Below are 144,179 nucleotides of genomic sequence, written 5' to 3'. Positions count from 1 at the left end.
TTCTAACGCTGAAAATTAATCTACTGTATGTACATTTTGCATGTATTTATTCTCTTAAAGGGGATCTTTATTTTAAATCTGTGTAATATTAATATGCCAGTATACTAAATTCTCAGGCAGTTTTAAAGTCTAACGATAGGCAACACATAGACACCACGGAGGTCCTTCAATGGACCCTGGATTGCCTGTCCATATATGGCAATAACTGACATCCTCAATGAGCCAATCAGAAGCATTAAGACTTATTCAAAAAGTGACTTAAAGAGACGGTCAGTTTTTTTTTCCTCTTTACAGCTTTTACTGTTTGGGTTAATTAATTTTATATTTTGATAGACTTTTACGGATACCAAATATGTTTATTTTTTTTACTTTCATTATTTTTAAAGGTAAAAAAAGACAGCGATTCCACTTTTGTTATTTTTTTAGCCGTCTGATCGCTTGTACTGTATACGGCAATATCACATGAAAAATAATGGTTTATGAAGCCCAGCCACGGGCTGGTCTTCACAGAAGCACCATCATGGGAGGTATGGAGGCCTTCAGCAGCCCCTTCCTGCCAAGGACACTCATCATAGACTTCCAAGCGATCAAGTCAATGAGCCCTTAGGGGAACTTTTTTTTTTTTTTTACTATCCGACGAGCAGTTCCACATTTTGTTATTTGAAATATTTTGGGGCATCTGGACCACGGAGATTTTCTTCTCTTCATATTTGGTGATTTTTTTGAACATAGTGTAGATAGCGTGAGACTAAAATGGCGCATACGACCTCTCCACATTTCAAAACTTTTATAGAAGAGAGTTCGAATAGTGGGACCCTCCTTTAAAGTTTATCAGTGCATGTGACAACTGCTTTCAGAAAAAGATCCATCAACAGCAGCATATTGACAGTTTTCAGGAATGACAGATACGCTCCCATTAAAATAAACGCCTCTGAAGACCGTCACGAGAAATATCAGACTTTTCAGAGAAAATCTCCGGGGACCAATCGCTTGGAAGAAGTAGATCTTCACGTTCCTGCAATCCACGATTTACAGGAGACCGATTCTCGATGTTATCCAGCGTATCGTCGCCACGTTTGACTGACTCTTCCCTTCGATCCTTCCTACGGTCTGTTCTCTTTACGGTACACGTTAGGTCATCGTTGCGTCCTCCTCTTTGGTTGTCAGAATTCTCTTGTCTCTCCGAAGAGGTCGGACTCTTTCGAGGTTCATGGGCCAAGATTCGCCTTCTATTCTTCGAGATCAGAACTGTTGACCCCTTGAAATGTGAAAACGGGGTCAAACCAGGAGACCAAATCGAATCGTTCTCCAAGAGTCCCAAAAACATGGCGGAATTGCGCCGCTTAGTGTTATTTAGTAGGATATGTCCAATTGTGCTGTTAGATTTGGTCCTTACGGAAAAGGTAGATGATTTGGAACTGGTTGCCACATTAAAGCGCCATGGGCCAACAGTAAGTCTACCGGTTTCTGAAAGCCGTCTTAGCACTGGAGTGGACTGCAAATTAGGGATGAAGTCTGTCATAGTCACGTTATTCCATATTTTATAATCCTGCGACAAGGAGCAGACACTTATACGGGAATCCTTATGCCAATCAGTTGTACAGAGCTGGAGTCTTCTATTCGGAGAGTTGATGAAGGTCCCACCATCTTCTGGATTATTGCTGGCTTCAAAGAGATCTGCAGAAGCATCGTAGCTGTCACCATCCCAGGTGGACCTGACCTTTGCCATGTCCACATCATAACATTTTGGTTTATCTACGCACCATCTATGACATGAAATCTCCTTTTGCAATGACAGCCCAAACTTGTCCATAGAACGGCAGCCATCATCACTGAATGTTCTACTGGAAAGCGTCTTGAGATACTTTGGATTACATCGATTCTGGATTGAGCCTCTCGAAAGAGGATCAAAAAGATTGCTGTTCTCCAAAGATTCTTGGAAACTACTCAGAACCGCAGAAGGATCAGCCAACGCATTGTCATCCATTGTGGTAACTTTACAACGATGGCTGAAGGTGCACGTAATGGATTTATCAAAGTGGTGTGACGCTTTGATCATTACTGTATCATTCTGGTTTATCCATGAGCCTTGAACATTCTCATCTATCGTTTTGATTTCGTTAGCGTTGAAGAGAGGCCTTACGCCATTGTCTTCGATTTTGGCTATGAACTCGCTTAGGCTTTCGGAGAATGGGAAATCTTCCCAAATTTCCTCCGTGGCCTGATGCTTTTCAGCAGTCTGGGGAGGGAGCTGTACGGAGAGCGCTGAACAGCTTTGGCTCGGACTGTTTCCTGGCTCACAGACGTTCTGCGATTCTTGTCCAGGAGCCATTTCTGCTTTGGAACAAAAACTATGAAAGTGCGAGGAGGTTTGAGGGCGGCGGGTAATAGTGTGTTTAGGAGAAGGAAATTTAACGCTTCCAGTACTGTTGTTTGAGGAGCCGGAGGAATGACTGATCATTTCTGTACTTTTTCGTTTTTCCTTCATAAATTCTGTAGTGTACAGCGCCTCCTCTGCCCGGCTGCCGTCTCTTTGCCTGTAATTGCAGCATTGAGATTCAGTTAATGCGCTGCCTACAGGTGAAGACACCAGGCCAAGGGACTGCTGCCAGTAGTCAGCGTAATGATTCCAGCTCTGGGGAAGGCCGGAGCTGCTCTCAGAACAGTCCTGATCGCTCAGATCTCCGTTTGTGGTGTCGGTGGAGACATCGTTTTTAGGGTGCCGGGAATCAGTGGTCAGTGCGGATGCCACCAGCTGATTGAAATAACTCAGGATGGTGCAGCTCATCGGGTCTTCGTGGAGGAGAATAATCTGACAAGCGACCATGTTCCTCTGCAAATTCGGGTAAGAAAGGGAATGGCTTCTGTCAAAATTCCCTGGAATCTGAGCAAAAAAAATTAAATTTGCTTGGAATCTAAAAAAAAACAACCAAAAAATAATATAAATCACAATTATTTTTTTTTTTTAATTAAACACTTGCACTTTATAATATACAATTTGTCACAATTTTAGTAACTTTTGGACTGAGCAAATTACTAATGGTGTATCAATAAGATATAATAAATTCAGATTCGGTAGTTCACTTGAATTTGACCAGGAAATTCCAGAATTGAATGTGCATTATTCTGCTCTACGTTCGTATCCACACCCCAGAGCTTAAAGGGAATCTGTAACCAAGTTTTTACTATGTAGCATGATGTAGGGGCAGAGAGCCTGATTCCAGCGATGTGTCACTTGCTTGGCTGCTTGCTGTAGTTTGGTTACAATCCCTGTTTTCTCTGCTGCAGATCTAGAAGAGTCCGGAATGCTGAGCCGTGTATAACCCCGCCCACAGCACTGATTGGCTGCCTTTTGTGAACACTGTACATGGGGGCGTGGTTACGGTTACACACAATATTTGACTAGGAGGCACCTAGTCCTGTAGTGATAATCTCCTGCTGATAAAACGCTGATTGTATTGAAACAGCAAAACACAACCTAGTAAGTGACACATTGCTGGAATCAGGGTCTTTGCCCCTACATGATCCTGCTCTCAGATTACATAGCAAAACCTGCTGAGAGATTCCCTTTAATATTCATAGGGGTTACAAAATACTAAAAAATATTATACGCACCTTGCTGCTTGCCAACCAACCTTTGATTTCAATTTTGTATGTTTAATTTTTAAAAATGTTTTTGTTTTAGGAGCCTAGACCCTAAAATCATCTGATCGCTTGTTCTAGGTACTGCAGGGCCGCTGTTTTGCAACATGTAGTCTATGGGTGGGCTTCCCAGGCCTTCAGCAAGTCCCCAGCTGCCATTTCAACCTATCAGCACTTAATGATCTCGTTGCGGGGGGTAGGAAGGACAATGGGGGCCTGATTCGGTGCGCCCTCCAGAGCCGCCCGCGTTAAATGCTATTGTCAGAAAACTGATAAAATTCTGCTAATGAGTTAATAGCAGCGACTGCAGCTTAGCTCTGATCACTGCTGTTGCAGGCAGATGCCGGCTGTGTAATACCGCCATCATCTGCCAGGCACGAGGTGTTAAAGTTCCTGGCTGAACACTGAAATGGAGAACTCCTGTATGATAAATCTATGACTTTTAACACCAAGTCGTTCAACATTGAGTAATGATTTCAGCTTCAAATCCCCGGCTTTCCTTCTTACAATCAATGTAAAAATTCTCCCTGCAGCCACCACTAGGGGGAGCTCTGATGTTTGCTCCATACAATTCTGTTGTATGCAGGAAGCACCTCAGCTCCCCCTACTGGTGTCTGCAGGGAAAAAAGGAAAAAAATGCTGATCACAAAGAACAAATAACTGACAAGGCAATGAAGCCGAAGGCAGAGAACGTTCCATGTCATTTACCTTCACAGCAAATATGAAGCTTCTACCGATCAGACACCGCTCAGCCGCCTGGAAGAACAAACCCTGAGTTCTGTCGTGTTCCAGATCCCCGGAAAGCTGGGAAGACACTTGTAAATGGCTGGAGAGAGGGAAATAAACATAAAGAGACGATATAGCTATATACAGTGCATTGCTTATTAACTAAAACTTGTTTTACCTTTGTTTTTATTTCTGTAGAATTTTTACTTTTTTTTTTGTACATGATTATGTAGGTGGCCATACTGCCTGAGTGACCACCATATAGAGCTATACAAGGACCATAGGAAACAACCGTCCGCAGATATTTAATGACTGTGCAGAGATCATTGTACAGGAGGAGGAGGAGGAGAAGCTGTGACATCACCTATTGTGAATGGTGGATCCTGTGTTATCCGCTGTATATAGAGGTGTTATCAGTCATTGTACAGGAGGAGGAGGTGAGCTGTGATATCACCTATTGTGAATGGTGGATCCTGTGTTATCTACTGTATATAGAGGTGTGATCAGTCATTGTAGAGCACGAGGAGGAGGTGAGCTGTGATATCACCTATTGTGAATGGTGGATCCTGTGTTATCTACTGTATATAGAGGTGTTATCAGTCATTGTACAGGAGGAGGAGGAGGTGAGCTGTGACATCACCTATAGTGAATGGTGGATCCTGTGTTATCTACTGTATATAGAGATGTTATCAGTCATTGTAGAGCACGAGGAGGAGGTGAGCTGTGACATCACCTATTGTGAATGGTGGATCCTGTGTTATCTACTGTATATAGAGGTGTTATCAGTCATTGTACAGGAGGAGGAGGAGAGCTGTGACATCACCTATTGTGAATGGTGGATCCTGTGTGATCTACTGTATATAGAGGTGTTATCAGTCATTGTACAGGAGGAGCAGGAGGTGAGCTGTGATATCACCTATTGTGAATGGTGGATCCGGTGTTATATACTGTATATAGAGGTGTTAGCAGTCATTGTACAGGAGGAGGAGGTGAGCTGTGACATCACCTATAGTGAATGGTGGATCCTGTTTTATCTACTGTATATAGAGGTGTTATCAGTCATTGTACAGGAGGGGGAGGTGAGCTGTGACATCACCTATAGTGAATGGTGGATCCTGTGTTATCTACTGTATATAGAGATGTTATCAGTCATTGTACAGGAGGAGGAGGTGAGCTGTGACATCACCTATTGTGAATGGTGGATCCTGTGTTATCTACTGTATATAGAGGTGTTATCAGTCATTGTACAGGAGGGGGAGGAGGTGAGCTGTGACATCCTCTATTATGAATGGTGGATCCGGTGTTATCTACGGTATATAGAGTTGTTATCAGTCATTGTACAGGAGGAGGAGGTGAGCTGTGACATCACCTATTGTGAATGGTGGATCCTGTGTGATCTACTGTATATAGGTGTTATCAGTCATTGTACAAGAGGGGGAGGAGGTGAGCTGTGACATCCTCTATTGTGAATGGTGGATCCTGTGTTATCTAATGTATATAGTTATCAGTCATTGTACAGGAGGAGGAGGTGAGCTGTGACATCACCTATTGTGAATGGTGGTTCCTGTGTTATCTAATGCATATAGAGTTGTTATCAGTCATTGTACAGGAGGAGGAGGTGAGCTGTGACATCACCTATTGTGAATGGTGGATCCTGTGTTATCTAATGTATATAGAGGTGTTATCAGTCATTGTACAGGAGGAGGAGGTGAGCTGTGACATCACCTATAGTGAATGGTGGATCCTGTGTTATCTAATGTATATAGAGTTGTTATCAGTCATTGTACAGGAGGAGGAGGTGAGCTGTGATATCACCTATTGTGAATGGCGGATCCTGTGTTATCTACTGTATATAGCGGTGTTATCAGTCATTGTACAGGAGGAGGAGGTGAGCTGTGACATCACCTATTGTGAATGGTGGATCCTGTGTTATCTACTATATATAGAGGTGTTATCAGTCATTGTACAGGAGGAGGAGGTGAGCTGTGACATCACCTATAGTGAATGGTGGATCCTGTGTTATCTACTGCAGGGTTCCCCAACTCCAGTCCTCAAGGCCCACCAACAGGTCATGTTTTCAGGATTTCCTTAGTATTGCACAGGTGATAATTCCATCATCAGCACAGGCAATAGTTACATCACCTGTGCAATACTAAGGAAATCCTGAAAACATGACCTGTTGGTGGGCCTTGAGGACTGGAGTTGGGGAACCCTGATCTACTGTATATAGAGATGTTATCAGTCATTGTACAGGAGGAGGAGGTGAGCTGTGACATCACCTATTGTGAATGGTGGATCATGTGTTATCTACTATATATAGAGGTGTTATCAGTCATTGTACAGGAGGAGGAGGAGGTGAGCTGTGACATCACCTATAGTGAATGGTGGATCCTGTGTTATCTACTGTATATAGAGATGTTATCAGTCATTGTACAGGAGGAGGAGGTGAGCTGTGACATCACCTATTGTGAATGGTGGATCCTGTGTTATCTACTGTATATAGAGGTGTTATCAGTCATTGTACAGGAGGGGGAGGAGGTGAGCTGTGACATCCTCTATTATGAATGGTGGATCCGGTGTTATCAGTCATTGTACAGGAGGGAGGTGAGCTGTGACCACCTATTGTGAATAGTGGATCCTGTGCTATCTACTATATATAGAGGTGTTATCAGTCATTGTACAGGAGGGGGAGGAGGTGAGCTGTGACATCACCTATTGTGAATGGTGGATCCTGTGTTATCTACTGTATATAGAGGTGTTATCAGTCATTGTACAGTGGGAGGAGGTGAGCTGTGTCATCACCTATTGTGAATGGAGGATCCAGTGTTATCTACTGTATATAGAGGTGTTATCAGTTATTATACAGGAGGAGGAGGTGAGCTGTGACATCACCTATTGTGCATGGTGGATCCTGCGTTATCAGTTATTGTACAGGAGGAGGTGAGCTGTGACATCACCTATTGTGAATGGTGGATCCTGTGTTATCTATTGTATATAGAGGTGTTATCAGTCATTGTACAGGAGGGGGAGGAGGTGAGCTGTGACATCACCTATTGTGAATGGTGTTTCTGGTGTTATCTACTGTATATAGAGGTGTTATCAGTCAGCAGCATGGAGGACATGACACAGTACTGTGCAGTGTAGCTGTGAAATCAGCACTGGGATGAGACGATCAGTTGCTGTTTTGCCTCAATTTCATATCAAGTCCTTATAGTCCAGCAGTCCCATGCGAGATTTTCAGTATTTGTGCAGGTCTGCTGGGTTTACAGCATTTCACTGCATATTCGGTTCATATGAGGAAACAATTCTGACATTTTCCATTAAGGAGAACATACAATCCGCCTCAGAAAACGTTTTCTTTGCATAAACAAGTTGTTTGAATAAAAAGGAGAAAAGATTTGTCAGAAAAAAATAATCTTATCTGCGGGAAGAGCCGAACAAAGTGTAATAATAATAATCTGCGCAGCCAGAAATCACCGCCGACGAGAACAAACATCCCGACAATCAAAATGGAAATGAATAAATGTGCAGCGAAGAAAACACAAAGACAAGAGTGACGCCTGGAGAATGCAGGACGCCATTCTCTAATAATCTGAGGAGAATGGAGGCGATCCGGATCATTAACGTGAAAGGGCTCGGCCAGGACCTCGATACAGATAACCAGTCACCAGTATTAGATCGGCAGGGGTACACCACCCGGGACCCCCACTGATCCAACACCCGGGACACCCACTGATCCAACACCCCGGGATCCCCCACTGATCCAACACCCTGGGACCCCCACTGATCCGGGACCCCCCACTGATCCAACACCCCGGGACCCCCCCACTGATCCAACACCCCGGGGACCCCCCACTGATCCAACACCCCGGGGACCCCCCCACTGATCCAACACCCCGGGGACCCCCCCACTGATCCAACAACCCGGGGACCCCCCCCACTGATCCAACAACCCGGGGACCCCCCACTGATCCAACACCCCGGGACCCCCCACTGATCCAACACCCCGGGACCCCCCACTGATCCAACACCCGGGACTCCCCACTGATCCAACACCCCGGGACCCCCACTGATCCAACACCCCGGGACCCCCCACTGATCCAACACCCCGGGACCCCCCACTGATCCAACACCCCGGGACCCCCCACTGATCCAACACCCCGGGACCCCCCACTGATCCAACACCCCGGGGAGCCCCCCCCCACACTGATCCAACACCCTAGGACCCCCCACTGATCAAACATCCCGGGACCCCCCACTGATCCAACACCCCGGGACCCCCCCACTGATCCAACACCCCGAGACCCCCCCCACTGATCCAACACCTGGGACCCCCCCACTGATCCAACACCCAGGACCCCCACTGATCCAACACCCCGGGACCCCCCACTTATCCAACAACCCGGGACCCCCCACTGATCCAACACCTGGGACCCCCACTGATCCAACACCCGGGACCCCCACTGATCCCGCAGTGGCAGATGTAGACAGCTCCGTTCACAGTGCTTTGGTTGTTCTCGGTACTCAGCTACTAATGAAGTGAATGTGATCAGAGCTGCAATACTGAGAACGGCCACTATGCGGCGTATGGAGCTGAGCTGTGCAGTTACATTCACTGTTTACATCCATCTGCTGATCGGCGGGGGGTGGGGTTCAGGTGTCGGCCCCCACTGATCTGAAAGCATACAGTCCTAAATATATTTGTGTCCGCAGCTCCAGTACAGATCAATGTGTCTTCGTGGTGACAAACTGCATCCACGGGCTACGTACCCGCAGCCTCCTGGCATTCTGTGTATCTCACCTGTGCAGACAATCAGCGCTGGCGCCAAAAATCTTTTCCAAACATTTTCCAAAGATGGTGATAAGATGAAGCCGGTTCTCCTCCGACACCTTCACGCACAGCTTGTATCGATGGGCGGCGTCTCTATACGCGCTGCCGCATTTCTGACACTCGTACCTGGCGATGGAGCAGAGAGCAGTTCTCAGTATATCGTATACATCAGCAAATGTGTTCAGATAAAACATATAAGAGAGGAGTGAAACCGGAAGAAACCGTTATCTTAAAGGGGTTGTCCAAGACTAGAGAAGAAAAACAATGCATGGTGCCGGCCCATTCACTTTTTGCAATGCATGGTGCCGGCCCATTCCCTTTTTGTAATGCATGATGTCGGCCCATTCACTTTTTGCAAAGCATGGTGCCGGTCCATTCACTTTTTGCAATGCATGATGTCGGCCCATTCACTTTTTGCAATGCATGATGCCGATCCATTCACTTTTTGCAATGCATGGTGCCGGTCCATTCACTTTTTGCAATGCATGGTGCCGGTCCATTCACTTTTTGCAATGCATGGTGCCGGCCCATTCACTTTTTGCAATGCATGGTGCCGGCCCATTCACTTTTTGCAATGCATGGTGCCGGTCCATTCACTTTTTGCAATGCATGGTGCCGGTCCATTCACTTTTTGCAATGCATGGTGCCAGCCCATTCACTTTTTGCAATGCATGATGTCGGCCCATTCACTTTTTGCAATGCATGGTGCAGGTCCATTACATTTTTGAAGAACTGATGGACAGTCAAGCACAGGATTCGGGGAGACTTTGAATGGGGTGGCGGCAAGAATGGCTGACTGCCAATCCACTAGAACAGGAGTCATGACGTACCGTGAGGCCAGGTTACTAGACCTCGCTTGTCGGCATGACGTAGGTCGCAGGGCTTCAAAGCGACAGATGTGCCCAGGAGACGACAGAAGCGAGAACGCCAGCCACAGAACCAAGGTCTGGCTGCTACTGGGCACTGCAAATCTGTTTTCACATCTCCAGTGATATGTTGGAGCACGAACTGACGTGCTCAGTGATCGGTTGCAGCGGTGATGTTACATGACACTGAGACTGGAGCAACGGTGAGGAGCCAGTGCTGAGCCCGGAGAGGGTTATTACCTGCTCTATTTGTCATGTCACATACATAAAAGAGTTTGGAGTCCACTTTTCCTTAAAGTAAAAGACCCCTTTAAGGCTTCACTTAGTACCCCAGTACAGTGAGGTGCAATAACAGGAGAGCAGAATTATGCCGCCCCCTCCCACCCCAATAACACTGTACCTGTAGTCCAAACAGGCCGGTCCCGTAAAATCTGCTTTATGGGTCTACATTGTACAGGACGACCACACTGGGGAAGATTTGGTAATAAAATCACAAGTTTTCTCCTCTCCTGCTACTTTTTTGACCAGGTTTGCCTACTGCTGGGGTCCCGCTTACCCGCAGATGATGTAACGGGAGCCGCAGATAGGATACTTTTACCGTTATGTATGGCAGGTTAGGGTTAAACCCTGAGAATCACACATAGTAGGGAATCACACATAGTAGGGAATCACACATAGTCTGGCTGCCCTCTGGTGGTGGTATGATGTAATGACAGGACATTACCTGCAGGATGTCAGGATCAGCCGGGAGCAGCAGTTCTGGCAGGCCGGATAGATGAAGCCGCTGTTCTGGACGGAGAGCACCGTGCCCAAGATAAACCGCCTCCTTCCATTCATAAAGCTGGAGAACGGCAATGGGGGAAGACGTCAGCGACCGGCGGGGTCTGCAATAATAACTGTCATGTAAAGGCTGCTGGCATCGCACATCCTCCACCACATTGGGGCCCGTCCCCTTTACGACTGGACCAATTTTTCCTATTTTAGGTCCCCTTCTAGCAAGAGCCATTACTATTTTATTTTTTCCCGTACAAGGACTTATTTTTTGGTGGAAGATGTTGTTTTGAAGGTCATTTTTTTTACACGAAAAAAAAAAAGTGAAAAAAAAAATTCCAAGTAGTGAAACTTCCTCCTTTGTCCCCCTGTAATGTCACGATTGTACTGTTTTTTTGGGAGGGGTTTCGGTTTTACAGTTTTCAATGTGGGTAAAAATGGCTTGATGACGCCGTCACTTACAGCTAAACACAAAAATATCCTGAGATTTTAGTGGCATAAAAAAAATTCTGAACTTTGTAAAAATAAAAATAAACAAAATGTGGTGTTTTTTTTCTATTTTCTGATGATGGAGCTGTGTGGAAGCTTGTGTTATATGCGGAGAGCTGTATTATTTTTTTTTTATTGTTACCTTTGTGGGTTACGTATGATGTTTCAATCACTTTTTAGTCAGTGCAGTGACTGTAAGAAAAATGGCGATCATGACGTTTCAGTTTTTGTTTTCTTTACCGCATGGGTTAAATTATTTTATACTTTATTAGATCAGACTTTTAAAGGGAAATCTGTCAGCGGATTTCTAGCATTTATTCTGAGAGCAGTATGATGTAGGAGGGGAAGAGACCCTGACTACAGGGATGTGTCACTTGCTGGACTTTCAATACAATCAGTGTTTTATCAGCAGATTATCACTGCAGGACCGTGTCTGGTGCCTCCTGGTCCAACCCCGCCCCCAGTCCTGATTGGCAGCTTTCTATACATTGTATACAGAAGGCAGCCAATCAGTGGTGTGGGCGGGGTTATAGAGCTCTGCATTCAGAGCTCTGCAGCAGAGAAAACTAGGATTGTATCAAAACTGCAGCAAGAAGTCCAATAAGTGACACGTCACTGGAGACAGGGTCTCTGCCCCTAAATCATCTGGAGGGGAAGGCGGGGGGGGGGGGGGAGATATGTGGCCATCAGGATCCACTCTCCCATTACCCATGACTCTCTTCTCTCGCGAGGGGAGCAGATTATCAATGGCTTAGTTTTTGCCATTAGGCAGAAGCTGGCAGCAAGATTGGGTCTCCCTTGGTTTTGACTAGGGGAGGCCACTAGTTCCTCACCCTTGCTGTTGCCTCCTGGCTCAGATGAATGGGGAACGGTTATTGGGGATCCTTTTTTTAAGCTGGGAAATGGGGGGGGGGGGTGATTTAAAGTGTGAAAAAAAAAAACCACTCAAAACATAACATGTTTCTTATTTTTCGTCCCCCTAAGTGGGCGCTCTCTCGCCTTTGGTTATATAGTGCCATACTTTAAAGGGAATCTGTCACCCCCTGGGAGCTATCAGTCCTCTACTATGGGCATACAGGGTATAGAAAAGTAAATCTATACATACCTATATGGACCATAGTAGAGGTCTGATTGCAGAGAAAAGTGTTTTTATCCACTCTGGTTTCCACAGGCTTGGCATCCCCCGGACGGGAGGGATATGATAATTAAGTAGATAGGTGGGGATTAGGTGGGGATTTCTTGGCATCCCTCGGACGCCAAGCCGTGGAAACCAGAGTGGATAAAAACACTTTTCTCTGCAATCAGACCTCTACTATGGGCCATACATAGTTGAGGTGTGATATCTCCCAGGGGGTAACAGATTCCCTTTAATATTGCACTATACAGTGAATACCACGATCTACAATCCCAATGTGCGTCTGGACTTTACGGGAGGACCAAGATGGCGGCAATGGGTGACGGGCCCTTCAGCAAGTCCCCAGCTGCTGTGATGCCCCATCAGGATGGTGCCATTTAAATGCCGCCATCATATAATGACCAGAGCTCGTGCCGAGATGAGGCAGACACCGGCTATGTAATAACACTGAGCTCCCGAGGCCGCAAAAAGCAGACACAGATCGTACTATTATATCCTGCACCAGAAGAGGTTAATAAAGTTAATTTAAAAAAAAAAAAAGTAGTAATAAGAAAGAAAATACTTTATTATGAGAAAAATAAAAAAATAAATAAACCTTCACGAAGCCAGGACAGAATGAAAAAAAAATAAAATAAGCTCCTAGGAAAACAGAGGAAAAAGACAAGAAAAAATGTAAAATAATCATTAATAAATATTTAATATTGTTATTTTTTTAAAAAATAAATCTAATATAAATATTTAATTCTAATATAATTTATAAAAAAAAAAAAAAAAACACAAATTGCTCAGCTGCTAAAAAGTAAGAACAAGGCACACTGGGACTTGTAGTCCATCAGCTGAGAATCATACTGTCAGGCTGGGACTTGTAGGCCAACACCAGAGACTCAGAAAGTCTCCGGAACAGACGTATCGTGCACTTTGTCGTGAACAGTGTGCTGAGGCTTGTAGTTCCACACTGTGACCCAGCTCAGACCCGCACTCCGCAGCCTCCACATGACCGAGCACTCACCTCACCAACACAACACTGCGGGATTCGTCTCAGGTTTTGAAACAAGGCGCTCTCGTGACGTCATCAGAGCGATACACTTCCTGGTTACGCAGGAAAAACTATAACTGCCAATCACGGCGCTCCTTGGTGCAGGTGAAATATAACGACTTCAGTCATTGGTGGAAGGGAAAAACCCTGATTGATACTATAGAGGACAATATGTGTTTATGAGTGTTGATGTCCCTTACAGACGCCATGTTGTTGTCGCCGATGGTTAGGAGTTTGCAGCAGCAAGGCAATCGTCAAGAAAATGTCGTCCTCCATTACTTTATAGTTACATAAGCAGGGACAGATGCCGGAAGGCGTGATGAGAGCAACGACTTTACCCGAATATAGCGAGACAGACACATATACATGACTTGTGTGTGAGATATATATATATATATATATATATATATATATATATATATATATATATATATATACACATACTAGTAGTGTTATCTGGTTCCACACGGGTGTGTGTATATAAATATATATATGTAGTATAGTATAGTATATAGGGTTAGTAGTGGAGAAGTGTCTATCAGACGCCCCTCCTACTAACCCCTAACCCAGTATTAACCCCTTTACCACCTTCGGTTTTTCCATTTTTGCATTTTTCTCTCCTTCCCAGAGCCAGAACTTTTTTATTGTTCTGTCAATATTGCCATGTGAGGGTTTATTTTTTGCAGGCCCAGTTGTACTTTTGAACAACACCATTGGTTTTACCATATCGTGTACTGGAAAATGGGAAAAAAATTCCAAGTGCCGTAAAATTGAAAAAAAAGTGCAATTCCTTAGTTGTTTTTTGGTTTTTCTTTTACCATGTTCACTAAATGCTAAAACTGACCTGCCATTATTATTCTCCAGGTCATTACAAGTTCGTAGATACCAAACATGTGTAGGTTCTTTTGTTATTTAAGTGAAAGGTGAAAAAAAAAAGTTTGTTAAAAAAAATGGGGCCATTTTCCGAGACTCGTAGAGTCTCCATTTTTCGGGCTCTGGGGCTGGGTGAGGGCTTATTTTTTGCGCGCTGAGCTGACATTTTATTGATACCATTTTGGGATAGGGTCAATGTTTTGATCGCCCGTTATTGCAATTTATTGCAATGTTGCGACGACCAAAAAACCATAATTCTGGTGTTTTGATTTTTTTTCTCGTTACGCCGTTTACCGATCAGATTAATTCTTTTTTTATTTTGATAGATCGGGGAATTCTGAACTCGGCAATACCAAATATGTGTATTTTTCATTTTTTTTTGTTTTATTTTGAATGGGGCGAAAGGGGGGTGATTTGAACTTTTATGTGTTTTTAAAAAAAATTTTTTCTACTTTTTACTTTCTTCAATAGTCCCCTTAGGAGACTTGAAGCTGCGATCACCTGATCACTTGTACACAAAGCAGAGCTTCAGCCCTGCTGTGTATAGCAAAAATCATTATGTGCTATGAGTGCCAGCCACAGGGTGGCGCTCATAGCAGATCGGTTATGACAACCAAAGGGGTGTTCTGCAGACCCCGGATTGTCATGCCAATCACAAAAAATCTTTATCTGAAGAAAAAACTCCCCGACTCTTTCCCTGGTTCACCAATTTATTAAAGAAAAATAAAAAAAACTCTCACACAGGTATGACGTAGTCCATGGATTCCCATGTCTTCCAAAACCTATGCAGCCTTGCTCTAAGAACGAAGCTTCATAGGTTTAGCAACAGCCACTGCCGGGTCTCACACTGTTCTCCGCGAGACCTGACGGCTGTGACGTACACAGAGAGCAGTGCGAGAGCCGTAAATTTTGGTATATTACTAAGCATCGTTCTGAGGGGAAGACTGCCCCCTGTGGACTCGATTGATCCACCATTTCGGCGCTTGAATGTTGCATCCACGCCAAGTGTTAACAGGGACGCAGATGCAACAGCGCAGACAATGAGCAGACAGTGCTGCTTAACAAACGACTACTTCTTTAGCTAACACGAATATTTATAAATATGTAGGCCCGGTGTCAGGGGTAAAAGTGAACAATGAAAGTACAGTAAGTTATGGCACAATCAGAACACGGTAATACAACTAAACAGGATATCTACACAACGATATAGATATATATAGATATATATATATATATATATATATATATATATATATATATATATATATACATATATATACACACACACACACTGTCCTTTATATTTACAGTTAAAGGACTGTTATTACCAGTAATGTATTACACATAAATAGTCCAAATGTATAAAGAAATGAGAGTACTCCCAATATCACTTATATATACAAATTCTTACACAGGTGTACGGTAATCACCAAGTAAAGAAAGGAGTAATAAGAGGAATATTAAAATAAATATTTTATTTGAGACATATATATAAAAATTTTTTTTTTTTTGAAAAATAAAAGGGAAAGGTACCAATCAAAGGAAGGCACAATAGGAGCTATTCAGTACTAGGGAGGATATCTAAATGAGACAATTACTGTAAATGAGGCTAAAGTTGTCCATAATCAAAATTTAATGATAAAAAATATATATCTATTCAATAGCGTTCTCTGTGAATATAATGTGATTCGAAAAATGATACAATTAATCAAAATAAAGAACACAGAAAACACACAGAATTAGCAAATATGTTCCACATCCTGGGGCATATCACCGACAGCAGCATGTCAGGTGAGAGAAACAACAATGATAGAACCAGCAGTGTTATCGTGCCCTAATCACATAACATGATACGGCCAAAGAATGCAAAGCTCTCCTCTAACTGACATGCCCATTGCCAAAGTGAGTCCTCCAATGGAAAGTGGAATATCATACACAAGTATCAATACCAGATAAATAGTCCACAATAAAGTCGTCAAAGAAATATCCCATACCTATGTAAACACTCCTGCTTCCTGCCCCGACGTGCACGTTTCGCATTAGCTTCTTCTGGAGGCGTGCCAAAGTGGGGAGCGTGGGTGTTTTTTATGTAACTGTGAGCCAATCAGATTTTAGTAGGCGGGGAGAAGAGTAGAGTGACGCAACCCTATGGATCCAATGGCGCATGAGCGGGTGGAGGCTGTTGCTAATGAATGAGTCCCGACACCAGCGGTCACGTGCTGAATGACGCGCTGACCTCCAGCTAACAAGCGGAAGCGAGGCGTGAGCAGCACTAACAAACCACGGTATGCAGGACTTAGCATTGCGACAACCCGCGCATGCGCGCCGATCACATAGAAAGAGACAGCCAATACTGTATTAATAATCACTGATTGAGAAAGATAGAAAGGAGAAAAGAAACGGGGTAAGTAAAGAAATGGAGAGAAAGAGACACAAGAGGGAAAAGAAATGAAAAAGCGGATGCAAGGTGTCAAAGTGAATGAATGATAAAATCATGATTGGTCAATAAAGGAATGAAACGCATGCAGTGGAAAAAAAAAAGGGGGAACAAGACAAGGGAAGTGAACAGTGATAAAAAGTGGTAGAAAAGTAATGACATTATTATTCAAATTTATATCAAAGTAGTTGGAATACAGAACAATCGGTAGATCAAAAATATTACAGATCATAAACATCATAAATGTTGATATAAAGTGACAGTGCAGGTGCAAACTAATTTTTATTTCTTTATTTTTCTTTTTCTTTTCTCTTTCTTTCCCTTTTTCCTTTTTTCTCTTTCTTCAATACCCATATTAGGAGTAGCAATGTGATATCCAGAAGTAATAAAAGGTAAGTAAATATCATATCATGGTAAAAAAAATAAAAATAAATATATATATATATATATATATATATATATAACAGATCACAGACATTATAAATGCTGATATAAAGTGACAGTGCGGTGCAAAAAATTAGTACCCATATTAGAAGTACCTATGTGATATCCTGAGATAAAAGGTAGGTGAATATCATATCATGGTATAAAGTGACAGTGCTACACCTATACAAACATCCTCCATGACAACAGTATATATGAAGGACAAATAACCATGTACATATGAAGGGGGGGGACAAAAGAAAAGGAAGAGAAAGAAAAATTGAAAATTAGGGGGATTGATGTTGTCACTATGGGCATCAGGGGGGGGGGGATTTACATAAGAAATTGGCTAAATGTGAGAGCAGATGGATTTATCGGTTGGGCTCTCTGGCTCCCCAAGGTCTTAATGAAAGCTTTGGGTTTGGAGTTTTTCTGTGATTTATATGAGACTTGAAACAGTATTTATTTTATGGGTTGGGCATTTTGTGTTTTGTATGTTTTGGGTTTTAACATTTTATTTTCTTAGCTTTAGTCTCGGTACCGGGATTGGACGAATATTGATGGAGATGGAGCTGTGACGCACCTATGCAAATTAGAGACGCCCATATCCATCTAATTGCTTATGAGAACTCTTGGAACTTTGCCTCCTGTATGATCTTTATTTCAAGATAAAGGACTGCATTCCCTTACCCGTCCCATTTTTCTTTCTCTTCCTTTTCTTTTGTCCCCCCCCCCTTCATATGTACATGGTTATTTGTCCTTCATATATACTGTTGTCATGGAGGATGTTTGTATAGGTGTAGCACTGTCACTTTATACCATGATATGATATTCACCTACCTTTTATCTCAGGATATCACATAGGTACTTCTAATATGGGTACTAATTTTTTGCACCGCACTGTCACTTTATATCAGCATTTATAATGTCTGTGATCTGTATATATATATATATATATATATATATATATATATATATATATATATATATATATATATTTTTACCATGATATGATATTTACTTACCTTTTATTACTTCTGGATATCACATTGCTACTCCTAATATGGGTATTGAAGAAAGAGAAAAAAGGAAAAAGGGAAAGAAAGAGAAAAGAAAAATAAAAAATAAATAAAAATTTGTTTGCACCGCACTGTCACTTTATATCAGCATTTATAATGTCTGTGATCTGTATATATATATATATATATATATATATATATATTTTTACCATGATATGATATTTACTTACCTTTTATTACTTCTGGATATCACATTGCTACTCCTAATATGGGTATTGAAGAAAGAGAAAAAAGGAAAAAGGGAAAGAAAGAGAAAAGAAAAATAAAAAATAAATAAAAATTAGTTTGCACCTGCACTGTCACTTTATATCAACATTTATGATGTTTATGATCTGTAATATTTTTGATCTACCGATTGTTCTGTATTCCAACTACTTTGATATAAATTTGAATAATAATGTCATTACTTTTCTACCACTTTTTATCACTGTTCACTTCCCTTGTCTTGTTCCCCCTTTTTTTTTTCCACTGCATGCGTTTCATTCCTTTATTGACCAATCATGATTTTATCATTCATTCACTTTGACACCTTGCATCCGCTTTTTCATTTCTTTTCCCTCTTGTGTCTCTTTCTCTCCATTTCTTTACTTACCCCGTTTCTTTTCTCCTTTCTATCTTTCTCAATCAGTGATTATTAATACAGTATTGGCTGTCTCTTTCTATGTGATCGGCGCGCATGCGCGGGTTGTCGCAATGCTAAGTCCTGCATACCGTGGTTTGTTAGTGCTGCTCACGCCTCGCTTCCGCTTGTTAGCTGGAGGTCAGCGCGTCATTCAGCACGTGACCGCTGGTGTCGGGACTCATTCATTAGCAACAGCCTCCACCCGCTCATGCGCCATTGGATCCATAGGGTTGCGTCACTCTACTCTTCTCCCCGCCTACTAAAATCTGATTGGCTCACAGTTACATAAAAAACACCCACGCCCCCCACTTTGGCACGCCTCCAGAAGAAGCTAATGCGAAACGTGCGTGTCGGGGCAGGAAGCAGGAGTGTTTACATAGGTATGGGATATTTCTTTGACGACTTTATTGTGGACTATTTATCTGGTATTGATACTTGTGTATGATATTCCACTTTCCATTGGAGGACTCACTTTGGCAATGGGCATGTCAGTTAGAGGAGAGCTTTGCATTCTTTGGCCGTATCATGTTATGTGATTAAGGCACGATAACACTGCTGGTTCTATCATTGTTGTTTCTCTCACCTGACATGCTGCTGTCGGTGATATGCCCCAGGATGTGGAACATATAGGCTAATTCTGTGTGTTTTCTGTGTTCTTTATTTTGATTAATTGTATCATTTTTCGAATCACATTATATTCACAGAGAACGCTATTGAATAGATATATATTTTTTATCATTAAATTTTGATTATGGACAACTTTAGCCTCATTTACAGTAATTGTCTCATTTAGATATCCTCCCTAGTACTGAATAGCTCCTATTGTGCCTTCCTTTGATTGGTACCTTTCCCTTTTATTTTTCAAAAAAAAATAATTTTTTATATATGTCTCAAATAAAATATTTATTTTAATATTCCTCTTGTTACTCCTTTCTTTACTTGGTGATTACCGTACACCTGTGTAAGAATTTGTATATATTACCAGTAATGTGTAGTCCTAATGCCCCAACCTAATGGGTGTCTCTCTCACTACTGGGCCCGTCACCGTCATCTTTTCTCTAGGCAGCTCAAAAAGTCACACAGGCGCTAACAGGGGTCAATGGTGTGACCCGCTAGGCTGTAATTCCCAGGTTGATGAGTTGCTTGGTACACTTTTCACACCGGCCGCCTTTGTTCCCGGAAACTCAGCCCTGACTAACCACCTTATACCATACGTCTACACTGGAAGTAACTGCTCACACGAATGTCTCTCTGCTGCGACCTGATCTTCTCTCTCTCGGATTTGACCCTGCTCACTTGGCTCAGCTCTCCCAACTCTTGTCTCTGTTCTCTGGGTCTTTTCTTGATTTTTCTGGTCTGGTCTCTCAATAATTCACTCTGGTCTGATCTCTCAACTCCTCTCTGGTCTGGTCTCTCGACTCATCTCCCTGGTCCGGTCTCTCAATTCTTCCCTCTGGTCTGATCTCTCGACTCATCTCTCTGGTCTGGTCTTTCGATTCTTACCTCTGGTCTGGTCTCTCGATTCTTCCCTCTGGTCTGGTCTCTCGATTCTTCCCTCTGGTCTGGTCTCTCGATTCTTCCCTCTGGTTTGGTCTCTCGATTCTTCCCTCTGGTCTGGTCTCTCGACTCATCTCTCTGGTCTGGTCTCTCGATTCTTCCCTCTGGTCTGGTCTCTCGATTCTTCCCTCTGGTCTGGTCTCTCGACTTTTCTCTCCGGTCTGGTTTCTTGCAATGGTGGCTATAAGCCAACTCCGCTGCCCACACGTCCATCCTGCTACAGTTCTAGGTGCCTACTGCTACTCTTCTTTGCCTTTTTACAATTATTAACTGCACAACAGCTGTCACCTGACCCGGTGTCTCCTCTAATCTTTTCCCTCAGGGAATGTGTGAGTTGCTCTTCAGTTCCTACTATTGTCATTTCTCTGCTTTCTCTATTCTTATCATCTCTGGTCAGCAGATTGCGATGTTTGCTTGCAGACACTCGGCTTAGACACTATTGTGTTCGTCCCTTCACTCCTTCATCCCCTTACATCAGGGTTCCTCAACTGCAGTCCTCAAGGCCCACCAACAGATCATGTTTTCAGGATTTCCTTAATATTGCACAGGTGATAATTACATCACCCACACAGGCAATAATTCCATCACTTGTGCAGTACTAAGGAAATCCTAAAAACATGATCTGTTGGTGGGCCTTGAGGATTGGAGTTGGGGAACCCTGCCTGACATACTCACCCTGCCTAGGTCGTCAATGCTCAGGTTTCAGCGTTTTGTCTGCAGTAGTGACAACCCCATTCTAGTTATTTCTAGTTATTTCTGTAGCGAGACAGCTAGATTGGAGTTGCTATATGGAGGTAGTTTGGTTTTTGGGTAGTCACACATAACAAACCTGGTTCATCAAGGCTGGCATTTTGCACACCAGTTTTGATGAAGGGCCTGTAGAGTAAAGTGTGCAAAATTTATTCAGAGGTGTGCTTCTCTTAATGAATTTGGCGCCTCTTTCAGCTGCCAGATGCTATCACAAGAAATGTTCTCCAGTCATAGACTGGAGTATATTTTTGTCATAATGATGCCATTTTTCTGTTGAAAATTCTGATAAATTTGTTAGTTGCACTCGTCCATGTCCTCCCCGACAGATCATTATCCATCATGCAATATCATCAGGGAGACGTCTAATTGGCTCCGAATTTATTCTCCAGCAGAACAATGACCTCAAATATCCAGCCAATATCACTAAGAATGAGGAGTCCTGGAAGTGATGATCCGGCCTTCACAGAGCCCTGATCTCACATCATCCAGTCTGTCTGGGATCACATGAAGAGACAGAAGGATCCGCACAAGCCTCATACACAGAAGATCTGGGGTCAGGTCTCCAAGATGTTTGGAACAACCTCCTGCCGAGTTCCATCAAGAACTGTATCAGTGTATCTAGAAAAACTGATGAAGGCGAAGGGCGGTTTTTCAAGGCACAGTATAAATATATATATATATATATATATATATATATATATATATATATATATATGAATAGTTCATACCCATGTAAACTTTGCCACTTTTTTCACGTTACACCCACAAACTTAAATGTATCTAAAAATTGTGATGTGCATTGTGTTAACCCCCTTTAGTCTGATGATCCAAAATCCTAAGTGACCAATTGCTTCCATTGGACCTCTTTTTCATTGTTCCCTTCCCCTCCTACTTCATCCATGTCCATGTATTTATCTTTGCATATCCTTTTTGTATAATTTTTGTATATATTCTTTTGTATATATTTGTATATAATTTTGTATATTTCATGTCATTCACTATAATATGAATCTATTCTGTAATTTCACACACTTCAGATGTCCTTGACAAAGACCTGCTCTCGGTCGAAACGTTGGGCCATGTGTTTTTAACTCCTTGTTGGATCAAATAAATTAACAGTGCAGCAAGACCTACATTTTCTCATTTTCTTTTTTGGTGCTGAGGTTCCCACTTCAATTTCCTACAGAAGTCACATAATTAGTAAATTGCGTCGACCTGGGTGTAATTTATTTTAATAACTACAGCTGTTCTGTGAAGGCCTCAGAGGTTTGTGTGAGAACATTAGGGATCATGAAAACCAAGGAACGCACCAGACAGGTCAGGGATAAAGTTATGGAGAAGAGTAAAGCAGGACTTTCCAGTACGAATTACATACATACCAATATTAGTGTTCGTAGCATGGGAAGTCCTGCCTCCAAGTCCAACCTGAAACTCCCCATACATTTCATTCTCGCCCCTTTATGACCCGACAAAGTCACAAATTTGGCATTTGCAAAATCAGGATTGTTGCAAAAGCTATAGAGTTGATTTATGGTTGTCACCTGGAACTGAAATTATTTAGGGGTCATATTTGAGGTCAGAAGTAATATGGAGGTCTGGTCTGAGGTCTGTATTATTCTTAGAGTCTGGTCTGTGAAAATTTGGGGTTCTGGTCTGGGGTCTCTGCTTATTCTAGGGTTTGAGTTTTAATTTAGGCTCAAGTCCGAGCTCTGAATTTATTTCTGTTGCTGTGGAGGCTGTGGATGGCTGCAGATGAGAGGGTTCAAAGATGTCTGGGCGGCGAACTCTGCAGACAGGAGAAATTATCATAGCGGTTTGGGCAGGATGGAGAAGATAAGTCAAGAGAATGTCTTCAGTCATCACATGTGAGTCAATGGATTTACAGAGGAGCCGTCACCTTCCATGATAAGCCTATTAAATACTTGTGTTTATCATGAGACCCCAAAATCACGTTACGGTATGTTACTACTAAGACGGTTGCAGAGTCAAAACACATCAACCACTGCCTTGTCCCTTGTGACATTTTAATATGAGAATTCAATAAAGTTAGTTTTTACTTTTCTAGCCACATTATAATACCTACTAATGAATACTAGCTCTATATTTGTTCAATCACTTCATTGTAACACCTGCCAGCCTGCCCATGGATCTACAGTGGCGACCAAAAGTTTTGCATTTTTTTAAAAGTGTGATTGCATCTGTCTGGTTGTTGTGACGCCATTTTCCTGGTAATGAATTGAAAGTCTCCTATTTATTGATCACAACATAGAGAGCAATTCATTACTTACAATGCCATAACTTAGTATTTTGTAGCATTTTGTGCTTTAATTACTGCACCGCACCGACGGGGCATTGAAGCCACTCGGGTATTCAAGACATCTTGAGGGATCTTGCTCCATTCCATTTGCAAATCTGCAAACAATTAAACTTTATTGCTATGGGTACGGGCCCCAACTCGTCGCCCTAACTCATCCCAAAGGTGCTCTATAGGGTGTAAATCAGGTGATTGGCTTGGCCATTGCAACAGGAGAACATTTTTCTTTGTTAACCAATTTTTGACTAAATTGGATGTGTGCTTAGGATCATTGTCTTGCTGGAATTTCCATCCCCTGCCTACTTTGGCTTTACCATGTGGCAGCATTTTATTCTCCAGTATATCCTTGTACATGGTAGCATTCATATTTCCATCAATTCTATGGAGAGGGCCAATGGCAGATGCAGAAAAGCAGCCCCAAATCATGATATTGCCTCCACCATGGTTCACTGTAGGTGTTTGGAATCTTACATCATTAAGTTTTCCAATTGGGCGGTATATATAGTGCTTGCCATCTCTGCCAAACAGATGGAACTTGGATTCATCCGACTACAACACCTTAGACCAATCTGTCTCTTTCCATTGGCTGTGTTCTTTGTTCCGGTTCTTTGCAGAGATGAAAGGCTTTTTTACTGGACCTCGTGCATTCACTCCTAGTGCTCTTAGCCGTTGCACCATAGTTTGGTGACTCCTTTTAACTCCATATTCTTCATTTATTTCGTGCGAAATGTGTACAGCACTTTTATGGACATCAGATACTGACTTTTTCTGAATAATGTGATCAACTCTGGAGGAAGTTTTCCGTGGTCGTCCACTTCTAGGTTTGTCGACTGTTCCATAACCTTCTTTTTCTTTCTTTAATATACGTGACACTTGATTCTGAGAACAGGTGAATTCCATAGCTCCCTCTGTTTGGCTTTTGCCTGACTTCACTCTCAGAATAATAAGCTTCCTGACATCTGGTGATAAATTTAACTTTGTCTTTGCCATGTTTTAACCTGAAGAAAATGGGTCTGGTACCGTGTTAGTCAGTTGAAAAAAGATTGCTCTCAGTGGGAAAAACAAGATAATCTTGTAGTAATGATACTGTAACATACCTGGCGGCGTCCTTGCATAGTGGTCCATCTCCCACTGTGCAAGAGCACGCACTTGATCTCCTGTCCAGAATGTCTCTCTGGCTTCCCTCCATGCTGTCTGTTTGTGTCTGTTTCTGCTGCTTAAGGGCGGCGCCCGATCACTTCCTGCTTTTTGTACCTGCTGCAGGCATACCCCTTGTGCGTCCTCAGCCTATTGCTGTCTGTCACCTGGTATTTAACCCAGCTGCTCCAATGAATCCCGGCCTGAGCATTGTGTTTCATTCAGTGTGCGCTTTCACTCTGAATGTGCCAGGTCCCCTTCTGTGTTTGCTTGTCTGCCTATCCTGGAGGCTGTATTTCCAGGCCTGTCTGAACACGCTCCTTGCCTGTTCGTTTCGCCTTCTAGGGGCTGCATACCTAGACCCGCTCCTGTATCTTGTCTGTCCTGTCTGAACACGCTCCTGGCCTGTTCCTCCCGCCTTCTAGGGGCTGCATACCTAGACCCGCTCCTGTATCTTGTCTGTCCTGTCTGAACACTCTCCTGGCCTGTTCCTCCCGCCTTCTAGGGGCTGCATACCTAGACCCGCTCCTGTATCTTGCTACTGTGTCTGTTCTTGTCTGTATATTCTTCTAGCCTGTTTCCTGTGTTTCTCTATGTCCGTACCTTTCCTTTTTCTGCAGAGTCTGAACTCGTACCTAACTCCTGCTCATTGTCACTGTACTTCCGTTTGTGAGTTTGTGGTCCACTCGCTACTTCACTGCAAGTACCCTGTGGGTATCTGGTTCTGCCTTTCCCTTCCTGTCTGTTCCGTGTGAACAGAGCCCTGTCCCCCCTGCTCTGCCTTGCTCACCGTTCCGGCGGTTCTAGCCTGCTCTGCCTTGCTCACCGTTCCGGCGGTTCTAGCCTGCTCTGCCTTGCTCACCACTCCGGCGGTTCTAGCCTGCTCTGCCTTGCTCACCGCTCCGGCGGTTCTAGCCTGCTCTGCCTTGCTCACCGCTCCGGCGGTTCTAGCCTGCTCTGCCTTGCTCACCGCTCCGGCGGTTCTAGCCTGCTCTGCCTTGCTCACCGCTCCGGCGGTTCTAGCCTGCTCTACTCTTGCTCACCGCTCCAGGCGCACTCGTTCTACTCTGCCTTGCTCACCGCTCCGGCGGTTCTAGCCTGCTCTGCCTTGCTCACCGCTCCGGCAGTTCTAGCCTGCTCTGCCTTGCTCACCGCTTCGGCGGTTCTAGCCTGCTCTGCCTTGCTCACCGCTCCAGCGGTTCTAGCCTGCTCTGCCTTGCTCACCGCTCCGGCGGTTCTAGCCTGCTCTACTCTTGCTCACCGCTCCAGGCGCACTCGTCCTGCTCTACTCTTGCTCACCGCTCCAGGCAGCCTCGTCCTGCTCTACTCTTGCTCACCGCTCCAGGCAGCCTCGTCCTGCTCTACTCTTGCTCACCGCTCCAGGCGGCCTTGTCCTGCTCTACTCTTGCTCACCGCTCCAGGCGGCCTCGTCCTGCTCTACTCTTGCTCACCGCTCCAGGCGGCCTCGTCCTGCTCTACTCTTGCTCACCGCTCCAGGCGGCCTCGTCCTGCTCTACTCTTGCTCACCGTTCCTGGCGGCCTCGTCCTGCTCTACTCTTGCTCACCGCTCCAGGCGGCCTCATCCTGCTCTACTCTTGCTCACCGCTCCTGGCGGTCTCGTCTTGCCCTTCTCTCGCTCACCACTCTGGGCGGCCTTACTCTGCTGTGTTTGTCCGCCACATCTGTGGTTCTGTTCCTGAGTCCCAGTGTGTACTGGGTCCTATCCCGCCTGTGTTCCTACCTGCTAGTGCCTCCCTGTCTGCACTCTAGCCGTGCTTGCCTGTACCCCCCTGCCTGCATACCCGCCTGCCTGCATACCAGTCGTGCCTGCCTATACCCACCAGTCTGTGTGCCAGCCTAACCTGTCTGTTCCTGTATTCCCCTGTGTGGGTCAACAGCCGTGTCCGGGGTCTGTCCTGGAGTAGCACCTGGTCCCTCTGCTCGGTTCCTCCTTGGTGCACTGGCGTCGTATGCCGTCGTGCGACCCTGGTCGGATCAGGTGAATACCTAGTTACGCCCCTCCAGGCATTCACTCTCCGGCACGGTCCAGTGGAATCACACGCACATGCCGCTCAGCCCGGGCGTGTGCATTACAGATACCTTTTAATGACTAACAAAAATAAAATAAATGATGTTACAAGGCAAGCTTTCGAGACAACTTAGGTCTTTTCCTCAGGCATGGTATAACAAGATATATGAAGAAACACAAATATTTGCACATAAAAAAAAGTAGAGGCATAGCATAATAAATGGACATTTAAATAAACAAAGAAACTGTTTAGAGAGTGAATTCTTAATTGGATAAGATTAGTGGTGTGAAAGTTTTATGGTCCCAATATCCATGTAAGATCAGAGGCCTGGTGCCCTCACTGTCTCTGGAGCAGATTCCTCAGATTTTGTAGTGAGTCATAAATCCTCTTGACAGATTTAGTTGGAGGGTGTCAAAGACCCTAATCAGTTTGTATTCCCAAACCCTTCGATGTTTTTGTGATTTAAAGTTGTCTTTTAATATGACAACTTTCATATTGTTGAAGTTGTGTCCTGGACCACAGAAATGTTTGGCCACCGGTACATGTTTTTTTTATCTGTAATCGTGTGGCGATGAGACTGTAACATACCTGGCGGCGTCCTTGCATGGTGGTCCATCTCCCACTGTGCAAGAGCGCGCACTTGATCTCCAGTCCAGAATGTCTCTCTGGCTTCCCTCCATGCTGTCTGTTTGTGTCTGTTTCTGCTGCTTAAGGGCGGCGCCCGATCACTTCCTGCTTTTTGTACCTGCTGTGGGTCACACCCCTTGTGCGTCCTCAGCCTATTGCTGTCTGTCACCTGGTATATAGCTCAGCTGCTCCCATCTATTCCTGCCTGAGCATAGTGTTTCACTCAGTGTGTGCTTGCACTCTGAAGGTGCCAGGTCTCGTTCTTTGTTCTCTTGTCTGCCTATCCTGGAGGCTGTATTTCCAGGCCTGTCTGAACACGCTCCTAGCCTGTTCCTCCTGCCTTCTAGGGGCCGATTACCTAGACCCGTTCCTGTATCTTGTCTGACCTGTCTGAACACGCTCCTAGCCTGTTCCTCCCGCCTTCTAGGGGCTGATTACCTAGACCCGCTCCTGTATCTTGTCTGTCCTGTCTGAACACGCTCCTTGCCTGTTCGTCCTGCCTCTCTGGGGGCCGTATTCCCAGACCCGCTCCTGTATTCCGCTGCAGTGTCGGTCTCCTCCGTACACTCAGTTCCAGTCTGAACTCTCTCCTATCCTTTACCTGTTTTGCCTCTATGTCCGTTCCCTTCCTTTTTCTGCAGAGTCTGAACTCGTACCTAACTCCTGCTTGTTGTCTCTGTACTCCCGTTTGTGAGTTTGTGGTCCACTCGCTACTTCTCTGCTAGTACCCTGTGGGTGTCTGGCTCTGCCTTTCCCTTCCTGTCTGTTCCGTGTGAACAGAGCCCTGTCCCCCCTACTCAGCCTAGCCTGCTCTGACTCCTTTGCTCACCGCTCCGGCGGTTCTAGCCTGCTCTGACTCCTTTGCTCACCGCTCCGGCGGTTCTAGCCTGCTCTGACTCCTTTGCTCACCGCTCCGGCGGTTCTAGTCTGCTCTGACTCCTTTGCTTACCGCTCCGGCGGTTCTAGCCTGCTCTGACTCCTTGCTCACTGCTCCGCAGCCTTGCTCCGCTCTGACCCTTTTGCTCACTGCTCCGGCAGCCTTGCTCCGCTCTGACCCTTTTGCTCACTGCTCCGGCAGTCCTGTCCTGCCCTGCTTCTGCCCGCTGCTCCGGCAGTCCTGTCCTGCCCTGCTTCTGCCCGCTGCTCCGGCAGTCCTGTCCTGCCCTGCTTCTGCCCGCTGCTCCGGCAGTCCTGTCCTGCCCTGCTTCTGCCCGCTGCTCCGGCAGTCCTGTCCTGCCCTGCTTCTGCCCGCTGCTCCGGCAGTCCTGTCCTGCCCTGCTTGTGCTCGCTGCTCCTGCAGCCCCGTCCTGCTCTGTTCTTGCCCACCGCTTCGGGCGTTCCCTCTCTGCTGTGGTTGTCTACCGCATCTGCGGTTCTGTGACCCAGTCTGTACTGGGTCTTAACCTTTCTGTGCTCCAGCCCGTCCTTTCGGCCAGTACCTCCCTGCCTGCATACTCGCCTGTATCCACCCATCTGCATACCTGCCATGTTTGCTTACATCCACCAGTCTGTGCCAGCCTAACCTGCCTGTTCCTGAGTCCCAGTGTGTACTGGGTCCTATCCCGCCTGTGTTCCTACCTGCTAGCGCCTCCCTGGGGTGGAGGGAGAGCCGCCTCCCTGGGAAGGAGTGGGGTCCAGTGGAACCACAACACCCGCACACGCCAGTCAGTCCGGGCGTGTGCATAACAGCATGCTCAGGCCATGGTTCCCGTTGAGCCCCACGGCCTTCGCTCTCTGAGAAGTTTTCCAGCGAATACATGCATTAAAAATAAATAAATAAATTTTTTTTTTTTTTTTCTCTCAGCTGAGTTCCAGGCGAATTACGCACCCGTCCAGATGGATCTATCTGCTCTCGTTCCTGCGGATCCGCCACGTTACTATGGGGATCCAAGACAAAGTCGTGCATTTGTGGAGCAATGCATGCTACACTTCAAGTTCTACCCTCTATGTTTTCCCACCGATCGGGTTAAGGTGGCATTCATTATGTCTTACCTGGCGGGTGATGCCTTGGAATGGATCAACCCCCTATATGAAACACAGGATCCGATCCTCCTGGACCTAATGGCCTTCCTGGTGGCCTTTCTAATGGTCTTCGATGATCCTAACCCGGAGGCTCCTGCTGAAGCTTCACCTCCCAATATCCCGGAGCAGCCCCGATGGGTAATGTGTGTGGGTAGCGCAATAGTCCTCCAGCCCAATGAGACTACTGTCCACCCAGAATCTTCACAGGGTGACTACGCTTTCCGGAATACATCTCCCAACCTCAAGAGGCAGTCCAGACGTGCTAGACGTAGAGGCAAGCCGTCACGCCAGGGTCTGTCCTCCCTGAGACCTCCTGACCCCAACCTTGAAGTCCCTACTGAAGCTTCATCTCCCTGTATCCCGGAGAAGCCCCAACGGGTAATGTGCGTGGGTAGTGCTCCGGTTCTCCTGCCCGAAGAGACTTCTGCCCATCCAGACTCCACACAGGAGAACTTCCTGCACCCGGCATCAGATGCTTCACCCACTTTAACCGGTGTGCATGTCCAAGGATGCTCCAAAGCTGTGGTTACCTCTGAGTCTGTGCACCTCTACTACCTGGCGGAGGACCCCCTGTTGCCTCCTGAATCCTCCGGGATACCACTCGATGACAAATGGAGAGAGACTTCTCTACACTCGGTACTCAATACTTTGTCCGCTTCGTCCTGTGAGTCTGACAATCGGTACCCCAAAGTGGTAGTTACCCCTGAGTCTCTACACCCCTCCGACCAGGCGGAGGACCTCCAGTTGTCTCCAGAACCCTTCGGGGTGCTACCTGGTAGCGAAAGGACAGAGACTCTCCTTTACTCTGTACCTGATACCTCGCTCGCTTCGTCCAGTGAGTCCAACCTAGTGTACTCTGAAGCAGAGGTTACCCGTGAGTCTCTACACCCTTCTGACCAGGCGGAGGACCGCCAGTTGTCTCCAGAACCCTTCGGGGTGCCACCTGGTGGTGAATGGACAGAGACTTTCCTATACTCGGTACCCGATACCTCGCCTGCTTCGTCCAGTGAGTCCGACCTAGTGTACTCTGAAGCAGATGTTTTCTCTGAGCCTCTGCACTCTTCTGACCCGGCGGAGGACCTCCAGTTGTTTCCTGAATCCTCCGGGGTACCACCAGATAACAAAGAGACAGTGACTTTTCCTCATTATGTACCTGATAACCCGTCTATTTCTTCCTGTGAGCTTGACAAGATGTACCTCGAAGCAGAGATTACCCCCAAGTCTCTGTCCCCCTCCAACCCGGTGAAGGACTTCCAGTTGTCTCCTGTACCCTCTGGGGTGCCACCTGAAAATATGTGGAGAGAGACTTCCTTGTGTGCTGTTCCTGGTACTCCACCCGTTTCGTCTGTTGCTGAGGATGGCTGGATAGGAGGTAGCATCCTAGCTAACCAGATGAGATCAGTTTTTCCTGTGGACAGTGGAAGTGATCTCCTTGAAGTGAACGACTGGTCCTCGAATTCCCTGCGGAAGATTCTGGCAAGCCTGAAGAAGAGGGGGCGTAAGGGGGGGGGTACTGTAACATACCTGGCGGCGTCCTTGCATGGTGGTCCATCTCCCACTGTGCAAGAGCGCGCACTTGATCTCCAGTCCAGAATGTCTCTCTGGCTTCCCTCCATGCTGTCTGTTTGTGTCTGTTTCTGCTGCTTAAGGGCGGCGCCCGATCACTTCCTGCTTTTTGTACCTGCTGCAGGCACACCCCTTGTGCGTCCTCAGCCTATTGCTGTCTGTCACCTGGTATATAGCTCAGCTGCTCCCATCTATTCCTGCCTGAGCATAGTGTTTCATTCAGTGTGTGCTTGCACTCTGAAGGTGCCAGGTCTCGTTCTTTGTTCTCTTGTCTGCCTATCCTGGAGGCTGTATTTCCAGGCCTGTCTGAACACGCTCCTAGCCTGTTCCTCCTGCCTTCTAGGGGCCGATTACCTAGACCCGTTCCTGTATCTTGTCTGACCTGTCTGAACACGCTCCTAGCCTGTTCCTCCCGCCTTCTAGGGGCTGATTACCTAGACCCGCTCCTGTATCTTGTCTGTCCTGTCTGAACACGCTCCTTGCCTGTTCGTCCTGCCTCTCTGGGGGCCGTATTCCCAGACCCGCTCCTGTATTCCGCTGCAGTGTCGGTCTCCTCCGTACACTCAGTTCCAGTCTGAACTCTCTCCTATCCTTTACCTGTTTTGCCTCTATGTCCGTTCCCTTCCTTTTTCTGCAGAGTCTGAACTCGTACCTAACTCCTGCTTGTTGTCTCTGTACTCCCGTTTGTGAGTTTGTGGTCCACTCGCTACTTCTCTGCTAGTACCCTGTGGGTGTCTGGCTCTGCCTTTCCCTTCCTGTCTGTTCCGTGTGAACAGAGCCCTGTCCCCCCTACTCAGCCTAGCCTGCTCTGACTCCTTTGCTCACCGCTCCGGCGGTTCTAGCCTGCTCTGACTCCTTTGCTCACCGCTCCGGCGGTTCTAGCCTGCTCTGACTCCTTTGCTCACCGCTCCGGCGGTTCTAGTCTGCTCTGACTCCTTTGCTTACCGCTCCGGCGGTTCTAGCCTGCTCTGACTCCTTGCTCACTGCTCCGCAGCCTTGCTCCGCTCTGACCCTTTTGCTCACTGCTCCGGCAGCCTTGCTCCGCTCTGACCCTTTTGCTCACTGCTCCGGCAGTCCTGTCCTGCCCTGCTTCTGCCCGCTGCTCCGGCAGTCCTGTCCTGCCCTGCTTCTGCCCGCTGCTCCGGCAGTCCTGTCCTGCCCTGCTTCTGCCCGCTGCTCCGGCAGTCCTGTCCTGCCCTGCTTGTGCTCGCTGCTCCTGCAGCCCCGTCCTGCTCTGTTCTTGCCCACCGCTTCGGGCGTTCCCTCTCTGCTGTGGTTGTCTACCGCATCTGCGGTTCTGTGACCCAGTCTGTACTGGGTCTTAACCTTTCTGTGCTCCAGCCCGTCCTTTCGGCCAGTACCTCCCTGCCTGCATACTCGCCTGTATCCACCCATCTGCATACCTGCCATGTTTGCTTACATCCACCAGTCTGTGCCAGCCTAACCTGCCTGTTCCTGAGTCCCAGTGTGTACTGGGTCCTATCCCGCCTGTGTTCCTACCTGCTAGTGCCTCCCTGTCTGCACTCTAGCTGCGCTTGCCTTTACCCGCCTGCCTGCATACCAGTCGTGCCTGCCTATACCCTCCAGTCTGTGCGCCAGCCTAACCAGCCTGTTCCAGTAATCCCTGTGTGGGTCAACCCCCGTGTCCGGAGTTTGACCTGGAGTAGCACCTGGTCCCTCTGCCCGGTTTCTCCCTGGTGCACTGGCGTCGTATGCCGTCGTGCCATCTTGGTCGGATCGGCCAGATACTTAGTCACGCCCCTCCAGGCACTCTCCGGTTCATGGTCCAGTGGAACCACAACACCCGCACACGCCAGTCAGTCCGGGCGTGTGCATAACAGAGACCTCATCCTTGCTCTCAGTTTCTGTCCTGTTTCTCCCACATAGAGACCTCTAATAGGACATATTGTGCACATAATTAAGTACACCACATTGGAAGTGGAACATGTGAATCTTATTGTCCTGCTGTGTGTTGGAAATCTGTATACTCTTGGTGTATCTGAGGGCATTGAACTTCGGATCATGATGTTTCTTAAATCTTGAGGTTGCATGTTGCGCAGCAAGGGAGGGTCTTTGAATATTGTTTTTAGCCGGTCATCCTTGTGTAGGATGTGGTGAAGTTTTTTAGCAGTTTTTCTCAGTACCTCAAGCTTTGGGTAGTAGGTCACCACCAGAGATACACAATTATTTTCCTATTTTTCTCTATATTGAAGTAATTGACTTCTAGGGATCCTTGTGGCTGTAATGATCCCCTGATCCTCAGGGGAGGAGTCCTGAGGAGATAATTTGCATATTCCCACTGCATTTTGGGGTAAGTGAAGAGTCTCCGCGAGCTCAAAGAACACTGGATTTTGGCTGTTGGAGCTGAAAAGAGGACATCGGTAAACCAGGGGAGGAGTCCTGAGGAGATAATTTGCATATTCCCACTGCATTTTGGGGTAAGTGAAGAGTCACCGCGAGCTCAAAGAACACTGGATTTTGGCTGTTGGAGCTGAAAAGAGGACATCGGCAAACCAGGGGAGGAGTCCTGAGGAGATAATTTGCATATTCCCACTGCATTTTGGGGTAAGTGAAGAGTCACCGCGAGCTCAAAGAACACTGGATTTTGGCTGTTGGAGCTGAAAAGAGGACATCGGTAAACCAGGGGAGGAGTCCTGAGGAGATAATTTGCATATTCCCACTGCATTTTGGGGTAAGTGAAGAGTCACCGCGAGCTCAAAGAACACTGGATTTTGGCTGTTGGAGCTGAAAAGAGGACATCGGCAAACCAGGGGAGGAGTCCTGAGGAGATAATTTGCATATTCCCACTGCATTTTGGGGTAAGTGAAGAGTCACCGCGAGCTCAAAGAACACTGGATTTTGGCTGTTGGAGCTGAAAAGAGGACATCGGTAAACCAGGGGAGGAGTCCTGAGGAGATAATTTGCATATTCCCACTGCATTTTGGGGTAAGTGAAGAGTCACCGCGAGCTCAAAGAACACTGGATTTTGGCTGTTGGAGCTGAAAAGAGGACATCGGTAAACCAGGGGAGGAGTCCTGAGGAGATAATTTGCATATTCCCACTGCATTTTGGGGTAAGTGAAGAGTCACCGCGAGCTCAAAGAACACTGGATTTTGGCTGTTGGAGCTGAAAAGAGGACATTGGTAAACCAGGGGAGGAGTCCTGAGGAGATAATTTGCATATTCCCACTGCATTTTGGGGTAAGTGAAGAGTCACCGCGAGCTCAAAGAACACTGGATTTTGGCTGTTGGAGCTGAAAAGAGGACATCGGTAAACCAGGGGAGGAGTCCTGAGGAGATAATTTGCATATTCCCACTGCATTTTGGGGTAAGTGAAGAGTCACCGCGAGCTCAAAGAACACTGGATTTTGGCTGTTGGAGCTGAAAAGAGGACATTGGTAAACCGCGCGCCTACCGGCGCGCGCATTTTGAAGCTTCTTTTTTTTTTTTTTTTTTTTTTTAAGCTTTTTTCACTGTTTTCAGAACATTAACAGTAAGAACATGGAAGAGTCCAGGAGCCATTTGGTGAGCTGCATATCCTGCTACATGTTCACAGACTTGCCAGTGGAAAAGCCAAACTTCACATGCCAGAAATGCAAGCTTGTGTCCCTGTTGGAGGAAAAGTTGCGAAATCTAGAAGAGAGGTTAACTACCTTGAAAATCATTAAGGATGGTGAAGAGTTCTTAGACAGAGCAGAATTATCTCTTCATGATTCAGTAAGAGAAGAAATTCGAACTGCACCTGACGAAACAGAGGAATGGAAGCATGTGACCCACCGAAGCAGGAGGATCGAGAGGCAGTCAGCACCCATACTGCTCAGGAACCAGTACCAGGCTCTCACGCAGGAGAACCATGAAGAAATACAGCAAAATAAGACTTTGCCAGCAATGAATAACCTTGTAAGCCCTCAGAATCCTCCTGGATGGAGAAAGAAGAATGTTGTGAAGAAAAAACGGAGAGTGGTGGTCATGGGGGATTCCCTGTTAAGAGGAACAGAGGCCGCTATCTGCAGACCAGACATAACCTCAAGAGAAATGTGCTGTCTTCCAGGAGCAAAAATTAAAGATGTGTCTGACAGGATATCAAGACTCTTCAGACCTACAGATCACTACCCATTCCTGCTAATACATGTGGGGACAAATGACACCGCAAGAAAGGACCTGGAAACCATCTGCAGTGACTTTGAAGACTTAGGCAAGAAAGTGAAAGAATTGGGAGCGCAGGTGGTCTTCTCATCCATCCTCCCAGTGGATGGCCATGGAACAATGAGGTGGAATAAGATTCTACAGGTGAACAACTGGCTACGTCGATGGTGCCGTCAACAAGGATTTGGATTTCTGGATCACGGAATGAATTACCTATATGATGGACTACTTGCTAGAGATGGGGTGCACCTTACGAAGACTGGAAAACATGTATTTGGAAGTCGCCTTGCTACACTCATCAGAAGAGCTTTAAACTAGAACAATGTGGGAAGGGAAGCAAAAGGCCAGAAAAAGCCATACAGCTGACAAATACTATTGAGATCTCTGCTACTGGAAGTGGAAAGGAAGAACAAAGACAAAACAATTTAAATAATAAAAATATGGGAGGAAGAGAAACCAATCACAAACTAAAATGTTTTTATACAAATGCACAAAGCATGGGCAACAAACAAGGAGAATTGGAACTACTAATGCAGGAAAAGGAATATGATGTCATTGGAATCACTGAAACTTGGTGGGACGATACACATGATTGGAATAAAAGGCTAAAAGGATACAACTTATTTGCAAGAAACAGACTTGATAAACGAGGAGGAGGTGTTGCATTGTATGTTAGAAAAGCGAATATCTGCACAGAGATTGAAGCTTCAGAGACTGGGAGTTCTGTGGAAACTGTTTGGGTAAGAATACAAGGAGAGAACAACGGAAAGGACACCATTGTAGGCATTTACTACAGGCCACCTGGGCAAGCTGAAGATATGGATGAACTCTTTATGTATCAAATGACCAAGTTCTCCAAAAAATATGATGTAGTGGTCATGGGAGATTTCAACTATCCAGACATTTGTTGGGAATCTCTCTCAAGTAAAACTAACAGGTCAAGCAAATTCTTATCCTCTCTTGCTGACAACTTTATCTTCCAAAAGGTAGGGGAGAAAACAAGGGGATCTGCTACTTTGGATCTAATCCTTATAAACAGGGAGGAAATGGTTGAGGAGGTAAAGGTGGCTGGGACCCTAGGAGGCAGCGATCATGCTATTATAGAATTTTGGATAACTAGAGGAGGAAGACATGTGAAGACTTAAACTTCAAGGTTAGATTTTAGAAAGGCAGATTTTAAGAGACTCAGAAAGAGAATAGGAGGGATCCAATGGCTGGATGTCCTTAAGGACAAAAATGTCCAGGAAGGATGGGAAATTTTTAAAAATGAGATTCTCAAAGCACAATCGTTAACAATCCCGAAAAGTAGGAAGAATGGGAAGCATTTAAGGAAACCAGGATGGATGAACACAGAACTTAAACACATGCTAAAAAGAAAGAAAGAAATGTTTATTAAATGGAAAGAGGGAGGCATATCTAAAGAAGATTATAATGCAGTCTGCAGATCCTGTAGGGCACGTATCAGGTTAGCTAAAGCTGACAATGAATTAAGGCTTGCAAGAGATGTCAAAAGCAATAAAAAAGGATTTTGGGGGTATGTCAAAAGTAAAAGAAAAGTCAAAGATGCTATAGGATTTTTACAGGATGAAAATGGAGAAATGGTAAGAGAGGATGTTGAGAAGGCCGAACTTTTTAATTCCTATTTTGCATCTGTTTTCTCTCAGAAAGAAAATGTAACATCAACTGATCTTCACTGTCCTTTTAAAGGAATAGAGGAATCCAAGTTATCTGTAAACAGAAAGATTGTGAGGGAATATTTAGCTAACATAAATGAGTTCAAGTCTCCAGGTCCAGATGAATTACACCCCAGAGTACTGAAGGAGATCGTAGAAGAAATTTTAGAACCACTCTCCATAATCTTTGAAAATTCTTGGAGAACAGGAGAAGTCCCAGAAGACTGGAGAAGAGCAAATGTTGTTCCTATCTTCAAAAAGGGGAAGAAGGTGGACCCAGGGAACTATAGGCCGGTGTGTCTGACTTCTATACCAGGAAAGATCTTTGAACAAATTATTAAACAACATGTATGTAAGTACATGGATAAGAATGAAGTGATTAACCAGAGTCAGCATGGGTTTGTAACTAACAAGTCATGCCAGACTAACTTAATTTCCTTCTATGACAGAATCACTGACTGGGTGGATCAGGGAAATGCTGTAGATATAGTATATCTTGACTTCAGCAAAGCATTTGACAAAGTATCTCACACCATCCTTATTGAAAAAATGACCAAGTATGCAATGGACCAGGCAACTGTTAGGTGGATTCATAACTGGCTTAGTGATCGGACTCAAAGGGTGGTTGTAAATGGCTTCACATCCAGCTGGATGAATGTCTCAAGTGGGGTACCACAGGGCTCCGTCCTGGGACCTGTATTGTTCAACATCTTTATCAATGATTTAGATGAAGGAATTGAGGGTAAACTGATTAAATTTGCTGATGACACAAAGCTAGGAGGGATAGATAATACTAGAGAAGAGAGAGAGAGGATTCAAAAAGACCTAAATAAACTGGAGCAGTGGGCAGCAACCAACAGAATGGTTTTTAACAGGGAAAAATGCAAAGTACTACATCTGGGCAATAAAAATGAAAAAAGCATATACAGAATGGGAGGAATAGAGCTAAGCAACAGTACATGTGAAAAAGACTTAGGTATACTAATAGATCATAGACTGAACATGAGTCAACAGTGTGATGCAGCAGCAAAAAAGGCAAATACAATTCTGGGATGTATTAACAGAAGCATACAGTCTAGATCACGTGAAGTCATTATCGGTCTTTACTCCTCTTTGGTCAGACCTCATCTGGAATACTGTGTACAGTTTTGGGCACCACATTTTAAAAAAGACATAGACAAACTGGAGCAAGTTCAGAGAAGAGCGACCAGAATGGTGACTGGTCTGCAAACCATGTCCTATGAGAAACGGTTGCAGGATTTGGGAATGTTTAGCTTGCAAAAAAGAAGACTGAGAGGAGACTTAATAGCTGTCTACAAATATGTCAAGGGCTGTCACATTGTAGAAGGATCATCTTTATTCTCATTTGCACAAGGAAAGACTAGAAGCAATGGGATGAAACTAAATGGGAGGAGACACAGATTAGATATTAGAAAAAACTTTTTGACAGTTAGGGTGATTAATGAGTGGAACAGGCTGCCACGAGAGGTGGTGAGTTCCCCTTCAATGGACGTCTTCAAACAGAGGCTGGACAGACATCTGTCTGAGATGATCTAGTGAATCCTGCTTTGAGCAGGGGGTTGGACCAGATGACCCAGGAGGTCCCTTCCAACTCTACCATTCTATGATTCTATGATTCTATGATCAATGGAGGTGAGTTGGTAGCCTTTGTTACGGATCCGGGTGGTGGAACCTCTCTGCCGCGGTGCAAGGAGGGACCCAGAGGGGTGTAACTAAGTATCAACTCAGACCGACCCTGGTCGTACGGCGGCTAACGACTCCGTGACCAAGGAGGGACCGAGCAGAGGGACCAGGTGCTACTCTGGGGACGACCTTGTAAGAGAGCAGGTGGCTCCCACGGGTCAGCAGACTGGGACTGACCGGTATAGCGGATGGACACAACAGGCAGGCAGAAGTCTCTGGATAGTTGACAGGTGGTCACGGCACGGCAGGTAGAAGTCTCTAGGTAACAGACAGGTGGTCACTGCAAGTGACAGCAGGAGCCTCCAGGTAGGCTACGGTAAGTGACGGCCAAGCAGGCTGAAGTCTCTAGGTTAGCAGGCGGGTGGTCACGGCAAGTGACAGCAGGAGCCTCTAGGTAGGCTATCAGGTAACAGGTCGGTAACAGGTGAGTGCTCCCAAGTGAGCGGGCTAGCAGGCACGGCAGGAAGCAGGCAGGTAACTGGCAGGTGCTTCCTGGTAAGCAGGCGGACTTGCCCATAGACAGACTGGCGGGTAGAACGGAAGGCAGACTGTCGGGCTGGAGAGTAGTCAGACTGGCGGACTGGAACAGTAGTCAGGCTGGCAACTGGACCTGAGGGCTGAAGCAGAGGTAAGTATGCTGTGCGTCAACTTTTGCTCGGGCACCTCCATTTTGGAGGAGGTGCCTTATATATGGGAGGACCCTCGGCTATTGGTTGGGGATTCCTTAGGACGGCGCGCGCGGCCCCTTTAAGAGAGAGGGAGCGCGCGCGCCCTAAGCACAGTGCCCGGGAAGCTGCGCGAACCGGCAGCAGCAGGAAGAGGAGCGCAGGAGGACGCCGCGCGGGGAGCGGGGAGGTGAGAGGGACGGCGTCTCTGCCTGGCAGGGGGCAGAGACGCCAATGCTACAGCCTTGGTTTAAAAATGTCTTTTTAAGATGGGTTAAATGTTCATCCCTGTTCTTTGGGCTGAAACAGATCCGATTATATCTAAGGGCCTGGCTGTAAATGATGGACTTTTTAATGTGTTTCGGGTTAGGGTTAGTTTGATTGATTTCCGATACACTGATGTGTGGATTGAACCATTTTGAATATTTATGGTGGTATCCTGAAAGTTGATTTCCGTTATTGAGTGCTGCATAATTAAGTTTACGGTGGCATGAAATCTATTGAATTTGTCATGGAATTTTAGAAGTTCTTGTTCAGACTCTCAGTTCTTGTTCAGATTATTAAGATGTCATCAATGTAACGGAAATAGGCCAAGGGTTTGATGGAGCACGGTGTTAAAAAGTAATTTCCCAGTTTCGTCATGAAAAGGTTGGCATACTGGGGTGAATTTTGCTGCCCATAGCAGTTCCGTTGCGCTGCAGATACGTATAGCTCCTCGCCGAAAGACAAAAAGTTATGTGTGAGGATAAATCGGTGAGTCTTAATACAGACTCAGAAGGGATCCCATTCGCTTCAAGAAACATTTGGCAGGTGGATAATCTATCTTAATGTGGGATGTATGAATATAGGGATTCCACATACATGGTGGCCAAGATGGTACTCTTAGGAAGAGGACTTAGTGTAGATAGCTTTCCTAAAAGGTCCGTGGTGTCCTGTAAATAGCTGTCTTCCTTACCAGCACATTTTCTACCCACCCTGAGATTTTTTCAGTGAGTGTTCCCACCCCTGAGATGATTGGCCTCCCTGGGTTACCTGTTTGGTGTAGTATTGTATGTCTGTCAGCTGTCTGTGTGCTTCAATAACGTAGTCAGTTGTATTCAGAAGGACTATGGCACCACCTTTATCCGCAGGCTTAATAGTGATCTCCTTGCTGTTCTTCAGCCTGTGAATTGCCCTTCTCTCCTGCACATTGATGTTAGGTGTTTCCTTTCTTTTTTTATCCAATATTATGGACTGCACCAAATGTCTAAATGAGTCAATATATTGGTACAAAATGGTGTTGCGGCCAACAAGTCCTCTAGTCTGACTTGTGTTTGGCTGCTTAGAAGTCTCAAGTCTTCTTTACCATCAAAGAACTCCTTCAGTCTCAGTCTCCTGAAATATTGTTCCATGTCACTACAAAGTTCTTTCTTGTCTAGAGATTTTGTAGGACAAAATGTGAGACCTTTGGAAAGCACACTGAGTTCTAGTTTGGTGGGTTTGTGAGATGACAAATTAATAACACAGCTGACTGTACCTGTGTCCTTCTGGCAGCTTTGCTCCATTATATTGTGCTTAGGAGGAACTTGACTGGTGCTGGAATAGAATCCTGTTTTCAGTTGAAGTCTGTGGAACTTCTTTTTCTTGTTGTCTATAAGGTATGACTATAGCGTTGTATAATAATGGTGCATTTTCTGCTGTACATTTCCAGTAAGTGTACTCACTTTAGTAAGTGGTCCCATTCTAGTATATGTCCCCATCCTGGTAAATCACCCCAATCCTGACATGTGGCCCCCATCCTGGTATATGGCCCCCATCCTGGTATATGTCGCCCTTATCCTTATATATGTCACCCCCATACTGGTATATAGCCCTAATCCTGGGCCTCATCCTGGTATATGTCTCCATCCTGGTATATGGCCCCATCCTGATTTATGGCCCCCATCCTGGTATATGACCCCCATCCTGATATATGGCCCCCATCCTGGTATATCACCCCAATCCTGGCATATGGCCCCCATCCTGGTATATGGCCCCCATCCTGGTATATGTCGCCCCCATCCTGGTATATTTTGCCCTTATCCTGATATATGTCACCTCCATACTGGTATATAGCCCTCATCCTGGGCCCCATCCTGATATGTCTCCAACCGGGTATATGGCCCCATCCTGATTTATGACCCCCATCCTGGTACATGGCACCCATCCTGGTATATGTCCCCCATCCTGGTATCTGGCGCTCATCCTGGTATATGGCCCTCAACTTGGTATATGGCCCCGTCCTGGTATATTTCCCTCATCCTAGTATATGGCCCCGTCATGGTATATATCCCCCATCCTGGTATATGTCTTCATCCTGGTATATGGCCCTCATCCTTGTATATGGCCCCATTATGGTATATGGCCCTCATCCTGGTATATGGCCATGTCCAGGTATATGACCCCCATCCTGGTATATGTCCCCATCCTGGTTTATGGCCCCCATCCTGGGCCTTATCTTTGAATATGGTCCCCATCCTGGTATATGGCCCCCATCCTGGTATATGGCCTCCATCGTGGTATATGGCCCTTATCCTGGAATATGGCCCCCATCCTGGTATATGACCCTCATCCTGGAATATAGTCCCCATCCTGGTATGTGGCCCCCATCCTGGTATATGGCCCCCATCATGGTATATGGCCCTTATCCTGGTTTATGTCCACATCCTGGTATATGGCCCACTTTCTGGTATATACCCCTCATCCTGGTATATGGCTCCCATTGTGGTCTATGGCCCTCATCCCGGGCCTCATCCAGGTATATGGCCCCCATCCTGGTATAAGGCCCCATCTAAGTATATGGGCCCCATCCTGGTATATGGCCCCCATCCTTGTATATGTCACTCTCAACCTGATATATGGCCCCATCCTTGTATATGTCCCCATCCTAGTATATGGCCTATCCTAGTATAGGGGCCCCATCCTGGTATATGGCCGGCCCGATCCTGCTATATGGCCCATATCGTGGTATATGTCGCCATCCTGGTATATGGCCTTCATTCTGGTATATGGCCCCCATCCTGGTTTACAGCCACCTTCCTGGTATATGGCCCTCATCCTGGCATATGGCCCCATCCAGGTATATGGCCCCCATCCTAGTTTATGGCCCCCATCCTGGTTTATGGCCCGCATCCTGGTATATGGCCCCCATCCTGGTATATGGCCCTCATCCTGGTATATGGCCCTCATCCTGTGTCCCCTCCAGGTATATAGCCCTCATCCTGGTATATGGCCCCCATCGTGGTATATGGCCCTCATCCTGGTATATGGCCCCCATCATGGTATTGGCCCCCATCATGGTATATGGCCCTGATCCTGGTATGTGGCCCCCATCCTTTGTATATGGCCCCCATCCTGGTATATGGCCCTCATCCTGGTATATGGCCCTCATCCTGATACATGACCCTTATCCTGGTATATAGCCCTCATACTGGTATATGGTCCTAATCGTGGTCTATGGCCCTCATCCCGGGCCTCATCCTGGTATATGGCCCCAATCCTGGTATATGGCCCCGTTTTTTGTTCAATACATAGAAAAAAAAAACAATAAACCATTATACTCACCTTCCCAGGGCTCCCATGCTGCACGGTGTCCACTTCTGAAGCTGGCATCTGACTTTGGTGTATGACGGGAGCACATTACGTCACTGCCATGTGCCCCTGCTCATGTGCACTCCGATGTCTATCCACATACATTGCTCAACACACCCCAGGGATGACCCTTCCCAGGGATCCTCCTCTAGGGGGAAATATTCTTTATCTCTCCACAATATTTCACATACCTAGATTTTCCGGTTGTCTCAGCCATGTCTCATTGCTGGCCTCTGATTGGCCGGCAGCATGTGTTGCGGTGCACGGGCCTGATGGGTCTGTATGCTGCAATACACGTCAGCTGAATATGCTCCCGAGGACGCACATCTAGCTGAAGTAGGGCCAGGCGTCGGAGGGCCCCTCATCCGCCAGGCCTGGTCGCAGTGGTGACCGCTGCGATCACGGTTGTTACCTCCTCTGGCTACTGTAGTCTTTTTAATATCAGGACATTTTAACTTACTTAATAAAGGTGATATTTTATTTCACATACTGCCCCTCTCCTCCCTCCCTATACTATTTATCCCTTCTTTCAGTGGTTTACACTTATGGGAATATCTTCAAATATAAAAAAATAGACTCTCAACGTATCTAATATTTATTTTATTAGTTCACTGTGTGTCCTTGTCACAAGGACTTTTCAGGGTGCAATTCCCTTATGGGTCCCTTCCTGACCAGTTTAAGGGGGTAGATTTTGTGGCCATCAGGTTCCGCTCCCCTCGGTAAACCCCGGCTCTCCTGTCTTGGGAGGGGAGATGATCTAGATGGGCTCCTGGTTCCACTGGGGTGTAACAACCTCCTTCTTGAAGCTTTATCATGTTATAATGGATCTTCACAGGAAACAGTGGTTTCGGCAGAGGGGGCAGTGAGGTTTGGAGGGCAGCCAGGTAGAGATGCAATTCTGGTGGAATCTGTGGTTGCACCGTAGCTCTATTATCTGCTCCCCGATCTCGTACTCCGTCATGCAAATAATACATGACTGGGCCTCGTCTTGAGATGTCACTTCCCTTCTTGGGAGGTTCTTGATTTGCAGAGTTCTGCTCCAGATATTTTCTGCAGGTGGTGCTGGTGCCTGTACTTGTGGCATTGCCTGTGCCATGGGAGATGTCATCACCCCCATTCCCTGCAGCTGTATAAAAATAAATAGAAGGTGGAGAAGGTCATGAGACCTGTTTGGAGCTGCATCCTCCCTATGTCTGTGCTTTGGTGGAACAGGGCTTGGCTGCAGGAACTCAAAGTCACTGGTGCTGGCTGCAAATCCACTTGCTTGGTTGACTTCATCTCTTCTGCTCCCTCCTGATGTTGTGGATGGCTCTGTAGGGATGGATCTTAATGGAGAGTGGCTTCTTACTCTGCCATGTTCTTGTCCTCTTGGAGGCTGAGGATTTCTGGCCTGTCTCTGTCTCCTCGCAGTAACAGCATTCGTGTCACCCTCTAGTCCATCTCTGGTTGAAAGCCTTTGATGATCTCTTTCAGAAGACCTTAATTTATGGAGGATTATGACCTCACCTATAGAAAGATTATAATTTATGAAATAACTTTTGGGGCATAGAACAGACTAAGATATTGCTGTGGCATATATTGGCTCAATTATGGTGTTAGAAAACTGCTCAGCGCTTCCCTTCCCTGTAAACATCAAAAGGGAGGGATCAAACTGGGAAAAATATAACTCCGCCCCCGAGGAACAGATGGGTGCTGAAGAATGCCGGTCTATCCTGATACATTACTCACCACACCCCAGGGATGACCCTTCCCAGGGATCCTCCGCTAGGGGGAAATATTCTATATCTCTCCACAATATTTCACATACCTAGATTTTCCGGTCGGCTGAGCCATGTCTCATTGTTAGCCATGAGCTGACGTAACTCCCGGGTGCCCATGACTAAGTTACCTGAGGCCGGGTATATATATATATATGGTATATAAAGACCTGAGCTCTCAGGTGGCACCGATGTTACTGTGCCTGGATTACAGATCAATGGAAGCAATACTAGATGTGGAATAAAAGCTAGTGCGCTCTTCCCAGACCAAAGTGAAGTTTATGCTAAAACAGCTGAGGTGTAATATGAGGTTCTGCAGCAGCTGAGGTGTATTATGAGGTTCTGCAGCACCTGAGGTGTATTATGAGGTTCTGCAGCAACTGAGGTGTTTTATGGGGTTCTCCAGGAGCTGAGGTGTGTATTATGAGGTTCTGTAGCAGCTGAGGTGTATTATGAGGTTCTGCAGCAGCTGAGGTGTATTATGAGGTTCTGCAGCAACTGAGGTGTATTATGAGGTTCTGCAGCAGCTGAGGTGTATTATGAGGTCCTGCAGCAACTGAGGTGTATTATGAGGTTCTGCAGCAGCTGAGGTGTGTATGATGAGGTTCTGCAGCAGCTGAGGTGTATCATGATGTTCTGCAGCAGCTGAGGTGTATTATGAGGTTCTGCAGCAGCTGAGGTGTGTATGATGATGTTCTGTAGCAGTAAACTTGGCGCACACTGCATCCGGCCTCTGTGCTCTGTGTATCAGGGAACAGAGACTGTAAAAAAATAGAATATAGAGAGGAGGGTCTATGTATGTACATACTGTCTACCACTAGGGGGAGCTATAACAGGGTCCCTTGTGTTACATTGTAGCTTGTAAGTGTTTTCTCCAGCTGAAATAACTAGTGGTTTCCCCTCCTGCCCATTGTACCCGCCCATTGTACCCGCCCGGGGGAGATCCCACCCAAGGTTATGAGCATCGCACCTTGTCTATGTAGTGACATCTCTTCCCCCCTCACCTGTGAGTGATATCATTGAGAGCTTACCTCCCACCCTCCTTACAGAAGTAACATTGTGACCATGCTCCTAGCCAGAGCCATTCACCATTTCTCTCTCCCCGGCAGGAGGAGTTGTCAGAGGAGCGCTGGTAATGAGGGACATTCAGCAGACGCCCGAGACTGCAGGGCGTAGACCCAAATCCAGGACTGTCCGCTGTATCCGGGACAGTTGGGACTAGAGATGAGCGGATGGATTCCTGGGTCTCTGGTCCAGGGTCCAGGTCAGTGGTACCGGGCGGCTGGACGGGAGGCCTGGGATCTCTAATCTTCTGGTGTCCCCGGCGCGGCACCAAACTACACAATAACAATCTGCTCTGATTATTGCTGCTGAGTTTTTTCTGCCTTTTCCCCCTTATTTAATGCGTTTCTTGTGCAGATGTGAAGCCGCGTTTTTTAATGTGTTTTATAGTAAAAAAAAACTTTGATTCTGCTCTTACAAACGCAGGTAAAAACTGCAATAACTTTTTTTTATTTCAGCCTCCACATAAAGACCTCCAGAGGGAAAAAAGCTCCAAAACCGCAGAGTACAGCAGAGTCTTTAGATGCACGGAGTTTCCATGAAATCACATCCACTTTACTTGGACAGTTAAACACACAAAAAAGCAGCATTTATCATTTATGCTACTGACGCGCCCCCTGGGCCGTGTGTGGGGGAATACCCGGAGCCGGGTCTCTGTGTAATGCTGGGGGTTGTAGTCTCCGTGGCGGCGACCCGGTCCGTGCCCAGGGCGGTCAAACCAAAGGGATAGTCTATATGTTGAATGTCCGACTATGCCATTCGTGGATTGCGGTCACTGAGAACCGTCGCTGCGGGGCAGACCGCTGAGGCTGATGTTGAGTGCGCAGCAGAGGGTAGTATAACTCCCCACGGGAGGAGTATAGCCTCAGGGCAGTGAGTGCAGATGGTGGGGGTGATGGTGCGCGGGAGCAACAGTAATGACTCAGAGTCCAGTGATGCAGTCCAGGGTCTTTACTCACAGTTTTACACTCCAAGCCACTTCTGCAGGTAATGGCTGCCCACGTCGTACTGTGCTCACCAGGTGAGGGGCTCGGCCAATTCCAAGGTATCTTTGGAATGCTTTTCAGGAACTCCTTCGTGTGTCCTTTCTATGCCTGTCGTACCCCACAAGTGACCACATTTCTGTCCAGCTGCCTCGGGCTTTGGTGGGCAAACGTATGTTCCGTTTCCCTGGGCCCTATATGGTGCCTTCCTAACGGGTGTAGTGAGGGGCCGTGACACGTGCAATGCCACGGCCTCCGGTTACTAGCTGAGGGTAGTTGCTCTCCTCCACTAGATGAGGGATCCGGTTCCCTTTCTTGGCCTGACCCCCCTACTCTGGTAGCGGCGGGCGTACGAAGGCGACTGGCCGGTCCGCACCCCTGGGGTCCCTTCACTCCACTCCTGGAGCCTCCTCCGCTCCTCTCCTCTCTCTTCTTCTCCTCCAGGCTCAGGCCTCCTTACTAGGCCCGCCTCTGGAGCAGAGCTCATGCAGAGCCCCTGCTCCCTGTCACTTCTCCTCAGACTGAACTCTGCTCCTAAGATGGTGCCCACCTTATATATCTTCTACCCAGTGCACCCAGGATCTACTCTCCCCACCCACACACTACCGGGTTCCCCCTTTCTAGGTGTTCCCTCCCCCCACTCCAGCCAGGGACAGGGGCAGTTGTGCTCACTCTTGGGAGCATTGTCGCCCTGTCCCCCGGAAATGTGGTGTAGTGCATGTGGGTGTTAGGGTCCTGAGCCACACTCCATCCTTACCTGGAAGTGAGATATCACACCTCTGTAGCGACCGAACCCTCGGGGCGCTACACTGCATGTGAACACAGTCTAAATATCCAAGCAAAGTGGATGTGATTTTATAGGAACTCCGCCCTTGGTGCGTCTAAAGACTCTGCTGTACTCTGCAGTTTCGCTGCATTTTTTGTTTATAGGCTTCCAGGGCCTTCATCACCACCCGCTGCACCCGGGCAAGTGCCGGGGCCCTGGACAAACGGTGGGGCCTACTCACATTCGGGAACACTGGCACGCTATGGAGTCAGTACGAGCACGCAGATACCAAACACATTAGACCTACAGTCAGGAGAAGAGTATGAACTCTGAATAATGTCAGCAAAAACATGAAAAATATATGGAAAAATATCAGATTTTCTTAATTCAAACACATACAGATAAAAATTCACAAAGATAAGATATCAAGAAACAAATGGGTCAGTGATGAAGACACAAAAAAATGCTGGACAAAAAAATAAATAAATCACAAAGGGATCAAGAGAAGGTAAGTATGCATGAGGGTGGCTGAAGGGTTAATAGACTGCTGGAATACAGGTGTATACATGCCCCAAGGGGGTCGTACAGGAGATATTCACAAAAAGGTCATAACTTTCATTTTATGAGGATCATGTTTGCATAGAAAATACAAATGTAGGACATGCGGTTTCAGAACAATGTGTATGTCCGTGGGCCCGACGCGCGTTTCGCAGGGGTTTCCTCAGGGGGCTGTGTCATTGGGACTGATTTGTTACAGTTTTTGGACAAAAAACTGTCGTTAAAGCTTTTGAAAAGTTGCAACATTTGCTGAAATAGGTGAAGCGGGGGCATAGCTGGGGCAGAGTGGTGGTGTGATAAACTCCCTGTTAAATTCATCAAAAATGATGGCGTTTTATATGCCAGAAATAATATTCCAGTCCCAGACTGGAGTAGCATTTCTTGCACTGTGCACAGAGGCGCACGTCACACAGGAGATACAACCTAATTCATTAAGTGGTGAGTGCCTGCTATTGACATGGCGCCTCTTGAACTGCATCAAGCGTGAGTGTGTGCTGCGCCGTCTTGATAAATCTGCCCCATTGTCTTCTGTTAGGGACTACTCTTCAGTTTCTATCTTGGCTTCCAGAATTATGTGCAGTTCTATGTATTCTCTGTGATGTGATGCACAGCATTGCTCATCCAGTGTCCTCCTGGTTCATGAATGTAATTCGAGAATTACAGTAAAGACTTATTCCAGTGTGAAATACGGACGAGGGGCTGCGACTTTCCATAACAATACAGATCTACATGTGATTCAGGCTATGATGGAGGCTGGAGGATGGAGGTGCTGGAGGCACGGTGGACAGTTCACATGATGTTTTCTTATGAGGTTAAAAATATGGAAACTGTCAGCATGTAGATTGCCGGCAGAAGCCACATTTATCAAACAGCCGGACAATCAAATTATATGGCATAATGATGAGGAGGAAAATGATGAGATCATTACAGAGCATTGATGACTATTAGTCCAGAATCTGTGATATTCTAGAACCCACCAGGACCCTGCAATGCCGACATTTCACTAAATACGAGGCCTTAGATCTGAACATGTGGGATAAAGACTCTTCTTAGGGCCATGTGACTGCTCATTAACATTGAACGGGCACTGACCTGTAATTAATTTGGAATGAATTATTCATTGATCTTTATTTAGAGCGAGAATAAGAAATAATAATCCATGAATCTAATTACACATATGGCTCTCCTGTCTGTAGTGAACTACAAGTCCCAGAAAAACCTTCTTGTTTTTGTGTTGTAGAATCATATATCTCACCATAGCAGGCAGCTTCTAGAAACTGTTGGGACATCGGGGAAATTATAGATCTCTAGTCTGGAAAATAGTGAGTGCAGCTCTGGAGTATAATACAGGATTAGTAATGTAATGTACAGTGGGTACGGAAAGTATTCAGACCCCTTTACATTTTTCACTCTTTGTTTCATTGCAGCCATTTGCTAAATTCTAAAAAGTTCATTCTTTTCTCATTAAAGTCCACTCTGCACCCCATCTTGACTGAAAAAAAACCAGAAATATAGAATTTTTTACAAATTTATAAAAGAATGAAAACTGAAATACCACATGGTCATAAGTATTCAGACCCTTTGCTCAGTATTGAGTAGAAGCCCCCTTTTCAGCTAGTACAGCCATGAGTCTTCTTGGGAATGATGCAACAAGTTGTTCACACCTGGATTTGGGGATCCTCTGCCATTCTTCCTTGCAGATCCTCTCCAGTTCCGTCAGGTTGGATGGTGAACGTTGGTGGACAGCCATTTTCAGGTCTCTCCAGAGATGCTCAATTGGGTTTAGGTCAGGGCTCTGGCTGGGCCAGTCAAGAATAGTCGCAGAGTTGTTCTGAAGCCACTCCTTTGTTATTTTAGCTGTGTGCTTAGGGTCATTGTCTTGTTGGAAGGTGAACCTTCAGCCAAGTCTGAGGTCCAGAGCACTCTGGAAGAGGTTTTCATCCAGGATATCTCTGTACTTGGCCGCATTCATGTTTCCTTCAGTTGCAACCAGTCATCCTGTCCCTGCAGCTGAAAAACACCTCATAGCATGATGCTGCCACCACCATGTTTCACTGTTGGGATTGTATTGGGCAGGTGATGAGCAGTGTTTGGTTTTCTCCACACAAACCGCTTAGAATTATCACCAAAAAGTTCTATCTTCATCTCATCAGACCAGAGAATCTTATTTCTCATAGTCTGGGAGTCCTTCATGTGTTTTTGAGCAAACTCTATGCGGGCTTTCATATGTCTTGCACTGAGGAGAGGCTTCCGTCGGGCCACTCTGCCATAAAGGCCTGACTGGTGGAGGGCTGCAGTGATGGTTGACTTTGTGGAACTTTCTCCCATCTCCCTACGGCATCTCTGGAGCTCAGCCACAGTGATCTTGGGGTTCTTCTTTAGCTCTCTCACCAAGGCTCTTCTCCCATGATTGCTCAGTTTGGCAGGATGATTACTACATCAGCAGAATAGTGAGTGCAGCTCTGGAGTATAATACAGGATCTAACTCAGGATCAGTACAGGATCAGTAATGTAATGTATGTACACAGTGACTCCACCAGCAGAATAGTGAGTGCAGCTCTGGAGTATAGTACAGGATATTTGCTGGGAAGCAATGCGTATGGATGACAAAGTAAAAGTCCCATTCAGGACATTAGGAAAGTTGGGTGATAAGTCTTGTGGAAGCTGACATTCTGTCACTCAGCTTTCTCAGTAGCAGATAGAACTATAAAATAGCTTAAGATAATTTTATGAAAAACGTCTATATCCAGTTTTCAGTTAATACTGGTTCTGGGAAAGCTGGGCGACAGAGAATATGGCCTCCATGATAACTTCCATGGGGATTGCACTATATCTTTCCCTTTCTCCTGAGTGGCTGATATGTTAATAAAACAGTGACAGATTCATCGTTCCCATATCCCTGCAGAAATAAGATTTCTTACTTACGACTGTAGAAAAGCTGGTTGATAGTCTACATGGTAGCTGAAATGGAAGACATATTGAGTGTAACTCAACTTTCCCTGAAAAGAAAGGAACTCATTGTTCCCACGTTATAAAGTGATAGCACATTACTGGGACCCCCAGGAATCCTGGTATATATATCCCCCATCCTTGTACAGTACAGACCAAAAGTTTGGACACACCTTCTCATTTAAAGATTTTTCTGCATTTTCATGACTATGAAAATTGTACATTCACACTGAAGGCATCATTTCCGGTGACTACCTCTTGAAGCTCATCAAGAGAATGTCAAGAGTGTGCAAAGCAGTCATCAAAGCAAAAGGTGGCTACTTTGAAGAACCTAGAATATAAGACATATTTTCAGTTGTTTCACACTTTTTTGCTAAGTATATAATTCCACATGTGTTAATTCATAGTTTTGATGCCTTCAGTGTGAATGTACAATTTTCAAAGTCATGAAAATACAGAAAAATCTTTAAATGAGAAGGTGTGTCCAAACTTTTGGTCTGTACTGTATATATATCCCCCATCCTGGTATATATGTCCCCCATCCTGGTATATATGTCCCCCATCCTGGTATATATATCCCCCATCCTGGTATATATCCCCCATCCTGGTATATATGTCCCCCATCCTGGTATATATATATCCCCCATCCTGGTATATATGTCTCCCATCCTGGTATATATATATCCCCCATCCTGGTATATATATCCCCCATCCTGGTATATATGTCCCCCATCCTGGTATATATGTCCCCCATCCTGGTATATATGTCCCCCATCCTGGTATATATATCCCCCATCCTGGTATATATGTCCCCCATCCTGGTATATATATATCCCCCATCGTGGTATATATGTCCCCCATCCTGTATATATATGTCCCCCATCCTGGTATATATGTCTCCCATCCTGGTATATATATATCCCCCATCCTGGTATATATGTCCCCCATCCTGGTATATATGTCCCCCTTCCTGGTATATATATCCCCCATCCTGGTATATATATCCCCCATCCTGGTATATATATCCCCCATCCTGGTATATATGTCCCCCATCCTGGTATATATATCCCCCATCCTGGTATATATGTCCCCCATCCTGGTATATATATATCCCCCATCCTGGTATATATGTCTCCCATCCTGGTATATATATATCCCCCATCCTGGTATATATATATCCCCCATCCTGGTATATGTGTCCACCATCCTGGTATATATGTCCCCCATCCTGGCATATATATCCCCCATCCTGGTATATATGTCCCCCATCCTGGTATATATATATCCCCCATCGTGGTATATATGTCCCCCATCCTGGTATATATATGTCCCCCATCCTGGTATATATGTCTCCCATCCTGGTATATATATATCCCCCATCCTGGTATATATGTGTCCCATCCTGGTATATATGTCCCCCTTCCTGGTATATATATCCCCCATCCTGGTATATATGTCCCCAATCCTGGTATATATGTGTCCCATCCTGGTATATATTCCCCATCCTGGTATATGGGCCTTATCCTGGGCCACACCCTGGTACAGTATATACATCCCCCAGTCGCCCCCCAGCTTGTAGTGATTTCATGTACATCTGTAACGTTTGAGCAGAATTTTGTGACTTTTTACAGAAACATGCGACTCTTTCAGCTAAAAATAAACAAAACAGGTTAAAGATAATGAACTGTTTTGATTTTGTGTAAAATTCGCTCCATTTTGAAGAGGTGCAAAAAACAGCAACAAGCACCGCGAGATGAAAAACAGAAAATTATTAAAAAAGTAATAATCCAGCCCAATGTGTTTTATTATTTTCACATCTTGTGTGTATATTATTCATGGCAATCGGGGCACTTATAATTCATCAATCTGATTTGGGAGATTCTGCACAGAAACTAATTTTGGGAGATTGGCTCATTTTTAATTCTATTGCTCCCTGTTATCAGCCATTTCTCCAGCTGCAGTTCCCTATAATCAGTGTCAGGAAGTGAAATAAACTCCCTGCCATCCTGATCTATGTGATATATTATTACTTCATCCATACATGTGATTGATATCAGCCGCTCCTTTTATAACGCTGCTGCACTATTATAAGCTCCAGAGTTCAGGATAATGTCCCTTTAAGGATTTAAAGAGCCACGCTGCTTTGTTATTTGTCACTGCCCCCTTGTTGCAATGACATAGTTAAAAGGGAGGAGGATGAGACTCCTCCTCAGGATAGTCCGTCCTCCCTTTAGTCCATCCAGCCAGGGAATCCCCAGGACTGAGACGGAAGAGGGCAGACATGGCAGCTCCTCTGCTGTCAGGCTGGGGCTTTCTGCTGGGGTCCTGCCTTCTGGGCTTTGTAGTGCATTCTGCTCCCACCTATGAAACGTTCTACTTTGAACAGAAGGTAAGACTGCTCGGTTTTCTCTATGGGGGGGATTTAGGGTCTATAAGGAGGCTATGTGTCGTACTAAGTCACCTGGTTAACCCTTTAGTATTGTATCTTAGATTGTGCTGGCCATATAAGTGTTAATGTGACTGCTCTCATCACGAGTCTGTGTCTTCCTGTGTTTCGCAATGGGCTCAGCTGACATTCAATTCTAATTTCCTTCCCTCTAATTTTCAATAGTCAGCAAAATCCCGACCTCAGCTGCCCTAAATCTGTGGTCTGGGAGGGGTTCTGGGGTCCGGCAGATGTGGCGGGGATGGAAAATATAGAGGCGAATAGCTGCGGTCCTATATGAAGCCCCAGCTAACACTCTGAGCTCTGCTACATCTGTATATAATGTGTTACAATGTATCACACCGTTTACATTTCTGGTATCGTCTCTATCTATCTATCTATCTCTATCTATCTCTATCTATCTCTATCTATCTCTCTCTATCTCTCTCTATCTCTCTCTATCTCTCTCTATCTCTCTCTATCTCTCTCTATCTCTCTCTATCTCTCTCTATCTCTCTCTCTCTCTCTCTATCTCTATCTCTATCTCTATCTCTCTATCTCTATCTCTATCTCTATCTCTATCTCTATCTCTATCTCTATCTCTATCTCTATCTCTATCTCTATCTCTATCTCTATATATCTATCTCTATCTCTATCTCTATCTATCTCTATCTCTATCTCTATCTCTATCTCTATCTATCTATCTCTATCTCTATCTCTATCTCTATCTATCTATCTCTATCTCTATCTCTATCTCTATCTCTATCTCTATCTCTATCTCTATCTCTATCTCTATCTCTATCTCTATCTATCTATCTCTATCTCTATCTCTATCTCTATCTCTATCTCTATCTCTATCTCTATCTCTATATATCTATCTCTATCTCTATATATCTATCTCTATCTCTATCTCTATCTCTATCTCTATATATCTATCTCTATCTCTATCTCTATCTCTATCTCTATCTCTATCTCTATCTCTATCTCTATCTCTATCTCTATCTCTATCTCTATCTATCTATCTATCTATCTATCTATCTATCTATCTATCTATCTCTATCTCTATCTCTATCTCTATCTCTATCTCTATCTCTATCTCTATCTCTATCTCTATCTCTATCTCTATCTCTATCTCTATCTCTATCTCTATCTCTATCTCTATCTCTATCTCTATCTCTATCTCTATCTCTATCTCTATCTCTATCTCTATCTCTATCTCTATCTCTATCTCTATCTCTATCTCTATCTCTATCTCTATCTCTATCTCTATCTCTATCTCTATCTCTATCTCTATCTCTATCTCTATCTCTATCTCTATCTCTATCTCTATCTCTATCTCTATCTCTATCTCTATCTCTATCTCTATCTCTATCTCTATCTCTATCTCTATCTCTATCTCTATCTCTATCTCTATCTCTATCTCTATCTCTATCTCTATCTCTATCTCTATCTCTATCTCTATCTCTATCTCTATCTCTATCTCTATCTCTATCTCTATCTCTATATATCTATCTCTATCTCTATCTCTATATATCTATCTCTATCTCTATCTCTATATATCTATCTCTATCTCTATATATCTATCTCTATCTCTATATATCTATCTCTATCTCTATCTCTATCTCTATCTCTATCTCTATCTCTATCTCTATCTCTATCTCTATATATCTATCTCTATCTCTATCTCTATCTCTATATATCTATCTCTATCTCTATCTCTATATATCTATCTCTATCTCTATCTCTATATATCTATCTCTATCTCTATCTCTATATATCTATCTCTATCTCTATCTCTATCTCTATATATCTATCTCTATCTCTATCTCTATATATCTATCTCTATCTCTATCTCTATCTCTATATATCTATCTCTATCTCTATCTCTATATATCTATCTCTATCTCTATATATCTATCTCTATCTCTATCTCTATCTCTATATATCTATCTCTATCTCTATCTCTATCTCTATCTCTATCTCTATCTCTATATATCTATCTCTATCTCTATCTCTATCTCTATATATCTATCTCTATCTCTATCTCTATATATCTATCTCTATCTCTATCTCTATATATCTATCTCTATCTCTATCTCTATCTCTATCTCTATCTCTATCTCTATCTCTATCTCTATCTCTATCTCTATCTCTATATATCTATCTCTATCTCTATCTCTATCTCTATATATCTATCTCTATCTCTATCTCTATATATCTATCTCTATCTCTATCTCTATATATCTATCTCTATCTCTATCTCTATATATCTATCTCTATCTCTATCTCTATATATCTATCTCTATCTCTATCTCTATCTCTATATATCTATCTCTATCTCTATCTCTATATATCTATCTCTATCTCTATCTCTATCTCTATATATCTATCTCTATCTCTATCTCTATATATCTATCTCTATCTCTATATATCTATCTCTATCTCTATCTCTATCTCTATATATCTATCTCTATCTCTATCTCTATCTCTATCTCTATCTCTATCTCTATATATCTATCTCTATCTCTATCTCTATATATCTATCTCTATCTCTATCTCTATATATCTATCTCTATCTCTATCTCTATATATCTATCTCTATCTCTATCTCTATCTCTATATATCTATCTCTATCTCTATCTCTATCTCTATCTCTATCTCTATCTCTATCTCTATCTCTATCTCTATATATCTATCTCTATCTCTATCTCTATCTCTATATATCTATCTCTATCTCTATCTCTATCTCTATCTCTATCTCTATCTCTATCTCTATCTCTATCTCTATCTCTATATATCTATCTCTATCTCTATCTCTATCTCTATCTCTATCTCTATCTCTATCTCTATCTCTATCTCTATCTCTATCTCTATCTCTATCTCTATCTCTATCTCTATCTCTATCTCTATCTCTATCTCTATCTCTATCTCTATCTCTATCTCTATCTCTATCTCTATCTCTATCTCTATCTCTATCTCTATCTCTATCTCTATCTCTATCTCTATCTCTATCTCTATCTCTATCTCTATCTCTATCTCTATCTCTATCTCTATCTCTATCTCTATCTCTATCTCTATCTCTATCTCTATATATCTATCTCTATCTCTATCTCTATATCTATCTATCTATATATCTATCTCTATCTCTATATATCTATCTCTATCTCTATCTCTATCTCTATATATCTATCTCTATCTCTATCTCTATATATCTATCTCTATCTCTATCTCTATCTCTATCTCTATCTCTATCTCTATCTCTATCTCTATCTCTATCTCTATCTCTATCTCTATCTCTATCTCTATCTCTATCTCTATCTCTATCTCTATATCTATCTCTATCTCTATCTCTATCTCTATCTCTATCTCTATATATCTATCTCTATCTCTATCTCTATCTCTATATATCTATCTCTATCTCTATCTCTATATATCTATCTCTATCTCTATCTCTATCTCTATATATCTATCTCTATCTCTATCTCTATATATCTATCTCTATCTCTATCTCTATCTCTATATATCTATCTCTATCTCTATCTCTATATATCTATCTCTATCTCTATCTCTATCTCTATATATCTATCTCTATCTCTATCTCTATATATCTATCTCTATCTCTATCTCTATCTCTATATATCTATCTCTATCTCTATCTCTATATATCTATCTCTATCTCTATCTCTATCTCTATATATCTATCTCTATCTCTATCTCTATATATCTATCTCTATCTCTATCTCTATATATCTATCTCTATCTCTATCTCTATCTCTATATATCTATCTCTATCTCTATCTCTATCTCTATATATCTATCTCTATCTCTATCTCTATATATCTATCTCTATCTCTATCTCTATATATCTATCTCTATCTCTATCTCTATCTCTATATATCTATCTCTATCTCTATCTCTATCTCTATCTCTATCTCTATATATCTATCTCTATCTCTATCTCTATCTCTATATATCTATCTCTATCTCTATCTCTATCTCTATCTCTATCTCTATATATCTATCTCTATCTCTATCTCTATCTCTATATATCTATCTCTATCTCTATATATCTATCTCTATCTCTATCTCTATATATCTATCTCTATCTCTATCTCTATCTCTATATATCTATCTCTATCTCTATCTCTATATATCTATCTCTATCTCTATCTCTATATATCTATCTCTATCTCTATCTCTATCTCTATATATCTATCTCTATCTCTATCTCTATATATCTATCTCTATCTCTATCTCTATCTCTATATATCTATCTCTATCTCTATCTCTATATATCTATCTCTATCTCTATCTCTATCTCTATATATCTATCTCTATCTCTATCTCTATATATCTATCTCTATCTCTATCTCTATCTCTATCTCTATCTCTATCTCTATCTCTATCTCTATCTCTATCTCTATCTCTATCTCTATCTCTATCTCTATCTCTATCTCTATCTCTATCTCTATCTCTATCTCTATCTCTATCTCTATCTCTATCTCTATCTCTATCTCTATCTCTATCTCTATCTCTATCTCTATCTCTATCTCTATCTCTATCTCTATCTCTATCTCTATCTCTATCTCTATCTCTATCTCTATCTCTATCTCTATCTCTATCTCTATCTCTATCTCTATCTCTATCTCTATCTCTATCTCTATCTCTATCTCTATCTCTATCTCTATCTCTATCTCTATCTCTATCTCTATCTCTATCTCTATCTCTATATATATCTATCTCTATCTCTATCTCTATATATCTATCTCTATCTCTATCTCTATCTCTATATATCTATCTCTATCTCTATCTCTATCTCTATATATCTATCTCTATCTCTATCTCTATCTCTATCTCTATCTCTATCTCTATCTCTATCTCTATCTCTATCTCTATCTCTATATATCTATATCTATCTCTATCTCTATCTCTATCTCTATATTCTATCTCTATCTCTATCTCTATATATCTATCTCTATCTCTATCTCTATATATCTATCTCTATCTCTATATATCTATCTCTATCTCTATCTCTATATATCTATCTCTATCTCTATCTCTATCTCTATATATCTATCTCTATCTCTATCTCTATATATCTATCTCTATCTCTATCTCTATCTCTATATATCTATCTCTATCTCTATCTCTATATATCTATCTCTATCTCTATCTCTATCTCTATATATCTATCTCTATCTCTATCTCTATATATCTATCTCTATCTCTATCTCTATCTCTATATATCTATCTCTATCTCTATCTCTATATATCTATCTCTATCTCTATCTCTATCTCTATATATCTATCTCTATCTCTATCTCTATATATCTATCTCTATCTCTATCTCTATCTCTATATATCTATCTCTATCTCTATCTCTATATATCTATCTCTATCTCTATCTCTATCTCTATATATCTATCTCTATCTCTATCTCTATCTCTATATATCTATCTCTATCTCTATCTCTATATATCTATCTCTATCTCTATCTCTATATATCTATCTCTATCTCTATCTCTATATATCTATCTCTATCTCTATCTCTATCTCTATATATCTATCTCTATCTCTATCTCTATCTCTATATATCTATCTCTATCTCTATCTCTATATATCTATCTCTATCTCTATCTCTATATATCTATCTCTATCTCTATCTCTATCTCTATATATCTATCTCTATCTCTATCTCTATATATCTATCTCTATCTCTATCTCTATATATCTATCTCTATCTCTATCTCTATCTCTATATATCTATCTCTATCTCTATCTCTATATATCTATCTCTATCTCTATCTCTATATATCTATCTCTATCTCTATCTCTATCTCTATATATCTATCTCTATCTCTATCTCTATATATCTATCTCTATCTCTATCTCTATATATCTATCTCTATCTCTATCTCTATATATCTATCTCTATCTCTATCTCTATATATCTATCTCTATCTCTATCTCTATATATCTATCTCTCTCTCCTGGGTCTGACTGCAAAATCTGTAAAAGGACCCCTGACTAGCGTCTAAGCGGACCCCCAATCTCTAACATGTCCTATCTGTTCTGCTACTGTACAATACACACTGTGTAATTCTTATATCCTACCACCCCCATGTTGTACAGCGGCAGTGCCCAGGGAATCCCCTAGCACCAAGACCTGTGATGTAAGACAAGCCACAGCGAGTCAGGTAGATCTTAAGGAGGTGGAAAAAGCACAAGATCTGTACAAGAATGAGCACACGTCTGGTGTTGGTTCATACAGTGACTTAACTTGTAATTGAAATGCAATATTTCTCTCATGCCCCATTTACAGCGCAGGTTGCCTCTCATGCTGCACCTTATTTATTACAGAATGCCCCTCCAGTTCTCAGCTGGCACAATTTTCCTTGAAGACGCACCTTTTCTCTTTCATAGACTCAACACACCTCCTTTGGCTCTCAGATAATAGCACCTTATGTCCTCTCCAGGGGCGGACACAGACTGTAGTGGGCCCCTGTGCAAGAAATTTTTTGGGCCCCCCCCCCCCTGCGCTTCATAAGGCAACAAAGTTATCTAAACATAACCCCCCCCCATGTGCATCTCTCGCCCCCCCATGTGCAGCTCTCATCCCCCCCATGTGCAGCTCTCATCCCCCCCATGTGCAGCTCTCATCCCCCCCATGTGCAGCTCTCATCCCCCCCGTGCATCTCCCATCCCCCCCATGTGCATCTCTCATCCCCCCCATGTGCATCTCTCATCCCCCCCCATGTGCATCTCTCATCCCCCCCCATGTGCATCTCTCATCCCCCCCACTCCTAGTTAACTACTTGTATTTAAAACAAATAAAACTTGTTATACTTACCCCCATGCGATCCCTGCAGAATCCTGGCGCTCGTCCACGTCGCTGCCACCAGACGGTGCCACATGCATAGCCATCAGCTTTTGTTTTGGCCAAAAGATTTTTAAAGCCGCCACCACGATAAGGTAGACTCTTCTGGCAGGGCCCTACTCTAACCTATTAAAATTTTCTTAAAATATCCAATACTCTTTTTAGATATATTTTTATTTAGTTTTCTTTAAGGGAATGTGTCAAGGGAATGTGTCATATACATTTTTTTTTAAAAATGACCAATAATACCACATACAGGGAATACTGCCACACCATGACCAGACCACATATTACCACAACATAGTGACCGAATAATACCACACAGAAGGGGGAAAAACTGCCACACCATGACCAGACCACATATTACCACCACATTACTAATATTACCACCACATTACTAATATTACCATAAGTGTCATTATGCACGGGAGCTCTATACATGGTATGTATAATGTAAGTGTCCAGGTAATCTAGTGATCACCAGTGACATTATACACAGGAGCTCTGTATATAGTGTCAGTGTACAGGTAATACAGTGATCATCAGTGACATTATACACAGGAGCTCTGTATATAGTGTCAGTGTACAGGTAATACAGTGATCACCAGTGACATTATACACAGGAGCCCGGTACATAGTATATAGTGTAAGTGTACATGTAATACACTGACTCACTGGTGACGTCTCTAGGTGAAGTCCTTCAGCTACGCTTTTCTCCTTCATCCAGCACAGACCGCCATTACGTCTTCCAGCCAGGACTCGTCTCTGCATAAAATAACACAGTTATCTAGAGCACATTCCCCAACTTCTACATTACGCAGCTGAATACAGACGTGTATCCACCATCAATATATGGTTAGTTATTATACAACCTACCATTCCAAATATAAATTGTAATCCACCACGGTGCCCCCATTAACTGTAAATAGGCACTTAATATATAATTTAATTAGAACCTCTACTCTTTCCGCCAATTTGTTACCAGTTACACTCCTGCATCCGCAACGCCCCCTACTCTATACTTCCTGCTCCCCGCATTCATTATTTACATGCACCCCCTGCCCCAATTCATTATATCATGTCCTGCTCTCCCCACCCCATCATCATTTACTGTCCCCCACCCCACATTCATTATGTGCAGCTCATTATCCCCCTACTCCCAATTCCCCCATGTGCAGCTCATTTTCTCCCAATTCCCCCATGTGCAGCTCTCACCCCCCCATGTGCACATCTCTCATCCCCCTCCCCCACATGTGCCCCTCTCTCATCCCCCTCCCCCACATGTGCACCTCTCTCATCCCCCTCCCCCACATGTGCACCTCTCTCATCCCCCTCCCCCACATGTGCACCTCTCTCATCCCCCTCCCCCACATGTGCACCTCTCTCATCCCCCTCCCCCACATGTGCACCTCTCTCATCCCCCTCCCCCACATGTGCACCTCTCTCATCCCCCTCCCCCACATGTGCACCTCTCTCATCCCCCTCCCCCACATGTGCACCTCTCTCATCCCCCTCCCCCACATGTGCACCTCTCTCATCCCCCTCCCCCACATGTGCACCTCTCTCATCCCCCTCCCCCACATGTGCACCTCTCTCATCCCCCTCCCCCACATGTGCACCTCTCTCATTCCCCTCCCCCACATGTGCCCCTCTCTCATCCCCCCCATGTGCACATCTCTCATCCCCCTCCCCCACATGTGCACCTCTCTCATCCCCCTCCCCCACATGTGCACCTCTCTCATCCCCCTCCCCCACATGTGCACCTCTCTCATCCCCCTCCCCCACATGTGCACCTCTCTCATTCCCCTCCCCCACATGTGCACACCTCTCATCCCCCTCCCCCACATGTGCACCTCTCTCATCCCCCTCCCCCACATGTGCACCTCTCTCATTCCCCTCCCCCACATGTGCACCTCCCATTCCCCCCACTCCTAGTAAATTGTATTTAAAAAAAAAAAAAAACTTGTTATACTTACCCCCATGCGATCCCTGCAGAATCCTCGTCCAAATCGATGACACCAGGTTCTCCTGACTTCCGGTCACATGACCGGAAGTCAGAGAAATCATGACAGATGTTCCGGCCCCGGCGCTTAGCATGGGGCCGGGGGCCCCATGAGGAGAGAGACACACAAGAGGGGGGCCCCCAAGGGGGCCCCTACCGGCTGGGCCCCATACTGGAGTCAGGGCAGTCATGCCCTGATGGCGGCCCTGCTGGAGGCTGAAGGGGCCCCCTCTCCCTCGGGGCCCCCGTTCAATGAACCGGCTGCACGGGCGGTAGTTCCGCCCCTGGTCCTCTCCCCTTCAAGTGGCACACTGTGGCTTCTTCCTCCTCTCCCCCCTCCTCTTCAGATGGCACTCTATGCCACAAGGATGGTTCACTGCCTCTTCCTCCTCCTCAGACGGCACGCCATGGTGGCCTCTTCCTCCTCCTCAGACGGCACGCCATGGTGGCCTCTTCCTCCTCCTCAGACGGCACGCCATTCCCTAAGACTGATCCATGCCCTCCTCGCCTTCCCAGTCTCAGGTGGAACTCCATGCTTCCCTTCTCTCTGACGGTACCCCATGCCCTCCTCTTCCTCTTCTCAAATTACACGCCATGCCCGCCTTCTCCTTTTTCGCCTCCCAGATTACAGTCCATGCCCTCCATCTCTGGTGAATCATGACGTCCTGGTCATAGCCCACAGATCGTTCCTCCTCCTATTGGCCACATTTTCAGACATTTTAGAAAATGTTAGTTATGTTGTACTATAGATATTTTCTGGCGTTCATGCCTTCAGAGTTCTTCCTTAGGCCACGTTCACACGATCAGTTTTTGTTCAGTATTTTAGATTATTTGTAAGCCAAAATCAGGAGTGGAACAAATACCTCACCACTTCTGCATTTTATTCACCCACTCCAGGTTTTGGCTGAGAAATACAGATGTGAAATACTGAACGTGTGAACGTGGCCTTAATTTGTGAATGGGAGTATGGTGGTAGCACAGCTTGGTGACTTCATGTATGGAGTTTTATTAAGGCACTGAGGGTGCACCATCTGTGTGCTCCAGCCCCATCAGATTCTTTGCAATGGTTTCCCTCCTTTGTTCTAACAGGGCCAGATCTCTGGATGCCTATTAAGGCCTAAATTACAAAACTCTGTGGAGTGGCTGATGGGCACGTGCTTATATGAATGCTCCATGTCCTGGTATGATCCCCTCCACTCCCAGAGAGTGTAAAGTTGTCCCTGACATGTAATATTGGGGGTCACCCCTATTGTTTTTCCTCTGGTCACCAAGAGCAAAAACAAGAATCTGCCACGTAGGAGTGCAAACACTTATACTTGGTCTTAAAATATAATATTTATCTCCATATTATATACATTTAACTGCACTGATACATTGTAACAAATTATTAGTACAATTGCAGTAAACACAGTGGGAAGTGTTGGATCCAGGGGCAAATATAACATTGGTGCAAATTGTGCAGCGGCACAGGGGTCCAGTTGGTAATGGGGTCTTCTTGCCTTACAAATGGCTTTCTACAGTATCTTAGACTCCAGGTAAATGCCTGAAATAAGGAATTATATGGCAAACCTAGATGAGATGTTGGGCAACAAGGGTATGTAATGCTGTCTTACATAGAGGCTTGCAGTTGTCGGTAGCTATTTTGGGTTAGATCTGTACTGGGGATCAGCCACTGGATGTAAAATGTGAAGGCATTCACTGACTGCATGTAGAGATCTTAAAAATGGTGTAGGAATGAAAACCTAAACACCTGAATTATTTGCATTTTTTTTTTTTTTTTTTTGCTAGTTACTTTTTAATTTAGCTTTTTTTTCGGTCTAATGGTATTGACTATTTTTGCACAAAATCAGAAATGTGCTTTTATATTTTTGCAACTTTTTTAGATAGAAAAAATTGCAAGATTGATCTGCTAAAATGTCATAAAATTTTCGCAAAAAAAATTGACTTGCATAGTCATTCCACGCAGGTGGGTGTGGGGGAGAGACTGAAGTACATTGGCATAAAAACTTAGCCTCAATTAAGAGTTGCAATTGCTGAAAACATCTGGAAACTCAAAACACCACCCACAATGGTGAAGAGAATAAAAAACAGGTGAATGCATGTCAAATACTTATATTTAAAGAAAAAATTACACACATGGATAAAAAAACTAGGTAAAAACTCCAAAAAAGAGGGGAAGAAAAAATGCACACATGCAATACTGAATTGGGTCTATAGTGTATTAGAAAATTGTGATTGGGAGGAACTGAGCAGAACTGAAATGGCTGCACTTCTTGTGCCAGGCTGCACGTGGCACATGTCAGTGTCCAGCTGTGGTATCACCTGCTGAGAGTTCATTACCTCATACTGACCATTGTACTGTGCCATCTAATAACAGGTGGCTAGTGGTGGTGAAATAGATCCTTGTTGATTAGTGGGGGTCTCAGGACTCCGATCCATGGGTGTACCCAGGATCAAAACTAGGGGGGGGCAAGCCATGGTCACAGATACCGAAGAGAAATAAATAAATATATATATATATATATATATATATTACAATTTAAAGATTTCACTCCTTACATTATATGAGTGATATCTATTGTAAATTCCACAATAGCTCAGAAACTGGCGAATCGCTCCATGCAGGATACTGGCTCCCCGTATAGCGCTCCATGCAGGATACTGGCCCCCGTATAACACTCCATGCTGGCTGTCCCCCCCCCCCCATATAATGCCCCATGTAGGATGTCACCCTCCCCTTATAATGCCCCATGCTGGATGTCACCCCCCCCTTATAATGCCCCATGCAGGATGTCACACCCCCACCTCACCCCCCCTCCCTTATATTGCCACAGGCCTCCATACAGTAAAAAAAAACAAAACAACAAATACTTACCTCACTTCTCACCTGCTGCAGCTGCTCCGGACTCCTCAGCGTCGCCGGCCTCATCCCGCTCTGTGCTGTGACTGCTCAGGAGAGAGCGCGGTGTAAAGACGTCACCGCATCCTCTGACCTGAGACGTCACAGTGCAGCAGCCGCGGAAGAGACCGAAGCTGCTGCGGAGGCACGGGGAGGGGTAAATATTGTGCCGCCGGCTGGTGGGGCCCTGAGCAAGCGGGGGGGGGGGGGGGCAGGCGCTGAGTATGAGGGCCCCCCGCCTGCTTAGGGCCCGGCATTTGCCTGGGTGCGCCGGGTGCTGATGCCGGCCCTGGTTTGCGGCGTGTGTCCCTGCTTCTAGGGGGGGCCCCCCCCCTGCCCACGGTTGGTACGCCCATCCCCCACTAATTGCTTCAACCACAGGGCATAAGCTCCGCTAATGCGTAAACCTGTGCACAGTGGTGTACGGGCTCAATAGGACATCTATCAGTCTGTATACGTCTGTGTGCATGCTCAGAACGAAGTCATCTTGTGGTTTGAGCGACCTGTAGAGGTCTCGGGTGACATCCTGTATGGGACATTATAGAGAGAGGGGGTGACATCCTGTATGGGGCATTATAGAGAGAGGGGGTGACAGCCTGCATGGGGCATTATAGAGAGAAGGGGTGACATCCTGCATGGGGCATTATAAGGGGGGGGAACAGCCTGCATGGGGCATTATATGGGGACCAGTATCCTGTATGGAGCGTTATATGGGGACCAGTATCCTGTATGGAGCGTTATATGGGGGCCAGTATCCTGTATGGAGCCTAATATGGGGGCCAGTATTCCGTATGGGGCCTTATATGGGGGCCAGTATTCCGTATGGAGCCTAATATGGGGGCCAGTATTCCGTATGGAGCCTAATATGGGGGCCAGTATTCCGTATGGGGCCTTATATGGGGGCCAGTATTCCGTATGGGGCCTTATATGGGGGCCAGTATTCCGTATGGGGCCTTATATGGGGGCCAGTATTCCGTATGGGGCCTTATATGGGGGCCAGTATTCCGTATGGAGCCTTATATGGGGGCCAGTATTCCGTATGGAGCCTAATATGGGGGCCAGTATTCCGTATGGAGCCTAATATGGGGGCCAGTATTCCGTATGGGGCCTTATATGGGGGCCAGTATTCCGTATGGGGCCTTATATGGGGGCCAGTATTCCGTATGGGGCCTTATATGGGGGCCAGTATTCCGTATGGGGCCTTATATGGGGGCCAGTATTCCGTATGGGGCCTTATATGGGGGCCAGTATTCCGTATGGGGCCTAATATGGGGGCCAGTATTCCGTATGGGGCCTAATATGGGGGCCAGTATTCCGTATGGGGCCTAATATGGGGGCCAGTATTCCGTATGGGGCCTAATATGGGGGCCAGTATTCCGTATGGGGCCTAATATGGGGGCCAGTATTCCGTATGGGGCCTAATATGGGGGCCAGTATTCCGTATGGGGCCTAATATGGGGGCCAGTATTCCGTATGGGGCCTAATATGGGGGCCAGTATTCCGTATGGGGCCTTATATGGGGGCCAGTATTCCGTATGGGGCCTTATATGGGGGCCAGTATTCCGTATGGGGCCTTATATGGGGGCCAGTATTCCGTATGGGGCCTTATATGGGGGCCAGTATTCCGTATGGGGCCTTATATGGGGGCCAGTATTCCGTATGGGGCCTTATATGGGGGCCAGTATTCCGTATGGGGCCTTATATGGGGGCCAGTATTCTGTGTGGAGCGACTTTCTCCCGGGGCCCAGAAAAACCTGGAGCCGGCCCTGGTCTCAGGCTTCGTACCCTGACAGATCAACAGGACCGGGCCATTTATTTATTTTTTGGTAGGATGGGGAGGGTTCCTCCTTTTCTCTCAAGAGTGATTAAATTTATATATTTTTATTTTTCAGTCTGTACAGCCTTTGTCGAGGCTTGTTTTTGCGGAACGAGTTATATTGAATTGCACCTTTCGTTTTATGTAAACCATAAATATACGACCTGGTGTCAGGTTATATATAACCCCTTCATCACTAATGTTGCACTTTTCAAAGAATAGTCTCAATAATATAACCCTTTTTTTTAGGTTGTGTTGACCTCCCTGAGGACACCTGGCCGCCTATCAGGGTATATTCACATGTAGCAGAAATTTCTGGCCTCATTTATCAAAAGTCTTTGTTGCCCATAGCAACCAATCACATCTCCGCTTTCATTTCTAGCAGAGCAGTTTTAGAAATGAAAGCTGCTCTGTGATTGGTTACTAGTGACAACAAAACTGTTCTGATAAATGAGGCCTACAGGGGCTGATTCTTTCCTTTTCGGCCTTATTTTGAAGTATCAACGCTCCTAAAAGTGTCGTTATTTCATCTTGTACCTTATTCATTATTGAATTTGTGACTTAAGTTTCTACCAGGTTTTGCCTTTTTTTTTTTTTTTTTTTTTTTTTTCTCCAGCATTGTTTTGGGCATCTAGATATTTTAAAACAAAAAAGACAAAAGCTTGTAAAAACTTGAACACAAATTCAGTAATGAATAAGGTACAAAATAAAGACCCTTTTAGAATAATTGATATTTCTGAAAAAGGCCAAAAAAGCAAAAGAATCAGCGTGAATAGGCTTGGTTCATCAGAACAGTCTCTGTTGCCCCTAGCAACCAATCACAGCACGGCTTTCATTTCTTAAACTGCTCTGCTAGAATGAAAGCTGTGCTGTCATTCGTTACTAGGGGCAACAGCCAGTATATTTGTTATGGTCTCAAAGGGGTTAAAAAAAGGGTGTTAAATATACACTATATGGGTGCAGAGGGTGTATAGCACGCAGGCTCAGTAACTAAGCCTGCAGCATACCCGGTATCTGCGGTTTTAACAATTTAAATGCTGTCAATCAGTGACTGTGATATTTAAGTGGCATAATTGCCAGTACATGTGCACTGGTTCCCATAGTTTTTTTTCCTGTGAAGTAGTTGCCATTGAGTAAGGTTACCGTGCAGCCGGTGGGTCGTCTGCTGATCGCCCCTATGGCTACTGTTAATCCTTCTATGAAACCCGACTTGTGTCCTGGCTTCATAGGAAAACCACAATTTTTAACTGTTTACCACAAGACTTCAGTGTCACATTACATGGTAAAATCAATCAAATGATCGCAGGTTCAGGTCCCTTAAGGGGACTAAAAAATAATGTAAAAATAAAATATATTTAAAAAAAATAAGTTCTTAAATTCCCCCTTTTCCCAGTTAAAAATGAAAAGAGAAAAAAATATCAACACTTCCAGTGTTGGAGTGGAAAGCCAAGGGCCCATCAGTAATGTCGACTTTGTCTGCACATAGTGAATCAAGAGAACTGTGCCCAGTACCGCTCATATAGAAGGGTGTGGGCCCACCAGAGGATTCACCTGTTCACCTATGGGCCAGTCCGAGCCTGACCACTGATGTCTACATGAGCTGCAACTCTTTTTGAGACCCCCTTTCAGCTGATTTATGACCATAGAGCCCAAGTTGAATGTGCAGGGAAACAAAAAAAAAAAAAAAACTTTCTAAAAGTCAAATGGTGCAAACTTTTTTTTTTTTTTTTTTTTTTAAATGAAACTCAATTGCAAACATTAGCTGCCAAATACTTTTTTTTTCTCTAAAATGCATGCATCCCTAAAGGTGGACACCTCTTTTAATAGCATTTGTCGTCTTTTACAGGCCAGCGGCACCACTAGCGCCTCCTAGGTTCCAGGGCTGTGGTGCAGCTGCAACCATTGCACCCAGGATAGTTGCACCACTTGATTTAAACACTACTTAAGGTCTATGGATAACGTGGTCCTGGCCCCTGTGGGCACCATATTGGCAATCAGTGGTGGTGCCTCCCTTACGTCACCCGTCTTGATTGTGCCATGCTGATAGTAGTATAACGATGTATTGTTCTGCTCATCAGTGGAGATAATCCTCATTCAAAGTGAGCCAAGTGCATTATTATAGTGCCTTCCGCACAATGGGCCGCGGGAGGACACAATGGACTTTGTTTGTCAATTGGGTAAAATAAGGAAGTACTTGTAGGACGCGGCCGGAGAAATGAGATATTTTTATGCACTGCTAATCAAAGGGTCACCCTGCAGAAGGCACTTTCATACCCGGTCAGGAACCTGTAGTCATTTCCTCCGCTGGCTTCCTACAATCTGCTCATATACCTGGTAGGACACAATCGCAACGCTTGTTACGGGTTCATTATAAGGCGCCAGTCAATTATATCTGCAGATAGTCATATTCATTGTGTGCAGTATAAGTGGCTCAGCGGTCCTGACTACCATGGAAATTAAGAGTAGGGAAAGAGTAAAAAAAAAAAAAGACTAAACCCTAATTTTATTAACGACTCCATATCTGCTATATAGTTTGCAATTTTCCCCTGTTCAAGTGAATGCTGCATTTTTAGACACTGCACATGACTAAAGGTGGCGCTGTTTCTTAGGTCTCAGGAAAGAGGACTTTTTTTTTTTTTTTTCCTTTTTCTGATTTTATGGTTCACTAAATTAGAATATCATCAAAAAGTTAATTTATTTCAGTTCTTCAATACAAAAAGTGAAACTCATTATATAGTCATTAGTGATTATTTCTAGTATTTATTTCTGTTAATGTTGATGATTACAGCTTACAGCCAATGAAAACACAAAAGTCATTATCTCAGTAAATTAGAATACTTTATAACACTTTGAAAAAATGTTTTTAAAATCCGAAATGTTCTACTGAAATGTACAGTGGTGTTCAAAAGTCCTGCATAGGCGTGAAGAAAACTATATATTTCATACTTCTGCATCTCTACAGTGAAACTGGTGGAACATATATGTTTTTGTAATCCCTCATTGTATGCCATACTCATTTTTGAATGTCCCAAGTGTATAAATTGTTATAGTATGCGCATTTTTTATAATTTTTTTTACAGCATAACCATACCTACACCAGTACAGTGTGTAGAATGGTGAACTGGTTTCTAAGTTCATTAACTTCCAATGCAAGTTCACACAGTTAAATTTTACTTTTTAAGATTTATTATTTTTTATTTAATTCAGAGTCCTGAAAAGGGCGTTTTGAGTGCATCTTTAGCTTCTAATACTTTACTGGCCAGCCTTTGCTCTTGAGCACCAACTTGCATCTCTGTGGCATTGAGTGAACAAGCTTCTGCAGATGTTCACGAGTGATGATGTGGTTCCAGGCCTGTATCAGAGACTCAATCAACTCTCTTGGTCCTTGGCTGATTTTTAGATATCTCTATTGATACCTTGTGCCACAAATTTTCAATTGGATTGAGGTCCGGGGACTGGGCTGGCCAGTCAATAGTAGCCACCTTGTTCGTTTTTTTTTTCCATTCCGTTACGGTCTTCGCTCTGTTGCAAGGAGCATTATCATCCTGGAAGATATAATCCCCTGAAAACAGGTGTTGAGCAGAAGGCAGCATTTTCTTATTAATGATGTCTATGTATTTTTCTGCATTAATCATTCCCTCCACAATATGAAGCCTTCCAACACCATTGGCTGCCATACAGCCCCAGACCATTACTTTCATCGGATATTTCACAGAGAAGCTCAAACACTCTGGCTTGTACTCTTCATGTGGAAACCTTCTCACATAAGACTTGCCATCATTTCCTAAAATGCAAAAAGTGCTTTCATCACTAAATAGCACTTTTTCCCACTCCTCCTCCCTCCATTTTGAATATTTCAATGCCCACAGTTTTCATCAATGGCTTCTTTCGGGCCTTGCACCCTCTCAATCCTGCTTCCAAACATCTCTTCCTAACAGTTGATGTTGATACCTCAATATTGCACTTTTCTTGCCATTCTCGCAGAAGCTGAGGAGAGGTGAGCTTTCCATTGGCAAGGGATGTTCTTATCTGTACTCTATCCTCCCTTTTAGTTGACTTTCTGGGCCGACCAGATCAGGGCCTGTCCTGGGTAATTCCAAGCTGCTTATGTTTATGCAAAATTCTTACGACTGTACTCTGATTACAGCCGACCTTCCTTGCGATCTGGGGGCCAGTATAACCCTCTTCATGTAGCACCACAACTCGCACACGATCCTCCGCTGACAAAAATCTGAAGGCTCCCATCATAAAGCTCTACAGTATGATTCACTAGATAGACCAACAGATAAAACAAACAAACAAAGCAGATGTGATGCAATGTAATGGAATGTGATTGGCTGCCATATCCAGGTTATGATTGGTCACAAGAACCTCATCTGTGATTGGCTAATTTTGGATCTGAAGATGTACAATATTTAGTTGTGCATTCAATTCCCATATTGTTGCAAATAATTTCAGGCAAAACTGCTTCAAAAGCTAAAAATATTACAGGGAGAGAATGCAAAATTGTATTCTGAACAAAACCATATATAATATGTCATATTAGCATCGAAAATATTCGACAGAAAACGTTTAAAACTTCAAAAAATCAATTTATCCTATTCCTATGCAGGACTTTTGAACACCACTGTATGTTCAGTAAATGCCCTCCATACTTGGTCGGGCTCCTTGTGCATCAATTCCTGCATCACTGCGGCAATGTGGCATGGAGGGATCAGGCTGCTGAGGGGTTATGGAAGCCCAGGTGGCTTTGATAGCAGTTCGTCTGCATTGTTGGGTCTGGGGTCTCTCATCTTCCTCTTGACAATACCCCATAGATTCTCTATAATAGATTCTCTATGGGGTTAAGGTCAGGCGAGTTTGCTGCCAATCAAGCACAGTGATACTGTTGTGTGTAAACCAGGTATTGGTACTTTTGGCCGTGTGGACAGGGGCCAAGTCCTGCTGGAGAATGACATTTCCATCTCCATAAAGCTTGTGGGCAGAGGGAAGCATGAAGTGCTGTAAAATGTCCTGGTAGACGGCTGCGCTGACTTTGGTCTTGATAAAACACAGTGGACCTACACCAGCAGATGACATGGCTCCCCAAACCATCACTGATTGTGGAGACTTCACACTAGACCTCCAGCAGCTTGGATTGTGGCCTCTCCACTCTTCTCCAGACTCTGAGACCTTGTGGAGTGTCAATGACTGCCTTCTGGACATCTGTCAAGTCAGCAGTCTTCCCCATATTAACCCTGTGTTAATATGTAGTGTACAATGAGCTCCCTCTAGTGTTGGCTGCAGGAAGAATTGTATCATTTACCAAAATTTTCACTCTGCCGAAGATTTGGGACTTTCTGGTCTTGGTTTGCAGTAGTAGACAGTCTGGTTAGACTGGAATCAGGTTTTCCAATGTAATGTCCTAATTACATTTGATTCTGCAACATCTTGACTTTGACGTTGGTCATCTCTTCCTCCTGTAATTAGTGCGGTGATCCTTCCAATTGATGAAAAGTATTCCTAGGACAGGCAGTATGTCTCGAGTACCTTCATTTAAAGGGCTATTCCCTCCAAAAAGATATTCTTGTAGCTATAAGATGGGGCTGACTGATTTGGGGGTCTGAATGCTAGGACCCCCAGCGATCCTGACAAAAGGGCATTGTAATCCCCAGAATCAAACAATCTGAATGAAGTGATGTGACATAGGGTTCACACTCTCATCTCAGCTTCATTCAGAACACTGCTGACAAGCTGCGTTTTTGGTATTGCTGGGGGTTCTAGCAGTCGGACCCCCCCAGCGATAAGCAAATTATCTGCTATTGTATGTATAGGAGAATTTTTTTTTTTTTTTTGGGGGGGGGGTGGGGGGTGGAAATGTAACCCTTTAACTCCTAAAAACCGAAGTCTAATGACTTAAAGAAATAAAGGGGGCTTCTAGTCAAAAACCTGACTGTATAGTCTTCTATTAATTAGCAGTTACGCATATCATCTTTACTATCTTAGACTTCCTGGGGAACTTCAAAAGAAAGGGCTGGGATTTATGTAATTCCCCCGCATCAAAAAATGGGCATTCCAATGTGAGCCAATGGTGCCCAGGAGGGCTGTGGATTGGTTTGAGAGCTGCCTCCTAGGTGATGTCACAGCTCACCTCCTCCTCCCCCCTGTACAATGACTGATAACACCTCTATATACAGTAGATAACACAGGTTCCACCATTCACAATAGGTGATGTCACAGCTCACCTTCTCCCCCTTCTGTACAATCAACAGATTCCTAATATTTTGATACAAATGTGATTTGCATGCGACCGATTCCACCTCATTTGGGCATGTAGCAACCTCAGGATGCTAACTGATGAAGTTGTCTCCACAATTTTAAAGGGTTCTCTGGAAGACCACCAAATTCACTGAATATTCTTAGTGGAGCCTCCTGCTTAAAGGAGTTCTGCAAGATTATAAATTGGCTGCTTTCTTCTCAAGGCCCCCCCCCCCCCCCCCCCCCCCCCCCAAAAAAAAAGGCACCACTCTTGTCCACAGGTTGACCTTGGTTTTCCACCTAATCCCTATTCATTTCAATGAGGTTGAGCTGCAATACCAGGCACATCCCATGGACAAGTGAGGCGCTGTTTCTGGAAGGAAGTGGTTGTTTTTCTAAGCATTTTGTAAATGCTTCCTTAGGATTTGAGGAGTTGGATATCTTCAGGTCGTTCCTGAGCTGTTGGTTTGTCCTCTTGTTTTCCAGCTCAGACAATCTCACTCATCCGTAAACTGATCTTCAAGCATTCTGACAATCCTGACTCAGCTGGAAAGTCTCACCAGAGCCGTCTAATTGTTCGGCTCGTTGAGTACTGGCTAATTATTAAAGTATGTTTCCTGTAAGTCATGTGCACTGTACGCCCTCCGCTACGTCTGCTCTACGATATAACCAACCGGGCTGCTAAATGTGTCAGGAGACCCTACAGTGCTGCCCACTAAGTGCTCACATCACAAGTATGTACCAAAACATGACAGATGACACATGAAGCACATATCTGTCATCATTCCCCATTTTTCCCTATGCTGTCCCAAGAAATTGAGCATACCAAAACACCTCCAAAGACAGGGCTTTTTGGGGACTTGGCCCTTCTCGGGGTGACAAGCAGTCTGAGTTTTGTTAAGATCATTAGCTACACCAGTCCTCTTCCAATAAGGAGACATTTTAGCAGTTAATACTTCTCCTATATACAAGAATATATCGTAGTTATATTCTTGTACATAGGGAGCAGTATTATAGTAGATATATTCTTGTACATAGGGGGCAGTATTATAGTAGTTATATTCTTGTACATAGGAGGCAGTATTATAGTAGTTATATTCTTGTACATAGGCAGCAGTATTATAGTAGTTATATTCTTGTACATAGGAGGCAGTATTATCGTAGTTATATTCTTGTACATAGGGAGCAGTATTATAGTAGATATATTCTTATACATAGGAGCAGTATTATAGTAGATATATTCTTGTACATAGGAGGCGTATTATAGTAGATATATTCTTGTACATAGGAGGCAGTATTATAGTAGTTATATTCTTGTACATAGGGAGCAGTATTATAGTAGTTATATTCTTGTACATAGGAGGCAGTATTATAGTAGTTATATTCTTGTACATAGGGAGCAGTATTATAGTAGTTATATTCTTGTACATAGGAGGCAGTATTATAGTAGTTATATTCTTGTACATAGGAGCAGTATTATAGTAGTTATATTCTTGTACATAGGGAGCAGTATTATAGTAGTTATATTCTTGTACATAGGAGGCAGTATTATAGTAGTTATATTCTTGTACATAGGGAACAGTATTATAGTAGATATATTCTTGTACATAGGAGCAGTATTATAGTAGATATATTCTTGTACATAGGAGCAGTATTATAGTAGATATATTCTTGTACATAGGAGCAGTATTATAGTAGTTATATTCTTGTACATAGGAGCAGTATTATAGTAGTTATATTCTTGTACGTAGGGGCAGTATTATAGTAGTTATATTCTTGTACATAGGGGGCAGTATTATAGTAGTTATGTTCTTGTACATAGTGGGTAGTATTATAGTAGTTATATTCTTGTACATAGGAGCAGCATTATAGTAGTTATATTCTTGTACATAGGAGCAGTATTATAGTAATTATATTCTTGTACATAGGGTGCAGTATTATAGTAGTTATATTCTTGTACATAGGGGGCAGTATTATAGTAGTTATATTCTTGTACATAGGAGCAGTATTATAGTAGCTATATTCTTGTACATAGGGGGCAGTATTATAGTAGTTATATTCTTGTACATAGGAGCTCTATTATAGTAGTTATATTCTTGTACATAGGGGCAGTATTATAGTAGTTATAATCTTGTACATAGGAGCTCTATTATAGTAGTTATATTCTTGTACATAGGGAGCTGTATTATAGGAGTTATATTCTTGTACGTAGGGGGTGGTAGTATAGGAGTTGCTCTTTACCCTTGTACAAGAATATATGTGACATGCTTCTTATTCTGAGACCTGATGGAAGTTCACATTGAAGTAAAAGGAAAGTGTTATCGCAAAATATTTTGTTTTAATAGAAATGTCTTCCAGAGTGGTGACTTTCAGACTGTAAGATATTAATCTTCCCTTATCGTTGCTACTGTCCTAGTTCCATGCTGTGGTGCAACTTGTTCACCTGAATCATGTGTTGAAGTAGGAAACTTTACAAAATAAGTGCTGTACACTGTGATAACAACAAAACTGCTGTACAAGGAACTGAAGCTTTGAGCTCAGCTAAAGTCTAAACCAGAACATAATCTGCTTCCTCTTTCGGATCTTCTTTGTGGTCACTAGAACCAGTCTCTAAACTTTTTTTTTTTTGAGCAGAAGTAGGATCTGAAGATGAAAAAAAAACTTAAAAGAACCCCCCCCCCCCAAAAAAAAACAAACAAAACAAACCTATTTGCAATGCTCTTGTTCGTGGTCCTATATTGTACCCTTGATATTTTATGAAGGGTCTATGGACCTTGAGTGTGATGAATGCGGCTCTCGGCTGCATGGGAAGGTTTGCTATGACCCTAATAAGCTCCTCATTGTCGGTGCTGTCTATGTGTACAGGGGTCAGGTTTTTGGGCTCTTGGGGATTATCACATTTTGTTTTCTTGACAGAAGAGAATGGGCTTTTTTTTTTCGGTGGTCTCTAGTTTCCAGTGGTGTCCAATCTGTGGATGTTCTCCTGATGTCTTCTCCATCTGTGGACAATGAAGTCTCTTGTTTCCTGTGTGAACAGATCAGGTCATGACTGATAATTAAGAAGTCGAGCATCTTCTAGTGTCCTTGTGCCGACAATGTCTTTACAGTGTCCAGATTGTTTTTACTTTCACACCACGATCTGTTCTATAATCCACAAAACCTGTCTTGCTGTTTTTCATTATCTACTCGCCCCCCCCTCTCCTAAATTGACTTGTCCTAAAGTCTTGTGTGCATGAGATTCATAGCCTGGTAGAAAGCGAAGTGTATTGAGTCTACTGGACCTCTGATCTCAAGTTTTTGTTAGATGAAAAAAATTAAACTTTTATATTTAGTGGATATAAAAAGTATACACGCCCCTGTTTAAATGCCAGGTTTTTGTCATGTAAAAAAAAATCAGACTAAAGAATAATTTCAAAACTTTTTCCACCTTTTTCATGTCGCCCATCATCTGTTCAAATCCAGTGATTTGAAATCATTTTGAGTGGGGAAATAAAAACAACTCTGAAATAATGTGGTTGCAGAAGTGTTGGCACCCTCTTATAATTGGGGGATGTCCTTGTGTTCAGAATTAGAATTACTCATGTTACATAGTAGTCCGTGCACGGCCGCCATCATTTACAGGGATTCTAATTAACGCCATATAAAGTTTTGCTGTTTTAAGGATTTTTTTAGTTGCAGTTTACACCAAAATCCTTAGTCCATAAACAGCTGACAACACAGCAAAGGGATCTCTTTGTTTAAAGTTTAGTCAGGAGAAGGGTACAATTTTTTTTTTTTTTTCCAAAGCATTTGATATACTGTGGAGCTCATCAAAAAATGGCTTAAATTTGGCACAACAGTGACATTACCTAGAGCTGGGCGTCCCTCAAACTGATGAAAAGACAAGTAGAAAATTAGTCCGGAAGAGTGTCAATGTCAAGAGGCCTGCAGCAACATTCAAAGAGCTGCAAGAATTTCTGGTCAGTCCTGGTTGTGTACTTCATGTTACAACAATTTCCTGTGTTATTCATATGTCTGGCCTATGGGGTAGAGTGGCAAGATGGAAGTCTTTTCTTAGCCAGGTTTGGATGTTTTTCTGTGTAAGTTCTGCCAAAATCTACATCAAATCTGCCAAAATCATGTGAGAAAACGTGTTCTGTCGGAGACTAAGTTGGAATTTTTTTGGCCATAATTCCAAAAGTTGCTTGTCGCAAAGCCAACACTGCGGATTACCAAAGAACACCATCCCCACAGTGAGGTATTGTGGAGGCAGAATTTTGCTCTGGGACTATTTTTCAGCAGCTGTAACTGGGGTTTTAGTCAAGGTGGAGGGGATTTTTAACAGTTTTTTTAAATATCAGTCAAGTTTGCAACAAAACCTTCAGGCCTCTGCTGAAGATGAAGAGTAATTTTCACCTTTTTTGCACGACAACAACTAAGCTTGCCTCCAAATGAATGGCTTCACCAGAAGATGAATGTTTTGGAATGGCCAAACCAGAGCCAAGACCTGAATCCAAGTGACAATCTGTAGGTGACCTGAAGAGGGCGCTGTACACAGGAGATGGCCCTGAAATATGCCAGATGAGGAGAGGGCAAAAGTCTCCAAATCTAGATGTGCCATGCGGATTCTGACCCCAAAAGACTGAATGCTATCATATATTTAAAGGAAACTTCAACGAAGTATTAGTATGAGGTTGTGCAGACTTATGCAAACACATTGCTTTAGTATTTTTTTTTCTTTTTCCACCTAAAGAATATATAAAACAGACTGCTTAGATAGTAATACCTTACAAATGGTTTGATTGTTCCTGGCTCCACCTTGCACTGGAACAAGTACAATCAGTAGCTGTAGCAGGTGACCCCTTTGACCAGTGATTGGCTGCAGCGGTCACATGTCAAGGTTGCGTGAGCAGGAAGCACAGAAACTGGTGGGGACATAGAAAGCATCGGGTCGTGGGTTAGGGTTGTATTACTCCTCTGGTTATTTTAGAACGTTCTAATTGGTTTTCGAAAACTTGTTGACTGGACAACCCCTACAAAGACTTTAAATTCATGTGCTAAAACATGGAGTATCAATGACCGCGCTGCCTTAATGGCTTATAAAGCTGGTTCTGAATTCAATCCACAGGAGGGAACCTCATTTCCTACCCGGTCTACGATGGACACAGTTTTGGGCGCGGTGAGGAAATCCTCTTCACTTGCTCTGTCCCATCTAAGGAAACTCATCAGACAGGATGGGAGATGATCACAACAGCAACTTCTTGTACATTGCAGGGAAATCCTTATTCCCTTGAAGCCTTGGCTTGAGTTTCTGGTTGTACTCAATGCCAGTAAGCTGTGGGTAAAGCATTACCATTTCTTGCTCTGAATATTCAAAAACCAATAAAATTATGGACGAGTGTCGCAAGAGTAGCTCTCCTATTGCCTTAACTCTACACTGGCTAACGGGGATCCTACTTTTTGACTTCTATGTCTTTAATAGGGTGGAAACTACCCATTTTAAGAAACTCTCTCCTTCAGCAGCCGATGCATGTGCCTCCCGCCACCGACACTCAGTCAGTTGATTCAACAAAAGGCATGTAAGAAATGGTTAAACATCTGGAGGCGCTGACAGCTTTCTGACATGAAGATTAACACCGTAAAGCCGCTTGACGTGCTAGGTTATAGGGCATTAATAATGAAAGGTCAAACGCTGACCCTACACTGTAATGTCCTGACCCGCAGAAAATGAAGATGTTCTAGGAAGGCTGGCCTTTACCACTGCGCTTATTAGTTTTCAGCATTGAGAAAAAAAAAGCTATCATGGTGGCAAACAAATCACAAGTGATGCATGTAGTGACACAATAATACCGCCATACAGTGCATATCCAGATACAGCCCTATCCATCTGGCTTTGTGTTATACAGGTGTACATGGTAAATGCAGCAAATTTTTTCATATACCCACAGCCTCTGTCTTCATAAGTGGAAGGCACTTTCTTCCTCCATCCCCTTCCCCCTCCACTCATCAGATGTAGGCTTTATCTAATTTGCAGTTGTCTCTGAACTGGTGGGTTGGAGACGAGCTCCTATGATGTCTCTAATACATTGCGCTCACACACAAGGGATTCCTGTTTCTATGTAGCACGTTTTCAGAAACTGCAGCATCAGCACTGAGCAGTGTAACTGTGAATCCAGCTTTGGGATGAGAGAAAACGCTTACAAGAAAGCCACAACATGGAGGACCTTATACATCAGTACTGAGTGGTGTAACTGTGAATCTAGCTCTGGGATGAGATGCAACACTTACCAGAAAGCAGAAGCTTTGTGTAGTCTTGAACAAGAAGAATTTTTGGTTAGTCATTTCTGAGTAAATGATGAGTTGAGAAGTCCAGTGGCAGAAGAAGTGGCTCACATGACTTGTTATAATAAAAAGTTTCTTATATTTGTTTGTACCATAGGTTTATGGAAAGTTTGTTGAAAAGACAGCGAATCTCAACTTTATGGTTGACTTTTTTTGTGTATTCATCCACTTTTTTTTTTTTCTTTACAGATCGACCACTTTGGCTTTTATGAGGACAGCACATTTAGGCAGCGTTACCTTGTCTCCGATACCCATTGGAAGAAACCTGGTGGTCCCATCCTCTTCTACACCGGCAATGAAGGAGATATCACATTATTCAGTAATAATACGGTAGGTATAGCCGGACCTCTTACTGGTGTACATCACTGGTCCACCAGGCCATGCAAAAATATCCAACTCGTACCTGGTGGATGGATCGGACTATCAGATTTGTCACTTTTTTTTATACTTCCATTTTTGGCAACTCCTTATGGGATCTTCTACCTGTCGTAAGATCTCCGTCCACCAGGATACAAACATAAAGGGCAGTCTATATAAACCCAGCCTCCTGCTATACAGGGAGCTGCATTCTTTCACATTCACTTGAATGAGACAGGATTGCGCCTCAAGATGAGTGGGGGTCCCAAAAGTAGGACCCTCCTTGATCATAAAGTGATGGCATACCATCCTAATGATAAGCTATTAAAAAAATGGGAATACACCCTTTTAAATTCTAAAATTTTATCTGCTACCACTAGGGGAAGCTCACTACACATATAATGAGTTGAATTGGAGCTGTATCAATATCAATGCAGGGAGCTCCCCCTAGTGGTGTCTACGGGCGGAAGGAATTTAAGTATTTTTTCTCTATGGCTGTGTGACGGGTAGAAGGGAATTTTAAGCTTTATATCATCACTCTTTAAAAGAATTCTGTAATCTAAATTAAATAATGTTTGTAACCATTAACCCCTTCCCTATCGTGAATTAATTAATATTAATTATGTGCTGTCTGTATATTGCTCTAACTTCCTCTGTATACTTCTTTTGTAGGGATTTATGTGGGATGTAGCCGAGGAGCTTGGTGCTTTGTTGGTATTTGCAGAACATCGTTATTATGGAGAGTCCATGCCCTACGGCAACTTGTCCTACAGTGTAAGTATTTCTAGGCTCCTCTGACTCTTTGCGACCTGAGGTCGGGACCCAATCACCCTTTAAAACTCCTGCATCTTTTTTTTTTTCTTCCAGGATCCCAAATACCTGAATTATCTGACCTCAGAGCAGGCCCTCGCAGACTTTGCAATTCTTATCCGTTTTTTCAAGGAAAGCTCCGAAGCCAAAAATAGTGCAGTGATCGCCATCGGGGGCTCGTACGGGGGGATGCTGGCGGCCTGGCTGAGAATGAAGTATCCTCACGTTGTAGTGGGGTAGGGACATTGTGCTTCCTTTAATAGAGAAAATCCCTAATGTTTGACGTATGGAATAATTTTTTTCTTTTACTACCCTCAAATGGACCAAAAAGTCCATCTGGGCACTTTTCTACTTATATACCCATCAACCCCATGTAATTATTCTCCACATCCTTTAAAGGATATGGACCCCCTTCTTGAGCAATTTATTTATATTGTAATTGTATTTTGGGCTAAAAAGTTTTTTTTTGAAGAATGAGCCAACTGGGAATCTGTCAGTGAGCTCATCCTAATGGAAGAATTCGTAACTTTTTTCTACTGCACTCCTCTGTGCTGATTTATGACCACACATCCCATTAGCTGAATATGAAACTTTCATGTGATGGAAGAGAAGCTCAGAAAAAAAAGGCAAACAAAAGTTTTACAAACTGTTAGAACATACTTGCTGATGGTCTCTCGCTTAATTCATTCTGCAGCCTGCAATAGACATTGCAACACAGAGGAAGGCAAACTGTGCAATATTTTTTTTCATATACAATTGTAAAAAAATAATTTTTAGCCAGAAATGTATACATTTAAGTGAAGAAAAATAAAAAATGTTACCTAAGGTATTCATAAACTTTTGAAGAAGTGGCCATATAAGCAATATAACAGGAGAAGGGGAATTCCAACTTTGTGTAAATAAAATGTAATATTTTAATAGAGTTCTGCAACTTTCTACTCCCTGACAGCAAGCAGAGATCTTAAAGGGTTATTATTCCCACCTTCAAGCATCAGTATTTTTCGGATAGAGCTAGTAAAAAGAAGCCCTTTTACAATTTACTGTTTATTAAAATTGCCAGCCGTTCTTGAGATATTAACACTTTTTTTTTTTCCTTCTGTTTACAGCTTGTTGCCTAAGAGACCGACCACCGCTGCTTTCTGGATTGCAAGCATTGCGCTGAAGCTGGCTGAGATTAAGAGATAGCAGCGCGCTCCAGCGATCCCGATCAGCTTCAAAGCAGTGCTTACGAGCTCAATAGCAAAGAGCTTGTAAGCACTGAGCATGTTTTGCCATCTAGCAGAGGTGGTCGTTCTCCAAGGTAACGATCTGGAAACAAAAAAAGAAAACTGTTAATATCTCAAGAACGGCTGAAAATTTTATAAGACGGTAAATTGGAAAAGTTCTTGTTTTAAGAAGCTCTCTCTGACGATGTATCATTTATGAAGAAGGGGAAATAACCCTTTAAGGAATAGTCACTGATACATTGTAACAAACCATCAGGGCAGCAGTAGATTTGTGCTGCTGGTGTGTTTTGCTACAGTTGCATCCAGTCTGGACAATCCTCTGGGAGAAGAATTAGGTCTGTACTTGTTTAACAGGACAGGAGGATGGATGGGGCGTCTAGGAAGGAAGCGGAGCTGATGAAGATGTTTGTTCTGGGTGTGTACAGGAAAGGCTGCACTTTCAGGCGATAATTGCTGACTTCTTCTCCTTATTCCAGGGCTCTCGCTGCTTCTGCCCCCATCTGGCAATTTGAAGATTTGGTTCCCTGCAATCTGTATTATCAAATTGTCACCAACGACTTTAAAAAAAGTGGCCCGGGATGTGCGGAAAGTATCTCCAAGTCTTGGGCGGCCATAAATCGCATGTTTGGAAGTGGTGAGTGATCACATCGGATGAGGAGGTGTTGAAGTAATTTTTCTTAAAATTGGCCAACTCTCCTCCTGACATGTCTGCTATAGTGACTGCATTCATCATCATGACTAATTTTGTAGCACCTTTTATTCTACCGTCCCTCTGTCGTTCCTCCTGGAAATGCTATTATCCCCTTCTCAATATGGTGTTCTTACACACCCAGACACTTTTTTTTTTTTTTTTTTTTTTTTTTTAGCTCTTATAGGAAGGGAAAATATCGGCACTCAACACAAACACGGTAACCTGTCCACAGGGATGGTGCTCAGCACCAATAATGTAGACTGTCCAATAGTAATGTAGAATAAAAGAAATTGCGTCCCTCACCTGTGCAGAAATATTCAGAAGACTTTATTCCACGTAAATAAAAATTACAGCATGGTAGTGAACGCCATATTTCTATATACGGACAACAGCTGTTTCGCACCGAGTAGGTGCTTCTTCTTTGGCCCAAAGAACCAGTGACCAGACAGAAGCGCCTGCTCGGTGCGAAACGGCTGTTGAATTTTTATGTACTGGTGAGTGCTGCAATTATAACGCTGTAGGTGCAGTATTCTCTCACATGCCCACCCATTAACAAGACAAGGGGAATATCTAGTTGTACATTTTTTTTTTTTTTAATAGAAATTTCCATCAAGAATGACAATGGAAAAATACATTGCAGGATTTACTTACTAAAACCAACATGTCAAATTTGCTGTTAGTCCCTGTTAAAGAAAGTCAAGGAAAATCTAATTCTGATAAGCCTAGTTCAGAATATATAATGTGTTGCTCTGGAGTATAACTCTGGATCAGTAATGTACACAGTGACTCCAGAGCTGCACTCACTATTCTGCTGGTGCAGTCACTGTGTACATACATTACATTACTGATCCTGTACTGATCCTGAGTTACATCCTGTATTATACCCCAGAGCTGCACTCACTATTCTGCTGGCGCAGTCACTGTGTACATACATTACAGTACTGATCCTGAGTTACATTCTGTATTATACTCCAGAGCTGCACTCACTATTCTGCTGGTGCAGTCAATGTGTACATACATTACATTACTGATCCTGTACTGATCCTGAGTTACATCCTGTATTATACTCCAGAGCTGCACTCACTATTCTGCTGGTGCAGTCACTGTGTACATACATTACATTACTGATCCTGTACTGATCCGGAGTTACATCCTGTATTATACTCCAGAGCGGCACTCACTATTCTGCTGGTACAGTCACTGTGTACATGCATTACATTACTGATCCGGAGTTACATCCTGTACTATACCCCAGAGCAGCACTCACTATTCTGCTGGTGGAGTCACTGTGTACATACATTACTGATCCTATGTACACAGTGACTGCACAAGCAGAATAGTGAGTGCAGCTCTGGAGTATAATACAAGATGTAACTCGGGATCAGTACAGAATCAGTAATGTAATGTATGTACACAGTGATTCCACCAGCAGAATAGTGAGTGCAGCTCTGTGGTATAATACAGGAGGTAACTCTGGATCAGTAATGTATGTACACAGTGACTGTACCAGCAGAATAGTGAGTGCAGCTCTGGAGTATAATACAGGATGTAACTCGGGATCCGTACAGGATCAGTAATGTAATGTATGTACACAGTGACAGCACCAGCAGAATAGTGAGTGCAGCTCTGGAGTATAATACAGGATGTAACTCAGGATCAGTAATGTAATGTATATACACAGTGACTGCACCAGCAGAATAGTGAGTGCTGCTCTGGAGTATAATACAGGCAGTACGTCAGGATCAGTACAGGATCAGTAATGTAATGTAATGTATGTACACAGTGACTGCACCAGCAGAGTGCTGCTCTGGAGTGTAATACAGGAAAAGTAATGTGTGTAAATTGTAACCATTTCCCTCCTGTGTATTAGATGAAGGCATCCGATGGTTATCTGGCGCGTTTCACTTGTGCTCTCCTCTTAAGTGCCAGGATGAAGTAGCAGCCTTTAAAAACTGGTTAAGTGAGACCTGGGTAAACCTGGCAATGGTGGACTATCCGTACCCGGCCAACTTCCTGGAGCCCCTGCCGGCCTGGCCGATCAAGGTGACACTGACCGCTCTTGTTAGAGTGAAGTGATGAATACCTTTAGGATCAGCCATCAATGATTTAGCACAACCTTCAGGGCCCCATCAATCCTATATTTACCAAGTGTCCACTGGGTGTCTGTTCAGTAGGCGGATGTTCTGCAATCTTGGCAGTGTCCCCTTCCATCTAAGGTTTTATTGACCTCGGATGCCTCCTGTGTTCTACTGCTCTACAACATGAGCTGTCAATCAAGCCTAGATGTGAGGGATTACTGCCACGGTTGCAGGCCACTTACCCGCTGGTAACTTGCACAAGGCACAAAATTGTGCAGCTTCCCTTCTCCATTGCTGGGATGTTGTTGCCGAACACATGAAAAATGTCCAAAAAGCAACTACTATATTATCCTAGATTTAACTTCTGGGCATGCTGGGAGTTGTAGTTTTGCAACATCTGGCGATCCACCGGTTAGAGATCACTAGTTTATAGTATTGCTGTCTTGGAATCCTACAGGCTTATATATTAGAATTGAATTCTTTCCAGATCCTGAATATAAAATTGTATTTTTGGTGACTGTTCGCTGACCATAACGTGCACTCTGTATATTTTTTTTTTACGTAGGAGGTCTGCAAATATTTGAAGAATCCAAACCTAGATGACAAAACACTGCTGCAGAACCTCTTCCAGGCAATTAATGTATATTATAATTACACCGGAAACACCCCGTGCCTCAACACCTCCCAGACAGCGGTCGGGAGCCTGGATGACCTCGGGTGGAGTTATCAGGTAATGTCTAGAATGATTGACATAATTTACAGGTGTTGTTGGATCTCAATCAGGATCCTCCTCTATCAGCCAGAGCACAGAAAACATGGGGTATGGGAGGAAGACCCAACATGTCCATGCATGGCACAAAAAGAATATTAATTTACTGTGAACAGTGTAATTCCTGATTCCTCCTGTTGGCGCGCTGCAGGAGAACTGCACACTTTTTGCTAGGTTTCCCTGCAGATCACAGCTGGTCCCTGGTCATATGTATCAGGAAAATACTTTTCTGATGGCTGTAAAATTGTATTTGGAGCACTTTGTCCTCTTTTTAATTAGGTAAGAAGTGCTGGGGATCTGAGATCCGACCATCACATCGACATATGATCTTCTGGCACGTTGCCGCTTATCTACTTTGGCAAAGGGTTAATCGGGCCAATTAACATTCCATCGTCCATAGTCGTAGCCTGAGATTTATTCTCTGTGGTCAGATGATGGGGGTTAGAGTAAGACCTACATGACTGCAAGCAATGAGACAGGAACCCTCATGTCTCTGGTGAACACGTCGGAGAATTCCAGGAGGGGACATCTCCATGCTGGTGGACTCCAAATAAAAGGTTGTATACAGGTGGAGTGGACAAGGCTGTGTGAGGATGGAGAGCGGGCGGTCGGCGCTCAGGAGGGCTGGTGGTTACTAATACTAGTCCTCAAAGACTAATATATGTTCCTGTATACAGATGGGGATGAGATCCACACTCTCATTCGAATTTTATAAGCTTTAGTTTTATTATGAGCCACTAACTTTTATAGTAAGATTCCCTATAATTCACAAAAATCTAGGATTTTCTAGATGGTTAAATTCCAAAGCAGAAAATCATGTGTTGCCGGTAATTTATATAAAACCATAGTTAACTTTTTTTTTTTTTTTTTTTTTTTTTTTATGATGCATAAGGAAAAACAATAGAGCAAGTCCTCAGAGGTGCCCGGTGCTATATGATGCCAAATTATGGGATTTTTCAAGTTCTCAGTATCTCAAAATGATAATTCTAATGAAGTAGTAGTGGTAATTGTGGTGGTTGTTGTAATGACATTGGTACTTAACATTGGTGGTTGTAGTAGAATTTGTAGTACTAATCGTTGGTGGAAGTGGCAGTAGTTGTACTTAATGGCATCAGCAGAAGTACTGATGCGATCGTTGGTGGTAGTAGACGTTTGTGACATATGCACACCATCTGAACCAACAGTCTCTATCCATCTGAACAACAGTCCTTCTGAGGACTAATCCAGCTGCATATAATCAATGCTATGCGTGCAGTGTATGATACAGCTCAAGAGGGTCCATTGAACGTCCTGTCTGCTGCTGCTGTAATAATTGCAGATATTTGTAGACATAGCCCCAGATATCAGGGCCAAGGCAAATTTTTTTTTTTTTATCTTAATCCTGGTTATTTGCTTAAAAAGCAATCCAGAGTACACAGTTTTTCTGCTCCATTTGCTTGTTAGCACAGCAGAATAAAGCCAGATCTGTTCCATATTTCAGCGATAAAAATCCAGAAATTTAAACTGAACGTGGAAAATATTGGCCTCCTTTTCCATTCTGTTGCAGTGTGTCGGTCAAGCTATTTACCCTAGGTGTCTGTGAACGATAGTATTAGCAAATTACAGGCCTGCTATTTAAAATCGTGCTTCTGTCAGACATATCACTTATAACTGCATTCCAAAATCAGCCATTTCTTGTGAACGTGGAAAATATTGTCCTCCATTAAAAATGGCCAAGGCACTTGGCAAGGGACGGGGAACTGGACGTGATGGTAATGGTGCATGCAGAGGCCAAGGACAAGGCCGTGGGCAAGCTGAAATTGTGCCACACCAAACACCCACATCTTGTTGCCCGACCTTCCTGTCCTAATTACTAGGGGACTTCAGAACACCACTATTGAACACACAGCAGTGTCAAGAGGTTATTGGTTGGATAGCAGATAATGCTTCCAGTCACTTAGCCACCACCACCACCACCACCACCACCCTGTCTTCCACACGGTCAAGTCTCTGTAGCCGTGAGTCTGGACCGCACCTCACCCTGATCCTCCTTCCTCCAACCATGCCAAGTGCCCAGAGACAACTGATCCCACACTTGGACACTCAGAAGAGCTGTTCACTTTTCCATGTGTAGATTCGGGCCTCTCGCCGGCCAGCTTCAAGCGAGTCAAGAGAACGCATGTAGCGATGCCCAAATATTGGAGCAGCCACAGTCACATGAAGGCGACGGTGGGAAAGTGCAATTACTGTCGCAAGAGGATGACGAACGACGACTGACGATACTCGATTGCCAGAAAGTCAGGAGGAAGACTAGGTGGTGGATGATATAGCAACTGACCCAACCAGGCAGGGGGACATACAGAGTGAGGACAGCAGCACACAGGGGAGGGAAGCGTAGCACCACAACAGGCAGGAAGAAGCAGTGTGGTGGCCTCAGACACAAGGTGGGAAAGCGTTCCTCATAATGCCAACAAGGCAGTTGCCAGTAAAACGGTTAGGTCTTCCCGAGTATGGTTGTTTTTTTAAAGACTCTGCAGATAACCCAAATAGGCCATTTGCACCACCTGCCAGGCCAGCATCAGCAGGGGTATCAAAACTACCAGCCTGACCACCACCAGTGCATGATCAGGCACATGGCAGCAAAGCACCTGACTAAATGGGCCGAACCCCAGGGTCCAGCAACAGTGTCTGCTGATGACACCACGGCTTCTTCCGCTGCTGTGCGTGCATGCCAATCCCGTGTCCATGGCGCATGCGAACATGCCTCCTACCCTGCACCTGTCATTGCACACTCTCAACTAGCACTATCAGCAAGCATGTCCACATCCTTGTCCCAGCGCAGCGTTCAGTTTTCCCTACCCCAGTTCTTGGAATGCAAGTGCAGATGCGCAGCCAATGTCCCACAGGCCACACTACTAAATTCACACAGCTGCCACTATTTCTCCCAGTGTGCCGTCCCCGCATTACACGAGCACATGTCCCACAACATTAGACGTGACCTCAACAACACAGTTACTGGGAAAGTCCACCTAACCACGAACACGTGGACAAGTGCTTGTGAGCAGGGACGGTACATCTCACTGACTGCACACTGGGGTAATATAGTGGAAGCCGGGACCCAGTCGGACCTTGGGACGGGACACATCCTCCCAACGCCGAGGATTGTGGGCCCTAGGTCAATCAAGGTTGCCCCCACATTCTACAGCTCCTGCACCTCCTCCTCCTTCATCTCCTCAATGACAACATCAGTCGCATGCTGGAAGCACTGCAGCACTTCCTCGGCCAAGCGGCAACAGGCTGTGCTGAAGCTAATATGCTTAGGTGACAAACCGCACAACCCTGAAGTGTTGTAGACAGCTCTGAAAGAGCAAGCAGATCTGTGGCGGACACCGCTGAACCTACAGCCAGGCATGGCCATGTGTGACAATGGCCGGAACCTGGTGGCGGCTCTGAGGCGAGGCGAGCTCACACACGTACCATACCTTGCCCATGTGCTTAACCTCGTGGTTCAGTGGTTTCTCAAAACCTACCTGGATATGCTTGTCAAAATACGCCGCGGATCTGTCGGATCTGCTTATCACAGTATTCCGCCTGTGTGCCCATTTTAGAAAGTCTGCTACAACTTCCGGTGCCCTTGCCGTGCTTCAGTAGCGTTTGCAGCTTCCAGTTCACCGACTGGTGTGTGATGTCCCCACGCGTTGGAACTCTACATTGCAGATATTGGGAAGGATTTGTGAGCAGAAGAGAGCATCAACAAGGCCATCGGTATTCAGGTTAGACTCCACACATAAAACCTCAGGAGTGGACATGGATGTCAGACATCTGTACCATACTCCAAAACTTTGAGGACTCCACCAAGATGGTGAGCGGCGATGACGCCATAATTAGCGTCACCATCCCACTTCTGTCTTCTGAAACACTCTCTGCTCACAATTAAAGAGTATGCATTGCAGATGGAGCACGATGAGATGGAGCAAGGAACCATACAGGGTGATTCCACACAGCCCAGCCTCATCTCATCCCAACGTGGATTGGGTGACAATGAGGAGGAGGAGGAAGAACAGGAGCTATTTTCCAGCGCTATAGACGGTACTACCTGCACAACTGTCATACTGAACCATCTGTTAAGCGTGGATGGCCTGCGGACAGGAGGAGGAGAGCATGGTCAGTCGTCCTCTTGGTGAGGACACAGAAGTCTTGCCTCTGCAGTCTGGCACACATGGCTGAGTTTATTACGCTGCCTTTCCCATGACCCTTGCTTTGTCCAAATTTTGGGTGACAGTCATTACTGTTTGACACTTCTAGACCCACTCCACAAGGAGAACTTTGTCTCTTATTCCCTTGCATGACAGGCCTAATAAAATGGTTCAGTACCAGAAGGCCTTTGTTGTGGAATTATTTAAAAAATTCCCATCTGGAAACATTGGCGGCAGAGGGCACAGTTCGTTGGACAACCAAGGAGTACAGGCGAGAGAGACACATGCAATCCAGCAGAGGCAGGGGAATACTGTCAAAGTTCTGGGACAGTTTTCTCAGACCCTTCCATCGCACAGGCCCTGAGGCACGGGGTATTCTCCCAAGGAATGAAAAGCTTCGGAAGATGGTGAGGGAGTACCTTGCCGACCATAGCAGTGTCCTCCGTGATTCCTCTGTGCCTTATAATTATTGAGTATCCAAGCTGGATACATGGCATGAACTAGCTCTCTATGCCTTGGAGGTCCTGGCCTGCCCTGCCGCCAGTGTTTTGTCAGAGCGGGTTTTTGGTGCCGCCGGTGGAATTATAACAGATGAGCGCATCCGCCTGTCAACAGAAAATGCTGACAGGCTGACTCTTATAAAAATGAACAAGGGCTGGATTGGGCCAGACATCTCAACATCACCGAATGATGGCAGCGTAACAAACTGAAATAGTCTTTTTTTTTTTTTGGGAGGTTTAACTCTATTCCAATGCATCTGTCTTCACACCCAGACATGGGTATAAGCTTTCTGATTTTGTCTATTTGCTCTTGTTCTCCTCCTTCTCCGCATCCTCAACCTCCACCACCATATCACCACCATATGTACCATATCGACATATCTACGTCTCTTGCAAGGGGTTTTGGAGTGTCTCCAAATTTTTGGCAGCCGTTGCTTCACTGCATAGGAAAACAGTATGGGAGACCCACTTCCTAATAATGGGAACATTGTTTTCAGGAGGCCCTCCGACCTCTACGTCTCTTGCAAGGGGCATTGGAGTGCCTCCAAATTTGAGTCACTGCATAGGCAAACAGTATGGGAGACCCTCTCCTTTCTAATGGGAATATGTTGTTACTGAGGCCCACCTCTGTGTCTTTAAATTGTTCGTGGGGTTTTTCCTAAATTTTGGCAGCTGTTGGACTCACTGCATACCCTATAACTGTATAGCAGACATTCTCCTTTCTAATGGGAACATGCCGTTACTGTGGCCCTGCTCTGAATCTTTAAGTTGTTAGTGGGGTTTTTCCCGAATTTGGTCAGCCCTTGCAGTCACAGCATGGGCATTACCACTATAGGAGACCCGCTCCTTTATAATGGGAACATTTTGTTTACTGTATTGGGTTGTGTCCAAATTTTTGGCAGCCCTTGCAGTCTCTGCATACACAATAACAGTATAGGAAACCCACTCTTAAATAATGGGAACAACAAAGCATAGCCGACTGCCGGTCCTTTAAGAATAGTAAGGGCCGCCTGATGCCCTATAAAAATGAGCTTTGTGACTTTCAGAGTCCCTCCTTCAAAATTAAACAGGATGTGTCTGTGTGACACACCACATGGCCAGATAAGGTTGTAAAATGTTAAAATGACATTTCCCGTTGAAGCAATGCAAAAGTGCAAAAACTTATCAAAAACGCTACATGTGAACATAACCCAAGGTGTGGAGGAGCATTTTTGTTTTTGTATATTTTGCCTTCTATACAAGTCATTACCCTGGAAAGGATGTTCCTTAACATATTTCCCAGGAAAATCCATTTTCGTTTTGTTTTTGTATGTTTTATTGTGAGTCCGTAAAAGTGACTTAATACATCAGGGGTCTTCCCCATGCTGTTCCTATCGATTTGGACAATTTTTAGGCAGGCCCTCTGCAGACCGCTGGGGAGAGCCGCTGGAAAAATGCTCGAGTTTCCCATAGACTTACATTGGGCTCGTTACTCAGACCGAGCACCCGAGCATTCCAATTTGCTTGACTCGAGCAACGAGCACCCGAGCATTTTAGTACTCGCCCATCACTAATTCGGATCTGCAATGTTGGTACTAATACTACAATCTTCTTTGTTGATGATGGTGGAAGCATTGACAGTGGTAGAAGTAATGTCCTACTTGGTCGTATTTCCCATCACTTTTTTTTTTTCCAGATGTCTACATAACTGTTTTACTGATCATACAGAACAATGTTTAAGTCCCCCACACCCAACTGGCATAAAAGAACAACATGAGTGTGAACCCCCAATGGTACGCCCTGTTCTCCTTGGGGCACACACACCACTGGCTGAGGACCTAGGGTGTAGAAAGTCCTACAGTTATAGGGCACTGTATGGGAACTTTTGATGGGAATTACTGTTCGTTCATGTATTTGACCTGTTCGTCTCCCTGCCTTGTTTTCCAGGCTTGCACAGAAATGGTGATGCCGTTCTGCTCTGACGGGGTCACTGACATGTTTGAGCCTCAGACGTGGAATTTCGAGGCTTTTTCTGAGGAGTGTTATAAGCAGTGGGGTATCAAGCCTCGCCCCGAATGGATCACATCCATGTACGGCGGAAAGAACATCAGTGCCGCCAGCAACATCATTTTCAGGTGTGTTGGGTTCTCTGTCATGTCCATCGATAGAATGGGAGACTACGGGATTAGAAGGTCGAGCAGTCTATTTTCAGTAGGGCAAAATCTATTACGAGAGGTAGCACTATTATCCCAACCCTGGGGGGAAGGCACGCGGCTCACTGAGGTATGTTCTTCATAGAGCACAATGATGGCCACTTTCTTTGGCCTGGGGTTGTCCAGATCAGCTCCCAAAAGGCACAAAGGCCACAGCACATTAGCGGCCATAGACTTTTGGTTGAGACCTCCACTGATGAAATCAGTTGGTAACGTGTCAATCTCCTTGCACTGGGCTTTAGGATCCCAAAAGAAGACCATCCATAAACTAGGACCAGGTAACTAGTATCACCACAGTTAGGAATTCCCATAGTGATCCTGTGTTCATCAGAGCAGAACATACTAGTGGGCCGACCCCATCTTGCCTCGCAGTGTGTGGTAGTGTAGTGGCTAATGAGAATATCCTTGATGGTCAAGGATAATGAATAATATAATGGGAAGGTCCCTAGTGGTCTGTGCTAGTGTTGGGGTCAGAATAAAGATCCTTAAATGGTCAAGAGTGGTGAACTGATTAATAGGAAGATCCCTGGAGGTCTGCAGTAGTGAAGGTGGTAATGAGGAACATCTCTGATCTCTGGTAGTGTAGGAACTAATGAGATGATTCCCAATGGTCAAGGATATTTATATAATGAGAAGATCTATGGTTGTCTGGAGTGGTGCAGGCGGTAGTGAGGACGTCGTTGTCGGTCTGCAGTAGAGTAGAAACTAATGAGAAGATCCCTAATGGTGAAGGATACTGAAATGATTAATGGAAAGGTGGTGGCCTGCAGTTATGTTGGCGTGGGAATATAGAAAATCCCTGCTGAAAGGGTTAGCATCAATAGTCTCAGAACTAATGATGCCATTTTTTAACACTTGACGATAGTACAAAAGGCCGTGGTGGTCTGTGGTAGTGTAGGAGCTAATGAGAAGATTCCCAATGGTTAAGGACAATGCATTATATAATGAGATCCCTGGTGGTCTAGGGTAGTGAAGGTGGTAATGGAAGCTTTCAATGCAAACCACAAATGATGCACCACTTGCCACTTTCACTATGCTAGACCACCAGAGATATATGCTCTGTTATGTTATCAAGGATCCTCTCACAAGCCCCAACATTTTTTCAGACCACCAAAGATGTGCCCATTTTCATCTTCTCTACTCTTGACCACCAGGAATATATGGTCTGTTACACTGCCTAACTATATCCTGCCATATTCAACAGATGAAAGCTTTTAATGCAACCCACTAATATGCACATTAGTTGGATCTTGCAGGAGATATATACAGCATAAGTCCATATATCCCTGGTGGTCTAGGGTAGTGAAGGTGGTAATGGGCGCATCATTGGTGGTCTGCAATAATGTTGCGGCTAGTGAGGATCCATGATGACCAAGGATAGTGTAATAGGAAGATCCCTGGTGGTCTGTAGTAATGAGAGAATACCTAAATGGTTTGCACTTAAAAAAAAAAAAAGAGCTAGTAATGGCCGTTTCAGAGCAAAACACTTCACTGCTGTTGACGATCAGGGATGTTCCCATTAAATCCTTGACCAGAAGAGATGTTCCTCTACGCCACACTTGCTTGATCATCAGGGATGTTCCTTTTAAACCCTTCACCACCAGGGATAGTTGACCCTTGTTTATGGCTCCTAGATGTCCCTTAGGTACAATTTCTATAATCCATGTAGACTTTTCATTATTTCCAGAAATTCTGCAAAAATTAGAATAAATTATTGAATATAAATTTTCTAAAGTGGCCACAAGCTTTAAAAGTTTTATAATTGTTTTTCTTTTCTTCCAGCAATGGTGATCTGGACCCGTGGTCAGCGGGAGGCGTCAAGCAGAGCCTCAGTGACTCCCTGGTCGCCATCCTCATCACAGACGGGGCTCATCACTTGGACCTGCGCTCCAATAACGCTTTTGACCCCAAGTCTGTGATTCAGGCTCGGGCGTTGGAGGTGGCCTATATGAAGAAGTGGATAAAAGAGCACAGTCAGCAAGAAAACGGAATCTAATGGGTCTGTACCTCCTGTGGACCACCACTGAAACTTCTCAGGACCTGGATGGTAGAACTGTCCTTGACACCTGCTTATATTTCCTGCATCTGTTGGACGTGGTAGGAAATGTATACAGCATAACGAGCGCATTTCCAGAAGGCAATAACCTTGAACCTGAAGGGCATCTTGGCACTTTTACCCTTTCCTTAAAATTAATACATTCCATGTACAGAACAGGAAGTTGATCCAATATGGGGTCATTTGGCTTTTGGTGACTTTCTCAGTTCCAACTTTGGACGTCCTTGACCAGCTGTAGAACACTCCACCTTCTCAACTCCAGCACCACCACCAATCCGGACCCTCACTGTGTCCAATAGTGTTTGACACCGCGAGTTCTGTAGTCTGAAGAGCATCTATCTCCAGTATGGCTTCTTGGAGATGCCTTGCTTGCAGATGACGACTGCTGACCACTCCTCCATCACACATACGAAGTACCACTTCCCAATATTACCACTGTTCACCCATACTGATCAAACTGTGTTGTATTTCTTTAAAGGAGTTCTCTACCTAAATCTAACTGAATATCTGATTAATATCTTTGGCTGAGATGATGGATACATTGCCTACAAGAACATCAACCAGCACCTCCATAAAAACTAGTCTCATTCTTCACCTGCAGACTATATTGGTGTTGACTTGGATTGGGCACAGATTCTTGGCTCTATCAAACTTACTTTTCTGTCTTTCTGCTATAGTAATCAGATTTGCGTAAAAATCCATTTGAGGTGGAGAACTCCTTTTTAATAGAAGAACTAGACGATGTCTGTTACGAAATGAGGCCTTCATGTTGATATTTACCCAGCGTGCCATACACTCCTTGACTGTGGATGATTGGGTAAATCAAGAGTGAAAACATATTGGTGGAAATTTATAGAAATTGCACAATTTTTGACTCCTGGTTTAAAAAAAAAAAAAAAAATTACTGATGTCCAGATACACATGTCCTCTTCTTTTTTTCATTTTATGATCAATTTTCACTTTGCGTTGTGGTTTAATTTTTCTTAGTGTGCCAAATTTATAAACTGTTTCCAATGTCAAAAGCTTGTCGGCAGAGCCTACGCCAACTCATACCTTGGTAGGATGGTTTTACCAAGGGTAGGATTTAAATCTAAAAAAAAAAATAAAATTTGACTCAAAACATAATCCTCGACAGATGGTGCAATTTCTGTAAAGTGGCCATGTATAATTATGAATTTGTTTTGCTTGCTAGCTTTTTGTGTGAGATTACCAGGAATGGAAGGCGCACCATGTCTAAAATCTCTCCTGTAACGTTCTATCTCTGTGATTGGGGACTGGATCCTTTGTGCTGTTTTTTTCTAATTTTTGAATTTGAGATTTACATGATTGTGTTTGATACTGCAAAGCAATAAATCTGAAATTCACTTTGTTACTGATTTTATGCTTTTATCAGTTTATTATTTTGTTCCCTCGTCTCACGCCAAAGCGATCTTATGTTCGGATACTTGGCTAAACTGGGTTTTGCTTATAGGTGATATCTTGGAGACAAACACAGATCCATATTTAAAAAAAAAAAAGTAACCTATTGCTTACCTAATGTGAACTTTTTGGGTAAAAAGTGTGTAATTTTTGGGTGCTTTTGGAGGCACTGTATTTTATGCAACTGGACGGGGTAATTATCATACTTGGTGATGTACCCTGGTTATGGTTATTTGTATGGTATGACTGTGCACACGTTCCACATAAGGTCGGCATGCAATGGTTGTGCTCACGTCCTGGGAGCTTTTTGCGTCTATATGGACAGATAGCCGTTAGTGATGAGTGAGCACTAAAATGCTCGGGTGCTCGTTGCTCGGGTCGAGCACATTGGTATACTCGGGTGCTCGGTCCGAGTAACGAACCCAATGTAAGTCTATGGGAAGCCCGAGCATTTTTCAGGCGGCTCCCCCCGGCAGTCTGCAGAGGGCCTAAAAATTGCCCAAATCGATGGGAACAGTGCTCAAATGACATGGAAACAGCATGGGGAAGACCCCTGGAAGAATTTCTGACTCCCAGACCACTGCTGTCAACAATGTTGTCAGAGGTATTACGCCACTTTTACGGACTCACAAAACATACAAAAACAAAACCAAAATGGATTTTCCTGGGAAATATGTTAAAGAACATCCTTTCCAGGGTAATGACTTGTATATAAGGCAAAATAAATAACCAAAAACAAAAATGCTCCTCCACACCTTGGGCTATGTTCACACGTAGCGTTTTTGATGAGTTTTTGCATTGCTTTCAACCATGACAAATGCATTCACCAGGAAATGTAATTTTAACATTTTACTACCTTATCTGGCCATGTGATGTGACACATCAGACACATCTTGTTTCATTTATGAAGGAGGGACTCTGAAAGTCACAAAGCCTATTTTTATAGGGCATCAGGCGGCCCTTACTATGGTTAGAGAGCCATCAGCCGGCTATGCTTTGTTGTTCCTGTTAACGAGTGGGTCTCCTATACTGTTATTGTGTATGCAGTGACTGCAAGGGGTTCCAAAAATTTGGACGCAACTCAATACCCCTTTGAAGAGACTGAGGGTCTCAGTAAAAAAATGTTCCCATTATAAATAAGTGGGTCTCCTATAGTGGTAATGCTCATGCTGTGACTGCAAGGGATGGCAAAATTTAGGAAAAACTGTACTAACAATTTAAAGACATAGAGCTGGGCTGCAGTAATGACATGTTCCCATTAGAAAGGAGAGGTTCTCCCATACTGTTTGCCTATGCAGTGACTGCAATGGCTGCCAAAAATTTGGAGGAGCTCCAATGTTGATGTGGTACATGTGGTGGAGGAGGACAAGAGCAAATAGACAAAATCAGGAAGCATATACCCATGTCTGGGTGTGAAGACAGAAGTGCATTGGAATAGGGTTAGACCTCCCAAAAAGACACTGTATTTGAGTTTGTTACGCTGCTATCATTCGGTGGTGTTGAGAAGTCTGGCTCAATCCAGCCCTTGTTCATTTTTATAAGAGTCAGCCTGTCAGCATTTTCAGTTGACAGACGGATGCGCTTATCAGTTATAATTCCATCAGCGGCACTAAAAACCCGCTCTGATAAAACGCTTGCGGCAGGGCAGGCCAGGACCTCCAAGGCATAGAGAGCAAGTTCACTCCACGTATCCAGCTTGGATACCCAATAATTATAAGGCACAGAGGAATCACGGAGGACGTTGGTACGGTTGGCAAGGTACTCCCTCAGCATCTTCCCAAACTTTACACTCGGGAGGGTACCCCGCGCCTCAGGGCCTGTGCGATGGTAGGGTCTGAGAAAACTGGGCTGTGGCTGTGTGCAATCGTCCTGTATGGTTCCTTGCTCCATCTCATCGTGCTCCACCTGCAATGCATCCTCTTTAATTGTGAGCAGAGAGCGTTTCAGAAGACAGAAGTGGGATGGTGACGCTAATTTTGGAGTCATCGCCACTCACCATCTTGGTGGAGTCCTCAAAGTTTTGGAGGATGATACAGATGTCTGACATCCATGTCCACTCCTGAAGTCTTATGTGTCGAGTCTGACCTGAATACCGATGCTGGTAGTCAACAACTGCCCTCTTCTCACAAATCCTTCCCAACATCTGCAATGTAGAGTTCCAACGCATGGGGACAATGCAGCTTTCGGCTCACTGATCTGCGAACACTGCTAAAGCACGTTAAGGGTGGCGGAAGCTGTAGCCGACTTTATAAAATGGGCACACAGGCGGAGTATTTTGTTAAGCAGATCCGACAGATCCGGGTGGGTTTTGAGAAACTGCTGAACCATGAGGTTAAGCACATGAGCCAGGCATGGTATGTGTGAGCTCGCCTCAGAGCCTCCACCAGGTTCCGGCCATTGTCACACACGACCATGCCTGGCTGTAGGGTCAGCAGTGTCAGCCACAGATCTGCCTGCTGTTTCAGAGCTGTCCACAACTCTTCAGCATTGTGTGGTTTGTCACCTAAGCATATTTGCTTCAGCACAGCCTGTATGCGCTTGGCCGAGGCAGTGCTTCCTGCTTGCTACTGATGTTGTCATTTCGGAGATGGACGCTGAAGAGGAGAAGGAGGTGGTGCAGTAGCTGTATAATGTGGGGCAACCCTGATTGACCCAGGGCCCACAATCCTCGGCGTCGGGAGGACTTGTTCTGTCCCAAGGTCCGACTGGGTCCCGGCTTCCACTCTTTTAACCCAGTGTGCCGTCAGTGAGATATACCGTCCCTGCTCACAAGCACTTGTCCACGTGTCCGTGGTTAGGTGGACTTTCCCAGTAACAGTGTTGTTGAGGTCACGTCTAATGTTGTGGGACATGTGATCGTGTAATGCGGGGACAGCACACCCTGAGAAATAGTGGCGGCTGGGGACTGAGTAACGAGGGATGGCCGCCGCCATCAGGTTATGGAAAGCTTCCATCTTCACGAGCCTAAAGGGCAACATTTCGAGCACAAGCATTTGCGAAATGTGTGACTTTAGTAGTGTGGCCTGTGGGGTGTTGGCTGCGTATTTATGCTTGCGATCCAAGGACTGGGGTAGGGACAACTGAATGCTGCTCTGGGACAAGGACGTGGACATGCTAGTTGAGTGTGCAACGACAGATGCAGGGCGGGAGGCATCTTGGCATGTGCTATAGACACTGGATTGGCGTGCACACACAACAGCAGAACAAGCAGTGGTATCACCCACAGACACTGTCGCTGGACCCTGGTGTTAAACCCACGTAGTCGGGTGCTTTGTTGCCATGTGCCTGATCATGCTGGTGGTGGTCAGGCTGCTAGTTTTGCTACCCCTGCTGATGCTGGCCTGGCATGTGGTGCAAATGGCCTTTTTGGGGTTATCTGCAGAGTCTTTAAAAAACAATCACTGGGGAAGACCTAACAGTTGTACTATGAACTTCCATCATGTTGGCATTACAAGGAACGCTTTCCCGCCTTGTGTCTGCGGCCACCACATTGCTTCTTCCTGCCTGTTGTGGTGCTGTCCTTACTCTGCATGTCCCCCTGCCAGGTTGGGTCAGTTGCTATATCATCCACTTCCACACTCTGGTCCTCCTCCTGACTTTCTGGCAATTGTATCTCATCATTTACCTTTTGTGACAGTAATTGCACTTTCCCACCGTCGCCTTCTTGTGACCGTGGCTGCTCTAATATTTGGGCATCACTACACGCATTCTCCTCTTGCCCCGCTTGAAGCTGGCCAGGCGAGAGGCCCTAATCTACAAATGGAAAAGTGTCTCTGGGCACTTGGCATGGTGGGAGGAAGGAGGATCAGGGTGAGAAATATGCGGTCCAGACTCACAGCTACTGAGACTTGACTGTGTGGAAGACAGGGTGGTGGTGGCAAAGTGACTGGAAGCATTATCTGCTATCCAACAACCTTTTGATACTGCTCCGTGTTCAATAGTGGTGTTCTGCGGTCCCCCAGTAATTGGGACAAGAAGGTCGAGCGACAAGATGTGGGTGTTTTGTTGTGGCACAATTTCAGCTTAGCCACGTCCTCAGTCTCTGCATGCACCATCACGTCCACTTCCCCGTCCCTTGCCACGCACCCTGCCCATTTTTAATGTAGGACAATATTTTCCACGGTCACGCGAAATGGCTGACTTTATTATGTGATACGTCTGCTAGAGACTCCCAATTTTAAATAGCAGGCCTGTAATTTACTAATATTCTACACAGAGACTTAGTGTGAATAGCTTGACCGACACACTGCAAAAGAATGGAAATGGAAAAAATGTCTGGTTTTGGAACAGTCTTTTATAGGTGATATGTCTGACAGAGAACCACGGTTTTAAATAGCAGGCTTGTAATTTACTAATTCTATCCTTCAGACACCTAGTGTGAATAGCTTGACCGACACTGCAATAGTATGGAAAAGGAGACCAATATTTTCCACAGTTTAAATTTCTGGATTTTTATCGCTGAAATATGGAACAGATCTGGCTTTATTTTACAGTGAGAACAAGCAAGTGGAGCAGAAAAATGGTTTACTCTGTATTGCTTTTTAAGCAAATAACCAGGTTTAAAATAAAAAAAATATTTGCCCTGGCCCTGATATCTGGGGCTATGTCTACAAATATCTGTAATTATTACAGCAGCAGCAGACGGGACACTCAATGGACCCTCTTGCACTATATGCACTGCAGTCTGCCACATACACTGCCTCCTGCTATCATCACTGAATATATGCTGCTGGATTAATCCGCAGAAGGACTGTTAGTTCAGATGGATATATACTGTATATATGTTGTGAAATACCTATACTAACTATAAACAAGCAAATCTCTCCCTGACACAGCAGCTCTCCCTACTCTGCCTGATTGCGGGGTACACTGTGACGAGCATGGCGGCGCCAGGTCTGATATAGACCTGGTGACGCTGTGCAGCCAGCCAATCACTGCAATGCCCACAACCAACATGGCTATAGCATTACAGTGTGTGGCAGGCAATCCCTGCATCTTCATTGGCTCTGTAAAGAGCGCCAAACATGCAGGGAAGGGACCAGAGTTCCCGCCCAAGCAACCTGTAAATACTCGCCGAGCTTGTAGAGCACAGTGATGCTCGGGCGAGTACCGAGCTGGGGCGAGCATGTTTGCTCATCACTAATAGCAGTGATTTAGTCCTGCCAGCAGGTGTCTCCCTAGCTTTACTTAGGAAACGGACTTCTGGAGAAACTCAGTATTTCAATTTACAAGGTTCAGACACAGGATGGATCCTACAAAAGTCTAAACCATCATCTGCCTCAAACTGCATCTAACATGGACAGTGTGTGTTATATACTGGTGTGCAGGGGCGGACACTGACAGCTTGGGGCCCCTGTGCAAGAAATGTGTTCGGGCCCTCCTCCTTTTTATGGCAACCTAGAGATGTAGCGAGATAATCAGTCATGCCCGAAAGTGGCACCCTTGCAATTGTACCAGAAAATGAGGTATTTCTCCAAGAAAATTATTGCAATTCCCCATGTTTTGTTATACACGTTTATTTCCTTTGTGTGTATTGGAACAACACAAAAAAACTGAGAGGTTAAGTGCATACGTAGCGTTTTTGTGTGTTTTCTCGGCGGTTTTTCGCTTGGTAATCGCTCTGCCAGCTATGGCAATGCTGATGTGCTGTGCACATGAAGCGGAAATTTCCGCTCAGGATTACCATTGTGGAAAAAAACGCAGCATGTCCTTTATATGCAGCATTTCCGCAGCTTTTCCCGCCCATTGACCCGCATAAATATCCTGCAGATTTGCTGCGATTCAATTAGTCAATGGGCTGTGAAACGCTGCGGAAATGCTGCGAGTGGTACCCTGGTCGGCAGAGGAGGACTACTACTCCCCTCATCTGACCGTGACCGCCGCGCCTGCTGATAACAGCGAGAGTGGCGCGGCTGAGGGGAGTAGTAGTGTCCTCAGCCGAGCCGGGTACCACGCGGTGTAAAAAAAAACTTATTTCTCACCTGTCCGACGGCCCCCGGTCCTCGCGATGTCTTGCGGCTGGCGGTACACTGCTGGGAGCGCGCTCGCTCCCTGCAGTGTACTGTGCTGCCAGGACCTGCGGTCACGTGAGCTCTCAGCTGAAGATCAGCTGAGAGCTCACGTGACCTCACTTTACGGCACTGGTGCTGTGTGGGAACATTCTTGGGAATGTTCCCACCAATACTGGTGCTGAGGTGACCTCACTCCTGCAGCATCAATGTACACTGACAGTGATTTTACACCCCTGTCAGTATACATTGCGGTCTTCTACAGCAGTGACAGCAGTGATTGCTGATGTCACTGCTGTAGAAGTGACCTGGATCGCCAAGGGACAATCGTGACGGCGGTAATCATGGACTGCGTTGTGACGGCGAACAGGTGAGGGATATGGTTGTTTTTTTTTTACTTTTTTAATTTTTTTTTAAAAAGTGTTTATTTCATTAAAACACTTTATTCTGGCCGTGTCTTATAGGCGTCCTCCATTACTAACCTGGACTTCATGTCAGCCGCCAGTACAAGGCTTTCCCTCTGCTGGTTATAAAAATGATGCAGGAGCCCACACCATATTTTTTTTAAATTTTAGTCTGTGCCCACGATCCGGACGTAGTAGAGCTTTCGACGCATATTTTTGCTGCGTCCAAAATGCTGCGTTCTATTGAATGCAGGTAAATGCACATGTGTTCACTGAATCATGCGGATTGATTGCATTCAATACATTCTAGTGGTCAAATTTCTGTTGCGGAGACTAGAGACTCGAGAATTTGACATGCTTCAGTCCTGAAAGACACGCCGCATATCAGTGTCCACAGGTGATTCGCAGCCTCTGATGCATGCATTGTGGACATGGGATTTCTAGAAATCCCATCCACTATGCTGTAACATCTGGACACTGTGGGTTTGACGCTGTATAAACACCCAGCGTTAAATCTTCAGCGACTCCTGACTGTTGCCACGTACCCAAACTCACCCTCAGCATGTCAATTTCTGTAGTGGGCACGCCAGTCTCTGCTGCAGATTTTTACAGATTGAAGTGTCATTATATGCGGTGGATTCACATGTACCGACAACAAAAGTGCGGCATTAGAACACCGCGTTTTGGACGCAACAAAAATATGCTGCTTCCAAAACGCCGCTTCTTTCGGTTTGTGGGGACGTAGAGGCTAACTAAACAGCTGTGAGCCGTTAATAATAGCCAGGGTTGTCCTGGGTCTCCTGTCATAGTGTTTCATTCAAATGTGGACAGATAGCTTGTCCTGACACTTATGCATCCTGAGCCTGCAAGACAGCTTGAATTTCTTTGGAACTTGATTGGGGCTGCTTATCCACCATCTGTCCTATCTTGTGTTGCAACCATTCATCAATTTTTCTCTGCTGTTACGTCCAGGGAGATTAGCTGCAGTGCAATGGGTTGTAAACTTCTTGATTGTTGCACACCGTTTTTTTTTTTAGTAGTTTTATAGGAACAAAAAAAAAAATCTGACTTTTTTCACCTAGAATACAAATCCGTAGAGATGCACTGCCATATACAATGTATTTCTATGTATAAATATCATCTGATTCTAGGTTCATAGCTTTCAATGTAGCTTCATCAGTGTAGGCTGTAACTCATGGCTTTAGCTACTGCCTGCAAAGATAGAGGTTGTGGGTTTGATTCCATGAGGAGACCAGATAAGAAGAAAATAATTATTAAATTTATGTAAGTGCAGAGAGACGCTAGTCCTTCCCCCCCTGAGGAGCAGCTATGTAGCGATGAAGACGCAGCGAGAAGACATTGCACGTAGAGAGAGAGAAAGCTGAGTATTAGAAGGTGGGACAAAGACCTAACGTGCCAGGACAGTGGGACTAACCCCTCAAATCGGGACAGTCCCGCTGAATCCGGGACGGTTAATCTACAGTGACTCGGGTGCTGGCTGCCTCACACAGCTAGTACCTGCATTGAATAGAGCCATTGCCATACTGTAAATGCACAGATCTTCTGTATATGTATGGTGCATGTTTCAAGTTTAAAAACCTTTGCATAGTGGCCCCCAAGCACCATGGGTCTGGTACTTGCCTGATACTCCAGGGGCTGACCTCGAGTGAATTTGTTGTTTTTTTTGTGTGCCACCATTACATTGTGTTGGCCGAGTCCATAGTGTTACCTGCATGTGTGCATACGTTAGTGCACACTGACTGGCGGAGCAAGTGCGAGCTGAGAATCCAGCATAATCCTTCATGGGAAATGTAGTTCAGGGAGCAATAAACTGGAAGCAAAGTGCTTTTATCACCGGTGAACTGCTAAGGAAATCCTGAAATCACGACCTGTTGGGGAATATATGAAGATGAGAATTTTCCCTGGTTGGGTCCATTACCCCAGACAATATTTTCCTCTCCGTGGAGTTTCTGTGCTCTACATACTTTCTGCCTTAATAAACCTCTTAACAGCAGGAGGGGCAAGAGCAATAAAGTGCAGCGGCTGAGTCTCAGGAGCCACCGGCTGGGTCACATGGTAATTTATAGTGCGGGCCCAGCGCTGTTTAATCATTATTTAGGGCAACCTCCCTCCGTGGAGCTCGGCGTCCTGCTGATTATGTTATTAATTCCATCAGCAAACCGCGGGGCGTTGCTATGAAGATGAAAGGAAGAAAAATACTGAAAAAAAAAATCACTAACCATGCTGATCAGTAATTATTACACCACTTCTATCCCAGGTTTATAGGGCAGCTGGAAATATTCATTTTATTTTCTCCTATAATGATTTATTTCACTGGAAACCATAGATAGATATCAGAGAGATCAGTTGGCGATAGTTTTTTTTTGTGCATCTATTAGGTAAACTAAGTTTCTTGTGTTTTTTTATCGTGTTCTTGATGCGTTTTTTTGTCTCTTTTTAGTGTGATATTGTAAATAAAGCAGTTTTGTTTTTGATACACATGAAAAAAAAACAAAATGGGCTGGACAAAATTACTGGCACCTTTCCAAAATTTTGAGTAAACAACTTTGTTTCAAGCATATGATGCTCGCTCACACTCACCTGTGGCAAGTGACAAGTGTGAGCAGAATGAAAATCATACCTGAAACCAGATAAAAAGGGGAGAAGTTGACTTAATCTTTGCATTGTGTGACCATGTGTGCCACACTAAGCATGGAGAACAGAAAGAGGAGAAGTCTGAGGACTTGAGAACCAAAATTGTTCTACAATATCAGCAATCTCAAGGTTACAAGTCCATCTTCAGAGATCTTGATGTTCCTTTGTCCACAGTGTGCAACATAATTAAGAAGTTTACAACCCATGGCACTGTAGCTAATCTCCCTGGATGAGGACGGCAGAGAAAAATTAATAAAAGTTTACAATACAGGATAGTCTGGATGGTGGATAAGGAGTCCCAATCAAGTTCCAAAGAAATTCAAGCTCTCCTGCAGGCTCATGGTGCATCAGTGTCAGTGCAAATTACCCGTTCACATTTGAATGAAATGAAACGTTATGGCAGGAGACCCAGGAGGACCCCACTGCTGATACAGAGACATAAAAAAACTAGTCTGGTGTTTGCCAAAATGTACGGGAGTAAGCCAAAATCCTTCTGGGAAAGCGTCTTGTGGACAGATGAGACCAAGATAGAGTTTTTTGGTAAAGCACATCATTCTACTGTTCACTGAAAACAGAATGAGGTCTACAAAGAAAAGAACACCGTACCTACAGTCAAATATGATGGAGGTTCAAAGATGTTTTGAGGTTGTTTTGCTGCCTCTGGCACTGGGTGCCCTGACCGTGCAAGGCATCATGAATTCTGCAGATTACCAAAGGATTTTGGGTCACAATGTAGTGCCAGTGTCAGAAAGCTGGGTTTGCGTACTAGGTCATGGGTCTTCCAGCAGTACAATGGCGACAAACAGTCAAGAACTAAATCCATTGAACACCTGTGTAGAGATCTTAAAATTGCTGTTGGGAGAAGGTGCCTTCAAATATGAGACACCGGGAGAAGTTTGCAAAAGAAGAGTGGTCCAAAATTCCAGCTGAGAGGTGTAAGAATCTTGTTGGTTGTTATAGGAAGCGATTGATTGCAGTTATTTATTCCAAAAGGGTGTGCAACCAAATATTAGGTTGAGGGTGCCAACAATTTTGTCTGGTCCATTTTTGGGGTTTTGTGTGAAATTACGTCCAATTTGCCTTTTTTTCTCTGTGTGTATTGGAACAACACACCAAAAACAAACCGTGTCGGACTGGAGTACCTTGGGCCCACCAGAGAAAATCATTCTCCCCTATGTAGCTACATAGAAATAAATACAAGACCACCAATTGTGTGGTAACACATGCTAATATCAGGGTATAATATAAGATAGTACACTTCTTAATGTTATAGAAATAGCTGGAGTCCACATTTTGGTGCAAACTCAATGATAAATGTCTCCTGGTGTTTATAAACCACTAAACCAATGTTTTATAGCACCAGCGCAGTGGATGGGATTTTATGACATCTCATCCATATGCTGAGAAAATTCACAGATCAAGTCAGTGGTAAAGGTGCACCATTGTGTAGTAGTAAAGGCAGCAATATCTGCACAATATCTGCATGGATATTACAGCTGTTTAATTTGCTGTGAGATTTCCATTGAAGAAATTCTGCTGCAAATACATTATGTTAATGTAGCCACTAATAGTGGTGGGGGCCCTAAATCAGTTATGGATGACTCTGTAGTGATATCAAAAGAGCTTTCCCTCACATCTCCCCAAACACTTTTTTATGGAAATCTCTCCGCCACCTATGAGGCCATAACTTTTTATGAAGGGCCTCGTTTTGTTAGTAATGGGGGGAAGTAAACTTAGTGGGGTGCAGTCAGGGGTGATACAGAGAGGGGCTCATTTAGTCAGAGGTGATACAGGGGGAGGGGCTCAGTCAGTCAGGGGTGATGCAGGGAGAGAGGATCAGTCAGGGGTGATACAGGGAGAGGGGGCTCAGTCAGGGGTGATACAGGGAGAGGGGAGTCAGTGGTGATACAGGGAGAGGAGGCTCTGTCAGGGGTGATACAGGGAGAAGGGGCTCAGTCAGTCAGGGGTGATACAGGGAGAGGTTGCTCAGTCACTCAGGGGTGATAAAGGGAGAGGGGGTCCAGTCAGGGTGGTACAGGGAGAGGAGGCTCAGTCAGGTGTAATACGTAGGGCGCTGTCAGGGGTGGTACAAGGAGAGGGGGCTCATTCAGTCCAGACAGGGAGGAGGAAGAGGAGTGTGGCGGCGGAGATAATGGGAATATGGGGAGGCTGTGTGGGGTCATGCTGTATATAGGGAGGTTGTGTGGGGGCTCTTACTTTAAATAGGGAGGCTGTGTGGGGGGGCTCTTATGGTATATATGGAGGCTGTGTGGGGGCTCTTATGGTATATAGGGAGGCTGTGGGGGGCTCTTACAATATATAAGGGGCTGTGGGAGACGCTCATACTGTATATAAAGGGCTATGGGGGGCTCATACAATATATAGAAGGGGCTGTATTAGGGTATAGGGAGGTTTCAGCATACTTAATTCAGCTCACTGTTAAGTCATACAATTAATAATATAATAATTATAATATATTGATATTAATATTGAGCAGAATTAATTTCAGCCTATGGGTTCGGCCCTCCACAACAGTCACGGCCTCTCATGTGGCCCCTCGGGAAAATTAATTGCTCACCCCTGACTCAGACGATGCGCTGCGGGGAAAGGTGAGTAGGAGTGTTTGTGGATGGATGGATGAGCAGCATGGATGTATGGATGAGCAGCATGGATGGATGCATGGATGGATGGATGAATGTATGGATGGAACAGCAGTGCAGGCAGGATGGGGGAGCATATACCAGGCTGGGGTGCTTATCCATCCTGCCCTAATGCAGAGGGAGTATCAGACAGGGCCAGAGGTGCGGTTACAGCGGATGCTCTATATTCTCAGAGCGATGACTGAAACCGCGGAGTCCCCGACCCCATGACTAAAACTGAATGCTGGCGGGGAGAATTAAGTTCATTTTCTCCCTGCTGCATTCTGCTGCGTGCAGGCGCCGGGCAACAGAATAACTCTATTAACCCGAAGGTTAACAGCATTTTTTCGGGTTCTCTTTAATTTTGTAGTACAATACTTCAATAAAATGACGCCGGACTCAGTGTGTGCGCGTACCTCGTTATCCAGCACCACTTTTTGAAGACTTTGTGTCTGCAAATTCGCGTATACAGTGTCTTCAATAAAATGCCGCTGGATAGCATGGCATGCGCTGATCCGGCACCATTTTATTGAGTAATGTACTACAACGTCAACATAGCAGTGCGCACGCACCGCCCATCACCATCATCCCTATGGCCGTATTCACGTTGTAATATGTTACTTAAATAAAATGAAGACACTGTATATACAAATTCACAGACACGGTGTCTTAAAAAAAGAAAAATGGCGCCAGAAATGTACTAATAAAAATACTCGCCACCCGGACGTAGAACAGGTTCAATAGCTAGTATAGCATATATAGCCAAGTTCTCCACCCCCACATATAGCATATATAGCCAAGTTCCCCACCCCCACATATAGCATATATAGCCAAGTTCCCCACCCCCACATATAGCATCGATAGCCAAGTTCCCCACCCCCACATATAGCATATATAGCCAAGTTCTCCACCCCCACATATAGCATATATAGCCAAGTTCTCCACCCCCACATATAGCATATATAGCCAAGTTCTCCACCCCCACATATAGCATATATAGCCAAGTTCCCCACCCCCACATATAGCATCGATAGCCAAGTTCCCCACCCCCACATATAGCATATATAGCCAAGTTCTCCACCCCCACATATAGCATATATAGCCAAGTTCTCCACCCCCACATATAGCATATATAGCCAAGTTCTCCACCCCCACATATAGCATATATAGCCAAGTTCCCCACCCCCACATATAGCATCGATAGCCAAGTTCCCCACCCCCACATATAGCATATATAGCCAAGTTCTCCACCCCCACATATAGCATACAGTGCTGGCCAAAAGTATTGGCACCCCTGCAATTCTGTCAGATAAGACTCAGTTGCTTCCTGAAAATGATTGCAATCACAAATTCTTTGGTCTTATTCTGTTATTTTAATTTGCTTGCAAGGAAAAAACACAAAAGAGAATGAAGCAAAAATCAAATCATTGATCATTTCACACAAAACTCCAAAAAAGGGCCGGACAAAAGTATTGGCACCCTCAGCCTAATACTCGGTTGCACCACCTTTAGCCAAAATAACTGGGAACAACCGCTTCCGGTAACCATCAATGAGTTTCTTACAATGCTCTGCTGGAATTGTAGACCATTCTTCTTTGGCAAACTGCTCCAGGTCCCTGATATTTGAAGGGTGCCTTCTCCAAACTGCCATTTTGAGATCTCTCCACAGGTGTTCTATGGGATTCAGGTCTGGACTCATTGCTGGCCACCTTAGAAGTCTCCAGTGCTTTCTCTCAAACCATTTATAGTGCTTTTGGAAGTGTGTTTTGGGTCATTGTCCTGCTGGAAGACCCATGACCTCTGAGGGAGACCCAGCTTTCTCACACTGGGCCCTACATTATGCTGCAAAATTTGTTGGTAGTCTTCAGCCTTCATAATGCCATGCACAAAGTCAAGCAGTCCAGTGCCAGAGGCAGCAAAGCAACCCCAAAACATCAGGGAACCTCCGCCATGTTTGACTGTAGGGACCGTGTTCTTTTCTTTGAATGCCTCTTTTTTTTTCCTATACACTCTATGTTGATGCTTTTTCCCAAAAAGCTCTACTTTTGTCTCATCTGACCAGAGAACATTCTTCCAAAACTTTTTAGATTTTCTCAGGTAAATTTTGGCAAACTCCAGCCTGGCTTTTTTATGTTTCGGGGTAAGAAGTGGGGTCTTCCTGGGTATCCTACCATACAGTCCCTTTTCATTCAGAGGCCGACGGATAGTACGGGTTGACACTGTTGTACCCTCGGACTGCAGGGCAGCTTGAACTTGTTTGGATGTTAGTCGAGGTTCTTTATTCACCATCCGCACAATCTTGCGTTGAAATCTCTCGTCAATTTTTCTTTTCCGTCCACATCTAGGGAGGTTAGCCACAGTGCCATGGGCTTTACACTACTTGATGACACTGCGCACGGAAGACACAGGAACATTCAGGTCTTTGGAGATGGACTTGTAGCCTTGAGATTGCTCATGCTTCCTCACAATTTGGTTTCTCAAGTCCTCAGACAGTTCTTTGGTCTTCTTTCTTTTCTCCATGCTCAATGTGGTACACACAAGGACACAGGGCAGAGGTTGAGTCAACTTTAATCCATGTTAACTGGCTGCAAGTGTGATTTAGTTATTGCCAACACCTGTTAGGTGCCACAGGTAAGTTACAGGTGCTGTTAATTACACGAATTAGAGAAGCATCACAGGATTTTTCAAACAGTGCCAATACTTTTGTCCACCCCCTTTTTTAGGTTTGGTGTGGAATTATATCCAATTTGGCTTTAGGACAATTCTTTTTGTGTTTTTTTCATTGAAGACAAATTAAATGAAGAGAATAATACCAAAGAGTTTGTGATTGCAATCATTTTCAGGAAGAAACTGAGTATTATCTGACAGAATTGCGGGGGTGCTAATACTTTTGGCCACCACTGTATATAGCCAAGTTCCCCACCCCCACATATAGCATATATAGCCAAGTTCCCCACCCCCCACATATAGCATATATAGCCAAGTTCCCCACCCCCCACATATAGCATATATAGCCAAGTTCCCCACCCCCACATATAGAATATATAGCCAAGTTCCCCACCCCCACATATAGCATATATAACCAAGTTCCCCACCCCTACATATAGCATATATAGCCAAGTTCCCCACCCCCACATATAGCATATATATATATCCAAGTTCCCCACCCCCACATATAGCATATATAGCCAAGTTCCCCACCCCTACATATAGCATATATAGCCAAGTTCTCCACCCCCACATATAGCATATATAGCCAAGTTCCCCACCCCCACATATAGCATATATAGCCAAGTTCCCCACCCCCACATATAGCATAGATAGCCAAGTTCCCCACCCCCACATATAGCATAGATAGCCAAGTTCCCCACCCCCACATATAGCATCGATAGCCAAGTTCCCCACCCCCACATATAGCATATATAGCCAAGTTCCCCACCCCCACATATAGCATATATAGCCAAGTTCCCCACCCCCACATATAGCATATATAGCCAAGTTCCCCTCCCTAACATACATATAGCTATGTCCCCCTCCCCCAATATAGCATATATAGCCAAGTCCCCCTCAACCAAAATTGATACATATAGATCTACTATTCTATTACAGATATCAGTTTCATATAAAATAATATTTAAACATGAAAACTGCTTCCACTCAGTCTTCTGAGGTCTAGGAAAGAGTCTTCTTCATGATGGCATTAGCAGCAGAAGATGGAGGAAGTCCTGTGCAGTTTCTGCATGCTGAGCTTTGACACCTAGCTCGAGCACAGCAGGGGAAGGAGGGAACCTACTGCTATGGATGCGGATTTGCTGAGCAGTACATAGCTGTGCTAGGGTATGTGGGAGAGGAGCCTTCTATCTCGGTCTGAGATGGCCCTGCGGCGGGGCCCACCGGAGGTTTCACTGATTCACTGGTGGGCCAGTCCGAGCCTGCACACAAAGGAAATAAACGTGTAAAACAAAACGTGTGATTGCAATAATTTTCTGGGGAGAAATACTTCATTTTTTGGAACAATTTCAAGGGTGCCAATGCTTTCGGCCATGACTGTAGATTGAAGGATGGATAGAGATATGACATACACATAGAATGGATAGAAAAATAGATAGAAGGATAGATAGAGATATGACATACACATAGAGAGAATAGATAGAAGGATAGATAGATAGATAGATAGACAGAAGAATGCATAGAGATAGATAAAAGAATAGATACTGTAGATATGATGTACGCATAGATAGAAATTAGATAGAAGAATGGATGGATAGATAGATAGATAGATAGATATAGATAGATAATAGATAGTGTCACGCAGGGTGTGGGAAAGACAGTGCAACACAGAGGGAAGAGGGAAAGGGAGCCCAGACTATAGGGAAAGGGGGGCGTGGAGACCTCCTAGTCTGGTCTAGCATCATCCTGTCTCAACTACCGTCCCTATGTTGGCTCTTCATCAATTGCCGCATGCGTGCCTCGCCCTGACTTTCCCTGGTGTATGGCTAAGGCTAGGGAAGGGAGGAGATGAGCACTAGTCAATCTCCATTAAACGCTATAGAAAACAAGGGGGGGATTGCTTATCTTTAGACGACTCCAGCCAAGTGCGCACACAGCCTCAAGCTCCAGAGAGGAAGAAGTACTGCTCTTGTTGAATCCTCACGAGTAGTAGTGAATATCGCCGGCACCTCCCTCTCAGACACACCAGTTATTTATACACTCAGGTAAGGGAGCTAATTAGCCAGAGGGAGGTAGCCGCTGGGTCCTAGAGACAGCCAGCCTCTAAAAAGATGTCTGTAATGCCAAATGTAGAGATCTCCTGCAACCAACTGCAGGGCGACTGTCTGTCACCTCTGACACACCCGTGACAGATAGACAGACAGATATGAGATCGGTAGAATAATGGATGGATAGATAGATCTATCTTTCTCTATGTATTATGTACAAGATCTATCAAGATGTTCATCTAGTACCTCCTGCTTCATACACAGAACTACGATGACCACTGGTAGTGGGGGGATCAGGAGATGTGGGGTCATTCACCATTCAGGGTCTATGGGACTCGGTGGACGCAGTAATGACTACTCCGTGTGTCTGACAACCACTAACCCTACACTGTATACTTGTTGTCATCTTTTGCTTATACAGAGGGTGTTGGCCTTCGCTCCCCGTCCCCTGTGTAAGACAGAGAGAGCGTTATACAGACATGATTGCTGGGGCAGTGTAATAACAGGATCAGCGGAGGCCGTGCGCCTCCTTTGTTTGGCTTCACAGATGTTTCCCATGATAGCGCCCGGATTCCAGTGAAAATATAAAGCTTGTTTTATCAGGATTTGCCAAGTGTCTGATACAAATGCAAATGAGCCCTGAGTGGTGAGAGCTGTTTGCTTGGACGCGCTGTCGTGCGGCTGATGGCTGAGCTGGCTGTGATCAGCAAATGTGAATCTGTCTCCAGAATTAAGCATGGGCTCCCCAGATCTACTTTACTCTTCTACCATTCATCCTGCGCTTTCTGGTTCATGAACAGAATGTCAGAGACAGGGAAGACTGACACTCATGCAGGGCTCTTACAAAAAGCATACTGGTTGTGACGCCTCGTACTCGAAAAAGCCCTTTAGTTTACCCTGGGTGATGGGGGACTCGGAGTCGGGTCCTGTGATGGAGAGATAGGGTGCAGCCGTGGCCTGGACCCGACCCGTGCTCAGGGCCGTCACATTAAAAAGGATGGTGTGGGCTCGTCTGGGTTGAGTGGCTGATTTACGACTACGCCACCTGTGGCACCTGGTGAGGGGCCACCAGCGCCGCTGCAGTCCGCTGAGGCATGGTGTTATAGCGGCCAAAGTTATTACTACTCCCCACAGGCGGAGCAGGGCCTCAGGGCAGAGGAACAGGAGGATGGGGGTAGTAGTAGAGGGAGATGGGCGCCGCGTCATGCGGTGTAGTGCAGAATAAACAGTCCGGATGCCATAGGGGTGAACTTCCAAGGCTTTACTCACTTTAGAGATGACAGAAGGAAGGCGACTCCCTGCTCCCCGCGGAGTCCTGCGGTCACCAGAGGCGGGGGTCCGACAACCTCCGAGTAAGTCCAGCATTCAGTCGGGACCCCACACCAGAGTGTTCCTGAACTACAGACCAAATCCTTTCCTGTCTGTGTGCGTGCAAATAGGCCGGGACTCCCTCTGAGCTTCTCTCAGTACAAGGGCACGGGTAGCAGCTCCGCTCCGTCCGATACCCGATGGGATCCTCTGGGCCTACCGGGCTTTCCCGACCAGGACTTGGAGTAGCAAGGTCGGGTGTCGGGGGCCGGTTCCCCTTTTGCAGCCGGACTCCCTCTGAATATATCAGCATGGCGAGGACAGGTGGCGTACACCGCTCCATCTGCATCCTGCCTGGGATCCATTTGCTATGGAGCCACACTCTTTAGCTCCGGGCCTTCTTGGTCCTGGTCATTGGCCGGGTTGAAACATTCCTTGTCTACAACCTGCCCCTCGTCCCAAGGCCAGGGTACGAGGGCTGTGTCCCTTACCGATGCAGGCCCACACAGGATCTGCGCTCCGGGAGTGAGGTCACAGTTACACACAGTATTTGACAGCACAGAGAACAGCCGAAAGACCGCTTGACAGGCAAAAGACCGTCAAAGAACCAAGAACCAAGATGGCTTTTTATTAAATATGAAATTTAAAGTGTAACTAACTTGTAGGTCCTCCACCCTCACCCACTAACTGGTTCCCCTAACTCTTGGTTCCCCAGTCTCCCTGTAACCAGGGGAGCAGCACCTAGTGCATACTAGCTCCCTCTGGTGGATAAGTGTGGTGTTGGATGCAAAGGTTGAGTCACGACTATCATACTGTTCTTACCTCAGAGGAGGAACACTACACTCCATTAGAGAAGTGCAGCATCCCTGTGGCGGTCGAACCCTCAGGGGCTCCACATGTGCCCAAATCAAGCTGAGAACGTCCACCGTGCTTGTATCACGTAGACTCACTGCCAGTTCAATAGACTTTGCATAAATCAATCATATAAGCAAATATTATTAACTTTATGATATATCTTATCATAGAAATCTGCTCCTTTCTCTACTTATAAGCCACTTATTCACCTCCCCCCACACTTTTGTTTTCTCCTGCTATATTTGCTGCCATTCTCTGTTTGTGTGACTTACCTGTTTTTAACCATATTTCTCTTATATACTGTATATATATATACCATGTTATATAGGAGTTTTGCTCAATACTGGTGTATAATGTACTCCATACTAGTGTTTTATCTTACCCCAAAGCTAGATTCACAGCTACACTGCTCAGTACTACTGTATATTGCCCTAAATACTGCTCCATAAAAGTAATTTATCTCATTCCCGAACTGGATTCACAACTACACTGCTCAATACTGCTGTATATTGTCCTAAATGCTGCTCTATAAAAGCATTTTATCTCACCTCAGAGCTGGCTTCACAGCTACATTGTTCAGTACTGTTGTATATTGTCCTCAATGCTGCTCACTACAGTTATTTTATCTCACCCCAGAGCTGGATTCACAGCTATACTGCTCAATACTACTGTACATGGCCCTAAATGCTGCTCCATACAGTAATTTTATCTCACCTCCAGAGCTGCTGGATTCACAGCTGCATTGCTCAGTACTGCTGTATATTACTATTATTATTATTTATTATTATAGCGCCATTTATTCCATGGTGCTTTACATGTTATAATCCATGCTGTTCCACATTAGTGTTTTATCTCACCTCCAGAGCTGGATTCACAGCTACCATGCTCAGTACTGCTGTATAATGTCCTCTGTACTGCTGAACACGTGCTACATAGAGATTGGAGAGCAGAAATCCCTCATTTCTGTGTGTGGAGAAATTATAGCAGCTAGTCTCCACCCATCTGCACAGGGACAACTGAAATCTAGAGATAAAGCCTGCAGAGGGGAAAAACAGTTAAAAATCGAGATACAGGTCATATAATCAGCAGAAATATTGTTGTTCCTCATATACACACACAGGACAGATTATTCTGAATAGTCACCTAAAACTACGGGTTTCGTGTATAGACGTGTAATGGTTAAGGGCAGTGAGTGAATTTCGCAGAACAGTTACAGCACAGGAGAAGATTGGAATGAAAGAATCTAATAATACAGGATGAGATTGGGAGGTCATTGGCTCATGGGTAAAATCTGTAAAATCTACATTCAGTGAAGACAGATCTTCCCATTACTGAGATAGGAGATGACAGTAAGTACTTTTAAAATTCAATGGAGGGGGGAGCTAGAGGAACACAGACATTCTATGGAGGAGCTAGAAGAACGCAGACATTCTATGGAGGAGCTAGAGGAACGCAGACATTCTAGAGATGAGCTAGAAGAATATACAGACATTCTAGGGAGGAGCTAGTGGAACACAGTGACATTCTAGAGAGGAGCTAGAGGAACACAGACATTCTAGAAAGGAGCTAGAAGAATATACAGGCATTCTATGGAGTAGCTAGTGGAACACACAGGCATTCTAGGGAGGAGCTAGAGGAACACAGACATTCTAGGGAGGAGCTAGAGGAACACACAGACATTCTAGGGAGGAGCTAGAGGAACAGAGACATTCTAGAGAGGAGCTAGAGGAACACACAGACATTCTAGAGAGGAGCTAGAGGAACACAAAGACATTCTAGGGAGGAGCTAGGGGAACACACAGACATTGTAGGGAGGAGCTAGAGGAACATACAGACATTCTAGGGAGGAGCTAGAGGAACACACAGACATTGTAGGGAGGAGCTAGAGGAACACACACATTCTAGGGAGGAGCTAGAGGAACACACAGACATTCTAGGGAAGAGCTAGAGGAACATACAGACATTCTAGGGAGAGCTAGATGAACACAAAGACATTCTAGGGAGGAGCTAGAGGAACACACAGACATTGTAGGGAGGAGCTAGAGGAACACACAGACATTCTAGGGAGGAGCTAGAGGAACACACAGACATTCTAGGGAGGAGCTAGAGGAACACACAGACATTGTAGGGAGGAGCTAGAGGAACACACACATTCTAGGGAGGAGCTAGAGGAACACACAGACATTCTAGGGAGGAGCTAGAGGAACACATAGACATTCTAGGGAGGAGCTAGAGGAACACACAGACATTCTAGGGAGGAGCTAGAGGAACACACAGACATTCTAGGGAGGAGCTAGAGGAACACACAGACATTGTAGGGAGGAGCTAGAGGAACACACACATTCTAGGGAGGAGCTAGAGGAACACACAGACATTCTAGGGAGGAGCTAGAGGAACACACAGACATTGTAGGGAGGAGCTAGAGGAACACACAGACATTCTAGGGAAGAGCTAGAGGAACACACAGACATTCTAGGGAAGAGCTAGAGGAACACACAGACATTCTAGGGATGAGCTAGAGGAACACAAAGACATTTTAGGGAGGAGCTAGAGGAACACACAGACATTTTAGGGAGGAGCTAGAGGAACACACAGACATTTTAGGGAGGAGCTAGAGGAACATACAGACATTCTAGGGAGGAGCTAGAGAAACACTGACATTTTGCTGCAAGTTCTCCTTAAATCACACAGTTCTCCTTAGAACTTTATAAGCACCAACTGTCATCTCCTATCTCAGTAATGGGAAAAGCTGTATTCAATGGAGACAGATTTTACCCATGAATTGAGAATTTTGATAATGAAAGAACAGTCCAGTAGTAGAAAGAAGTGGATTTCTTTCATATGAGATATATTACAAAGTTTCTTATATTCACGAGTACCATTGATTTATGAAATAAAAAATTAAAATGACGGTTACTTTTTAAGTGTGAAATTGTACATGTATACATAATATTAATAAAAATAAGAGAACATGGATAAAGAAAAAGTAAAATAAAATTGTCGTAAAGTGTTGACTTTAAAACCCTAATGCCTGACAATGTTCCTGGCAATTCATACAATCGCTGCCTGTGCCAAGCTCAGCAGAAGGCTTCCGCCGTTTCCCGTGTGTGGTCCAATTTTTCCATTCTTCCCTTTATCCACTTCAGAACTTGGAGGTCAGGCAGGTCATCGGAATACTAATAGGGGACCTGATTGATGAGCTGATGTCATAAGGAAGAATAGGATACTTAATTAATGACTTCTGCTCCGTTGAAGACCAAGCTTCCCCTTGCCCCAGTCCCAGTCTTCATAGAATATTGCCTCGTAATCCTAGAATTTTCCAGACATAAGGAAAAACTTCAAAGATCCACATGGTCAATTTTATGTCCTGGGTTGGGTTCATTGGATTTGTGCTTTTTGTTTTTTTTTTTACAAGGCACCAGGCTTGATTCCAAAATTGAAACATAAAAGGCTGGATTGTTCAGGAAAGGGCTTGATTTTACCAGTTTTTTCTTGGCACCAATTGAAGAGTAATTTATTTAGACTCTAAATCTGCGCCATTCACTTTGTAATTTTTTTTTTTTACAATTCTACTTCCATTGTTCGATTTAATTTGTATTTTTCGAGCTGTGCTAACCATGTAGATTCAGTATGTGAGGGTTATCTGGTAATATTTTTGGTAACACCAAAATGGTCTACAATACTTTTGCAAACAAATAGAGATGAGTGAATCGACCCATTACTAAAAAAAGTTGTTGCAAATTTCTGATGAAATTTTTTTACTCTTTTGAGAACTGAGAATGAGTTAAAATTAATAAAACTCATTATACTCACCTGTCCTTATGCTACCTCTATCACAGCTCCCTGGCCCTCCGCTCCATGGTCCCCAGCTCCCAGGCCCTCTGCTCCCCGGTCGTGCGCTCCCTGGTTCCCCGATCGCAGGTCCTTCGCTTCCTGGTCCCCTGCTCCCAGGTCCTCCGCTCCCAGGTCCTCCTCTTCCTGGTCATCAGCTCCCAGGTCGTCCGCTCCCCGGTCGTCCGCTCCCGGGTCCTTTGCTCCCTGGTCCTCCTCTTCCCGGTCCTCCACTCCCCGGCTCCCAGGTCCTTCACTCCCTGGTCCTCCGCTCACCAGGTCCTCCTCTTCCCAGTCCTCAGCTCCCCGGTCCCCCGCACCCGGGTCCTTCGCTCCCTGGTCCTCTGCTCCATGGTCCTCCGCTCCCTGGTCCTCTGCTCTCCGGTCCTCTGCTCCCCGGCTCCCAGGTCCTTCACTCCCTGGTCCTCTGCTCACCAGGTCCTCAGCTCCCCAATCCTCCGTTCCCCAGTCCTCCGCTTCCTGGTCCTCCGCTCTAGTTCTGGTTCTTCAGCCCTTTGTGTTCATTACTATTATTAATAATTTTTAAAGCAGAATTAATTCAATGGTGCCATACATGTGAAGGGTTTAGACACATACAAAATATATAAAATACAATAAACAGTCCGACAAGCTGGTACAGAAAGGAGAGGGCGCTCCCCTCATGGGCTTACAGTCTACAGGTAATGGGGAAGGAGACAGCAGGTGTGACATGCAGAAGTAGTGCTGTTGCTTCAAAAGCATCCAGCAACTATTAAAAATAACACAAGCAGGGCCAGCGTCAGCACCTGGCATACCCGGGCAAGTGCCAAGGCCCTGGAGCATCAGAGGGACACACTCGCTGTCGGGGCCCGGAATGCTTCCCAAGCATGTGTGCAGCCAGGACCGCCGGCGCTGCTTGATTGCCGGCACTTCACCAGACGCGGCTGCGCACAGTGCGCTGTGTGTCTGTGTCTGGTAGTAATGACATGGCAGGGGTGACAATGCACCTTTAATTTTGCTTGTGTGTCACCCCTGTCACGTCATTGCTAGCAGACACAGACGCACAGCGACCTGCGCGCCGCCATGTCTGAAGTGCCGGCAATCAAACACCACCAGAGGTCCTGCACAGATGAAGGGGGGAGCGGCCTGGGCCCCGACAGCGAGTGGGCCCCCTTATGGTCCAGGACCCCATGTCTGTGTCATGACGGTGGCCCTGCACAGATGAGGGGGAGCAGCTCAGGCCCCGACAGCGAGTGGACCCCTCTGATGGTCCAAGGCCCCATGTCTGTGACATGCCGACAGCCCTGCACAGATGAGGGGGAGCAGCCCGGGCCCCGACAGCGAGGGGGCCCCTCTGATGGTCCATGGGCCCATGTCTGTGACACGCCGGCGGCCCTGCACAGATGAGGGGGAGCAGCCTGGGCCCCGACAGCGAGGGGGCCCCTCTGATTGTCCACAGCCCCACGCCTGTGACATGCCGGCTGCCCTGCAGAGCCACATGGCAGAGGAGCTGGACTGGAGACAGGACCGGCGGCAGGTGAATGAGGCTTGTTGCCAGCTTCCCCAATCCCCATATTAAAAATATTTCTAATGTGTGTGTGTATGATGTAAATGTCTGTGTTTGTCAGTGTGTGTATGACAGTGTATATATATTTTTATCCGTTTTATATGTGTTTTTAAGAATTTGTGTTCAAATATGTACAGTGGGTACGGAAGGTATTCAGACCCCTTTAAATTTTTCACTATTTGTTTCATTGCAGCCATTTGGTAAATTCTAAAAAGTTCATTTTTTTTCATTAATATACACTCTGCACCCCATCTTGAAAGAGATGGGGTGCAGAGAGATGCGCCTCTTGAAAAAGATTGGCGAAAAGCGCGTTGGGGTGCGTCGTCATCCTCATCACCACACCTGTCGGTGGGTCACTCCTGGGTGAGTTTTACAGGGGATACTATAAATGTCAGGGGGTTGGAATAAGAACTAAAGGGGATTACCTATATGTTTGGGCTTCACAGCTCTCTATTAGCACTGAGCAGCATACTACTAAATATTTATCCCTACAAAACTTTCCTGATATATATTCCAACTCCCATAATTTGTATCTATATGGACCTATCTATATCCGAACAATTTGCATGACCCATCATCCGTGTGACCCTCTGATACTTGGCACCTTGCACTTTATATCTCCTATCATGTTATGTGATTTTTTGTATTTGCAATTATGTAATCTTGATTGAATAAAATGATGTCTTTTATGCTGCAATTCTCACTTTTTCTCCTTTCTCAATACTGCTCATCACCTGCCTAATACAATCCCAACAGTGCAACATGGTGGTGGCCGCATTATGCTATGAGGTGTTTTTCAGCTGCAGGGACAGGACGACTGGTTGCAATTGAAAGAAACATGAATGCGGCCAAGTACAGAGATATCCTGGATGAAAACCTCTTCCAGAGTGCTCTGGACCTCAGACTTGGCCCAAGGTTCACCTTCCAACAAGACAATGACCCTAAGCACACAGCTAAAATAACAAAGGAGTCACTTCAGAACAACTTTGTGACCATTCTTGACTGGCCCAGCCAGAGCCCTGACCTAAACCCAATTGAGCATCTCTGGAGAGACCTGAAAATGGCTGTCCACCAACGTTCACCATCCAACCTGACGGAACTGGAGAGGATCTGCAAGGAAGAATGGCAGAGGATCCCCAAATCCAGGTGTGAAAAACTTGTTGCATCATTCCCAAGAAGACTCATAGCTGTACTAGCTCAAAAGGGTGCTTCTACTCAATACTGAACAAAGGGTCTGAATACTTATGACCATGTGATAATTCAGTTTTTCTTTTTAAATAAATTTGCAAAAATTTCTACATTTCTGTTTATTTTCAGTCAAGATGGGGTGCAGAGTGTACTTTAATGAAAAAAAAACTGAACTTTTTAGAATTTACCAAATGGTTGCAATGAAACAAAGAGTGAAAAATTTAAAGGGGTCTGAATACTTTCCGTACCCACTTTATGTATGTGTGGCGCCCCTGAGGGTTCAGTCGCCACAGAAGTACTACATCTCACCCAGAGGTGTGGTACCTCACTCTCAGGTAAGGAAGGAATACTGCCCGGGACCCAAACACCTGCATCCAACACTACACTACTCCAGACCAGCAGGAGGGGCAAGATGCGCTGCTCCTCTGCTGAGCCCTGTCCCTGGCTGGAGTGGGGGGAACCAAAGTGGGGGGAACCATGTAGTGGGTGTGGGTGGAGGAAGGAGTTTAGAGGAGCACTTCAGCAGGTGTATAAAAATGGATGGAACCATCAAGAAGGATTCCAGTCAGAGGAGGACCGTGAGGGGAGCAGGAGCTCTGCAGGAGCTCTGCTCAGGCGGAGCAGGCCTAGTGAGAGAGGCTCAGGAGGTGAGACTGACTGAAGAGAGGAGAGGAGCAGGAAGGAAGGCACCAGAAGGAAAGAGGGGATCCCAGGGGTACGGGCAGTGCTGGAAGCCACCCGTACGCCCGAATCTACCAGGACGTGGAGGGATCAGGCCGCAGAGGGGACCGGCCCCTAACTAGTGAGAATTGCAACGTTCAACTAGGTAACCGGAGGGTGCAGCATTTCAGGTGCTGCAGCAAACAGCCACATCAAACTCACCAAAAAGGTGGCCATAAAGGACCCAGGGGACAGAGAAAACGTCGCCCGACAAGGTCCGCGGTCACTGGCTTGGGACACTGGGTGTGAGGTACAGGGAGATGGCCAGAAGGAACACACAGAAGGGGGTCCCGTTACATACTCCGGAGGTACCTGAGGGTTTGCTGAACCCCTCCCTGAGTAAGCACAGGATGACGTGGGCGGTTATAATCCGGAAAGTGTAACCTGAGGAACTTCACAACTGTGAGTAAACCCTGAAGACTGCACCCCACTGTTTCTGTGAATTATTGCTGCGCCATCATCTCCCTGCACTATACTGCACAGCAACATCTACCTCATACAACATCTACACTGCCCTGGAGCTAAACTCTACCTGTGGAGAGCTAAACCAACTCTGCTGCATTAACAACAGCTCCAGACGACCTGCTCCGCAGCGGCGGCTCCCTTTAGCCGCATACCACAGGTGGCGTCACGAACATTAAAATAACTTTAAATCCCCTTTATTAAATCATTCCCCTTTTCATTGACTGCCCTGGGTACGGAGCGGGTCACTGCCACTGTGACATCCCCAGCCCCAACGACTGGCCCGGCTACCGAGTACCCCACGGCCCAGGGGGTCATATTTCTATATGTGTACGTATTTGTGTAAGTGCGCATATCTGTGTACCATGTGCATGTGTGTATGTGTACATGTCTTCGTACCGTGTGCATGTCTGCATATGTGAAGGATGAGGGGACAGCCTGGGCCCTGTGTTGTATACCTACATTTCACCACCGTATCTGTTCATCATGAATCGTGTATGAGTTAAAGGGGCCCACTGAGACTCTTTCGCTTGGGGCCCATGAAAACCTGGAGCCGGCCCTGAACATAAGCACAGGAGACAGGAAGAGTTGTGGGGAACTTGTTATTGTAGTCTGGCTGAAGCCAAAGAAAAAGATAGTGTATTATCTGTATCTGACTGAAGGCAAATGAACAGGATTCAGATCAGGAGAGAAACTAAACGCAGGTCAGATAAACTCCATGAACTAACAGTGCAGAGTATTATTGGGCAGGAAGATAAGGACTGGAAGGAACTGTGTCACAGGGATCATCTCCCTCACCAAACTCTCCCCCCTCCATCTCCATGCAGCATAAAGAATGCTGTGTATTATTGTGTCCTTGTGAAAGAAAAGCCAGTGGTTGTGTATGCATAGAGGTGTGCTGCCAAGAGATCTAATCTATGCTGAATTATGCTACTGAAGAGACTGTAATACTGTGGCTTGTGAAGAAACTACTGTATTGTTACTGGAGCCGGTTGCTCGAGAAACTCAGACTGTACTGTAATGAAGATTGTTGCTGTAATATCCGTGAATTGCACTGGCCGTGCTTCAGATTAAATTCCACTGTTAAACTGTTGAAAAAGACTCTTGTCAGATGTGTCTGATCAGCAATTGAATCTATCGTGTGCCTGAGAGAAGCTGCAGCCTATGGTCGCCCTGAGTAACAGTTCCCCCAGGATTCCAAAGAATTCATGAAACCCGCCTCGCTCTATCTGAACCTAGCAGCATGCGTGTAACACAGGTTAGGGGGGTTGCAGCAGCTCTGGTGGTGGTGATGTGGTAGCAGGGTCATTTCAAGGCTGCAGTTTTCTTGAAGAGATGAGTTTTCAGGTTACATTTGAAGGTTTTGAATGTAGCGGATAATCAGACATGTTGGGGCACAGAATTCCAGAGGATGGGGGAGGTACTTGGGAGAAGTCTTGGAGGCAATTGGGTGAATAACGTATAAGTGTGGAGGAGAGAAGGGGGTCTTGGGAGGACGTGTTAGAATATGTGCAGAGATATACAGCGGAGACACATTATGGATGGCTTTGTAGGTCATTATTAATCGTTTGAATTGGATTCTTTGGGGAATTGGGAGCCAATGAAGGGATTCACAGAGGGAAGAAGTGGAGAAGTAGCTAGGAGAGAGGTGGATTAGTTAAGGACGGACTGGAGAGGTGCGAGAGTGTTAGCTGGGAGGTCACAGGGGGGGATATTGCAATGGTCAAGACGGGAGATGATGAGGGCACTACCAGTTTAGTAGATTCAGGATTGAGGAAAGGACAAATTCTGGAAATATTTTTCATTTTGAGGTGGAAGGATGTGGTAAAAGCTTGTGTGGTTTAAAAGACAGGGCAGAGTCAGGGGTTCCACCGAGGCAGCAGACTTGTGAGACAGGAGAAAGCATGATGCCATTTATTATGACATATACAGTGGGTACGGAAAATATTCATACCCCTTTACATTTTTCACTCTCTGTTTCATTGCAGCCATTTGGTAAATTCTAAAAAGTTCATTTTTCCCTATTAAAGTACACTCTGCACCCCATCTTGACTGAAAAAAACCCAGAAATGTAGAAATGTTTGCAAATTTATTAAAAAAGAAAAACTGAAATATCACATGGTCATAAGTATTCAGACCCTTTGCTCAGTATTGAGTAGAAGCCCCTTTTGAGCTAGTACAGCCATGAGTCTTCTTGGGAATGATGCAACAAGTTTTTCACACCTGGATTTGGGGATCCTCTGCCATTCTTCCTTGCAGATCCTCTCCAGTTCCGTCAGGTTGGATGGTGAACGTTGGTGGACAGCCATTTTCAGGTCTCTCCAGAGATGCTCAATTGGGTTTAGGTCAGGGCTCTGGCTGGGCCAGTCAAGAATAGTCACAGAGTTGTTCTGAAGCGACTCCTTTGTTATTTTAGCTGTGTGCTTAGGGTCATTGTCTTGTTGAAAGGTGAACCTTGGGCCAAGTCTGAGGTCCAGAGCACTCTGGACGAGGTTTTCATCCGGGATATCTCTGTACTTGGCCGCATTCATGTTTCCTTCAATTGCAACCAGTCTTCCTGTCCTTGCAGCTGAAAAACACCCCCATAGCATGATGCTGCCACCACCATGTTTCACTGTTGGGATTGTACTGGGCAGGTGATGTGCAGTGCCTGGTTTTCTCCACACATACCGCTTAGAATTATCACCAAAAAGTTCTATCTTTGTCTCGTCAGTCCAGAGAATCGTATTTCTCATAGTCTGAGAGTCCTTCATGTGTTTTTGAGCAAACTCTATGCGGGTTTTCATATGTCTTGCACTGAGGAGAGGCTTCCATTGGGCCACTCTGCCATAAAGGCCCAACTGGTGGAGGGCTGCAGTGATAGTTGACTTTGTGGAACTTTCTCCCATCTCCCTACTGCATCTCTGGAGCTCAGCCACAGAGATCTTGGGGTTCTTCTTTACCTCTCTCACTCTTCTCCCACGATTGCTCAGTTTGGCTGGACGGCCATGTCTAGGACGACTTCTGGTGGTCCCAAACTTCTTCCATTTAAGATTTATGGAGGCCACTGTGCTCTTAGGAACCTTGAGTAATGCAAAAATTCTTTTGTAACCTTCGCCAGATCTGTGCCTTTCCACAATTCTGTCTCTGAGCTCCTTGGGCAGTTCCTTTGAGCTCATGATTCTCATTTGGTCTGACATGCACTGTGAGCTGTGAGGTCTTATATAGACAGGTGTGTGCCTTTCCAAATCAATTCCTATCAGTTTAATTAAACACAGCTGGACTCCAATGAAGGAGTAGAACCATCTCAAGGAGGATCACAAGGAAATGGACAGCATGTGACTTAAATATGAGTGTCTGAGCAAAGTGTCTGAATACTTATGACCATGTGATATTTCAGTTTTTCTTTTTTAATAAATTTGCAAACATTTCTACATTTCTGTTTTTTTCAGTGAAGATGGGGTGCAGAGTGTACTTTAATGAGAAAAAAAATGAACTTTTTAGAATTTACCAAATGGCTGCAATGAAACAAAGAGTGAAAAATTTGAAGGGTTCTGAATACTTTCCGTACCCACTGTAGATCGAGTAGGGAGGTTAGGTGAGATGGAGGAAAGATGATGAGTTCAGTTTTGTCCACATTAAGCTTTAGGAAGTGAGAGGAGAAGAAGGAAGATATGGCTGATAGACACTCTGGGATTCTGGACAGCAGAGAGGTGACATCTTGGGCGGAAAGGTAGAATTGAGTGTCCTCAGCATATAGGTGGTACTGGAAGCCATGACACTTTATCAGTTGTCTCGGGCCAAAGGTATAGATGGAGACGAGTAGGGGTCCTATTACAGAGCCTTGAATGACACCAAAAAGGGAGGGATGAGGAGATAGTGTGGGAGTGGGAGACTCTAAATATGTGGCTATTGAGATCCTGAAGAGGGCAAGGTCTGCCAAGGGGAGAGAGGATCTGTAGCAAGGGGAAGAGGTCAACTGTGTCAAATGTAGAGGACAGGTTTTGGGGGACGAGTACAGAATAATGTCTGCAAGCTTTGGTGGTTAGTAAGCTCTGGTATCAGGAGACTTTGCTTCATCCTAATACCTAAAGTTTTGCTGCTCGACTAATCAACCTGTCCCCCCGCTATTCCCCGGCCTCTCCTCTCTGTCAATCTCTTCACTGGCTCCCCATTGCTCAGAGACTCCAGTTCAAAACCCTAACCATGACATACAAAGCCATTCACAACCTGTCTCCTCCATATATCTCCGACCTAGTCTCCCGTTACATACCTGCACGCAACCTCCGATCCTCACAAGATCTCCTGCTCTACTCCCCTCTTATCTCCTCCTCCCACAACCGTATACAAGATTTCTCCCGTGCTTCCGCCCTACTCTGGAACTCTCTACCCCAACGTATCAGACTCTCGCCTACCGTGGAAACCTTCAAAAGGAACCTGAAGACCCACCTCTTCCGACAAGCCTACAACCTGCAGTAACCACCGCTCCACCATACCGCTGCACGACCAGCTCTACCCTCACCTACTGTATCCTCACCCATCCCTCGTAGATTGTGAGCCCTCGCGGGCAGGGTCCTCGCTCCGCCTGTACCAGTCGCTGTCACATTGTGTTCAAGATTATTGAAATTGTTCTTGTATTATACCCCCTTTTTTCACATGTAAAGCGCCATGGAATAAATGGCGCTATAATAATAAATAATAGTAATAATAATAATAATAATACTTCAGTCCCTGATTATATAGAAGTTTGCTGCCTCAGCCATTTGGGTTCAGAGGTTTTCTGTTCTAAATCCTAATATCTAACAGTTTGAACCATCAGTTTATGAAAACTAAAAGTTGTGGAACACCAGTCCCTCGTATCTAAAGATTTGATGCTCTTATTCCTAATATCTATCTATCTTGAAAATGTTGGCTCCTGGTAACTAGAGGTTTGATGGACAAGTCACTGGCATTTAAGGGTTTGAGACCCTGGAATCTACATGTTTGGTGGAGCAAACTTTGGTATCAGGATGGTTGCTGCATTCCTGATTTCTGGAATTATGGTACTCCAGTCCCTGAAATTTAGAGATTTGAAGCTTCTGTCACTGGTATTTTAGGCTTAATGCCCCAGTGCATGGTATCTAGATGTTTGGTGCTCTAGTTCCTTTTCTCTAAAGGTTTGGTGCCCCCTTGTCTTGAGCTCTGAAAGTCTATTTTTATAGGGCCATCAGGCGACCCTTACTATTCTTAAAGGGCCAGCAGTCGGCTCTCGCTATTGTTAGAGAGCTATCAGCCGGCTATGCTTTGTTGCTTTGTTGTTCCCATTATTAACGAGTGGGTCTCCTATATTGTTATTGCATATGCAGTGACTGCAAAGGCTGCCAAAAATTTGGAAGCACTCCAATAGCTCTTTGAAGAGACATAGAGGAGGGCCTCAGTAAAAAAAAATGTTCCCATTATAATGGAGTGGGTCTCCTATAGTGGTAATGTCCATGCAGTGACTGCAAGGGCTGCCTAAATTTGGGAAATACCCCAATACCAATTTAAAGACACATAGAGGTGGGTCTAAGTAACGACATGTTCCCATTAGAAAGGAGAGGTTCTGCTATACAGTTATAGGGTATGCAGTGTGTACAACGCCTCCCAAAATTTGGGAAAAACCCCAATACCAATTTAAAGACATATAGAGGTGGGCCTCTGTAACAACATGTTCCCATTACTGTTCTTGTGTATGCAGTGACTGCCGCCAAAAATTCGGAGGCACTCTAATGCCCCTTGCAAGAGACGTAGATATGGTGATATGGTAGTGATATGGTGGCGGAGGATGAGGAGAAGGAGGAGGACAAGAGCAAATAGACAAAATCAGGAAGCGTATACCCATGTCTGGTTGTGAAGACAGAGGTGCATGGGAATAGAGTTAGACCTCCCAAAAAAAACACACTGTATTTGAGTTTATGTTATACTGCTATCATTTGTTGGTGTTGAGAAGTCTGGCCCAATCCAGCCCGTGTTCATTTTTTTAAGTGTCAGCCTGTCAGCATTTTCAGTTGACAGGCGGATGTGCCTATCTGTTATAATTTCCCTGGCGGCACTTAAAACCCGCTCTGACAAAACGCTAGTGGCAGGGCAGACCAGGACCTCCAAGGCGGAGAGCCAGTTCATGCCACGTTTCCAGCTTGGATACCCAATAATTATAAGGCACAGAGGAATCACGGAGGACATTGGTACAGTCGGAAAGGTACTCCTTCAGCATCTTCCCAAACTTTTTCCTTCCTTATGAGACTACCCCACGCATCAGGGCTTGTGCAATGGTAGGGTCTGATAAAACTGTCCCAGAACTTTGACAGTGTTCCCCTGCCTCTGCTGGTTGTCCAACGAACTGTGACCTCTGCCACCAGCGTTTTCAGATGGGAATTTTTTTAATTATTCCGTATAAAGATCTGAGGTTGTGGGTTGTAAGTAATCACCTAGGCAGGTTAACGATGCAACAATATTTTATTGATCACAGCCATGGTAATAAAGCAATTCCCGGTAAATGGCCAAAATACAGTTCTCTCAGTCCTCAAGTTCCCAATCTGGGTTCAGTAGTTCCACTGGCTTTGTATATGGCCATACTCACTGTCTCCCAACTTTTGGTTGGCCCACAGATTTCGTATCTCCAGCCAGTATAGTCTGTAGCCACAATTCATGATCCTCTAGATGGCAGATAAAATGATGAAAGCACAGGTATCCAGCAGCAGCAGTCCTTTTAAGAAAGTTGAAATCCAAACGACATAATCCATAATGGTAACATGTTTATCACTCCATCCTTCCAAGTCCACGGTCTCCATCCTTTTCCTTCAATCCTTCCACACAACTCTGACTAAAAAATGTCTCTCCTCTACTTCCCTGGGGTCAGCCACCTCCCAGCTCAGAAGTGCTGACACCCTTCCCCTTAATCATTTACTGTTCGCTAAAAGAATGAAGAATATTCTAGAAGCCTTCATCTGAGACTGCCTGTAAGACCCTCTGTGGTGACAGCTCCACTATGTCTCAATCTACACACACGTAATGAGATTATTGGCTGTCGGAACAATGGTTAGTTACTCCTGAGATACAGATATCCTGAGATACAGATTAGTGGAATGCTGGACATTTTACAAGTGAATCTAGTGCACATACTGACAAGTTATCAGAACTATATAAAACATAACAAGTGAATCACTAATAAAATACAATAATAATATTGACAAAAATGGTGGTCCGTTGCTGGAAAAGTATCATAGTCTTTAGAAAGTCGGCTGCTCCTCACATACCTCCCCCACTTTTTCAGCACGGACACGAATGTAAGAGGTCTCGCCTTTATGAGAACGAAACTTTGAATTATCCAGTTTCCTCAAAGCATATTCCATGTCGTCCTTGCGAATATACTCCACAGTCCCCATTCCACCCTGGTATAAGTCAGTGTAATAGACATCTCCAGCTTCTCTCATATGCTCTTTCAGATCCTGCTAACTTCCCGATGGGGGAAGCACTGAGACAAGGACCCTCTATTTAGTTCGCTGGATCAGGGGTCTGTCCTTTCCACAAGGTCCTCCATACCCTCCCCAGATCCCCGGTTTGTCCTGGGAAACTTCCCACATGCCCAATGAGAACCAAACTTGTATCCATTGTGACCAACCCCAGAGTGCTGACACCCAGTTAGGGGGAAGGTCACTTGGCGGCCTGGTGAAGGGAGCTCTGGGGGGACAGTATCTGGGCTGACCAGGGTGATGGTAGATCCAGTGTCCCGAAGTCCCTGGGCCTCCTCCCTGATGTAATTTACCTCCCCCAGATTACATTCTTTCATTGTGACAGTCATTGCATTTTGCGCATCACTCACCGCTGACGTGTTGATATTGCTCCTTTCCCTATCGGCTGATGCAGTGTGAACCGGTCCTTGGCTTCCGGTTACGACATTGGCCCAGTGGCACACCAATCTTGCTCCCAGATTGTTTCCCTGCAACACATCTACTGGTAGGTGCCGCACTACTCCTACATCCACCATTCCATGACTGTGACCCCAGTCTAAATGTAGTCGGGCCCTCCGAATGTTCAAAGATTCTCCTCCGGCTACATTGACTAACATACGGCTGCCGGGGACAATACATTAGTCCGGTACTAAATGGTCTTTTATCAATGTGACTGAGGCTCCGGAGTCACGGAGCCCCACAGCCTCCACGCCCTCTACCCAAACCGGCTGCAGATGCTGGTTAATAGACTCTGAGGTGTCCCATCTAGTCCGGGACACTTCTCCTTGTACCACATATGCCTCTTCTTCTTCCGGTCGGGGTAGTGGGATCCTCTCTCCCTCAGCATTCCAGCCCCATTGCAGCACAGTGTTCACAGGTTGGGCACGCGGATGATGTGGCCTAGAATGTTTCTGACATTCCCTGGCAAAGTGTCCCATGCGTCCACAGTTATGGCAGTTAAGCCCTCATCGCCCTGACGTGGGCCGTACTTGGGGGTTTGGGAAACCTCTCCCTCTTTGTGAAGTCCAAAATCCCTGCAGTGCCTCCTCTCGGTGGTCCATGGGTCTCACTGGCATCCGTGTAAGCCCTGGTTCCCGTCTCACTGGGGCTGTACTTCCATGCTGCCCGGGTCGATTGGCAGACCAATCATCTGCCAATCTGGCAGCCTCATCCAGGCTGAGTGGTTTTCTATCTGCCACCCATTCTTTTAAATTACCTGGGAGCTCTGACATAAATTGTTCCAGCATAATTATGTCCATTACATGTTCTGCTTCCCGAGCCCCCAGTCCTTCTATCCACCGAGTGCATGCCGTGCGTAGCGTGTTGGCAAACTCCCGATGTGTGTGTGCAGTGGGCCTGTCAGTCTCCCGAAACTTCCTCCGGTAGGTTTCCGGCATGACCGTATACCTCTCTAGTAATGTGCTGCGAATGGTAGAGTAACATCTCTGATCCACCGAAGACAAGTTATTAAAAGCTTCTCTTGCTTTTCCGGTCAGGCCAATGCGCAAAAATCTGGGCCAGTCACCGATTGACACCTCATGCAGCATACAGAGGTTCTCAAATAACCGGAGATGTTCATCAATATTTGAGGTGTCCTCATTAAACTGTGGTATATCTCGTTACCTTATAGATGTAGGCCCCTTTCTCCTGTTATCCATTGTCCTCTGCACTGGGGCGGGATGGGGTATCGCTACATGCACACCCAGATATTTGGTTAACACTGCTGCCCGCTCCGTCTCCGTGGCCCACTCTCCTAGCGCGTCCAGCAGCCGCCTCAACTCAGTTGGTTGATCTTCTGCCATCTGGATGACAGCCCTGGGCTGTGGTCCCTCCACAGAGATGCCCTCCTCCATGTCTGAACTAACCTCCTCCTGTGGCTGTTCACGGTCCCATTCGTCCAAGCGTTGTATTAGGGTCGCACGGTTATCCTCTGGCAACCACTCTAGCTTTCTCCCAGAGCAAAAGGCTCTCAGCTCCTCCTTCTTGAGCCTTTTGCAGATGGATTCTGCCATCTCTTCTGCCAAGTCACCACTCAGTAACTTTCTCTGGTATACTGTCCAGAGAGAGGTGATCCCACCGCTGTCACCACTTGTAAAGATCTGAGGTTGTGGGTTGTAAGTAATCACCTAGGCAGGTTAACGATGCAACAATATTTTATTGATCACAGCCATGGTAATAAAGCAATTCCAGGTAAATGGCCAAAATACAGTTCTCTCAGTCCTCAAGTTCCCAATCTGGGTTCAGTAGTTCCACTAGCTTTGTATAAGGCCATACTCACTGTCTCCCAACTTTTGGTTGGCCCACAGATTTCGTATGTCCAGCCGGTATTGTCTGTAGCCACAGTCCATGATCCTCTAGACGGCAGATAAAACTATGAAAGCACAGGTATCCAGTAGCAGAAAGAAAGTTGAAATCCAAACGACATAATCCATAATGGTAACATGTTTATCTATCCATCCTTCAAAGTCCACGGTCTTCATCCTCTTCCTTCAATCCTTCCACACAACTCTGACTAAAAAATGTCTCTCCTCTACTTCCCTGGGGTCAGCCCCCTCCCAGCTCAGAAGTGCTGACACCCTTCCCTTTAAGCATTTACTGTTCGCTAAAACAATGAAAAATATTCTAGAAGCCTTAATCTGAGACTGCCTGTAAGACCCCCTGTGGTGACGGCTCCACTGTGTCTCAATCTACACACACATAATGAGATTATTGGCTGTCGGAACAATGGTTAGATACTCCTGAGATACAGATATCCTGAGATACAGATTAGTGGAATGCTGGACATTTTATAAGTGAATCTAGTGCACATACTGACAAGTTATCAGAACTATTTAAAACATAACAAGTAAATCACTAATAAAACACAATAATAATATTGACAAAAATGGTGGTCCGTTGCTGGAAAAGTATCATAGTCTTTAGAAAGTCGACAGCTCCTCACATTCCGCAACAAGGGCCTACTGGTACTGCCCCATTTTAGTAGACCTGTCCGCCACGGGAATAAGAGATAGAAAGATCTCTTTGTAGCATGGGTCTAAAAGTGTCACCAACCAGTAATGACTGTCACCCAAAATTTGGAGAACGCTCTGCCTGCAATGCCTCCTCTTTAATTGTGAGCAGCAAGCATTTCAAAAGACAAAGAAGCAGGATGGTGACGCTAATTATGGCGTCATTGCCGCTCACCATCTTGGGAGTTTTGGTGGATGGCACAGATGTCTGACATTCATGCCCACTCCTGAGGTTTTATGTGTGGAGGCTGACCTGAATACCGACGGCCGTGTTGATGCTGGTAGTCAACAACTGCCCTCTGCAGATCACAAATCCTTCCCAACATTTGCAACGTTGAGTTCCAACGGACATCCAACACCAGTCGGTGAGCTGAAAGCTGCAAACGCTGCTGAAGCATGGCAAGGGCGGCGGAAGCTGTAGCTGACTTTCTAAAATGAGCACACACGCGGCGTAATTTGACAAGCAGATCCGGCAGATCCGGGTAGGTTTTGAGAAACCGCTGAACCACGAGGTTAAGCACATGGGCCAGGCATGGTACGTGTGTAAGCTCGCCTCGCTTCAGAACAGCCACCAGGTTCTGGCCATTGTCACACACGACCATGCCTGGCAGTAGGTTCAGGTGTCAGCCACAGATCTGCCTGCTCTTTCAGAGCTGTTAAAAACTCTTCAGCGGTGTGCAGTTTGTCACCTGAGCATATTAGCTTTAGCACAGCCTGTTGCTGCTTGACCGAGGAAGTGCTGTAGTGCTTCCAGCTTGTGACTGATGTGGCCATTTCGGAGATGGAGGCTGAAGAGGAGGAGGAGGTGCAGGAGCTGTAGAATGTGGGGGCAACCCTGACTGACCCAGGGCCCGCAATCCTCAGCGTCGGGAGGCCGTGTTCTGTCCCAAGGTCTGACTGGGTCCCGGCTTCCACTATATTAACCCAGTGTGCCGTCAGTGAGATGTACCGTCCCTGCCCACAATTACTTGTCCACGTGTCAGTGGTTAGGTGGACTTTCCCAATAACTGCGTTGTTGAGGGCACAGCTAATGTTGTGGGACACGAGCTCGTGTAATGCGGGGACGGCACACCAGGAGAAATAGTGGCAGCTGGGGACCGAGTACCGAGGGATGGCCGCCGCCATCAGGTTGCGGAAAGCTTCCGTCTCCACGAGCCTAAAAGGCAACATTTCAAGCGCAAGCATTCGTGAAATGTGTGAACTTAGTAGTGTGGCCTGTGGGGCGTTGGCTGCATATTTGCGCATGCATTCCAAGGATTGGGGTACGGACAACTGAAGACTGCGTTGGGACAAGAATGTGGACATGGTTGCTGATGGTGCTAGTTGAGAGTGTGCAATGACATGTGCAGGGCGGGAGGCATCTTCGCATGCGCCATGGATAGGGGATTGGCGTGCACGCACAACAGCGGAAGAATCAGTGGTGTCACCTGCAGACACTGTTTCAGGACTCTAGCGTTCGGCCCACCTAGTCAGGTGCTTTGGTGCAAATGGCCTTTTTGGGGTTATCTGCAGATTCTTTAAAAACACCCAGACTCCGGGAAGACTTAACAGTTGTACTGGCAACTTCCGTCGTGTTGGTGTTCCGGGGAACGGTTGCCCGCCTTGTGTCTGCGTCCACCACACTGCTTGTTCCTGCCTGTTGTGGTGCTACGCCTCCCTACCCCTGTGTGCTGCTGTCCTCGCTCTGCATGTCCCCCTGCCATGTTGGGTCAGTGACTTCATCATCCACCACCTCATCTTCCACTTCCGCACCCTCGTCCTCCTCCTGACTTTCTGACAATTGTGTCTCATCATCATTTGACGCGCCCCCTGGGCCGCGTGGGGAACCCGGAACCGGGCCCTTTTGTGGGAATGCTGGGGGTTGTAGTCACCGTGGCGGCGACCCGGTCCCGTGGCTCAGGGTGGTCAAACCAGTGGCGGTCTTTTATAGGTTTTAGGTTAATTGTCCGACTACGCCACCCGTGGATTGCGGTCAGTGCGAACCGCTGCTGCAAGGCAGACCGCTGGGGCTGATGGTGTATGCAGCTGAGGTAGTGTAACTCCCCACAGGAAGAGTGCAGCCCCAGGGCAGTGTAGTAGATGGTGGGGGTGATGGTGCGGGCGTCCCAGCACTAGTAGTGCTGTATGCGGTGAGAAAGCACAGAGACAAGGTGTTGCAGTTCAAGTTCTTTACTCACAGTTCTCATCCAGGTCACTTGTGCACAGATAGGACCGCCTGAGCCATGCTGCGTCCACCAGGCAGGGGACTCGATCAACCCCCAGGTAATTCCGGAGTGTGGCACAGGACTCCCTTCTATCCTTTCGTCAGCCGTGCCCCACCAGTGACACAACTTCTGTCCAGCTGCCTCGGGCCTTCTCTTGGGAGGCTGGGTGTCCACTTCCCTGACCCTATGTGGTGTGCCTTTCTAGTAGGTGTAGTGAGGGGTCGCACCAGTAAATGGTCACGACCGCCGGTCCTTAGCTGAGGATTAGTCACCTCCACCAGCTTGGGATCCGGTACCCTGTTCTGCCAACCCGTCACCCGCAATCTCCTGGGCCTTTGGGGTTCCTTCTGCCCTCGTGTCTCTGGGCCTCTCTTGGTGTTCTGTTCCTTTCTTCCTTTCCTTTCTGTATCTGTCCTCTCTGCTGGTTCTGGCCTTCACTCCAGGCCTGCCTCGTGGAGCTGGGCCCAGACTGAGCCACAGCTCCCTGTCAGCCCTCTCTGGCTGAACTCCTTCTCTCTCTTCTAGTGCTGGCTGGGCCTCACAGGCTAGGCCCGCCTCCGGAGCAGGGCTCCACAGAGGCCCTGCTCTGTCACTTCCTCTCTCAGACTGAACACTGATCTAAGATGGTGCCCACCTTATATACCTCCCTCTCTGTGTATGAGCCCAGGTGACTTGCAACCAATGGGCTCCTACCTATGCCCAGAAACCCAACCCCTATCTGCTCCTACATCACTGGGTTTTCCTCCCCCCTCCCCACTCCAGCCAGGGACATGTTCTGTCGTGCCTGCATTACTGTACTAATGGGAGCACCGTTGAGCTGTCCCCCGGAAATGGGGTGTATGTGATGCATGCAGCTAACTGAGTCCCGGTCCACACACCATCCTTACCCGGGAGTGGGATATCACACCTCTGGTTGAGGTGCAATACCCCTGTAGCGACCGAACCCTCGGGGCGCTACACATTCACCTCTTGCGACAGTAATTGCACTTTCCCACCGTCGCCTTCGTGTGACCGTGGCTGCTCAAATATTTGGGCATCGCTACATGCGATCTCCTCTTGCCCCGCTTGAAGCTGGCCGGGCGAGAGGCCTGAATCTATAAATTGAAAAGTGAACAGCTCTTCGGAGTGTCCAAGTGTGGGATCAGTTGTCTCTGGGAACTCAGCATGTTGGGAGGAAGGAGGATCAGGTTGAGGAATATGTTGTCCAGACTCATGGCTACTGAGACTTGACCGTGTGAAAGAGAGTGGTGGTGGTAGTGGCAAAGTGACTGGAAGCATTATCCGCTATCCAGCCAACAACCTTTTGACATTGCTCTGGGTTCAATAGTGGTGTGCTGCAGTTCCCTAGCAATTGGGACAGGAAGGTTGGTTGACAAGATGTGGGTGTTTGTTGTGGCACAATTTCAGCTTGCCCACGGCCTCAACCTCTGCATGCACCCTCACCATCATGTCCACTTCCCCGTCCCTTCGTATGCGCCTTGCCCATTTTAAATGGAGGATAATATTTTCCACGTTCACTACAAATGCCTGGATTTGAACCGCAGTTATATGTGATACGTCTGACGGACACCCACGGTTTTAAATAGCAGGCCTGTAATTTACTATTCTTCACAGCGACACATGTGAATAGCTTCACTAACACACTGATGCAAAACTCTAAATGGAGGACAATATTTTCCATGTTCAGTACAAATTTGTGGATTTTTATCGCTGTAATATGGGATCACGTCTGATGATGGAAAAGATCAGGCTGTATTCTGCAGAAATAATCAGGATTCCGATAAAAAAAATTAGCTCTGGCCCGATATCTGGGGCTATGTCTACGGATATCTATCACAGCAGCAGCCGATAGAACGTGCAATGGACCCTCTTGCACGATATGCACTGCAGTCTGCCACATACACTGCCTGCCTAACTCCTGCTATTACCAATGAATATATGCACCTGGATTAGTCCTCAGAAGTACTGTTAGTTCCGATGGATATATATGTGGCGCCCAGGGGATGGGGACGACTCGGCGCCCGGGCCTTAATGCCTGGTCTTGGAGGATGTCGCGGTGGTCGGCTCCCGGGCCCGTACCCTGGGGTCTCTCTTAAAAAAGGGGAAAATGAAATGTCAAAGTTCGTGACGCCACCTGTGGTGTCTGGTGAGGATCACCAGCGTTGCGCAGTCCACTGAGGCCAGTGTTACGGCAGCTTTGATGGTGTAGCTCCCCACAGGTGGAGCTAGGCCTCAGGGCAGTGATGTTTGGCGAGGTGCACGAGATGGCGGTGACCCAGCCGGGTCCAAGGAAGAACAGGGGACACACACACACGGTTTGCTTCTGTACCTTTTACTGGTGGAAATGCAGGTACCGTCTGGAGCACTGTAGGGTGAGGGGTGCACTGCAGGACTCTCCCCAGTGAGCAGGTGTAGGGCCTCCTGTTTCTTCGCCGCGTAGTGTTAGTCTCTGGCCTGCCTGGAGCTAGGCCTAACTTAGTCTCTGTTCTGCACCGGCTGATCCTGTGGTAGGGACTTCTGTTGGAGTACACACTCCCTGGTATATGGGGCCTCGGTAACTCTTGACCCTGGTATAACAGTCAGCGTTTGGTATTCCTAGGACCTGTAGTTCGCCAGGGGTTCTGGTTGTCTTCTGCAGGGTATAAAGAATCCCTGCAGACTCGGACACAGTGTCCGGGATATGGTTTCTGGGGTGAGCTGGTGAGGCTCCTCTGCCCCCAATGCTACTCACTCCTCTAGCCTTCGGCCTACTAGGGCCCTCACTAGGCTATACTCACTGGCAGTTAGTTGGCTGCCTCTTCTGCTGTTCTCTGAGCGTCAGCAACGCTCCTAGCACACTTAACTCGAGCTGCTTGAGTCTGACTGAGCTCCACTGCAGACTGACCTGTTTCTCTGTGTCTCACTCTGCAGGAATTGGCTGTGGACTCCAGACTGTTCTGTCTCCACTCTCTTCCTGAGGAGAACTCACTCACAGACTCCCTCCTTCTGCGTCTGAGCAGAAACTGCTGAATCACTGTCTGGGCTGCCTAGCTCCACCATCCCTATTTATATCCCTATCAGGCTCCCTCTGGTGGTCTGAGGAGGAAGGTGGAGGTGTGTGTATGCTCTGAGGGCCTCTTGTGGAGAAAACCTGAAATGCACCCCTCCAGGATCTGTGGCTCCATGCACAGCAGGGTGTCACATATAGATATGTTGTGGAATACCTATACTAACTAGTAAACAAGCAAATCTCTCCCTGACTCAGCAGCACCTCTCCCTACTCTGTCTCGTTCCGGGGTACATTGTGGTGACCATAGTGGTGCCAGGTCTTATATTGACCCAATGAAGCTATGCGGCCAGCCAATCACTGTAATACCACAAGCACCATGGCTACGGCATTACAGTGAGTGGTAGGCAATCCCTGCATGTTCATTGGCTCTCTGAAGAGCACCAAACATGCAGCGAGGGGACCAGAACTCCCGCCGAGCAACCCCGGAAATACTCGCCGAGCTTGTTGAGCACAGTGATACTTGGGCGAGTACCGAGTAGTGGCTCACAGGCTCGCTCATCACTAGTAGTAAGGCAATTGGGGCCTTAGTTGTACTGTTTTTTTCAACAAAGGAATGGCCCAACACACAGAGAAGCTGACGTAGAACAGGAACTTTACTCTGAAGAGGAATGAGTGTTTTTTTTACACTTTTGAGTCTTTGCTTGTGTCGTTGCAGATGGTTTGACCAACCATTGGCCATTATTTCAGCAGCAGTACAGCACGGCAAGAATAGTCTCTGGCCATACTTCTAAAATTTTCTGCTGGTCCACTGTCTGGTGCACCCACAGTCCTTGATGGTTTAATGCCAGTCTACTGTTTCCTTGTGGACCTTGTGTCTTAGGGTCCTGTGATTTTGAGTTGGACACACAATCTTAAGTGACCCAATCATCATGCTGACACAGTGCCCCATACGGTGCCTTCCATGTCATGTTCCTTCCACATTTGACACATTTATACTTTACTTTATGTATTTTTAATTATTTCTGCTCTTCAAATATAATAAAATGAAAACATAAAAATCAGTGGTTCTAGGGGACACTCAGGAAAAGGAGAATATAAATAAGTAAATGAACGAGCTGCAGTAAAACTGTATTATATGATTGTGTGACATTTTTATACTTTAGTTCCTTTTTGTTCTTATTAGCATATCAAATAAAAGTCCACTAAAATGAACTTTTATAAGTCAATTAAGTCTACCTTAACTATACACAAGACAGGAATCCCTCACATCACCCGTACTGGTAAAATACCCACTGTGCCTGTGAATAAGGGAAAACTCTTTTTTAGAATTTGAGGAATGCTTTTAAATACTACTTATTTTTCTTTAAAGGGCTTGTAAAAACTGGATATTTTTGTGTTATTTATTATTATTTTTTCTTGTTAATTTTCTAATACCCTCCCAGGACAAATCTCTGTGGCTCAAAAATGTATTCCTTAGACAGATGTGACTCCAAAATGAGGGTTCAGTGTGAATTTTTATGTGTCTATGATATAGGAAAAGACTCCAAATATTTCTCTTCTGATTACTTCTTGCTATCGGTAGAGAGGAGCAAACTAATGAAAATTCACTGTGCCAATAATCCCCCAATTTATACCGCATGATTATTTCTTTGTAGATTTTTCAACTTCTAACTGGGAAGTCAATACGGATCTCTTATTCTATGGAGACTCTTGACTTCCCAAGAGTGACTCCACCAGCAGAATTGTGAGTGCAGCTCTGAAGTATAATACAGGAGGTAACTCAGGATCAGTACAGGATCAGTATTGTAATGTATGTACACAGTGACTGCACCAGCAGAATAGTGATTGCAGCTCTGGAGTATAATACAGGATGTAACTCAGGATCAGTACAGGATCAGTAATGTAATGTATGTACACAGTGACTGCACCAGCAGAATAGTGAGTGCAGCTCTGGGGTATAATACAGGATGTAACTCAGGATCAGTGCAGGATCAGTAATGTAATGTATGTACACAGTGACTGCACCAGCAGAATAGTGAGTGCAGCTCTGGAGTATAATACAGGATGTAACTCAGGATCAGTAATGTAATGTATATACACAGTGACTGCACCAGCAGAATAGTGAGTGTAGCTCTGGAGTATAATACAGGATGTAACTCAGGATCAGTACAGGATCAGTAATGTAATGTATGTACACAGTGACTGCACCAGCAGAATAGTGAGTGCAGCTCTGGAGTATAATACAGGATGTAACTCAGGATCAATACAGGATAAGTAATGTAATGTATGTACACATTGACTGCACCAGCAGAATAGTGAGTGCAGCTCTGGAGTATAATACAGGATGTAACTCAGGATCAGTACAGGATCAGTAATGTAATGTATGTACACATTGACTGCACCAGCAGAATAGAGAGTGCAGCTCTGGAGTATAATACAAGATGTGACTCAGGATCAGTAATGTAATGTATGTACACAGTGACTGCACCAGCAGAATAGTGAGTGCAGCTCTGGAGTATAATACAGGATGTAACTCAGGATCAGTACAGAATAAGTAATAAGTAATATAATTTATGTACACAATGACTACTCAAGCAGAATAGTGAGTGTGTGTCACCCAGGGGGATATAGGGGACTCGGTACCCGGGCCTTTTACCTTGCTTAGGAGGTCACGGCAGTCGGCTCCCGGGCCAGTACTCTGGGTCTCTCTTTAAAAAGGGGTTTTAATATACAGTTTGTCTCGTGATGCCACCTGTGGTTTCCGGTAATGGTTACCGGCGCTGCTGCAGACCTCCGGGGGTGATGGGATGGCAGCTGGGATGTTTCTGCTTCCCACAGGCAGAGTGGGCCCCCGGGGCAGTGTAGGTGCAAATGGTGGTGATGCTGGGGCTTGCAGTGCAGTCGGGATGGCGCAGCAGGAGTAACTGACAGAGACAGGAGATTCACTTCAGTACCGTTACTGGTGCGGATGTCAGGTACGGTCCAGGGTACTCGGTAGGAAGGGTGCACTTCAGGACTTCTCCCCAGTGAGCGGGTATAAGGCCTCCTGGTCCTTGTCTCCCTCTCTCTAAGCTCCTGGCCAGCCTGCAACTGGGCCTAGCTTCTGTGTCGTGCTGTTCCTTCACCTGTCGCTCGGGAGTAGGACCTTTTTCTGGCAACCACTATCCCTGGACGCCGGGGCCTTTGTGGTTTCTAGTCCTGTCAAGGGTTTAGCTTCAGGTCGACCAGGGACTTGTAGTCCTCCTGGTATGCCGGTGATCCCTACTGGGTATAAAGGACCCTGTAGTCACGGACCCGGTGTCTGGTTTGTGTCTTGGGGTGAGCCTATGATGCTCCTCTGCCCCCTCAACTCCTCTCTCCTCTCCTCCTTTCCTCCGGCCACACTCGGGGCCCTCAATACAGCAGAAGACGTGCTGCGTCTTCACTGCTCTCAGTGGCAGCACTCTCTCTGACTCAAACTCACTGTCTCAACTCAACTGCCTAACTCCACCCTCCATATATATATATATCCCTATCAGGGCTCCCTCTGGTGGTATGAGGTGGAAGGGTGGAGGTGTTTGTTAGTAACGAGGGCCTCTTGTGGAGAAGTCCGTCCATGCACCCTGGGTCCTGTGGTACCTGTGCGCAGCAGGGTGCCATAAGTGCAGCTCTGGAGTATAATACAGGATATAACTCAGGATCAGTACAGGATAAATAATGTAATGTATGTACACAGTGACTGCACCAGCAGAATAGTGAGTGCAGCTCTGGGGTATAATACAGGATGTAACTCAGGATCAGTACAGGATCAGTAATGCAATGTATGTACACAGTTACTGCACAAGCAGAATAGTGAGTGCAGCTCTGGGGTACAATACAGGATGTAACTCAGGATCAGTAATGTAATGTATGTACACAGTGACTGCACAAGCAGAATAGTGAGTGCAGCTCTGGGGTATAATACAGGATGTAACTCAGGATCAGTAATGTAATGTATGTACACAGTGACTGCACCATCAGAATAGTGAGCGCAGCTCTGGAGTGTAATACAGGATGTAACTCAGGATCAGTAATGTAATGTATGTACACAGTGACTGCACCAGCAGAATAGTGAGTGCAGCTCTGGAGTATAATATAGGATGTAACTCAGGATCAGTAATGTAATGTATGTACACAGTGACTCCACCAGCAGAACAGTGAGTGCAGCTCTGGAGTATAATACAGGATGTAACTCAGGATCAGTACAGGATCAGTAATGTAATGTATGTACACAGTGACTGCAGCAGCAGAATAGTGAGTGCCGCTCTGGAGAATAATACAGGATGTAACTCAGGATCAGTGCAGGATCAGTAATGTAATGTATGTACACAGTGACTGCACCAGCAGAATAGTGAGTGCAGCTCTGGAGTATAATACAGGATGTCACTCAGGATCAGTAATGTAATGTATGTACACAGTGACTGCACCATCAGAATAGTGAGTGCAGCTCTGGAGTATAATACAGGATGTAACTCAGGATCAGTAATGTAATGTATGTATACAGTGACTGCACCAGCAGAATAGTGAGTGCAGCTCTGGAGTATAATACAGGATGTAACTCAGGATCAGTAATGTAATGTATGTACACAGTGACTGCACCAGCAGAATAGTGAGTGCAGCTCTGGAGTATAATACAGGATGTCACTCAGGATCAGTAATGTAATGTATGTACACAGTGACTGCACCATCAGAATAGTGAGTGCAGCTCTGGAGTATAATACAGGATGTAACTCAGGATCAGTAATGTAATGTATGTATACAGTGACTGCACCAGCAGAATAGTGAGTGCAGCTCTGGAGTATAATACAGGATGTAACTCAGGATCAGTAATGTAATGTATGTATACAGTGACTGCACCAGCAGAATAGTGAGTGCAGCTCTGGGGTATAATACAGGATGTAACTCAGGATCAGTACAGGATCAGTAATGTAATGTATGTATGTGACACCCCAGGGGTCTGGTTGTCACAGTGATAGAGATATTACGTCTGAGAGCAGGTGGGAGGTCCTTTGGTCAGGGATCCTGTGCATGCCACACCTCCTGCCCAGCCTTGGGAGGGGAAGAACTTCCCCTGTATAAACCCGGGGCTGAGGCAGGGTTAGTGAGTCCAGGAAGAGTAGAGACAAGAGCAGCATAGGAAGCAGCAGAGTCACAAGGAGTCAGGGGCTGGCAGCTAAAGAGCTCGCCCTGACTAAGAAGATTCTTTACCGGACCCGGAGTCCGAGGCTGTGGGGACTAACTTCTACCCAGCAGCAGAATCCGTCAGGCAGGGGATTTCAGGTCCCCTGGCCCAGAAGCCCGAAGGCCCGGTCACACACGTGGGACCAGCACCGCCATCGTGGAGCGGAAGCCATTAGAAGGCCCCGAGTCACCGGCCATACGGGTGAGCACCACACGGTACACTCAGGGACGTGGGCTACTTACATCAGCTTCTAGCAAGGTAGCCAGAAGAGTACAGTCAGCTTGGGAGGCCTACAACTACGCCTGGCCAGGGGAGATCCCATCTGCTCAAGGACTGACCAGGCCCCGTTCGCTAGCAAGTACTCCGGGAGGGTCTATCGTTGTTACCAGTAAAGACCCTGAACGCTACCATACCGTCTCTGAGTGGTTCCTGCTACCCCCATCATCCACGTCGGCTGCCCTGAGGCCATACCCCTCCCGTTGGGGGTTATACTATCACGCTGCACCATCCTTCCACCGGCCTCAGCGGTCTGCCCTGCAGCAGCAGCCCCCTGGCTGCATTCAACGGGTGGCGTAGTCATCAATCATTTTCTACCGCTAACAGACTGCCGTCCAGTTTGACTCCCTGGGCACGGACCGGGTCACCGCCACGAGACTACAACCCTAAACAGATCCGGCTCCGGGTAAGCTCCCGCGTGCGCAACGCAGCGCGACACAGGCCCAGGGGCGCGTCAATTTTGGCGTAGTCGGCAGGATCACGTGCCCGCAACCACCGGGTACTGCGTGCCTGAAAAGCAAAGACTGTTCAAACTTACCAGTGGTGAAGATTCCCGCCATCGGTGAAGATTCCCGCCATCCGGCGCCATCTTCAGCCTTCTTCCCGCCATCGGTGAAGTTTCCCGCCATCCGGCGCCATCTTCAGCCTTCTTCCCGCCATCCGTGGAGTTTTCCCGCCATTGGACGCCATCTTGAGGACGCCGCGCGGGAAGAAGAGGGGCGTGGACTCCGAAAGCGCGCGAGAACTGAAGCCCCGCCTCACGTCCGGACGTTGCGTAAGGTCCTGGAAGGAGCCCAGCAGACGCCGACGTCACAGGAGCGCGACGGAAGGTCCTCAACCCTGACGATCCACTGCGGAGCCGCGGCCTACGGAACAGGATCATCGCAAGGTAGGCCACGGTCCACTAGGGGGGAGGAAGATGTCGGATACGGAGGAGAGCTCCACTGCCTCAACCCCCGCCAGCGCTACCGCTGTTGCAGTTATGCCCTTCACCATGCCCTATATCCCGGGAGCAGCTTGGCTACCCCAGTACTCAGGGGAGTCACATACCCTGCATGACTTTAGA

The 144,179-nt window shown here is 45.2% G+C and overlaps 2 protein-coding genes across 3 annotated transcripts in view; one reads left to right on the top strand and one right to left on the bottom strand.

Annotated features, from left to right (window-relative positions):
• Positions 1-13,555, bottom strand: part of DDIAS (DNA damage induced apoptosis suppressor) — a 14,431-nt gene extending 876 nt beyond the window's left edge. The window contains exons 1-5 of one of the 2 annotated variants that reach the window (XM_073661704.1): positions 13,470-13,555; positions 10,790-10,949; positions 9,170-9,325; positions 4,351-4,468; positions 1-2,884 (exon numbers count right to left, since the gene is read on the bottom strand). The exon at positions 1-2,884 is cut by the window's left edge and continues 876 nt beyond it. In XM_073661704.1, the coding sequence (XP_073517805.1) occupies positions 917-2,884; positions 4,351-4,468; positions 9,170-9,325; positions 10,790-10,902 (2,355 nt within the window). In that variant the 5' untranslated portion in view covers positions 10,903-10,949; positions 13,470-13,555 and the 3' untranslated portion in view covers positions 1-916. The remainder of the gene's footprint in view (positions 2,885-4,350; positions 4,469-9,169; positions 9,326-10,789; positions 10,950-13,469) is intronic. The other variant, XM_073661705.1, reaches the window with a different exon arrangement.
• A 39,437-nt stretch (positions 13,556-52,992) lies between these two features.
• Positions 52,993-95,611, top strand: PRCP (prolylcarboxypeptidase). The gene is made up of 9 exons (XM_073661703.1): positions 52,993-53,193; positions 79,571-79,711; positions 80,411-80,512; positions 80,606-80,784; positions 82,251-82,408; positions 84,336-84,508; positions 85,109-85,273; positions 91,914-92,101; positions 93,962-95,611. The coding sequence occupies exons 1-9, from the start codon at positions 53,086-53,088 to the stop codon at positions 94,173-94,175; spliced, it is 1,428 nt and encodes a 475-aa protein (XP_073517804.1). The 5' UTR covers positions 52,993-53,085; the 3' UTR covers positions 94,176-95,611.
• The last annotated feature ends 48,568 nt before the right edge of the window (positions 95,612-144,179 follow it).

Source organism: Phyllobates terribilis, unplaced genomic scaffold (assembly GCF_046119375.1).
Source record: "Phyllobates terribilis strain yellow unplaced genomic scaffold, ASM4611937v1 Scaffold_2__4_contigs__length_985480577, whole genome shotgun sequence".
Taxonomy (NCBI): domain Eukaryota; kingdom Metazoa; phylum Chordata; class Amphibia; order Anura; family Dendrobatidae; genus Phyllobates; species Phyllobates terribilis.
The sequence above is the reverse complement of the archived record's forward strand: the minus strand, read 5'-3'. Positions and strand labels throughout refer to the sequence as shown.

Excerpts from the sequence above, each read along its gene's own strand:
- PRCP (XM_073661703.1), top strand. The coding sequence starts at position 53,086 with ATGGCAGCTCCTCTGCTGTCAGGCTGGGGCTTTCTGCTGGGGTCCTGC. Across the intron at positions 80,785-82,250 it reads TATCCTCACGTTGTAGTGGG|GGCTCTCGCTGCTTCTGCCC; the intron begins GTAGGGACATTG and ends TCCTTATTCCAG. Across the intron at positions 82,409-84,335 it reads AAATCGCATGTTTGGAAGTG|ATGAAGGCATCCGATGGTTA; the intron begins GTGAGTGATCAC and ends CCTGTGTATTAG.